Source organism: Pristis pectinata, chromosome 11, assembly GCF_009764475.1.
Source record: "Pristis pectinata isolate sPriPec2 chromosome 11, sPriPec2.1.pri, whole genome shotgun sequence".
NCBI classification, from domain to species: domain Eukaryota; kingdom Metazoa; phylum Chordata; class Chondrichthyes; order Rhinopristiformes; family Pristidae; genus Pristis; species Pristis pectinata.
The window spans coordinates 27,358,521-27,477,289 of record NC_067415.1 but is presented as its reverse complement, the minus strand read 5'-3'; the positions used below and the strand labels follow the sequence as shown (position 1 = coordinate 27,477,289).

At 39.4% G+C, this 118,769-nt stretch overlaps 2 protein-coding genes across 3 annotated transcripts; one reads left to right on the top strand and one right to left on the bottom strand.

Annotated features, from left to right (window-relative positions):
• Positions 1 to 22,743: 22,743 nt before the first annotated feature.
• lnx2a (ligand of numb-protein X 2a) lies at positions 22,744 to 109,371 on the bottom strand. 2 transcript variants are annotated; one of them, XM_052025512.1, is made up of 13 exons: positions 109,246 to 109,371; positions 108,378 to 108,735; positions 80,038 to 80,553; positions 76,856 to 76,975; positions 58,225 to 58,475; positions 50,142 to 50,273; positions 42,722 to 42,921; positions 41,214 to 41,582; positions 40,955 to 41,104; positions 39,020 to 39,197; positions 37,212 to 37,443; positions 33,136 to 33,294; positions 22,744 to 25,388 (listed from the first exon to the last, which is right to left on the bottom strand). In XM_052025512.1, the coding sequence occupies exons 3-13, from the start codon at positions 80,436 to 80,438 to the stop codon at positions 25,253 to 25,255; spliced, it is 2,328 nt and encodes a 775-aa protein (XP_051881472.1). In that variant the 5' UTR covers positions 80,439 to 80,553; positions 108,378 to 108,735; positions 109,246 to 109,371; the 3' UTR covers positions 22,744 to 25,252. The 2 variants fall into 2 exon arrangements, with proteins under 2 accessions (XP_051881472.1, XP_051881473.1); XM_052025513.1 differs by lacking the exons at positions 80,038 to 80,553; positions 108,378 to 108,735; positions 109,246 to 109,371 and adding an exon at positions 77,203 to 77,378.
• si:ch211-140b10.6 (protein POLR1D-like) lies at positions 108,777 to 117,748 on the top strand. The gene is made up of 3 exons (XM_052025520.1): positions 108,777 to 109,100; positions 112,546 to 112,620; positions 117,131 to 117,748. The coding sequence occupies exons 1-3, from the start codon at positions 109,075 to 109,077 to the stop codon at positions 117,414 to 117,416; spliced, it is 387 nt and encodes a 128-aa protein (XP_051881480.1). The 5' UTR covers positions 108,777 to 109,074; the 3' UTR covers positions 117,417 to 117,748.
• Positions 117,749 to 118,769: the final 1,021 nt, after the last annotated feature.

Here is a 118,769-nt window from a genome sequence, read left to right as displayed (position 1 = left end):
GGCCTCATCAATATTTATTATGTACATACTTTAACATAAAAAACAAATGGAAAATGGATCATTGTTTCCAACCATTGCACCAGAAAATTTGTATAAAGCAGATTTCTGTGAGGTACAATTCTGATGATAGGTTTCTGTCAATGAGGATCAGTCAGAAGTGAGGCAGGACTGAAATGGTATGGTTCAGAAACTGGATTGTTGGCAGTAAAAATTCTGAAGTGGAGTTGCTGACAGTTAGGTACGGTTTTGAAGCGGTGAATTTCAGAAACTGGGGTTTGGTACAGTTAGGAAGGAGGAGTTCTGCCAATGTGGTACACTTCAGAGTGCTAGCAGTGACATACAGTTCAGAAATGGAATTACTGGCAAGGAGACACAGTCTGAAGTGCAAAGCAAAAAACCACAGATGCTGGGAATCTGAACCAAAAACAAAAGAGAAACAAAGGACTGCAGATGCTAGAATCTAGATGAAAAACACTATGATGCTGGAGGAACTCAGCAGGCCAGGCAGTATCTGTGGAGAAAAGCAGGCAGTCAACATTTCGGGTCAGGACCCTTCCTCAGGATGGTTCTGAGGAAGGGTCTTGATCCAAAACATTGACTGCCTGCTTTTCTCCACGGATGCTGCCTGGCCTGCTGAGTTCCTCCAGCATCATAGTGTTTTTCAAGAAAAAAAAACAGAATGCTGGAAGCACTCAGTAGGTCAGGCAGCATCAGTGGCGATGGTAACAAGAGTTGATGTTTCCATCAGAACAATTCAGAACAGTTCTGATAAAGTATCCTTTACCTGAAATGTCAGCTCTGATTCTCTCTCAGCTAATGCTGCTTGACCTGCTGATTGATTCCAGCATTCTCTGTTACAGTTCTGAAAATGGTACATTTCAGAGAATTGGTGATGATGAAACATAGTTCAGACATGGAATTGCTAGGAATGAGACATATTTTGGAAGGAGATTATTGTCAAAAGGGACAGTTGAAAAGGGGACCTGCTCGTAATGAGGACAGTTCAAAAGTTGATACAAATCAGAATTGGTACAGTTCAGAAGGGAGACTGCTCATAATAAGCCCCAGATCAGAGGAAGGATATCTGGCACTCTGGTATAGTTCAGAAGTTGCATTGAGGCATGTTCACAATAGGATTGATGGGACTTTGGTACAGTTCAGAAGGCACGATTCTAGGTAACTATCTGTGAGGAACAGCTTAGCAGTGGGATTGCTGGCAGTAAGGTACTTTTCATAAGTGGAATGCTAGAATTGCGCTACAATTCAGATGTGGCAGCATTCACAAAATGGGATTACCGGCAATGTGGTACAGTTTAGCCGTAGTTACACAGTGCAAAAACATGCCCTTTGGCTCACCACGCCCCTGTTAGCCATCAAGCCATCATCAATACTAATTCTGTTTGCCAGCACTTGGTCTGTAGCCTTCTAAGCCCTGGTGATTCAAATGTTTGACCAGATATTACTTCAATGTCGTGAGAGTACCTGCCTCCACCACGCACTTGGTCAGTGTGTTCTAGATTGCAATCACCCTCTGAGCGGGGAACAAAATCCCTAATCCCCTCAAATCCTTTTACTTGTGACTGTGTGAGTTTCGTCCGGGTGCTCTGGTTTCCTCCCACATTCCAAAGATGTACAGATTAGGAAGTTGTGGGCATGCTATGTTGGCACCGGAAGCGTGGCGACACTTGTGGGCTGCCCCCAGCACGCTATGCAGAAAATGCATTTCACTGTGTGTTTCGATGTACATGTGACTAATAAAGATCTTATCTTTTAGACATCTCCATTATGGGAAAAAGTTTCCTATTATCCATCCTCTCTATTGCCCCTCATGATTTTGTACACCTCTATTGGGTTCCCTCCTCATCCTCTTCTTGAAAAGGGATAGGGAAGGAGGTAAAAAAGTGGGGGGGGGGAATGGCATTTCTAATCAGGAAGTGTATCACAGCTGCAGAAAGGGAGAATGTTGTGGAGGGATTATTTACTGAGTTGGTGTGGGTGGAAGTTAGGAACAGGAAGGAAGCGATCACTCTATTGGGAGTATTCAAAAGGCACCCCCAAAAGCCACCAGGACACTGAGGCGTAGATAAGTAGGCAGATTTTGGGACGGTGCAAAAATAACAAGGTTGTCATCATGGGAGACTTCAACTTCTCTAATATTGATTGGCACCTCCTTAGCACAAAAGGTTTAGATGAGGTAGAATTTGTTGGGTGTGTCCAGGAAGGATTCCTGACACAGTATGTGAACAGGCCGACTAAAGAGGCCATACTGCATCTAGCACTAGGCAACAAACCTGGTCAGGTGACAGACCTCTCGGTGGGTGAACATTTCAGAGATAGTGACCACAACTCCCTGACCGCTATGGACAGGGATAGGAGTAGACGATATGATAAAGTTTTTAATTGGGGGAGGGCTAATTATGATGGTATTAGGCAGGATCTAGGGAGCATAAATTGGGAGCAAATGTTCTTAGGGAAATGAACAGAAGAAATGTAGAGGCTGTTTAGGGAACACTTGCATGAGGTTCTGGATAGGTTTGTACACTGAGACAGGGAAAGGATGGTAGAGTAAAGGAACCGTGATTGACAAGAGAAGTAAAATATTTAGTCAAGAGGAAGAAGGACTTAAGCTTTAGGAAGCAAAAATCAGGTAGGGCTCTTGACAATCATAAGATATTGAAGGAGCTTAAGAGGGGACTTGGGAGAGCTAGAAGGGGACATGAGAAGGCCTTGGTGAGTAGAATTAAGGAAAACCCCAAGGCGTTCTACACGTATGTGAGGAACAGAAGGATGACTAGGGTGAGGGTAGGACCGCTCAGGGATAAAGGGGAAAACATGCCTGGAGGTGGGGGGGGGTGGTCCTTAATGAATACTTTGCTTCAGTTTTCACTAGGGAGAGGGACTTTGACGAATGTGAGGTCAGCACAGAACAGGCTAATGTGCTGGAGCATGTTGAGGTTAAGAAAGAGGTAGTGTTGTAGCTTCTGAAAAATATTAGGATAGATAAGTCCACAGGACCGGATGGGATATACCCCAGGTTTCTACGGAAAGCAAGGGAAGAGATTGCTGGGGTGTTGACGATGATATTTGCAACCTCTCTGGCCACAGGAATGGTACTAGAGGATTGGAGGATGGCTAATGTTTTTCCCTTGTTCAAGAAAGATAATGGGGATGATCCTGTGAATTATAGACCAGTGAGTCTTGCGTCAGTGGTGGGCAAGCTATTGGAGAGGATTCTTAGGGACAGGATTTACGAGCATTTGGCGAAGCATTGTCTTATTAGGGATACTCAGCGGGGTTTTGTGAGGGGCAGGTCGTGCTTCATGACCTTAATTGAGTTTTTTGAGGAGGTGGCAAAACAAGTAGATGAAGGTAGAGCAGTGGATGTGGTGTATATGGACTTTAGTAAAACGTTTGACAAGGTTCCCCATGGTAGACTCATCCAGAAAGTCATGAGGCATGGGATCCATGGAGACTTGGCTGCGTGGATTCGGAATTGGCTTGCCCACAAAAAGCAAAGAGTAGTAGTAGATGAAGAATATTCTGCCTGGAGGTCAGTGACTGGTGGTGTTCCGCAGGGATCTGTTCTGGGACCCCTACTCTTCGTGATTTTTATAAATGACTTCGATGAGGAAGTAGAGGACTGGGTTAGTAAGTTTGCACATGACAGGAAGGTTAGAGGGGTTGTGGATAGTATAGAAGGTTGTCATGGGTTACGAAAGTATATAGACAGGATGCAGAGTTGGGTGGAGAAGTGGCAGATGGAGTTTGAAACGAAAAAGTGTGAAGTGATACACTTTGGAAGAACGAACATGAAGGCAGAGTACAAGGTTAATGGCAGGATTCTGAGCAGTGTGCAGGAACAGAGGGACCTTGGGGTCCAAGTCCATTGATCCCTCAAAGTTGCCATGCAAGTTGATAGGGTGGTTAAGAAAGCATATGGTGTGCTGGCCTTCATTAGTCCGGGGATTGAGTTCAAGAGCCATGAGGTAATATTGCAGCTCTATTAAACTCTGGTTAGACCACACTTGGAGTATTGTCTTCAGTTCTGGTCACCTCATTATAGGAAGGATATGGAAACTTTAGAGAGGGTGCAGAAGGGATTTACCAGGATGCTGCCTGGATTAGAGAACATATTTTATGAGGATAGGTTGAGCGAGCTAGGGCTTTTCTCTATGGAGCGAAGGAGGATGAGAGGTGACTTGATAGAAGTGTATAAGGTTATGAGGGGCATAGATAGAGTGAACAGCCAGCATCTTTTCCCCAGAGTACTGAGGTCAAGAGGGTTGAGAGCTTCAAGTTCCTGTGAGTGAATATCACCAACAGCCTGTCCTGGTCAAATCACGTAGAAGCCACAGCCAAGAAAGCTCACCAGCGCCTCTACTTCCTCAGGAGGCTAAAGAAATTCGGTTTGTCTCCTTGACTCTCACCAAGTTTTACAGATGCACCATAGAAAGCATCCTATCTGGATGTATCACAGCTTGGGACGGCAACTGCTCTGCCCAGGACCGCAAAAAACTGCAGAGAGTTGTGGACACAGCCCAGCGTATTACGGACACCAGCCTCCCCTCCTTGGACTCTGTCTTTACCTCTTGCTGTCTTGGTGAAGCAGCCAGCATAATTAAAGACCCCATTGTAGTAGGAGAGCACATGACTATCATGTGACAGTAACAACACTGACCCTTCTGGTCGGAGGACAGCATTGCTCCTTGGATCAGAAGTGACACCACCGTCAATCAAGGTATGGCTCCACCCCACCCATCAGGTGTGGGCATAGGGATTGGACTTGGAGAGCACTTTTGTTCCTGAACCTGGCTGACCATTGGCCTTGGCAGGCACCTTTGTCCTTGACCTCCAAGCCATTGGCCTGTCTAAATTACCTGGCCGGGGCCTTCCAGCCCTATAAAGAGTGTTGTACTTCCCTGGCCCTCTCTCTTTCAACTGCCCCAGGAATAGTGAGACAACGCTGCAGAGACCACTGGTAAGAGTATGCACCACCACGTGGTTTGGGAGCATCTTAGTCAGATTCCAGGGAGTGTTAGGGCCAATGCTTGTTTGGGTCAAGGTATTCAGGCATTGAAGTGTTTATCCCTTTATAAGCTGTACCTTGTTTATTGTGTGTGTGAGTGTGTGTGTGTATCTCATCCTCGTTGCGATCCCCCCTCACGTTTGCAGTCTCCTGCGTGTGTGTGAGTGTGCATCTGTTCCTATTCATTCTATCCCCGCGTTTGCCTTTGTGATTAAACTACTTTTAGAATCCAAAGCCTGTGTCCAGAGTCCTCCATATTTAAGATTCCAAAAGAACCTTTTCACACAACACCCACCCACCCGGGACATTCTCTCTTCTCTCCTCTTCCATCGGGTAGAAGATACAGGAGCCTGAGGGCACGTACCACCAGACTTAAGGACAATTTCTATCCCACTGTGATAAGACTATTGAACAGTTCCCTTATACAATGTGATGGACTATGACCTCACGATCTACCTTGTTGTGACCTTGCACCTTATTGCACTGCACTTTCTCTGTAGCTGTGACACTTTACTCTGTACTGTTATTGTTTTTACCTGTACTACATCAATGCACTCTGTACTAACTCAATGTAACTGCACTGTGTAATGAATTGACCTGTATGATTGGTTTGTAAGACAAGCTTTTCACTACCTTGGTACAAGTGACAATAATATACCAATACCAGGGTAGCAACAGCCATTACCAGAGGACATCTGTTTAAGGTCAGAGGAGGAATATTCAGGGGAGATGTCAGAGGAAGGTTCTTTACACAGAGGGTGGTAGGTGCCTGGAATGCACTGCTGGGGGTGTAGTGGCTGATATAATAGGGACATTTAAAAGGCTCTTAGATAGGCACATGAATGTAAGAAAAATGGAGGGTTATGGGCTGTGCAGGAGGGAAGGGTTAGATTGATCATGTAGGAGTGTTCATTTAGTTCGGCATCGTGGGCCGAAGGGCCCGTACTGTGCTGTACTGTTCTATGTTCTGCAAGGAAAACAAACCCAGCCTATCAAGTCTCTCCTCATAACTGAAATGGGGGATTATTGACAATGACAAGGCTCCAGCAAAACCAATTGAAACTTATTAATTAAATGGTATCATTGGCAATGTCATGTAAAATCAACCAAATGTTATGTTGTGTCTCCAAGTTTTATAGATGCACCATAGAAAGTATCCTGTCTGGATGCATCATAGCTGAGTATGGCAACTGCTCTGCCCAAGACCACAAGAAATTGCAGAGTTGTGAATGCAGCCCAGTTTATCACACAAACCAGCCTTTCCTCCATTGACTCTGTCGACACTTGCCACTGCCTCAGGAAAGCAGCTAACGTAATCCTCTCATCCTGGTCATTCCCTCTTCTCCCCTCTCCCATCAGGTAGGAGATACAAAAGCCTGAGAGCACAAACCACAGACTCAAGGACAGCTTCTATCCCCCTGTTATCAGACTTTTGAATGGACCTCTCATATGCTAAAAGATAAACTCTTGATATCCCATTCTACCTTGTCATGGCCTTTGCACTTGTCTACCTGCACTTTCTCTGTAACTGCAACACTATATTCTGCATTCTGTTTACTTTTTACTACCTCAATATAATTATATGTTGGCATAATCTGTCTGTAAGGCACACAAAACAAAAGCTTTTCACTGTATCTCGGTACATGTGACAATAATAAACCAATACCCATCAATCTGTTAAAGCATCCAAAGCAGTAGTGGTCAGGTAAAATCTGCTCCCTTGAGAATTGGGTGGAAGACCAAGAAGTCTCGGGATAATGGGGGTGGGGCAGTTGTGTTGGGGTTGGAAGGCTATTGTTGGGCCTTGGTCAGGGTTAAGGGAGGGAGCTATGGGGTGGTGGGAATATGGGGACAGCAACTGGGAGGACAATATCACAGCTGCATTTAGAGGGGACATAATGGTGGGCTCATCCACTGAGTCTATAGGGGTAGAACTCAAAAATAAGAAAGGTGCAATCACTCTGGATTATACTATAGAATTCCCCCCCCCCCCCCCCCCCCCCCCCCAATAACCACCGGGACATTGAGGAACAGATATGCAGGCAGATTAGTGAAAGGTGCAAAAACAACACTGTTGTTGTAGTGGGTGACTTCAACTCCTGCAATATAGACTGAGCCTTCACGCAAGAGGGTTAGATGGAGTATATTCAGGAGCGTTTCCTAAAACAGTATGTGGATAGTCCAACTAGAGGACCTTGTATCGGGAAATGAGCCTGGCCAGGTGACTGACCTTTCAGCGGGGGAACATTTAGGAAACTGTGGTCACAGCTCCTATTTTAAGGCAGCTATGAATAAGGCTAAGTATGGAGTAAAGTATTAAATTGTGGGTGGGCAAACTATGAGAGTATTGGGCAGGAACTTGGGAGAGTTAATTGGGAACAGCTGTTTTTGGGCAAGTCCATATATGAATGTGGAGATTGTTTAAAGACCAACTGCACAGAGTACAGGATAGGTATGTTCCAGTGAAAAGGAAGCACAAGGATGGCAAGGTAAGGGAATCTTGGATGATGAGAGAGGTTGTGAATTTAGTCAAGAAGTAAAAGGAAGCATATGTAAGGTTTATGAATCTAAAATCGTAAAGGGCCCTTGAGGAATATTAAAAAACCCATAAAAGAACTCGAGGGAATCAGGAGAGCCGGGGGGGGGGGGGGGGGGGGGGGACAAAAACTCCTTGGCAAGTAGGATTAAAGATTATCCCAAGGCATTCTCTACATACATCAAGAGCATCAGTATTCACCATGGAGGATAGTGAGATCAGTGTGGAGCGTGCTGATGTGCTCAGGCATTTTGAGATAAAGAAAGAGGTGATGTTGGGTCTCTTGAGGAATGTTAAGATGAATAAGTCCCCAAGGTTTGATGGGATATACCCCAGGTTATTGAGAGAGGCAAGAGATGAGATTGGTGGGGCCTTGACCAAGATCTTAGTGTCCTCTCTAGCCACAGGCGAGAGTAGCTAATGTTCCTTTGTTCAAGAAGGGAAATGGGGATGATCCAGGAAATTATAGGCCAGTGAGTCTCACATCAGTGGTAGGGAAGCAACTGGAGAGGATTCTTAGGGACAGGATTTATGAACACTTGGAAAGCATAGCCTAATTAGGGACAGTCAGCATGGCTTTGTGTCTTACTAACTTGATTGAGTTTTTCAAGGAGGTGACCAAGCTGATCGATGGAGATAGAGCTGTGAATGTTGTCTACATGGATTTTAGTAAGGTGTCCCTCATGGTAGGCTCATCCAGAAGATTAAAATGCATGGGATCAGTGACTTGGCTGTTTGGATTCTGAATTGCCTTGCCCATAGAAGACAGAAGGTAGTGGTCAATGGGACTTGTTACGAACCAGCAACAAAAGAAACTCACTGAGTCGTGATTCAGTGTTTAAAAACTACTTTATTAATAACTACTTACGATAATAAGAAAAATAAAAGTAAAAATGTTAGAATGTTATAAGTACGAATGTTAAACCTTGAACATTAACCCCAAAAACTAAACTCATTGTGTGTGTGTGGCAAAGTCCCAAATTCCAAGTCCAGGAATGGTTCTTAAAGTTCAGTTCAGCAAGCCGTAGGATGAAACATGAGCAAAGGCTTCTTCAACAGCCACCGTTGTCTGAAGATAAGACGTAGATGTCGAGAGCATAGAGAGAGTAATTACGAAATCCAAATGTTCCATGATGGAACCCAAATGACACCTCAGTGTTTACTCGGTAGTGACTTCCTCACCCCGAAAAACATCTGTATTGTGGTCATCCACACACATACCTGTTTCCCTCTACAGGTCAGCAACAAAGTGAACTCCACCGGATTACTCCCAATTTCCATACGTGGATTGTAGTAACAGACACAGTTATTGTTTCTCATCCATCGATAGAGAAGCTAGCAGGCTGGTGTCTCTATCCCTTTTCTCTCTCTCTCCCCGACTGACTTCTTCAACAACGTCATTATGTCCTTTATCTTCTGTTGACGTAAGCATGCCACACACACACACACACACACACACACACACACACACACACACACACACACACACACACAACTATGCTCTATCTTAAAGGAACATTCACCTAGTCCGTAACAGACTTGTTCTGGATGCAGTTCTTTGACTAGTGGTGTTCCGCAGGGATCCACACTGGGACCTCTGCTGGTTGTGATATATTTAAATGACTTAGATGAAAACATGGATGGGTGGGTTAGTAAGTCTGCTGATGACACAACGATTGGTGACATTGTGGATGGTGTAGAAGGTTGCCAAAGGATACAGTGTAAAGATCAGTTGCAGATCCGGATGGAGAAATGGAGTTTAATCTGGGCAAGTGTGAAGTGTTGCACTTTGGGAGATCAAATGTAAAGGGAAAATGCCCTGTAATGGCAGGGCCCATTGATGTACAGAGGGATCTTGGGGTCCAAGTCTATAGCTCTCTGAAAATGGCTGCATAAGTCACAAGTAGTAAAGAAGGCGTATGGCACGCTTGCCTTTATTAGTCGAAGCTTTGAGAGTTAGGAAGTTATGTTGCAGCTTTATAAAACTCTGGTTAGGCTGCATTCAGTTGTGGTCATCCTATAATAGCAAGGATATGGAGACTTTGAAAAAGATGTAGAAGAAAATTACCAGGATACTCCCTGGATTAGAGGGCAGGTGCTATAAAGAGAGGTTAGATAAACTAGAGTTGTTTTCTCTGGAGCGCTGGAGGCTGAGGGCTGACCTGATAGAAGTTTATAAAATTATGAGAGGCACAGATAGAGTAGAGAGCTAATAACTTTTTCCCAGGGTTGAAATATCTAATACTGGAAGGCATACATTTAAAGTGAGAGGGGGCAAGTTCAAAGGAGATATGCGGTGTAAGTTTTTTTACACAGAGAGTGGTGGATGCCTGGAATGTGCTGCCAGGGGTGGTAGTGGAGGCAAATACAATAGAGGTATTTAAGAGGCTCTTAGATAGGCACATGGATGTGCAGAGGATGGAGGGATATGGACAATGTGCAGACAGAAGTGATAATTTAATTAATCTGGTTAGTTTGGCACAACATTGTGGGCCAGAGGGTCTTTTCCTCTACTGTACTGTTCTAATATCTATACTTTGAGGACAATATGTTTGGCTGTGATCGGGGGTCTAGGGTAAAGTTTAGAGTGAGGTGATTAGAGGATAGGTTTGGAGATTGGTGGGTGGAAGTTGGTATGAGGTATAATGCCATGTTGGGGTGAGCATGGGCAAAGGATCCAAGTTAATTATGGGAGTTACCTTGGTGGGCTCCAGGCTAACTGCACCACAGAAAGACCAGGTTGTCCTGGGAGTCTCCCTTGGCCTAATTTCTGCCCAGGGATTGACATCACCCTATGTGTAACTGACACAGGAATTGCATTAGGGATGCAGGGGTGAACCTTGACTGGATGTGACTGTTTGACTTTTCAATTTGACACAATTTAATCTCATTTCCCCTCCTGAAAAGAAATTAATTTTCGGTTGCGAAGTGCTGAAAAATAAACAGCACTCTGACCTGAATTCCTAGGGTATTCTTCCTTGGATATGGTGCCCAGAACTCTTTTGGGCATAGTTCTTCTTCTCCCCCTTTACATACAAGGTCAACTTTATTTTAACAATTTTTTTTATTACTTTCTCAACCTGTATATGACACTTTAATCAACATAGATGCATAACCAGTCCTTGCACCCATAATCTCCTTCACGCTTCATATTGGATGATCTCCCACTTGCTAGTTTTGCTAATCTGGTAAATCTAATTGTATCTTTATAATGTATTAATGTATAGCTTTCATCTCCACTGCTCGCTCTGCCATCGATCTTTGAGTCTTTGGCAAAGTTAGACGCATTGGCATCATCTAAATTGTTTACACATAATCTAAGTTGAGTGATTGGACCTGCGGCTATTTGATGAAGTGAAAAAGATTCTTTAAAGATGGGACAATTAAAGTAGCCAAAGAAAGCTTTACAGCTTATTATCCTGAACACATTACAATCATGTACCTGGATACACTTGAGCGTGTGAAGAACTGTGAACATGAAGGAAATGAATGGAAGCATTGATTAACAAGCTGCTTGTTAATCAATGATTCTTAAGAATCATGATATGACTGAACCGTAATAGCACAGAAAGAACTATTCAACCCTTCAGGTCTATTCTGGGTCTTTGTTGGACAATCTAAACATTTCTATATCCCAATTTTTCCCCATAGCCCTTCAAATTCTAGGGAAAAGTACCCACTCAGTTCCCTATTGAAAGCCTGTTTGATGCTGTTTACACCACCTCGCAGATGGTGAGTTCCAGGTCTTATCTGTAGACTGCATAAAATTGTTTTCCCTCTCATCCCTCCTGTATCTTTTACCCATCACTTTGTATCTATGTTCCCCATCATTGAACATCTGCTAATGAGATCAGTTTCTCCTACTTACCCGATCTTTACCTGTCATGATCTTGTACAACTCTATTGAATCTTCATTCAACCTTTGCTCCAAAGAGAACAACCCTAGCTTCTCCAGTCTCAATTTGCAGACGAAATCTTAGGGATACTTATCCTTGGAACCATTCTAGTAAATCGCTCCAGGACCCTTAACATCCTTGTATACTTAATAAGGGTTTAAACAAGATCTTATTCTCACAAAGAAGGGAAATTGTGTTAGCTGACCAAAAAGCTAAGTGGTTCCTTAAAAGGAGTTTGAGTTGAAGCTGGTGAATTTATGGAAACCAATTTAAAAGACCTTGATGGGTTAAACCAAAAATGTCAACTGATTGGGTAGGGAAAAAAGCTAATAGTTAAAGCAGAAAAGACCAGCATGAGGAAAATGAGCATGTGATGGTGGTAGTGCAGAGGCAATCAGTGACTGGCAAGGCCAAGAGGACATGCACATTGATGTAGGTTTTAAAGCTGAGATGTTGGTGCTCACATGCCAACGTAACAAAGAATAGATGATGTGAACACAACAATAATGAGATAGGATACAGGCAGAATTTTGAATAAGCAGCAATTCAAGGAAGGTAGAAGATTGGATGCCAACTAGATGAGATTTGAAGTAATCAAAGCCAGAACTAAAAATGGGTATGAATATGGGTTTTGGTGGCAAATTGGTTGAGAAACCATTGGAGGTAAGCAATATTAAGTAGGGTGAGAAAGTGGAGGCCCTTGGATGGATCCCTGGGGAACTCCAGCAACAGTGATTCATAGGTAGAAGGAGAAGTCATTGCTCGAGGTCTTTATAATCTAGTGAGAGCAAATGGCTGAAAGTAGTCTGAAATCGTATTAAAAGCTGATAAAGGCTGGGAGAGGTAGTACTTCCTGGTTACCAATACATATTGTGGCAGACCTGAACATTTGATTGGAGGCATTCAAAATGGATAAGTTCATAATTAACTAGAGGAAGCTAGGTGAAAATGTAACAGGATGTCAACCTCAGACATTGTGAAAGGATTAAAGGTGAATTGTCCTATCACTGCTTGCAAACGTGGTGATATTTGTAACTGTTCTCCTTGGCAGAGGTTTTTACTTGTATATCTACAACATGCATGTGCAACAGCTATGACATGTCACATACTGAAAAAGGTCTGTTACATGGGAAACATTTATACAGATCTAACTTGCTCTGAGAACATACAGAATGAAGCAGGGAATGGGTTTCAACAGTCATACGCAGTGCATTAATACCTTGGCACAATAACCTGTTCATGTGTTGCACATAAAAAGATTAAATATTTTTATTGCATTGCCTTATAACCATTTTTCAGGATGATTTTTTTATGTTAATGTAAATACCTATCAGGATTAATGAAATGCAGACATTATGTTTGAGTGAATTATAATTTACCAGTTCTCATTATTTCTAAAAAAAAAGAATTTTAATTTCAGAATTTTTTCAATTTTCCTTAAATATGTACTTAATAAAACATTTGATTTTTCACTGTATGATTCTGTTTGATATTACACAACGCTATTCAATATTCTTAGGTTGTGTTACACTTATGGGTTACAATTTGTGTTACACTTATGTGTGTTAAATTACTAAAAAGAGTTGTGATAAGTTACTGATTGCAGAGGGAATTCATTAAAATAATTAGAATAAAATTCTCTAGAATAAAATTCTCACCACTTTTCTCCTACATGTGTGTGAAAATCTAAACCCAGAAATAATTTAAATGGAAGAGGTCAAATGTAAGGTGAAAACTCTTTTGGTATAAGACCCAAATGACCTTTGTGAACCTAGGCTCTAACTGTTGGCATACTATTTGATTATGGGAGAGGCCATTACAACCAATCCTAATTGTGTCTGTAGCCAAAGTACTGATATCCAGAAGAGGTCGCTTGATAGCAGTGAGGGACAGGAAACCATACTGATTTTTCTCATTATAATTTAGGGATGCTTTGTGCAATTGTTACAATGCTACATTGCTGGGCCCAACTAATTCAGCACAGAGCAGGGATTAAGCCTGAGGCTTATCAGTATGGTTTAGTTACTCACTGAGTAGAGTTGTTGTGCATTGGGTGGAACTATGAAGTTAATTTTAATTTTTAAAAATTGTATAATTATGTTATATTTGAATTGAAATCAGAGACTAATAAGCTGTGGTTTCAATACAGCTCTTCCATAAAACTGGCTATAGCAAACCATTCATATGACTGAAAGACAGACTGGTGCCTTCAAAGAAGCTGTGCAATGGCTGAACTTGGGGTGGTGGGGAATGTTGGAAAGAGAGCAGGAGGTTGACAAAAGATGGAAGTTGCAGTTAACACGCTGAATGTTTATACAACCAATTAGAAAAGACAGCTTTCATAAAATCTGCGGGTTTCTTTCAAACAGGTGGAGCTGCAGGCATGGTTCAGCGGATTTTAAAAGTTTAACTATGGGACAGAAAGAAAGCCTATTCATGTTAGAAAAGAAGGCTTCCTGATGCTTAGCTAGTTGGTTTTATAATTATGCAGTTGATGCACTGGCTTGATTGTGAGACTTGCATTAAACGGTGATACAACAGTAATGGATGAATATATTTCAAGAAAAAAATTATTTCTCTTCCATTTAACTTATTTCTGTTTAGATTTTCACACACGTGGGATATAACCATTTACCTGAAAATGCCACCAGTTATCCATAGTAGTGTTTGTTAATGATAGTAAATATTAGCTTGGAAATCCATGTTCTTACAGAACCTTTAAAATCTGTGCACTGATCAATTTTTTACTTGTAAATATTTAAATTGGTAAGTTTTACACGTGGAACCATTGGACAGTGAAAACTAGTGTTAATTTGTATATAATTTCCTTAAAATTTTAAATTATTTTAAAATTAAACACAATGCTAAGTTGATAAAAAAAATATTGTTCTAGATTTTTAAATCTATATTTTTTAAAATTTTCCATTCTTTTGCCTAAATATTTTCTTTAGCTCCTGTATTATTTTGTTAATTGTATTTGTATTATGAAACGGGTGGGATGTTTTTTCCTTTGTCTTTTTGTTTCAATGATACATAATGATAGATAATTACTTAATAGAATATGTATACATTTTCTTCTACAACATTCATAATCATTTTAAAATGTCATTTTGAATATAATTTTGTGCCATGAGATAATTATTATAATATGCAGAAACATATTGGTGAGACAATAAAGCTTCCATTCAACTAAAACATTATACGGAGAATATTGACACTGAGTGCTGCTTGCAGACTGTTCTGTGTGCTAATAAGGCTGCTCAACAACAATATTGATAGCAGTGATTAATAGCCCGTATTTTACTTCAATAAAAATATATCCATTATCTTAAATGCAGATACCATGGTTTACACTAATGCGTGATACACTCAGAGGCACTTAATAGAGTAAATGCTGTGAAAGAGAGTTTAATTAGTTGATGCACAATGATGCTGATTGAGAGATGAGCTGATGCTGATGTTTACTTGCAAATAAATGAAGCTGTCAGTGATGCAAACACTACATCCCAAGCTAGATTCCACTCTGAATTTCAATGTATCACTCTTTTATATAATACTTGCACTGCATTGACTAGAAAAAGTAATGCTAAGTAGCTGCAAAGACAAGAAAAGATATCAGCTTCTTTCAGCTGAGGAACATGAGGCACATACCGGTGTTAACAATGTGTTTCCTGTCAATTAATTAAATAAAAGAAACTGGTGGCAGCTCCACCGAAGCTTTAGAGCCTGCCTTCACTAACAGAATGGATGGAATGACAGTAATTGTGGTAATACTATTTTGGATGACAGCTGACTAGTTTACCCAGTAAGGTTTAATTCTATATAAAAACTATTCTATAAATCATGCTGGCTGGTTTCTAATGAAATAAAGGCTGTATCTTTTGATACAAAGGTAAATTAATTATTTAGTCATCTTCAGCTGCAGTTAAGCAACAAGGCAATTTTAATTATTTTTCACAATTTCTTCTATCCTTTGTGATGTATCAGATGAGGACTATAGTGAAAGAAGATGGTCAAGGTGGGTGAAGTCAACTGTTTCATCCAAAATTGATCAATTTTATGTGTTCTCTCTGTTAGGCAGATTCATATAAATCTTGTCAGTGTAGCTGAGAACCTTGTATTTATTAGGCCTGGGTGTAATAATTACCACGGCATTTTTTTTTGTTTTTGCCTAGTTCAACTAAAGCTCTATTGATGGGCACAGTAAATTGAAGCTGATAGAAATCTGACACTGATATGAGTTGAATGTTTTAAGCTAATTATTAATCTGACGGTTGAAATCTGAATCAGAATGAATCATGGAGGAGATAAAAAGTTATCAACATTCAAACACATTATAGATATATTTTGTCTTAGGGCGAAAATCAAAGGATATATTCCATATTTCTAGCTACATCAGTAGAATTTGAATTCAAGTGGTTGTCTTAAAAAAGACTTTTGTGCAGGGTTTTAATATCAAGCAGTCACTTCAAATGTGACATCTCTTCATTTTACCCCATTAAATGCACAAAGTTTCACATCATTTCCCACTGTTGTTATTAGTTGAATATTTGCATAAACACTATACCTTTTAATATTAGAGCAAACATGAGAAAAACAGACTGAATATTAATAATCATGAATGAATTGGTACATATGGACTCATAATAAGAGCTTTGTTACAGGGCTGGGGAGCACAGATAAAATAGCAGAACAGAAATTGATCATTTTCAAGTTAACGCAGCTAGCCTGTTCATGCCCTTCAGAATGTGTATATGGATCTCTCTTCAGTGGCTATAAAGGAGGAAAACTGCACTGTAATTGCCCAATTAGGACTAATGCTGCATAATGTTGACTGTTAGTGTCCACATATTGTGTGTAGAACTAATTGTAGTGTAGGCAAATGAATGGACAGGAGACAAACAAGCTACTAGAAAATAATTATTTGGAGTGTTTCTTTTCAGTACCTGTACAGGCAATTTCATTATAGTCAACAGCCTCTAAAGCTGCTTGAAATGGTGGTATTTGTCATTTTCATAGAAACTTGATAATGACATTAATTTGTCTTAATGGTCTACTCTATTGTTATAAATAGTAAAATTAGCTTAAATTGTCTTGCTTCGGCTGGCTTTGGATGGCTCCAAAGGGCTTACAGCAGTAGATGAGTAGATAATTTGGTGTGCTTGTCAAATTTCCAATAATTTGTTATATGGAACATGAGTAATGCTAGTACCATTAATGTTCATTTTCCACAAAATTCATTACTGCCCTTTTCCCTTTTATCTTTTTTAATGCTTAGGCCATTTTTATATGTTTCAAGTACACCACAAAGCCTATTCATCCACTGCTAGTTATTAACATTCTGTACATAGTGAGCATATAGTGGGAGTACTGGCCAGGGTGCTACAATGAAGACTGCTGGTGGCTTTTGTGTTAAGAGACAGTGCAGCGGCTGGGAAATACTTGCAGTTTATTATTTAGGGTGTAGCTTAACTTTTCTTTGCCTTTCTTTTTAAAAAGCAACAATTACAGAAAAATAAAAAGCCATCATAGATTGGAGAGCTATAAAGAAGATTTAAAAATAAATTGAACTGTTTATTTAGCAACTGGCAGGGAAAGTTGGTTAACATTTGAGATGTATCCCCCTTCTCAAAATAAAAATAAACAACAAATTTAAATCTTGGTTGAGCTACTTAAGGAAATACTTAAAATCACATTTACAGATGGTTAGATTAAATTATTTTAATTTTTCAATGGAAGTAGCTAAAATTTTGTTTTACATATAAATAAGTAAAGTGGTGCAAGGAGTTGCAAAGGTAATTGATTCATATTGATAGTAAACAAGCAGAACTGTAATCATACCGTGCAAATATAATATTCATATAGCCATTATGCATGCAAAATCTTTTCATATTGTTTCTGACAGGGTACTTTTTGATTAATTATCTTTGGAACCTTAGCATGGTAGCTTATTTCTCGGCAATTTATTTGTGGTTGATGTTGTTATAATATACATAGAAAAGGTTGTACTCCAGTTATCAGCTTTTAGTTATTACTGCAGAGATACTTGAACAGGATGTTCCACTATTTGGTGGCTTAACGGTAGATATGAGACTGCTCTTGCTTAAGGGATCCCTCACCTTATTTGCAGTTTCAACCGAGGAAGGCTGGGGTGGGAGAGGGCACTCAAATAACACTTTGAGTAGAACAATGAACTATTAGTTGTTGTCCTACCACTGGAAAGGGGCTGGGGAGTGGGAATTAAGTAATGTTGCAGTGCTTGAAGTACAATAGTATATTTTGGAAATATTCAGCAGGTCAGGCAGCATCTATGGGAGAGAGGTTTTATAATGACCTGAAAAATTAACTCTGTTTCTCTCTCTGCTGATGTTACCTGACCTACTGAGTATTTGCTGAATTTTCTGCTTTATTTCCTATTTTCAGTAGCTGCAATTTTGGATTATTGCATCATTCACAAATGGAAGGACAGGAGAAGGAAAACTTAAACTGGACAGAATTAGGGATGTGGGGTCTGAAGGGTCACTGTTTGGTGGAGGAGCCTCCTGGCTTACCGATGGATGTATAGCTATTCATTGTACTGAAGTGAGGATTTTAATTCTGATCCTACAAATTGTTGTACAGGCATAAGTGTAATACAAGTGAAGGCAGTATGCTGGAAGGTTTATAGAGGCATCCCTTCATACCTTTCTCAGTTCTATCAACTGGGTGAAAATAAATCTTTCCCCATTCACAAGTAATTCTTAAACCATTACTTTATTGTGAAACATAATGCAACTCTTTATACAAACAGTGCCTGTCAAACAAAAGGTGTGCAAGTCCTAGAGGGGAGGTGCTAGGTGTGCACCTGTAAACATGAATTATTGTCTTGCTGCACCCACCCAGGTTAATGGAAATATAAGAACTTAAGAAAGATTAAGCTGCTGAGTCCTTTGCACCTGTTCTGTTTATATTAACAATATATAACCTCAGTATCTTTTACCTCAGTACTTTTCCACATTATATTCCATGTGCTATATCCTTGCCCATTCACTTGGCCTGTCTTCATTCCCTTGAATCCTCTTCACAGTTCATACTGCCACCCAGCTTAGTATCACAGAAAACTAGCATACATTACACTTGGTCCCCGTATTCAAATCATTGATATAGAATGTGGACCACTGGGACCCATGATCCCTGTAGCACCCCACAAGAAGTTGAACTATACTTGAAAAAGAACATGTTGGTAATACTCAGTAATAAAAAAGATAGAAACAGGACTGTACCCACTAAATTCTGAAGTTGGAGTGCTAATTTCATCTGCATTTGTAGTATTCATGAAAAACAACAGTGTGTAATTTTTGATAAAGGAAAGAGATTAGGTGAAAGAGAAATTCAGGAAAGTTAAATCCATATTTAGCTCCAATATACTGACAGGGACCTAGTCTCAGCTAGTTCCAACTATAAGCTCAAAGCTTGACAAGACTCCAATTGTCAAAGAAGGCATATCCTCTTTACTAGGGCAGTTATTGAAAGAATTCTTTTGAAAGTTCTGGTTTCAACTTTCGTTTGCCTTTATTGCATGCTGTAGAACTGAATTTTGAAGCCTTTATCTTGTACTACCTTATTTTAGGGCATCATTTTCAACACACCCATAATAAATGTATCTCATGCTATATATCAAAGTTAAGATTTCTACAAACTACTGTTTGAACTATTACTAATACATAAAATTATAAGTCTTTGCATAGTTTATAAATATTTTATTGGCACAAAAGCATGTAGCTGCAAGTTGAGTGGTTATGGCGCAGCATTAGAACACAATCATTCTAATTAATTATTTTGGGCATTTTGAATTGAATTTCATTGCTTTATAAACATTGTATTTGTTTACAACTGATATATGTTTTAAAAATGCATTTTTAAAGTTATGCTTAAAATGTACATAGGCAGCTCATTAAATAACAGCCAGCTGAAGTTACAATTATTTTCTCAAAAATTCAGTGCATCCATTCATCAAACTCTGTAAAACTTTAACTATGATGTTTTAAAAAAAATGCATTCTGAGATGAATCAATTATGCTGTAAAATTTAATTATCAGCTGGTTGTATTAGATATAATGTTTTTCAAATCAAATTACACAGATGTTAACCTGTACAACATTGAATGTCTATCAGTTATGTAATTGCAGTTTGCTTCCTGGTTACATTGGTGCTAAGTACCTTTACTAGGTATTTTCCCCAGACCTATTGGTCAATCAAAGTGTCACTGTACATGATTGTTTATTGAAAAGTTTCAATGAAGATTTTTACCTGTATAAATCAATGCTATTCCATAAGTCACCACTGTCTACTTATAGCTACTTGGGAATTGTTGACAGTGAATAAGAACAATTAACAGACGCACGTCATCATTGAGCCTGGGATATCAATGATCATTTACTTTAACTATTATCTGTATATGTTGATTGAATAATATGACATAAAGCTTGACCTGGTGTTTTTATTGGTTGTATATGCCACATTTTCTTGGTTACTACTTATTGGTTACTTACTAAAATGGTGTGTAACATGAGTCATAGAATCATAAGTACAGGAGTAGGCCCTTCAGCCCATATCATATTTGTGCTGGCCATAGAATACCCATCTATACTAATCCCATTTTATAGCACTTAGCCTTCTGTGCCTTGGCAATTCGAGTGCTCATCTAGATACTTCTTAAATGTTGTGAGAGTCTCTGGTTCAGGCAGCGTAATCCAGATTCCAACCACACAGGGCAGAAAATATCTTGCTCAGATCTCCTCTAAACCTCCTACCACTTGCCCTAAACCTAGGTCCTCTAATTTTAGACACCTTTGCAATGGGGAAAAGTCTCTTAGTAATAAACTTATCCATGCCCTCATAAATTTTATATGCCCCAATCAGGTCCCCCCCTCGGCCTCCTCTGCTCCAAGGAAAACAAATCCAGTCTATCTAGTCTCTCCCCATGAAACGTCTATCCCAGGCAACATCCTGGTGAATCTCCACTACATCCTCTCCAGCGCAGTCATGTCCTTCCTATAGCGTGCTGACCAGAACTGTACTCAGCTGTGACCTAAACAATATTTAATAAAGTTGTACCATAACCTCCCTATTATTATATTCTCTGTCGTGGCTAATGAAGGCAGGTATCCCATATGCCTTCTTAACCACCTTATCTATGCATTCTGCCACTTTCGAGGAATCTTGGATGTACCCATGGTTCTTCTATTCCTTAATGGTAGTGAGGCCCTGACATTTATTGTTTGCCCTAACCTTGTTAGTCCTCCCAAAATGCATCACCTCTGACTTATCAGAATTATATTCCATTTGCCATTGCTCTAGCCATTTCCCTAATTTCTCCAACTGCAATGTCCTTGGTGAATATACAGGAGAGATATTAATTTAACCCTCAGCTACGTCTTCTGGCTTTATACACTGATTGTCCCCATGGGCTCTCAAGGGTTCTTTTCTTTTCCTGGTTGTCCTCTTGTCCTTACTATACATAAAATGCTGTGGGATTTTGTTTAATTTTGTCTGCCAGTAGTACTCCTGTTGGGCCTCATTTTCAGTTCTTCTATGCCTGCTATGTGCTTTTTAAAAAATTTCTTTGTTTAACTCTTGATACCCCTTGTCACCTAGGCTTTCTTGGACTTGTTCTTCTTACCTTTTCACCCTTATGGAAACACTTCTATCCTGAATTCTCTATATTTCACTTTAGAATGAATTCCTACTTACTGGATGTTAACCAATCTACAAGTAGGTGCTACCAGCCTACTTGTGCCAGGACCTGTCTTATATGGAAATCGGCTTTCTTCTAATTCAGGACCTTAAATCCTGGTCCATTCTTATCCTTATCTCTGTAAATTTCATTGTAGTTAATGATATGTTCACTATCTCCAAAATGACATCCAAATATTTGTCAGGTTACATTTCCTAAGATTAGGTCTAGTTTTGCCCCTTTTCCAGTTGGACTATCTATGTACCCAGCTCAAACAGGTCTCCTGGATGCATTGTAAAACCTCCACCCCCTCTAAGCCTTTTATACTAAGGCATTCCCAGTTAATATTGAGGAAGTTGAAATCTCCTACTACTATAACCTTATTATTCTTGTCTACATATCTGTTCCTTTATCACCCAACCCCCCCCACTCAGAGTGATCACCCCCTCTGTTTCTAAGCTCTACTCATATGGCCTCATTGAGGGGCCTTCGATGGTATCTTCCCTCATTGCTGCTGTAATGGACACTTTAATTAATAATGCAATGTTACCTTTTGTTTTATACATACCTTAAGTCCAGCCTTAAGATCCTATGTTTTAGCAATGTTGAGTTACTAGTCCTGCCCTTCTTGTAAACATGTCTCTGTGATAGCAACAATGTCATATTCCCACGTGTTAATCAACACTTCAGTTCATCTGCCTTACGAGCCAGACTCCTCGCATCACAATAGATGCAATTTAGCCTGGCATTCCTCCTTTGCTTCATTACGCCTAATTGCGTTCAGCCTACTCCACTGACATAATTTTCCTTCTATATTTGACTGCCTCTTCCCCCTCCATACCCCACTCCCCCCTGCCCCAACTGTACATCTACTCCGTGCCCCATTCCCTTGCCAAATTAGTTTAAGCCCTCCACAACAGCACTGGCAAGCCTCCCTACAAGTTTATTGGACCTATATTGTGGTTCAAGTACAATCTGTTGATCTTTTACAGGCCTTGCATTCTCCAGAAACAGTCCCAGTGATCCAGACATCTAAAGTTTTCCTTCCTGCACCATCTTTTCTGCCAGGTGTTCATCTGACCTTTCCTCCTATTCCTGTACTCCCTAGCATGTGGCACCAGAAGTAACCCACATATTATGACCTTGGATATCTTGCACTTCAATCTGCTGCCTAGCTCCCTAAATTCATGTTGCAGGACTTCATCACTCTTTTTAACTATATCAATATGAACCATGAGCTCTTGGTGTTTAACTCTTCCTTTAGAATGCTCTGCAACCATTTTGCTACCTCCTTGACCCTGGCACCATCCTGGATTCAGGATAGCTGCAGAAACATCTGCCTATTCTTCTCACTATCAGGTCTCGTGCCACTATTGCCCTTGGACTCTTGCACCTCCCTCCTTGCACAGCTGAGCATCCACAATACCAATGATTAAAAATGCTTTCTGGAAACACCTGCAATATTACATGGACCAATTATTACTCTGGGTAACAAACATTCAACCAGCCATGGTTGAGCACCTCCAACATGACATGTCAGAAAAAATGTCGAACAACATTTATTCCGGGTGAAGGTTTATTGTACGAGTTAACATTCTCAGAAATCATTCTAATGTCAACGGACACTACTTGCATCTACAGAATAAGATCTTAGAAGCTGTACAAAGTGATTCATACATATAAATTTAATCACATAGTTTCAACATTTTGAGAAAGACCAACAGCGTGAAGTACATTTGCCAATGTTATTTGTAGGTTTTCTACTGGAATCAGTCAAAGCTGCAAAACCAATGTTACCATATACATGATGTACTTGTGTGTGATTTCTATTGGAAAATCCTGCTTTAGGTACCACTTTTAGATCACTGTAGTATGATTTCTATTTGGCAGGTCTAGGTTATACTACTATCTGTACTTTTTAATAAACTCAGCATCACTGTATATTTGTAAGCATGATGCCACCTGTTCTGGCTCCTCTGTATCTTGAGAGTAGGTGGGAGCCTCCATTCCCCGTTGGCATTGAATTATTTCAAAAATAAGGTTACAAAATATCTAGGTAGTTTACAATATCACACAAACACTGCTTAAACAGTTAGATTCTTAGACAAATTCAAATACAAAATTCAGGTGGCCTGCTCTTGCCCTAGAATTAATGAGTTAGACTGGGACATGTTCTTGGACTATTAAATAAGCTTCAACTGTTTTGGATTAATTGGAAGATACGATGCTTTATTTGTATTCTCACTCTCTAACCACTCCCACTTCATAGCTTTTGTTCACTTTTCCTCTCTCTTTTCCTATCCTATTAACTTATCCATCTGATGACCTTCACAACTTGTCCTCACGAAAACTGTAGTCTCAACCACTTAGAGATAGTTCCTTTTTCCTATCCATTTCTTCCCACCTTATCTGCAATTTAAAACAAACCTGTTTTCCCTCTTTCCTGGTTCATTTGCTCCAATGTGTAGTCACAGCTATGTCTGACAGTGATCATTTGTTTTCCTTTTCAAAAACAAAAGTTACTATAGCACCTAATCCGAGCACTGGTGATTGGAATTGGTATTCCTAATACCTGACTTTTACCTCTGTTTTAATAACTCTTAGATTGATTAAGTACTATTAAAGGGTTCTCTTGTCTTTCCATTTCCTGCTTTAATGATGAACCTAGAAAAATGAGTTTTCTTTTTTTTCAATGAGAGGTGACAAATCTTGTTCATACTTGCATTGTATCAGTGACTATTTGAAATAATATAAATCTTAACATATCTAGAGGTATTGTTTATCAGTGGCTCTCAATTAAATTTATGCCCTGATTTGAGAAATAGTGAGACAAGTATAATGCTTTCAATAGTTATTTTAAGTTTACTTGAGCTACAGAAGGAAATGCAATGACCATCAGTTCCAATGACCTATGTTCACTTATGCTAATCTTAGATAAGAAGGAAAAGCTGTGAATGGAGGAAATAGAAAATAAAAATGAAGTTCTGCAATTGTACAAGCCAGTCATCATATGAAAGTGGGGGAAAAAAAAAGCTTTCAGCTGTAAACTTTTTATAGAACTTCAGCAAAGGGGTTATGATGGAAGACCCCAAGCAAAATGTCAGCTTTTTTTAATGCCGACTGTCCATGTGCACTTCCAATGTTTTATATTTTATTTTCCAAAGGATAGGTTGCTATTTAAATTGTTTTTTTATGAAGTACGTGTAATCAGATGAAAGGGCATATTTAATAAATAGCCTATTTTCTATTACTGATCATGTCAGAGGCAGCTTTTGTTTCAGACTGTAATTTTTGTAAAATCTTTTTCCATATATCAGTAAACCATATTTAGTTTCTTTAATGCAAATGTTGTAATGAGATAAAAATTCCAGAAAACACAAACTCTTAAAATAGAAAATTCTAACTTCAAATAAGGATTAAAACAGGCACTCAATTTGTTAGAAAGTTCAGGGCTTTGAATCTCAAACGTGATTTATATTAAAGCTGAGTATTGCAAATTTGTACGTGTGAATATTTTGAATTTATCCATGTTCTTCTCCTATCTAATATGACAGTTTTGAAAGCTGATATCCCCCATGATGCAAGTATTGCTAACTACTACCCTTCAACAAAATACACCGTAGTAGCAATTAAGTATACACATAGTTATAAGCTTGCGCAATGATTCAGTGAAATGGATCAAAACACTAGTTGTAGTCTATTTCTAGCAGTTATTTCACATTGAAGCTACATTCATGGTAGCATGAGGTTCAAAAGTCACTAAGGCTTGAACTACTGTGGCTGTCTGAAATTTATCTGACTGGTAAGGCTTTAAAGATCTGTCACACATGATAATAAGATTATCTAATTTTTGATCTTGAATTGGTGTTCTTTAATATTCATGAATAAACAATACTTATTTAAAATCTTGATTAGATATACTGATCATATAGTTGTACCGAAAATGTTAGTTTTTAAAAAAAATTTACAGAAGAGAACATTTGAGATTTATATCCTTCTGGTCACTGATTGTAATACACTTTAATATTTGAAGCTAATGTTCTCATACAATGCATGATTCCTAATTGTTTGGTTTGATTTTAAATAAGGCTTCCAGGCCATGATATGACTGTTAATGTTACTTTGTTTCGTTGTTCTTTCAGCATTGGGACAAGTGCGGAATGGCTCATGCCTGCTGTTGAGAGTCCATTCACTGCTACAATCATATCACCACACCTGTGAAAAGAAGACATTATTTTTTTAGATTTTATAGGTTTTACCTTTTATGTCTGTAGTCATTTACGAAAAATAACAGTTTACAATATTGTTTAAATATTCTCAGTAGCATCCAGCTGCAGAAAAATCAGAAAATATAATTTAACTGTCATATGAACTAAAATGGAATGATATTTTTTGATGTATCACCTCACTATTTACTATCAGTAATTTTCAGAGCACAATCCTGCCAATACTTTCAGCTATTAATAATTACATTCAATTACCTGAGAGGACAGTGAATGATGGCTGAGATTTTGCATAATGGGAAAGATTTCCCCAAGTTCCTGTGAATACCTAACACTAAAGTAGCTAGCTTTTGAAGTGCTTTTCTTCCACCTCCCCCAGCAACAATAACAATATCTCTTTGTATAACACCATTAACCACAGGTGCACTTGCAAACAATGTTTGACACCTTAAGGGGTAATATTAAGGCTGATGGCCAAAAGCTTGGTCAAAGTGGTGAGTTGTTAGAAGTATCTAAAAGGAGGGAATGGAAGTGTAATTAGGAAGGGATGGCCACCAGAACTGAGAGCCTTGGCAGCTGATGACATAGTGGCCAAAGGTAGAGTGATTAAAACTAGAAACATTCAAGAGGCCAGAAGTAGAGGAGCACAGAGCTCCTAGAGGGTTGGATGGCTGGAGGAGATTACAGAAATAGAAAGGGGAGTGATGTCGTGGAAGGATTTGAAACAAGAATAATCTTAAAATTAAGACATTGCTTAACAGGGGGTTCAGGAGAAAGAAGAACAGTGCTGGTTAGGGCATGGACAGCAGAGGTTCAGATGATCAAGTACATGGAATTTACAACATTGGAGTGCACTGGAATAATTATCCAGAGGTAACCAATGCATGGATGAGGGTTTCAGCACCAGATGGGTTGGGTTAGGGTGATAAACAATATTAGTGGTGGTGTGATTAGTTTGGTCTGATTCAACTTTAGACTGTTACTAGGGAGAGTGATAGAACTGGCAGATAGTAAACACTGTTGTGTTACAATAATATATTGATCTTTGGATTTGAAAAACATATTGCTTAGGTAAACAGAGTTAGATGAAATTTCACAGGCACTTTGCCTGTATCCTCCAACCAAGTTCTTCCTATCCCTCTTCTTCATCTAATACTAATCCCTATACCCTTACATGTTTATCCAGAAACACATCCATGCTATTTGCTTCAACTACTCCTTGTGGGAATTTGTTCCATACTCTAGCCAATCTGATAAATTTCTCCTAATTTTTTGCAATGAACTTATTGGTTTCCCTTTCATAATCTTAAGCACTGCTATAGTCACCTCTTGATCTTCTTTCTAGAGAAAAAAGCCCAGACTCTTCAATGTGAATGTACAAATTAGGAGGAGGAATAGTCCATGCCTGTTCCACTATTGAATATGATTGTGGCTGCTGATAGCAAACACATTCTTCTTCTTTGGCAGTGCCTTCGGGTCAGGAATGACTTGCCTCTTCTACTGTTCTGTGGGTTAAAAGGCAACTGATGAATCCTATGTGGGATGTGCAAACCCTGCCACAGAAGGGACAGTTGAAGCTAGCCAGGGCAGGTGGATCTGTTGATTGAGTTCCTTCATGCTTCTTCCACTGTTCTGCTTGGGCTCCATGTGCTCCTGGAAAAGTCCCAAGTATTAGGTGCCTTATTTGATTCTGCTCCACCATTTTAAGCACTTGTAGGACAGGGATTCCTGTAAGTAAGGATATTGCATTCCACCCCCCCCCCCCCCCCAACCTTGCCCAAGGAGCTTTGAGGGTGTCCTTGAAGCTTTTTCTCTGTCCTGGCAGTGGATGATTTTTTTTTTTTACAGTGGTGAAGAAATCATGGTTACTGGCTAGTAGCTGGACCTAATGTGTTCTTTCCATCAGCCATCTGTTCTTTACATCACTAGCTTTCTGTTGGAGCTGGGTCTTCAGATCTGTTCTTTCCCTTGAGTTGTTATAGTGTTTCCAGTCCAAGAATGCCTCATGTACAAATAATTAGCTCTTGGAATTCCTGATTGTTCTCATCAAATAACTTCAATATTTTCTGGCAGAGAAACAGAGTCTCTTCACAGGTGTTAATTTTGGTGGAATATATGCAGAAACTGAATGATCAGGTGTCCGGTTTATAAAGTGATACTGGGGTGAATTGTGCTGGATTTGGTCTGTTACTTGTTCTCCCCATCTATGGCCCCACCCACCCATACAACTGAGCTGCACAAACATGGGAGACCACGAATGATGTGCAGTGAGGCTTCAGCAACATGTTGGCATTGGGTAGTGTGTCAATGCTTCCCTGCCCTAGAAAAGCCTGACAAAGATGGGGGCAGAGCTTCACCTTCCTTCAAAGCCTGTAAGGTTTTTAAACAATTTGCCTACAATTCTTTTACAATGTAAATAATGTAAAAGCATGAATAAAATTAAAACCAGTAAAACTATTAAAGCATTAAATAACTTAACTTTTTCCTTATCTCCAGGCCAGAATTACCACTCAGATAAATGGGGCTAGTGGCCATTTGCCAAATCTGACTCCTTGAGTCAATACACAAATCCTCTTGTAATTAAGCTCTCTTTTTATATAGACTCATGGGAAGGTGTTTCTGAACTTTCATTATTTCTCCCCCATGGAAGATTTGTGAAAGTGCAGCAGCAAATTAGCAGATGGTTTATGAAATATTGGGCTCTAGCATCTAAACCCTGTTCACCAACTTTTTACCTTATCATTATGGCTGCAGTGGTGTGCCCTTCAACAAATCTTCAGCAACCCTGCCAAGCTCCCGCTGAACTTAAGCAGTTCATCAAACTAATAAATCCTGTATTGTACTATGAAAATCCAGATGTACTATATTCACTGACTTCAAAAGGTAAGAGGCACTTTAGGTAAAAAGATTGTTTTATTAAGCGTAGTTTGCAAACAAATATTTTGTTCCATTAAAGTTGTTGTTGCTCCATTTGTGCAACTTGTACTGAGTGAAATCATTTAATTACCATATACTATGTTCATGCTTTTCTATTCCTTACTCCTACCTAACTAAAGTAAGTCTGGCAACTGCACTGTAGTATTTGTGCAGCTGTCACTGCAAAGAACAAGATGTAAATCTATGCATCGTGCATCCTATCATTATATGCTGCAAAAAGTATAACGTCTCATTCTTGTGTGATTCTTGTCCCTTCCTTGGATAGCTTCACAGGATCATTCAAAGGACAGAGCAGTGAGTCTAGCAGTATGAAGGCAATCTAAAGTGGCGTGTTAGGAAGGAACATGGAATTACTTCAGAGTCTGGCATCAGACAATAAATTATGCAGCCATAGGCAATCTATTGTGATTTCTCTGGCTCTTCACTCTACTCGTGGAGCATCTGGACAACAGGAACTTGTATGTTAGGCTGTTGTTCATTGACTACAGCTCAGCATTCAACACTATCTTCTCATCCAAACTCATCATCAAGCTTCAAGACCTGGGCCTCTGTACCTCCATCCACAACTGGATACTCAACTTCCTCAATCGGCAGAACTCAGTGAGGATTGGTAACAACATCTCCTCCTCGCTGATTATCAACACAGGTGTACCTCAAGGCAGTGCGTTTAGCTCCCTGCTCTACTTTCTATACACACTCAACTGGGTGGCTAGGCACGGCTCCAAAGCCAGCTTCAAATTCGCTGATGACGTTGCTATTGTTGGATGAATCACAGGTGACAATGAGTCAGCTTACCGAAGCAAGATGGGTCACCTGGTTGAGTGGTGCTGCAACAACAAGCTCTCGCTCAACATCAGCAAAACTAAAGAGCTGATGGTGGACTTAAGGAAGGGGAAGGAGGGTGAACATTGGGGGAAATCAGTGGTGGAGAGAGTCAGTAGCTTTAAATTCCTGGGTGTTAACATATCAGATAACCTGTCCTGGACCCAGCACATAGGTGAAATCATAAGGAAAGTGCAGTGTCTTTACTTTCTTTGGAGGTTGAGGCGGTTCAGTTTGTCACTGAACACTCCAAACTTCTACAGATGTACTGTTGAAAGTATCCTGGCTGGTTGCAACATGGTCTGGTACGGCAATCTGAATGCACAGGAATGTAAGAAACTGCAGAGAATAGTAGACTCGGCCCAATACATCACAGGCACATCCCTGTTGGCCATTGGTAGTATAGAAGGCAACATCTATCAAAATCCCCACCATTCAGACCATGCCACCTTCTCGCAGCTACCATTGGGCAGCAGTTACAGAAGCATGAAGTCCCACACCACCAGGTTCAAAAACAGCTACTTCCCTTCAATCATTTGGTTTTTGAAACAACCGGCAAAACCCTAATCATTACAGTTTAGCAACACTATGACCACTTTGATCGCTTTGCACTAAAATGGACTTTTTTGTTCTAATTGTGTTCTTTCTTGTAAATTATACACATTTTTTATGTCTTTCTTGTGGATGCTGCTTATGATGGTATGTGGCTGTGATGTTGCTGCAAGTAAGTTTTTCATTGCACCTGTGCATACATGTACTTGTGTATATGACAATAAATTTGACTTTGACTATAGTCAGGCCCTCTCACAACTCTATGATTTAATGTTAACAATAGCAGCAGACTCGTGCTGTTGTGGTGACACAGGTAGACAAGTTGGTGAAGAAGGCATGTGGCACATTTGCTTTTGTTGGGCATGGCATTGGATACAAGAGTTGGAACATCATGTTACAGCTGTACAACAGGTTGGTGAGACTGCACCTAGAATTCTGTATGCATTTCTGGCTGCCATACTAAAGGAAGGATGTGATTAAGCTAGAGGGGTGCAGAAAAGATTCATGAGGATGTTTCCAGGACTGGAGGGCTTGAGTTTCAAGGAGAGATTGGATAGCCTGGGACTGTTTTTCCTGGAGTGAAGGAGGCTGAGGGATGACCTTAGAGGTTTATAAAATCTTGAGGGGCACAGATAAGATAGATTGTCACATTCCTTTTCTCCAGAGTAGGGGAGTCTAAAATTAGAGGGCATAGGTTTACGGTGAGAGGGGAAAGATTTAGAGGGGACAAGAGAGCCAAGTGTTTCCACACGGAGGGTGGTGCATTTGTGGAACAAACTACCAGAGGAAGTGGTAGAGGCAGAAATGATTATAATATTTAAACAACATTTGGACAAGTACGTGGATAGGAAAGGTTTAGAGGGATAGTGACCAAATACAGGCAAATGGGCCTAGCTCAGGAAGATACCTTGGTTGGCATGGACAGGTTCCGCTGAAGGGCTGGTTTCTGTGCTGTACAACTCTATAATAACTTGCTATAGAGGTAGTGTTTTCTCAGCGAAATCCAATAGCAGTACAGAGTGGTGCCATTTATCTGATCTCAAAGTCAGATTCAGAGAGCTAAATTGCCTTTGGAAATATTAAGGTGATCTCGATTTTGCAATCACACTGCAAGACTCCAAGCCTTGGAAAGGAAAGCCATCCTCTTGCTTTGCTCTTTGAGAAATATCTGTCATACAACATTTGTTGTTGGAAAATTACTCACAGGAAGAAAGAGAGAGATACATCTGTTTGTAGCATATCTTTGCACACTTCTAGTGTCTTCAACAAAGGCTTTGTGGGTGCATTAGCAGCCTGTCAAAGCATGAACTTAGATCTGTAGTTATATAGACAGGAATGACAAAATGGGCTGCAGTGTTAGAGATTTGGCTGTAGTTTCAAGTGAGATCCGTATGAGGCTACTGTATACATTTGAAGTGAAACAATGACCATTTGTTGCTGATGCCTAAATAGTCTTTTGAATCAAGAGGATATTCATAAGTGCACTTCTGACCTCATTGAGAAGCTCAGCTGCTTCTTAATTGTTCTGTTCCTAACTATCAATTGGCATTCTTGAATGCAAGAGCACTTAAGGCTGCTGTTTGGTGAGTACCTGTAAGATTTGCAAAGGGGAAGAGCCTGCTTTGAAGGTATTCGGCCTCTGATGAGATTAATTCAGGATGCAGCAGGTGTAACAAAGGAAAGATGAATGCAGTTTATGGGTAGTAAGGGGTGATATTAATATTTGTACACAGCTTCACTGATATTACTTTATTAGAGAGCATGTCTTTTGGTCTGAGTAACCCCCATTGCATGGTCTGGGTGAAACTAAGAAATGAATCAGGAGCTTACGGCAGAAGCAGTCTTTATCTGGCTTAAGTGACTTGTTTTAAATCATTAATATTAATAGTTCAAGTATGACTGTAGTATAAAGGTATTGATTATTGAATCACAGATTTACAAGTTTTCATTAAGATCCTGTACTGACTTGAAAGACCCTGAAAATGGACGAGTGATTTGGGAATGAGCAGCCAGAAAGTGGGGAATAAAATGGGAATCTTCAGGGGGCCAAATGCACATTTTTGCATGTCCAGAAAGGTGTTCTCTTGGGGGAAGCCTGCACGAGATTCCTATTGATGGGGGTTTGGACTGAGTCTTGCTCTTTGCCCTCTTCTGCTTTCTCTTCTTCCATCTCTTCATGTGGTCCTGGTGTGGGTCTTCACCCCACTGCTCCTGTTGTTTTGCCTGTTGGTCCTGCCCTTGGTTGACATCAGTAGGTAAAGGGGGAGCTCAATCACGATGCCAAAGCCTGGCTCTGAACACTGTGGAGTGTTGCACACAGCAGAATCTAATCCTCAGCAGCCCTAATGTGGTCTCCAGTGAGCTTCTGGTTGTGGCATGGCTGCCTTTGTAACATTTCTCTACTGGTGTGTTTAGAGTAAGCTGCAATTTGAGCAGGAGATAATCGTTAACTTGCCTGTGGGGCAGCTCTCCCAGTTTAGACACCAGCCCCTAAATGTTTGTGAGCTGAACTTTGTAAGGTGGAATGGATTGGGAGTGACTATGCTCTGTCTGATTAGGATAGTGGCTGATGCAGTTCTATTGTCATTCTGCATGAACGAAACTGTTTTGATACAGATGCACGACTTACGAAGGAACAAGCACATCACTGTGGGTCTGGAGTCACATTTGGACTAAACTGTGTTAGGGCATCAGATTTCCTTCTGAAGGTCATACATTCCTATAACTGCATTTATTATAGGATTGGTTAATGTAAAGTACCAAAGTGTAATTACACTCTCCCACCACTGCAATTTAACCATCCTGACGGGGGCAAATACCGCATTGGCAGTTCCATGATTAGTAGAATAACGGAAATTAAAATAAAAGTAAGGACACAACATTTCTCTTTAAAATGGTGAATGCATTGCACCTCCATACCCTTTTCTAAGTAAATCGCATCCTGCTTTACGTAGACTACACTTAATGTCATGGAAAATCACTTTTTAATTTAGCAGCATTTGCAGACTTGTGCCCCGCAAACTCAATTACATTACATTAGTTGCTTACATTGTAGGAATCAACCCCATATAATGACTGCTAACAATATAATGTTCACATTCACCTATTTTGAGATAACTGTTACATGTCAATTAAATATGTAGGTAAGTAATGTCAAATTCTAAAAAAATGTAATTGGTTTAGACAGTCATCCTCATTCACTGTGTTCTTAACTCTTGAGCGTTTATATCTAAGTTGGAACCTAACTATGTCTACAGGTAATATCACTCAATTATTACAGCTATTGTAAGATTTGCTAATCATCCATTTGGAACTAAATTCTGCTTGAGCAATAAAGGAACTGGTAACTTATAAGTAGTCTCATTTCAAAAAGGCAACTTCTCCAAGGGGGGGTTTGTGAAGTGACAAGAAAAGAAATGGTTACTTACTTCAGTCTTCCATCATAATAAGCTGGTGTTCCAAACACAATTGTTTTGATAAAAAAGGGCTGATTACAGTGATTTTCTTCATAACCTCCAACAATACTAAAGCCCCAGTTTCCCGAATTACTCCTCCGTAGAACAATATCACGGCTGATATGAAGGGAGCTGAAAAGAAATTAAACATTGTGGTAAATGCTTACTGCATCTCTGCATTTCCACGTGACTATTTCATAGTCTTTGTTTACATTCGCTTCACTTTAGGAAACTAAAAAAGTAGTACAACTAGGAAAGACGAAAGGGGTTTTCATGTATGTTACAGTTCTGGAAATTGAAAATAGTTATTTAATAGGTTAAGTGAGTTGGCAAAGATCTGAAAAATGGAGCGTAATGTAAGAATGTGTGAAACTATTATCCAAATGGTGAGAGATTGCAAGGCTCTTGTATGCAGAGGGAAATGGGTGTCCTGCATAGAGTTAATCAGCAGGGAAACAGGCCCTATGGCCCAGCTTGTCCACACTCACCAAGTGTGTCTACTTGAGCTAGTCCCACTTCCCCCATGTTTGACCCATATCCCTCTAAACCTTTCCTATCTATGTACATATCCAAATATCCTTTAAACATTGTAATTGTACCTGCCTCTACCACTTCCTCTGTAATACCAACATAATTTGCAAAATGCTAGTACACAGGTAAAACATGCAATTATGAAAACTAATAGAATGTTATTTATTGCAAGGGGAATTTAATACAAAAGTAGGAAGGTTATGTCTCGGGTATATAGGACACTGCTGAGACCACATCTGGAGAACTGGGCACAGCAGTGATCTCCCTGTTTTAAGGAAAGATATAAATGCTTTGGAAGTGGTTTTGAGAAAGTTTACCTCTCTTATCTGGAATGGTGGGTTGTCTTATGAAGAAAGGTTGGACAGGCTGGGCTTGTATTAAGTTAGAGTTTAGAAGAGTTGAGAGGATACGAATGAAACAAGATCTTGAGGGCACCTGACAGGGTGGATGTGGAGAGGATATTTACTTTTATGGGAGAATTTAGAAATCTTTAAAAATGAGCCATTGCTCATTGAAGACAGAGATGAGATTTTTTTTTCCCCACCTGAGGGGGTTGTGAGTCTTTGGAACTCACTTCCACAAAGGACAGTGGAACCAGTGTTGGCCTTCATTAGTCGGGGTATTGAGTTTAAGAGCCGAGAGATGATGTTGCAGATATATAGAACTCTGGTCAGTCCACACTTGGAGTATTGTGTTCAGTTCTGGTTGCCTTATTATAGGAAGGATGTGTAAGCTTTAGAGAAGGTGCAGAGGAGATTTACCAGGATGTTACCTGGATTGGAGAGCATGTCTTATGAGGATAGGTTGAGTGAGTGAGGGCTTTTCTCTTTGGAGAGAAGGAGGATGAGAGGTGACTTGATAGAGGTGTACAAGATGATGAGAGGCATAGATCGAGTGGACAGTCAGAGACTTTTTCCCAGTGCGACAATGGCTAACACAAGGGGACATAATTTTAAGGTGATTGGAGGAAGGTATAAGGGGGATGTCAGGGGTAAATTAATTTTTTTTTTTTTTTTTTTTTTTTTTTTACACACACAAGAGTGGTGGGTGTGTGTAACGCACTGCCGGCAGATATATTAGGGACATTTAACAGACTCTTAGATAGACACATAAATGATAGAAAAATAGGGGGCTATGTGGGAGGGAAGGGTTAGATAGATCCTAGAGCAGGATAAAATGTTGGCACAACATTGTGGGCTGAAGGGCCTGTACTGTGCTGTAGTGTGCTATGTTCAGTCTTTGAATGTTTTTTAGGCTGAATATAAAGATTCCTGATAAGTGAGGGTGTGAAAAATTACCAGGTGTAGGGATAAGTATGGTCTGTTCCAGTAAGAGGGAAGGACAAGGATGGCAAGGTACAGGAACCTTAGGTGACGAGAGAGATTGTTAATTTAGTCAAGACAAAGGAGGAGGAAGCATATGTAAGGCTTAGGAAGCTGGAATTGAACAGGGCGCTTGAGGACTGTAAAGGAGTCATAAGGGAACTTTAGAAGGGACTTAGGAGAGCTAGAAGGGGTCATGAAAAGTCTTTGGCAAATAGGATTAAAGAGAATCCCAAGGCATTCTATACATACATCAAAAGCAAGAGAATAACTAGGGAGCGGGTGGGACCATGCAAGGAGAAAGAAGGGAACTTATTATTAGAGGTGGAGGGTGTGGGCGAGATCCTAAATGAGTGCTTTGCATCAGTATTTACTGAGGAGAAGGATAGTGAGATCAGAGTGGAGCATGCTAAGATGCCAGGGCATTTTGAGATTAGGAAAGAGGTAATGTTTGTCTCTTGAAAAACATTAAGGCGGATAAGTCCCCAGGACCTGATGGGATATGCCCAAGGTTATTGAGAGAGGCGAGGGATTGGATTGCTGGGGCCTTGACCAAGATCTTTGTATCTTTGCTAGCCACAGGTGTGGTGTCAGAGGTCTGGCGGGTAGCTAATGTTGTTCCTTTGTTCAAGAAGGGAAATGGGGATAATCCTGGAAATTATAGACTCATGTCAGTAGGAAACTAATGGAGAGGATTCTTAGGGATAGGATTTATGAATATTTGGAGAAACATGGTCTAATTAGGGACAGTCAGCATGGCTTTGTACAGAGCAGGTCCTGTCTGACTAATCTGAGTTTTTCAAGGAGGTGACAAAGGTGATTGATTGAAGGTAGAGCAGTGGATGTTGTATACATGAATTTTAGTAAGGCATTTGACAAGGTCCTGCATGGTAGGCTCATCCAGAAAATTAGAATGCATGGGATCCACAGTGACTTGGCTGATTGGATCCAAAATTGTTGAGGCATTGAGTTCAAGAGCCAGGAAGTTATAACACAGTTTTATAAAACTCTGGTTAGGCCATATTTAGAGTACTGCATTCAATTCTGGTCACCTCATTACAGGAAGAATGTGAAGGCTTTGGAGAAGGTGCAGAGGAGGTTTATCAGGATGCTGACTAGTTTGGAGGACATGTGCTACGAAGAGAGGTTGGACAAGCTGGGCCTGTTTTCTCTGGAGCGGCAGAGGCTGAGTGGAGATTAGGCAGTGTATAATTAGTGTAGTATATTGCAGTGCACAATTACATAATTATAAAATTATACACAATCATGAGGGGCATAGAGAGGGTGAAAGCACATAGTCTTTTTCCCAGGGAGCGGGTGCTAAAAACAAGAGGGCATCGGTTTAAGATCAGAGGGGAGAGATTTAAAAGGGACATCAGGGGCAGGTTCTTCATTCAAAGGGTGGTGCATATTTGGAATGAGCTGCCAGAAATAGTGATTGAGGCAGGCACATTAGCTACATTTAAAAGCCATCTAGACAAGTATGGGGACAGGAGAGGTTTAGAGCACTATGAGCCAGATGGGACTAGCTAGTTGGCATGGACGAGTTGGGCCGAAGGGCCTGTTTCCATGCTGCATGACTCTATAACTCTATGCGAGGCAATAAATAGAGAGGACATCCAGCATCTTTTTCCCAGGATTGAAATGTCTAGTACTAGAAGGCATGTATTGAAGGTAAGAGGTGGAAAGTACAAAGGAAATATGTGGGGCAAGTTTTTTTTTTAAAACACAGAGAGTGGTGGGGGCCTGGAATGCACGGCCGGGGTGGTGATAGAGACAGATAGTGTTTAAGAGACTCTGAGATAGGTACATGAATATGCAGAGAAGGGAGGGATATGATCAATGTGCGGGTAGGAGGGATTAGGTTAATTAGGAATCATTGGTCTAATTAGTTCGGCACAACATAGTGGCCTGAAGGGCCTGTCTTGTGCTGTACTGTTCTGTGATTCTATGAAGTGCAGAGTTGAAGAGGCAATTGGATTGGCCATGATTTTATTGAAAAGCTGAATAAACTCAAGGGATTAAGTCATCTGTTCTTGCTCCCAGTTCATATGTAAAAAAAACTAGAGAAATTTAATCTTTGTACTTTCTCATTGAAGTAAACAATTTGATGCAAATATATTACCGTTTGTTAATGCTGAAAGGTGCCTTTGTTTTATCTGCTTAGAAAAAAAATAAAGTATGTAAGACACTCACCTTGGCAATCCTAGCCACATGACCCATGATGGTGACCAACTGGCATCCAACTCATTCTCATTGTTTGAGCCCTGACGCTCTTCTGCAGCTTGACCCTGCTCTTCTGTTGTTTGTACTTCCAGTGCCTTCAGTATTACAACTGGGGAATTAGCGCTAGTTTTCAATGTGGCCACTGCTTCACTGTGACTCAGGCAGGTCAGATCTGAACCATTGATGCTCAGTAGTACATCCCCTGTTTAAATAATCACAGACTTCTTTTCAGCTTCCTGTTATTAAATGTATTTTATCCTCAGGGACAGGAACAGGGACTTGCACTTCCTAAACAGATTGAAAAACAGATATCCTCTCCAAGACCATTGATTAACATGTAACCTAAGCATGCACTTTGAAACTTCCCAAATACTGATGAATAAAAATTTAATATTTTTTTATTTTTCATTCTTAGATTTGCTGTACAAGTTTCTTAGAGAAATAATGGGCTCTTGTTTAAAAATGTCAACATTAAACATTTTTAGAACAGAAAATCAGATTTTCTACTTGTCTCAGCCCTCATTCCCAAGGTAAAGCAGTTCAGAAAAGTTAGCATAAATGAATGGAATTAGAATACAATGGGCATTTAGAAAGCTGACAAGGGGAATAATAAAGAATAAAGTTATTAAAATAATCTCTTCAATAGTTTAACCAAGCTAATCTAATGTACAGTGTCACCCAATTGCTCTAACTGGCACTTCAGCCCACCACCAGTCAGAGCCTGCCAACCTGAGAAGGATCCATTTATTCCAATGGCAACACAAGAGACTGCAGATGCTGGAATCTGGAGCAACAAACCATTTGCTGGAGGAACTTAGCGGGTCGATCAGCATCTGTGGGAGGAAAGGAACTGTCGATGTTTCAAGTCAAAACCCTGCATCAGGACTGCTGCTTGACCTGCTGAATTCCTCCAACAGATTGTTTGTTACTCTATTTATTCAAACCTTCCTTTTGTCTTATAATTAAGTCTCTACCCACATCAGTACATTACCTCTTATTCCATGTGCTCCAACTTGTTGACCAACCTCCCATGTGGGACTTTATTGAAAGCCTCCCAAAATCCAAATACACCACATCCATTGGCTCCCCCTTTTTATTCTACCGGTCATATCGTCAAAAAAAACTCGAGTGGATTAGTCAAATCTGATTCATTTTCACAAATCCATGTTGAACTTACTCATTCCTTCTCATTCTTTAAGGTGTTCTGTTACTACATCTTTTATTATAGATTCCAATATTTTCCCTACTACTGACATTATGGTAACAGTTCAGTAGTTCCCTATTTGCTCTCTCCCTTCAACCCACTATGACCTATAGAACACTAGAAGAAGACAACACAAGCATCTACTATCTGCAAGCAAAATCCTTTAAAACTCTGGGACGTAGACGATAATTGTTTGTAAGTTATGATTCGGTGAACTTGACTGGCCTGTGGGTCAGCTCTCCCAATTTAAACACAAGTCCGCTGATGTTTGTGAGGTCGATTTTGCAAAGTTTTCTGGGCTGGTAGTGACTTTGCTATGTCTCTGAATTTGGTGCCTTGTGGTCAGTCTAGTTTTACTCCTTTTCTGTTTGGAAGTAACTATAACAGTACAATTAAGTGAATTGCTATTCCACTTCAGAGACCATTCAAGAATCAACTTTATCAGGTGGGTCTGGAGTCAAAGATGGGCCAGACCTGAAACTACATGGTGAAAGCAAAATGCGTTTTAACATTTAGACACAGAAATTAAAAACAAAAGAATTCCTGTGAAGCTCTGGTCATTGTGCAGTCTTACCACGTTTGATCCTTCCTTCTCTGTAGAGGCAGCCATGTGGCTGGACACTGGTAACAAAGATTGGCAATTCACCATTTTTGCTACCTCGACCTCCAGCTACAGTCATTCCTAAAGATTCGTGAGGCTCCTTCTTTACAGTGATCTGCTTTTCTTGACAAGTAATACATTGGGACAGATCCTGAGGAAAGCAGCAAAAAAAACAAATATTCAAGATATTAAATTGTGAATTTACTGAAATAGTGCTGCCATGAACACATCTATAGGGGCTGGAAATTTTTACTATGGCTAATTTCATTATGTTTTGATCCATATAACTTAAAATATGATCACTCAAAGATCATTAGATATGTGGTTGTGACTGTGGCAGACTAGCCCTCCTTACCAATCTTAAACTTCTGCAGCCTTTGACACATTAACCACATATCATCCTACTCCAGTAACTCACCTCTGTCTTCCAGTTTAGCTGGGACTGTTCTTCCTGGTTCCATTCCTATATGGTTCCTGTTGAGGCTGGACTATTATCTAGAATGTCTAACTCTGGAAACCTTAAAGGGTTTATCCTTACACCTCATTCCTATTTTTCATCTACACAATGTCAGAACACATTGGGTTCTATAGATATGTTGACAACACGTAGTTTACCGTACTTGTTTTGACTACTACACTGATTTGTCATGCTGCTTATCCATCAATGAACAGAAGCATTATGAAGACTGAAGCTACTAAGAGAAACATGGTTCCCCAAGCATTGACTTCATCCTGTGTTCTGACTGCTAAAATTGAACCAAGTCATTCACAAACTCAGCATTTAATTTGGCTCTGCAGTTCACTCTAAGATGTCTTTCTCTGATCCAGAAATACCCTGACTTTAAAATTCTATGTTATTTACAGATCTTTATATGGCCTGACCCAATCTTCTCACTCCAGCCATATAACCCCCCGAGATCTCTGTGCTCATTCAAATTATTGATTTTAATTGCAGTGCCATGGGGAAGGTGTGCTTCTGCTACTTGGGCCCTAATGTTTAGGGATTCCCTCATCTCTGTCTCCCTCTCTGGTCCTTTAAGAAAATCCTTCATATTGAATCTTTGCCATGCTTTTCGTCATTTGCCCTAATATTTCCTACAGTGGCTCAGCATCAAATTTTGTTTGAAAGTGCTCCTCATAATGTTTTATAACTTTGAAAGAAAAGCTGTTGTTATTCGTTTTCCTTTCCATTGGGGAAAACAAAACAATTGGTTTGTTTGCCCCTCTCCCTGCAAAGTGTGGGAGCACTGCTACAGAATCACAGGTATAAATCCATTCTATATGGATCCTGGCAAGTTTAAGAGACTGAGGAAATTTAATAAAAGTTCTATTATTTCTACAAATGACATTGGGCCACACACATCGTATTCAAGAATAATATTCAAGGATGAAATGATATTCTGCAGCTTCTCACACATCCAGGTATGATCACCTCTTGATTATTCAGCAGCACTTGCCCTGGACCCAACCCTCTGATCACCCCTCCAAACCACTAATCTGGCTTGGGTATGGGCTGCCACTCTCCAGGCTGGAGACTCTCCAACAATGTTTGACGCCTTTTAATGCATTTTGCAGTAGTTTTTATTATCCATGTTTTGTTTTATATTATTCATGAATAATTGAAGATTAACTGTACTTACCTGAGATGCCAACAATGAAAAATATCATATTAAGACGTGCAAAATGATTACTAAAGGCCAAAGAAAAATTATATTGCTGATTATATTCTTAATCATGTAATTTAATGGAACTTTGAAATCCATTTGACTGTCTACCTGCTAATGTGAAATTAACTGAGTATATTTCAGAACGACTGATTCAGAGCTGATTACTAGACTCCGAGTGGGCTCAATCAATGTAAACTATGTATTTCAGTGAAATTCATGCTCATTTATTGTTCTCACTTACCTTGTGCATATTAGATTTGTTATGGGGCATGAGTTGTGTTAACTGGGTAGGATGCTGATGACTTGTATGTGAACCCAATTCTCGAATAACATTTGAGAACTGCTGCTTTGTTGTTCTAGAGATTACAAAATGAACTCTCTCACCACTGCCCTGAAAAGCATGAAAATAAAATGTTTACTTATAGATAAAATACGAAAAGCAAGTTATCTCAAAGGTTTGAAAATATAGCAACATATTGAAAGCACTGAAATAACTTTACCTGGATAATTTGAGCAGCAAGTTCAGGTGTTCCATGCTTCAGGTCATGGCCATTTATTGCAAGCACCCGATCATTGCTGCACAGTCTCCCATCCTGAGCAGCCAGTCCACCTTCCAGAAGGTCCAGGATGAAGATGCCTGTCTCATCTAGTCTACGAACCAATTTAATACCTAGTTGCTCGCTAGATTCTCTTTTAAGTAGAGTCACATGAAAGCCATCTTCTCGAATAGAGCTGCCATCAGGATGGTAGTGTGTTAATCCACCAAATCGTCTTTCCCGGAGAACTATGAGATGTAGGGCAGAGCAGGGCCGTGTAAACACAGCCCTGGCATAGTTGTGAGGTACATTGCTGATATCAACACCATTAACCTGGAACAAAATACACAGCAGTGCAGCATTGTTTTCAGGCATAAAACATATACAAACATCTGTGCAACAAAAAACAATTGGCTAGATATTCTAGTTCACACTAATGAGCGCAATAGATAGACTCAGCAGTGGGACTCCAACAACTGTTTAGATTGTTGGTTGTCCACTGAAAACTTCACCTATTGTGCCTCAGGTCTTGCAAGTGACCCAGTGTTGTACATCTTTGGGTCTATGCTATGAACTATCAATCCAACTATAGCACAAAGCTTAAAAATCTAAATCAATATTGATGGAGGATCTGGGTCACAATTAAGTGGCTGGAGGTTAGATAGTGGGGAGGAGGTTTGGATCTAGTTGGAGCCAGGTACAGTGATGGGAGGCTGAAAGGTAAGTACAGAACTTAAAGAAGGCCTAACTGTAGAGGTTTCCAAGTGCTGAACTCCACAGCCTCAAACCTGGTCAGGTAGGTTTCCTTTATGTCTTGCCGAAGCAAGCTTCACATTTGTTGTGAGGTCTGCTTCTGCATGAGTGACCATGCAGGTGCAACTGAATTTTCTGCAAATGGTGTTCAATCACACCATTGTATATGTTCAGGTACCTCCGTACATAACCATACCATGTGTACGGAGGAGTTGGAAACAATTTATTCAGGAACTGCACTTTAAGCGATTGCTTTTCTGATAAATATTGCACTATGATATGACTTCTAAACGGATATTTTTTGAAAAGTTGATTTAGATGTAGATAAATGTGTGAGAGCAAGGGAGAGATTTATCTCATGCTTGGCTGGTTTAGTAATTCAGATGTTTCTCAGCACCTGAAGGTATCTAATCTGAATTATTTCTTCAGATACCAATTTGCTGATAAAGTAAAACCCAGCTGAATGTGTCCATGGCAAGCCAGCAGTTCAAAAAGGCAGCTTACCAGTCAACAGAATGATAAAGACTTTATAAAAATCTTGCAATAGTGTTTGGGAAATAACTTTTTTTTACACTTGGATAGGAAAGGGTGAGAACAATGTGGATAGGAAAAGTATAGTTTACAAAACAAAGAATGCATGTACAGTCTACATTATGCTTAGCCCAGATTAATCTGAAATAATCTTAAAATAGACATATGAAAATGTTCTAGTTTATTACCTGTAATATTTGGTCACCAGAAAGAAGTCTTCCATCTTTTGCAACAATGCTGTCTCGATAAACTTCCTGAATTACAATATTAATTAGGGGAGTTTCATTCCCACCTACGATGCTCAGGCCTAGTTCCATACAGGGATCAGCCCTGTGAAGTTCAATACCAGTAATCTCTCCTTCTGCCAGACCAGGTTGCTTTGGTAGTGCTGCATTTAAAAATATACAAATAAGCATACTTAATAATTTGGAAAATTTTCTTAACGCTTTAAGTATTTTAAAAGTTATTTTTGCAAATATTTGTCTGTTTTACAGTTCAGTTGCATGTGAAAGGCTGAGGGTTGTAGGTTGTGCTTTTTCACACTTCGCTTCTCTTATACAGGATATCCAGGAGATGTATCAACTGTAAGCATAGTACCTGTCCAAGGGGAGGGAGGGAAGGTTAGAATGTAAATGATCAAAGGATGTATTAACCAAATCCTCGGAATAGGTCACATCTTACCTTTGATCAGTCAGTGATGCAGTCATGTAAATAGAAAAACCTTTGGGAAGAGAGGGAAAGCAGAAAAAAAATCATGATTCACAAGACAGTCATGATGTAGATGGAGTACATTTGAAACATTGGTGATAGTGTTTAAGAGGGTAATCAATAGATTAAGAAAGAAGGCCTCAAGCATGGTAATCTCCAAATTGCATCTTCTTCCATGCATTGTACAGTTAAGGAATAAAATGATTGATATGAGAGAGAGAGGAATTGAGGGTTGAAACAAGAAAAGCCATAAATGAAAGAAAAGCATTTATCTGGATCAAAATGGCACTACAACATTTGCAGAGTAGGAACACAAGGTAGTGGTGCTCAAATCTAAGTTAATATGGAAGAGGGAATGGTAAAATATGTTGATTGATCCCAGAGAGGGAGAGCATTGAAGCTACTAGAAGGTTAAGCTGAAATGTACATTGCAACAATATCAGAGAGAGAAAACGAAAAGTGAGGACATAGTGAAAGATATAAATGCTGTTTTAGAAGGGGCAAAGGACATCAAAAAATACTAGAAAATGGCATCAAGATTCAGTATGTAATGTATATGAATAAAATGGAAATTTAATAATATTAATAACTAAAACAATATGACGTAGTAACTCTGGAGATATGGCCCAAATTTGGACTAGTTTCAGAACTTAACATTTCTGGAGGAACAAGGCATCTCTTGCTCCTGCATTCCTGTTGCTTGTTTTCCCACGAGGTCTGGGCAGTTATTAAAATGCCCTCTTATAAAGTGATAGTTATGCAATGAGATGCACAAGGTTTGTGCCAGATCTTCCTCTCCCAATTTTTAGGCAAGCAATGTGCAGTAAATATTTTAAAAATAGCCCTGGTTCTAATTCGATGAGAAAAGGCGCATTGCTTGATTTAATCCTGGGTAAAATGTAGGAGAACACAATGACGCAGCTATTAGGATTGCTGCCTCACAGCTCAAGCAACTTGGGCTCAAGTCCTGACTTCTGGTGCACCTTATCAGTTTGCACCTTTTCTCTGTGACTGCATGGGTTTCCCATGGCACTCTTTTTTTCCCCACATCTAGGTTAAATGGCCACGGTAAATTGTCCCTAGTGTGCAAGTGAATCTGGTGGTGAGAGTTGCTGGGAACGTGGGGAGGATAAAATGGAATCAGTGTAAATGGGTGCTTAATGATTAGCATGGACTCTGTGGGCCAAAGCACCTACTTCCATGATGTACGACTCTATGACTCAAGTAACGAACGAGATAAAAACTTGGCAATAATTGAAATGAAATTGGAGAAAAGAGATAGTTACAAAAACACAGACTAACTGTGAGGACCAAAAATGACAAGAACATATAAGTGCCACTGCAACAATGTAAAGGTCAGTGAAAAAGGAAGGTATTGGGCCTTGTCAATTACTTAATTTGATTTTAATTAATAGGGTTGAATGATGCAGCAAACAGTTTGGCCATTAAAGTAAGTTTCAATAACATATTTGTGTAAATTAATTGGTTTTATATTGTGATTGAGAACAATTCCATTCTTGAGTTACAGAAGAAAATGGTGATTTCAGTCATTGCTTTACTGAGGGCTCTAAGTTTGTGCCAAGGGGAAAGGTGTTGTAGGTAATATAGTGGCTACGATTGGATGCTGGAGTCCTGTGTATTAACTGCTGCTTTAGTTAAAAATGGAACCCAACAGATGCCCAGCTAACAAATGGTGATGAAGGCAGGTGTGATCAATAATGTAAAAGGCTGTAAGAACATTGAGAAGGTCAAAAGACCTTTCTGGAAGTCACAAATTATGTCAGTATTGCCTTCAGTAAGAGCTGTTTTCTATTGTGGCAAAGGTGGAAATGGAAACCTGATTCAAGTGGATTCCTGGTAAAGATAGACCCTGATTTCAGAGCCAACAGTCCATTCAAGGCCTTTGGAAAAGGGGAAGTTGGAGATGGGGCAGTAGCTTGCAAGGGTGGACAGAACCAAGAGCTATTTTTTGGGGAAAAGGAGTGATAATGGCGGATTTGAATATGAGGAGTAAAGTTAAAATTGTCTGTCAGAGTTTCTTTACACCAGGATTTATGGTCAGTGATGATCCACCCATGCTCACTGCTGATGTACAATAAAACTTCACATTTACTTTGAATGGTTCCCCTGGCAGAACCTTCCATGAGGGGTTAAAACAAGGCCCATCCATTCTGAAAAAACTGACAGACATCTAAGTTGAGTACTCAACCTAACTGGTTGCCAAAACATTCAAGAAATATTTAAATTACTCAAGCTATTAAAACATTGAATTAAATGCTAAAATAAACAAACTAAAACACTTAATAATATCTAAACACAATTCAAATCTAAGCCAACACTTTCCTTAGTCCCTCTCAGACCTCTTGTCCAATGAAATCAATGAAGAACTCTGTGTCAGGTTGTATAATTTTTCATGCTGTATTATTTCTCTCTACAATCACTACCATTAAGTACATTATCCTCACCATTAAGTATATTCAAGGCTGATGCAGAATAGATTTTTGGATAATAGGTTAATCAAAGGTTATTGGGATTAGGCCAGGAAGTGAAATGGAAGCTATAGGTAAGATTAGTAATGATCTTTCTGAAAGGTGGAGTAGACTCAAGAGGCAATTTGGCCTCCTCCTGTTGCTGTTTTATATTTTCTTATGTTCTTATGTAATTGGTGGGAATCCATGCTATACTCCATGAGGAGTCACAGCAGTTTAAAAAATGACCATAAGCAGCTGACAGCATGTTGGGAACTTTGGTATATATGCACACGTGTGGAAATTTTGAATTTGCTGGCATTTGCACAGTGAAATGCCAGCAGTTACTGCAAAATCCAAGTCATTACTTGAACAAGCTTCCTGGAAATTTGCCAGTGGTGCTCTCAGAGTCTGTGGACCATATCCAACTGGCTATTTTAAATAATTAGAAAGTCTGCAGCAAAACGTTTTTTAAAAAAAAGTTATATTTCTTTTGTAGATTTCTAGTAATAACCTCAAAGACATTAGTGACTGAGTAGATTAATGTGCCATATTGGGAGATCAAATCAATTTACTTCATGGCAGCACTAAATGCCAAGTGTAAAGATATAAACTGAAGGCTGATTTTACTCAAAAATAAATGTAAAGACATTCAACAGAAACTGCAGGCTAAATATACAGCTACGTGCAGCAAAATAAAAAAGATCTTCAACATAGGTCAACATATAAAGCAAAATTTAGGAGCAAACAAAATAATTCAAAATAATTATAAATATTAAGAGAGGGTGGTTAATATTCTGAATTCATGGTTACATAGAAATATCAAAAAAAGAAAAATCAGGGATGCAAGAACAAAACTAGCAAAGGACATGGACAGATTCAAAATAAAAGCCTATTTTATAAGAGAATAATGATTGAGAAGAATGATATGAGGATGTAACTAAGACAACTTATATGCTTTTTGGAGGTTTCTTGGCCGGTTGTTTCCCAAGTGCATGCAATGCATTATTACAACAAACAAAGCAAGTAGAATGGTGATTTGTACAGAGAAGTCAGTCACTTTTAAATCTGGAGGTTATGCTGAAATTGGAGACCACTATATAATCTCACTTGGTATACTGCTTACAGTTTTGGTTCCTGTGACAATGGTGCAGAGGAGGTGAGGAGGTTTACCCATGTCTTAGAGGCAAATCAGGAATTAGTTATGAGGGCTCTTTACAATAGTGAAAATGAATAGAGCAATGTTAGAGATTATTCTTTTACTTCAACAGTGATCAATGGATTACCTGGTTGGATGAATGAAACTGGGGCAGTGGACGGTAGTGTTCCACAGGGCAGACTCACCATTTAACAAACAACTAGAATGTCATAATTAACAAAAGATATAGGAGTTCCACACTGAAAGCACACAATAAAGATGCAGTGGAGGATCTTTTCTTCAAATTCCATGAAATTTGTCCCTTAATTAGGTAATTGACACACAAGGAACTATTCATTTTAACTGCACTATAGGCATTTTTGCTGTAACTTTTTACTGTGATAAGTAGAGAAAACTTTTCATTAAATTATTAATGGGATGTGGACATCACTGACCAGCTCAGCATTTAATGCCCATCCCTAACTGCCCTTCAAATGATTGCCTTGTAAGGCTGTTTCATAAGGCATTTAAGAAACAACCAGAAACCAACAAAGTAGTACAGGTGTGGGAAAAACTCAGCAAGTAAGGCAGCATTTGTGGAGAGATAAACTAAAAGGTAAATCACATTGCTATGGGTTTGGAGTCACACAAATTGAAGCCCAGGTAAGGATAACAGATTTCCTTCCTAAAGGACAGTAGTTCAGCTAGCAGAGCTGCTGCCTTACAGTTCCAGTGATCCAGTTCACTCATAAATTCTGGTGCTGTCTGCTTGGAGTTTGCATATTCTCCCTGTGGCTAAGTGGGTTTCCTATGGGTGCCCCTGTTTCCTTCCACCTCCCAAAAACATGCAGGTTGGTAGGTTAATTGGCCACTGTAAATTGTCCCTAGTGTGTACGACTGGTAGAATTTAGAGGGGGAATATGGGGAGAATAAAATGAGTGTTTGATAGTCAGCAAAATGTGGTGGGCTGAAGTGCCTGTTTCTTTGCTGCAGCTGTCCAAGACTCTATGACATGTGTGAGCCATTTGGGTTTTACCACACTCAGGCAACTTCAAGGTCAACATAACTTTTTATCCCAGAATCTACTTAAGTAATTGAATTTAAGTTCCCTAGCTGCCGTAGGTGGGGTTTGAATTCATTTCTGTGGACTGGATTAGTATTTTACCTGTGCTACCATTCCCCTAACTGCTAAACAGAACACCTCATTTCTAATTTTCTGTGCTTACTTCCTCACACCCTTTCATAAAATTTCCATTTTGAGATGACAACCTTTATTTTACGTAAATGGCTGCTCTGTGTCAGCAGGTACTAACTGGTTCTTGAAATGTGTGCGAGGGAATGGAAGAAGAAAATCACAGCCAAGCTTTAACATCCCTAGGCCAATTCCATGCCAGTCATTGCTTTGGTTGAGATTTGCTAACTTGGCAAAACATAAGAAGGAGTTAACATGGAATCTTCCTGATTTATGTGTATTACACCATCACGTAGACCCTATTTACTCAGGGCACATTAAAAGGCTTGTAAAGTTGGGCCAAAATATATTACCAAATATTTTAAATAAAGGATAATTGTTACCAATATTCTGTTTGAATAACACATGCACTCCACAATAAAACCCCCAAACAACACATTTTCAAATTAACAAATAAACTCTATTTTATATTAAATTTAATATTATGTGGGATGAATTATTGGAAAATCATTGGAAGTACTTGTGATATCTGTAATTCCTGTTGTTGTAAATGTGATAGATTTGATGTTAAAAATGTCACATTTTGTGACTCACATTAACTGTTATTTAGTTTTCCACAAATTCCTCCAAAAACTCAGAATTTTCTGTGTCATTTTCATCAATAGCTGACATTTCTGATATCCAAAATGTGCTTAAACATAGCACATTTTGGATACTAGATATATCCTGGTGCCCCACAAGGCTGCATCCTCAGCCCTCTACTCCCTATACACTCATAACAGAGTGGCCAGATTCTGCTCTAACTCCATCTACAAGTTTGTAGACAATACCACTGTGGCGGAGCGTATCTCAAATAATGATGAGTCGGAGTACAGGAAGGAGATAGAGAGCTTAGTGACATGGTGTCATGACAACAACCTTTCCCTCAATGTCAGCAAAACAAAAGAGCTGGTCATTGACTTCAAGAAGGGGGGCGGTGCACATACACCTGACTACATCAATGGTGCTGAGGTCAAGAGGGTTGAGAGCTTCAAGTTCCTAGGAGCAAACATCACCAGTAGCCTGTCCTGGTCCAAACATGTACACACCATGGCCAAGAAAGCTCACCAGTGCCTCTACTTCCTCAGGAGGCTAAAGAAATTTGGCACGTCCCCTTTGACACTCACCAACCTTTAGGATCCTTTCTATGGTGCATTGATATGTGGATGCATCACAACTTGATATGGCAACTGCTCTGCTTGCGACCACAAGAAACTGCAGAGAGTTGTGGACACAGCATGAAGAGCCTGTTCCTATACTGTACTGTTCTATGTCTGTTTATACCTTTTTAACAAAATCAGGTAGTTTGAATTTGCATATTTTAATAAGTTTATTTTTTTTAAAGCAAACAAAATCTCTGATGGAAATACAGAGCATAAGGATAATTAGGGGAAAGCAGGAGAGTGAGCAATATTATAGCCAGGAATGGCATCGTGCCTGGGGTAGAACTTCATTCTGCATCAATTGCAATAAGTGTACAAATATGTTAAATATTGATTTCAATGGTATCAAATGATGGAAGCCAGCCACTACTGTATTTGGTTTAGTTTAGCTTAAACAATTAAAAGTAAATTTGTACCCTTGGTGTTTTGGCCAACCTTTCATGGGAATAAGAGCTACTAGATTGAGATACAAGGCTAAGGAATTCATTTTTCTGGTAGCAGGTGGGAGTGAATATTAGAGTTTGGATGGATAGTTCAAAGAGGAAGGATGAGATGTTGATGGGAATGTGGGGACAATATGAACATGAATTGCTAGTAAACATGATGGGATCAAGATGACTGAGACTGGACAGGTGCAAACCATGTCCAATACAGCTAGAAGTTATTTGTGGCTTCTTTCCTGTCTGGCTATCTTTCCCATCACCAAACAACATGAAAGGAAACAGTAGAGATAGTGGAAGTAATAGAACAAAGTTGTGAAAATCAGGAAGATGGTAACTATACTCTGACACACATTAACAGTCAAGAGGATAACATTAAAGAAATAAAAATGGGGAAGAATATTTTGAGAAAATGATTCTAGGTGTTTAAAATGTAAACAAGAATAAAGGGGAAGACCACCTTCCTCTGTTGGACTTTGGGGTTCAGTTCGGAGATCCCAGCTTGCAGTGCTGTTTGTTCGGCGAAAATGGATTTTGGAATTTGTCAGCTGCCTTTTAGGACGGATTGGCTGAGTATCCATAGAACGAATATCTGAAGATCCAGAAATAAATCCTTTTAAAAATTGTTTTGAAACTCCATAAGAAAAATGTTGATACAATTTAAACCCATCCTTCGACAGATCAGTCAAAAATAATTCCTTACAAAAAAATTTAGACTGTTGCATGCAGGTCACCTTCCTTGATTTTTAAGGCAGTACAGTTATATTAGCCAAATATGAATATAAGTCAGTCATTAAATCCCTCAATTTGTTTTGCCATTTAATTATATTAATTAAATTTAGTCTGTCTTCTTGTCTTAATTTCCTGCTCCCTTTTACAACATACTGTGCCTCCTCACTTAGCATCATTTGCAAGCTTGTATCATTTATGGGATGTAGGTTTCACTGGCATTTATTCACTGTCCCTAATTGTCCTTGAATGGTGTTGAGCCACATTCTTGAAATTTATCTGGTGAAGGTAATCCAATAGTCCTATAGAGCAAGGAGTTCTTGTATTTAGATCAAGCCACAATGTAGTATGGTCCTCTATTTCCAAGTCAGGACAAGGTGATATGCAGGTGCTGGTATTCCGATTTGCCTGCAATCCTTGTCTTTCATGGTTGCAAAGATTTGTAGGGTTGGGAGATGATGTTGAAAAAACTTTGGTGAATTGCTGCAATTCATTTTGTAGATGACAGCCAAGGTGCACCACTGGAAGAAGTGAATACACAGAACAGCTAAATGGATGCCACTCATGAGGGATGCATTGTCTTCCAGTGCTGTTGGAACTGCACATGCCCAGCCAAGTGGGAGATATTCCATAACAATCTAATTTGTACTTTGTTGTTGGTGAAAAGGCTTTTGATGGTGAATCACTCATCGCAGGATATCCAGTCTCTAACCTGCACTTCTGATCACAATATTTGTATGGCTGGTTCACTTAAGGTTCTGGTCAACACTGACATCTGGGGTATTGATAGAGGGGTAATGCTGTGGAATGCCAAGGGGAGGTGATAGGAACTTTTCTTGTTGGGGATGGACATTGTCTGGCAATTCATTGATGTGAAAGCAAGTTAGAATTGTGCAATCATCAACAACTATTGCACTACTAATCTTCACTCAGAGGGAAGGTTAGAATGAAAGAGCTGTAGACATTTAGTCTTGGAATTCCTGGAGTGATACCTTGGGCCTGAGCCAACTAACTTCCAACAACTACAATTTTCTTTCATGCTATAATTCCAGTCACTGGAGAGCAATCTCTTGGATCCCAGTGACTTCAGTTTTAAGGCTGTTGTGTGCCACTCTTAGTCAAACACTGCCTTGATTTCAAAGGGAGCCACATTTGCCTCAACTGTGAAGTTCAGTTCTTTAGTCCATGTTTGGACCAATGAGGTAATGAGGTCTGACAGCTGTGTGATCCTGGAGCATGGAGCGTTACTGTGCAGGTTATTGGTGAGCAAGTGTTGCAAAGTTCATCAGTTTGCGGATCACTGCAGTAAGTTGATGAGGCAGAAATCTGCTGAATTCCTTTTTTTTTTGGATGGGACATACCTAGGCAATTTTCCACATTACTGAGTAGATGCCAGTGTTATACTTCTGCTCGAACAGCTTAGTTGAAAGCCTGGTGATTCAGGTGCAGTAATGTTCTGCACTACATATTGTCTGGTTGCATGACCATGACTGTATCAGTGCTTAGCCATATGTTGATATTATATCAGATTAGATAAAGATTAACTTTGACGCTGGAACCGCAGGTGGAAGTTAAAATGGAGCAGCCACTCTGTGCTACTGGCTGAAGGTTTTACAAATGATTTAGATGTCCTTGACACTCACATGCTGCTCTCTGCCATCATTGAGAATGGTGATGTTCTAGGAGCCCCTCTTTCGTTAGCTGTATAATTGTTCACCATCATTCAGGACAGGATATAGCAGGACTGCAGTGTGTTGATCTACATTGTTGGTAGCACCATTTGATGTTTAGCATACATGTTGTCCTATGTTTAGCTTTTTTTGGATTGGTATTTCATTTTAGAACTACCCCTTGCTGCTCCTGGATAACCTAATACATTGAGTGAAGGTTGATACACTTGCCTGATGGCTTTAGTTGAGTGTGGGAAATGCCAGATCATGAGATTACATTTTCTGATAGAGCACAATTTCTGCTGTAGCTGATGGCCCACAGTGTCTCACAGATATCCACTTCCTATCCGACTTTATCACAGTCAAAGTATATCAGAGCACAATGGAAGGTGTTCAATATGTGAAGATGGAACCCCCTCCCTCAAGTGGCTGTGCTCTAGTCACTTCTACCAATACTATAATCCATCTGCAATGGGCATATTGTTGAGAATGAGATCGAATTAGTTTACCTCTTACCATCTGCCACATATAGGTATAATCTCTATTCCATCATCCAAGTTTTTAGTACATATAATAAAAATCTGAAGCTCCCGCTTAGATCCTACAAGAACCATCACTTATATTTTATCAATCAGAAAATGGCCTTTTTTCTTAATTGTAATCTTCCAACCAATTACCAACCCATGTCACATAGTTACTTCAAATTCATGTGCCTTCATTTTGTACTTATGGGTACTTTCTCCTTCCCTGTCCTCTTAGATAATGGAGGGACATTTGCAGTTTTCCAAACTAAAGGCACCATTTCTGAATCTAGAGATGAAAGTACCTGTAAGCCATTAAACATTTTAGCTACCCTGGGATGAAAGCCATCAGATTCTGAAACTTTGTTTATACTGTTCCACTAATTTCTCCATCATCATTACTTTACATATTAAATCTGCCATGTTTCTCTCCTTGTCTTGTTACTAAGTCCCCACATACCTTTGAGGTTGTGTCCCATTCTTCCTCTGTACTCATTTAAGAACTGTCATATTTCCTATTTCATTACAGCTCACCTTCATTAATCTATAATGCACCCTCATTTCTTTTTACAGCTCTGCTCCTAATACATTATACAAGAATGTTTGCTGTTAGTTATTTTATGCAAGATTCTTTTCATATTGCCTTTTTGGATCTATTATTAACTTCTTGGTTTCCTTTGATACTTTAGTTCTGGTACTCTGCTGGATCGACATCGAAGCAGATACTGTTGATGCTAATTCCTTGGTCAAGCGGACAGGAGGAATGCTGAACATCTTTGGCCACATCACCCAACCAACTTCAACTGAGCAGTGTAAATTGGCAAGTTAAACTCTCCTCTTGCTCAGGAAGCTGAGTATAAATGTCTGTTCAAAAAGAATGCAATGGGGATGAAAATAAAAGAAAAATGCAGATGCTGGAAATCTGAAAATGCTAGAAACAATCAGCAGATCAAACAGCAACTGTAGAAAGAGAAACTGGATTAACATTTCAGGTCAGAGACCCTTGGTTAGAACTTTCTGATGAAAGGTCTTGGACCTGTAACATTGACTATGATTTTCTTTCCACAGATGCTGCCTGACTTGTTGAATGCATTGAGTATTTTCTGTTTTTATTTCAGAATGCATTGTGTGCTTATTTGACAGTTTGCTACATTGAAGCTAGATGGACCTTCAATATAAAAAAATCCATTGACATTTCTTTTTAAAATAGGTGCCTTTCCAATCCAATTTACCTAACCAACAAAGACTAGCTTTTCAAGCAGTGGGTTCCAAACCAATATCACACATTGCACAAACTATTTTTCCTTAATTATTCACTTGTCTTTCTATTGCAATAAAAAAAAACAATGCTGGAAGAACTCAGCGGATCAAGGAGCATCTGTGGAAGCAAAAGATTCAAGTCGATGTTTCTGGTCAAGGCTGAGTTCTTCAGGCATTGTTTTTTGATCCTGATTCCAGCATCTGCAGTTTTATTTTTGTCTTCTAAATATTACAAAATATTTAAGCCTCTCAGTACCTTTGGCACCACTTCCAAATCTCCCTTCAACCTTCTTGAGAAAACAATCCAGCTGAGTCAATCTTCTCTAGTCCTGACAAAATCCTTGTACGTCTCCTCTACCCCATCTCTTGTGGTATCACGTTCTTCTAGCAAGATTCTCTCATTGTCATTGGGTCTAAATCCTGAAACTCCCTACCAGATCTTTACACATCTGTGGACTAACCAGTGTTTTATATAGTTTCAGCTGAATATTAGGGTATTGTACACTTCGGCAATACGTGAAAGAATTCCATATTATCTTATCCACATGCTCTGCCACCACCAAAAATCTGTGGTCATGGACTCCAAGATCCCTTAGTCTCTCTACATTTCTCAGTGTCTTGTATATATGTATCCCCTTATCCTTTCCAAATCCTCATAAACAACAGTGCATTTTGCAGATGCTAAATATTACAGCTTTGATGTGCCAGTGATGCAAGGAATGAACATTCAAGGTGATGGACGGAGAGCTGATCATACAGACTGCATTGTCCTGTATGGTGTTCAACTTTACTGTGGTTGGAGCTATACTAATCTTGGCAGGTGCAGAGCGCTCAATCACATTCCTGCCTTTTCCCTCTAAAATGGTAGAAAGACATTGGAGAATAAGGCGGCGAATCCACCTCCTCCCCCTTCACCCCCCACTCCCCTTCCCCCCAATACCCAGTCACTGACAAGTTCTTGTAGCTTATTCAGTTAAGCTTCTCATCAATAGTCACTCCCAGGAAGTGATGGTGGGGAGACTATGATGTAATGCCTTTGAATGCTAAGGGCTTTGTTTGAGATAGTCATTGCTTGGCCCTTAGATGACACAAATTTACTTGCCATATCAACATGCCCGAGTGTTGGCCAGGTCTTGCTGCATGGAGGCAGATGCGGTTTCATTTTCTTGGGAGATGCAAACTAAATGAAGCACTATGCATTCATAAGCTCAACTGGGATTGATCACTTATCATGGAAGGAAGGTCATTGATGAAGTAACTGAAGACTGCCACGAGGAAGTACTTCAATGATGTTCTTAGGCTGAGGTAATCTATCTCCAAACAACCACAACCACCTTCCATTGTACAAGGTAATACTCCAGCTAGTGAGGAGTTTTCCCAGTCATTTCCCTTTGCCTTCAGTTTTACCAGCACTTTTTGAGCAAATGATGCTCTGATGTTATACTAGATTAATGTCAAACTCTCTGATACCGGTGTACAAGAACAAGATATCTAGCACCCATTCCAATCTCTTAAAAATGAATGACTGTTAACTTTGTGTCTACCATTGAGCTAATTTTGGATTGAACTTTCACTGGACCCAATGGATTTTCAATCTTCTACTTCAAAGTATGCCAGCCTGCTGTTCTTGGATTTGTTTGTGCTCTTATAACTGATGAGTTATATTGCCTCTCATAATTTTTTTTCCAATAATTTCCCAATGTTAGACTGACTGCTCTGAAGTTACTTAATGGTGTCACATCAGCAGGCTTCTGGTCTGCAGAGAAGATTGGAAAAAGATAGACCCGCTACGTTATCCTCCCATGTTAATTTTAATAACCTGGAATAAATATTATCCAGTTTTAAAGATGCAAAACCTCAAAATATTTCCTCTCTCCATTTTTATGACACTTAATATTTCACACTTCTTCCTGAATTACAATGTCTTTATCGTATTACTGTTTTGTGAGGGTAAACACAATGTATTCAATTAAAACAGTTCCATGTCTTCCACCTTCTCTCTCTCTCACACACACACCCCCCCACACTTTTTTTTTCTCTAATTGTCCTTAATCCTCTTGATTCCCTTTTACACATTTACATATTTCCTTGGCTATTCCTCGATCCTATTTGTCCACTCTCTTCTTCATTTTCTTTATAATTTCATCCCTACATTTTCTGTGCTCCTTTAGGCTATTTGCAGCACCAAGCTGTCAGTTATCTGACAGGAAATTCCTTTGTTTGCTCTACTCTTTATTTCAAGGAGCTTAGGTTTCAGAGTCCCACACCTGATATAACTAAAAACATATTTGCTCTGAGCCCTTATCTCCCTAAATGCCTCCAACTACTCTGGGATAGATAGCAGTTTCTAGACTATTGCTAAATAATATTAGAATGTAGTAATCCTGGTCATTTCTCACTGAGAACTTTTACCTAATATCATATGCTAAGTCTGGCTGCATTAGCAGAATAATGATGACACAGTGATTTACCAGAGTAGTAACCCAGACGCTTGGACTAACAATCCAGGGGCCTACATTTAAAATTCACCATGGCAGCTGTGGAATTTAAATTCAGATTAGGAAAATAACAATTAGTCATTAATGATTACCATGAAAACTACTACATTATTGTAAAAACCCATCTGTTTTATGGGGGAAAATATGCTATTCTTACCTGGTCTGGCCTACAGGTGACTCCAGACCCACCCCATATGGTTGACCCTTAAAATGTCCTCTGAAATAGTCTAGCAAACCATCTAGTTGTGGGTGGCTCACCACTAGCCTTTAGGGATGGGCAATAATCAGCCATACCCAGATCCTGAAACAGTGAATGATTTTTTAAAAAATGATTGCTACCATAAAATTACTCTCTTACCGATGCCCATTATACCCTTCATCCAGACAATAATTCCAGAATTGGTCCATTTTTTATTCAGCCTACTGCATCAAAAAAAATGAAGAATCCTGCACTCAAATCTATACATTTAATAGATATTTTGTCACAATTAATGTTGGGGTGGTTGAAATTCTCTACTATTTCTGTCCTATTAATTTTGCAGTTCCAGAAATGTGTCTGTTTATTTTTGGATAGGCTCTAATCTCCTGCTTTCCAGGAGATTAGGCTTCTTTGGCTTCTTTCTTTCTTAAATAACTTCCAGGTTCCCATTGTTCTGCCTTTTGGTTTGTACTAGTCTAACCTAAACCAAAACCAGTTCCAATGACCCAAGAATCTAAAACCTACACCCCTACAGATATCCTCTGCCATATACTCATATATACTATCTTGTTACTTTTGTATTCACTAGCCATGCAAATGCTGGTAACCATGAGGTGGTAATCTAGAGGTTACAACCTTTGAGGTACTTTTTAATCTCCATCCTAATACCATATAAGCTGGCTAAAAGGCCTCATTCCTCTTTCTGCCAGCGTCACTGTTGTCTATCACCATATCAAACACTGTCATATTGTGCATCATAAGGTAACTACCAATAAATTTTTCACGACCTCATGTTAGTACATCCCTCGTAAATAACAGTTCAGGCATGGAAACAAGTTCTTTGTATAAACACAATTTATACAATTCTACATATGATTTAATTATACAACAGGAACTCACTGTGAGGCTGTTTTCTCTTTGAAACCCATGATTTCAAATGTTAGTTTTTCTGCACCTCCTGATATCCAATATCATATTAGTTTTCCTTAAACATAACAATAATGGAGGTCTTTATTACTAGTATTGTAGTGACTTTGATGAAGTATACTTGTTATTTAAAAATTACAGCTATTAGTAAACATCTGTGCCAGGAATTTCTTTGGGAGTTCTCCAGATCAACCCAGAACTCTAACACAAATTAATCAAGCTTCCACAGTAGACAATTAAGAAATTCCTTACTATGTTATCAAAACTGTTTTACATTGCATATATAAATTCTAAAAAACAGTGTACTCAATAACACCAATGAAATTTTTAAGAGCTGTCTAACTCAGAAACTATGTTTGGATGTTGATACAATTAGAAGAAATATCCCCTTTCACTAAGCTACTATTCAAAATGAGTACTTCCTTAAAATTAAAACTGAGAAAAATGTCCTTCATGATTTTAAAAGTATAGTGAAATGGACTTAGAAAGTGATCAAAACTCCCTGGAGAATATTTACCTTTATTGTTCTCTGCTTAGGTATTGGAAAGTGATTCCTGATAATGATATGTGAAAAATTCCTTCTTACAAGAATATAGAAAATACTCCAATTATAAATCTATTAGCTCATTGATTTTACTAAATAATTAAAAGACTTCTAAAAGAGTGGTAAAATATGTCTGTAGATTTACCAGCATTTCCAGGCTTACTTTAAATTTAATTGTCAACCTCAACTACTCACTGTTTTCCTTAGTGCTTCCTTCAAACGCAAGGTTATTTTGGCCGGATTCATCTGCACAAATTGATGCTGGTGAAGCAAAGCTGCTGCATCCCACAGTTGCCACTTCAATCTGTAATTGGTCTGCATCTGAAGGTGGATGATCCTCTTGCCCTACCACCGTGGATTTGCTGTCACTTTCACTCTCTGTTCCACTAGACCCACAAGACTTGCGATTCTCCAAAGCAGCCCTGTGGTCAGACGCTCCAGAGCACCTAAAAGGAAAGCAGAGATAAAGAAAATTAGAAAGTTTTGAAAGATACAAAGAAGAAATGCTGCAGAATTCTTAAAATTTCACTGATTTAGGAAACATAAGCCATAAACCTCACAGCAATCAATAGATAATTTGCAGCTTTTTAAAATTTTTAAGATTATAGAACATAGAACAATACAGCACAGTACAGGCCCTTCAGTCCACGATGTTGTACTGACATTTTATCCTGCTCTAAGATCTATCTAACCCTTCAGTGCCATTTGATTAAGAGTCCATATGTTGGGTTGCATAAAATAATGTGTTGGATTTCAAGGCAGAAAACATGGTTTTAATGGAACCTCGAGCATTCAGCTACTTTAATTTTGTAATTTTTGTGTTTTTTTAAAAAAATATACTTTGATCCCCTTTGCTACTTGACTTTGTTATCTATTTATTTCACTTACTACTCTTCTAACTTCCACTTGCTGTTTTGTCTCCTCTCTGAATTCCCCTTGAGGTTTCCATCCTTTATCAAGCTACCTCTTTGACCAATTTTTTGGTCAACTGCCCTAATATTTCCTCATGTGGCTTGACATCAGATATGTGATTGATAATCCTTCTATGAAGGTGTTTTTCTCTTCATTAAAGGTATGGCATAAAAGTAAAGTTAATGTAGATCCTTTGGAGTCTGTAACAGGTGAATCATAAAAAGGAGACTAAGAAAACAGCTAATAAATATTTTATCATTGATAATTAGAGAGAGATCATTAAAATAATTAATACGAGTAAACAGAATAAATTAATTGGAATAAAACTTGATAAATCCCCTTGACTGAATGGCCTTTTGAATGAAGATTCAAAAAATGATGGCTGGAGTGACAGGAAATACTATGGTAGTAATCTTCTACAAACTTGTGAAAGTGTACCAGTCGATTGCCAGATGACAAAATATAACACCACCATTCAAGAAGAGAGAGAAGGAAAAATAAGGAACTACAGACCAGTATGCAAGAAATCCATTAACAAGGAAGTGGTTACAGAGCATTTAGAAAATCATTACATGACTTGGTAGAATCCACGGGGTTTCGCGGAAGGGGAATCATACTTAACAAACCTAAGAGCGTTTTTTGAGGAAGAAATTAGCACGGTGGATGAGGAGAACCAATGGATATAGTACAGGTTGAAACTTTCTAGTCTGGCATTCTGTGGTGCAACAACTCTTATGGTTCAGCATGTTTTGAATCTGTAGTGCAAACCTATACTAATTAACTAATTATACCCAAGATCTAACTAAGATCTAAAATTAACTATGATCTAAAATTAACTAAGATCTAAAATTGTAACTACTTAACCTACCAGTGCAACTTTTGCAATCTCAGCCGACAGCATTTAGGGTTACATACAGTTCTCGGAACCCTTAGCTGACCCTAGGCGAGTCTATACCGGTGACCACCCGCATTATTTGGGGGGGATTGGGGGAGTCAGTTCCTAGAAAACAGTCGGTATCAAGATCTTCCATAACACAAAGCTGCATCATCTGCGCATGCATCAAGAAACGCAAGTTGAAAAAAAAGTGTTTATTTATTTACTCTTTTCTTACATAAATTCTGTGAGAGTGAATTTTATTCTGTACTTCCAATTTTTGGGTAGTGATTTGTGAATTCTGTAAGGGCAAATTTTTATTACCCAAATGATTCTAACGCAGGGGTCACCTGTAGTTTAAAAGAACAGTTCTCCTGCTCGGAGGAAGATGATTGAGGCAATTTCTATGGTCCAGATTTTCTGTGGTCTGGCATCAGTCAGGTCCCATGGTGCTGGACTAGAGTTTCAGGTATTTAATGTGTTGTTGAAGGACTGTTACACAAATAAATGCAATTTATTGGTATGGATAGAGTATTGGTTAAGTGCCAGAAAATAGCAAGTAGGAATAAACAGCTCAGTTTCAGACTGGCAGGCTGCAACTATTGGGGTGGCTGCAGGATTATGTATTTAAAATCTACATTATTGACCTAAGTGGCAAATTTTCCAATAATACAAAGTCAAGTGGAAAAGTAAGCTGTAAGGAGGATCTTCAAAACAACCCTGAAATGACTATCTTGTTCTATTCTGGGCAAAATTAACCTTCAATCATATAACACTAAAAACAGCATAATGCAACTGAATTTCTTGGATGGTATGAAATTAATTCTGATGAATAGAAAGAAGTGAAAAAGTTGATTGCTAGTGTTCAGAAGGATATGGGTGCCCTCGTATGCAAAACGCAATGTTATCATGCAGGTACATCTGGCAATTCAGAAAGCAGATAGTTATGCTGGTCTTCAGTGCCAGGGATTGGCATGCAAGGATCATGCTGCGATTGTAAAAGACTTATTAGCTGAGGCACCATGGTCAAAGTGGGATGTCCCATGAGTACAGATTGAGTAGGAGGGGCCTACATTTCCTGGAGTTTAGAAAAATGTAAGGAGGGTTTTAGAAGGTGGATGTTGAGGAGCTAACTGTTGAGAAACTGTTTTTTCTGTCAAAAGAGTCTAGAACTTGAATGAAGGGGCTCAAGAGTGGAGGCAAGACAGTTTGGCTAAGATAAAGAGATTTTTTTCCTCCCTCTCAGAGGATTGTGAATCTTCAGAATTCTCTATCAGAGAGGACTGAGGATGTTCAGTTGATGCTTACCATCAAAGATAAGACTGATAGATTTTTGGAATCTGTAAACAAAGGAACCAGCAGCAAGAGAAAATTGATTATGAGAGAAAACTAGCAAGTACTATCAAAACAGACAACAAGTGCCTTAGCTATATACAAAAAGGAACAGAGTAGCAAGGGTAAACATGGGACCCCTAGAGAGTGAGACTGGGAAATTAATAATGGAAACAAGGAAAAGGCAGATAAGTTAAATCACTACCTTGCATCAATCATTACGGTGGAGGACACTCCAAATACCTCATAGATTTCTGATGGGCTAGTTTCAAACAATAATGGAATAACTTGTAGTAATCACTATCATGAAGGACAAGGTATTAGAAAAACAGGGCTAAAGGCAGACAAGTTGCCAGGTCCCAGCATTGAGTTCTGTAGGCTGCAATATGTCCAGACGAGAGAGGAGGTGTCGTTCCTTGAGCTTGTATTGGGTCTCGTTGCAACAGCATAGGAGACCACAGACAGAAAAGTTCAAGTGGGAGTGGGTTGGGGAATTAAAGAGGCATCCCACTCCGACTCTGGTTCTGTCAGTAGCCTGTTCACTGGTGCAAAGAAGTCCAATGCAAGCTTGAGAAACAACACCTCATCTTTTGTCTGGGCCCGTTAGGTAACTCCCTCTTCCTGTTTGCATCAGGACAGGCACTTTTGCCTGTCATTCTTCTCTTTGACTTGTTTATTCTAGCCTGTTGGGGCACATCTATCCTTCCTAGGATTATTCAGTTGCTCTTCTGCAAAGCAAGTATTTGTAATTTTGACAAGTGTAGAATATGTTGAAGTCATTCTCATATGCACATTCTATTCTTTTGAAGTGAGGGAAACCATTCACTCAAACAAGCAGCAAAATCATATAACCATACACTTCAACTAAACAAGAACCAGAATGAAAATATTTACAAATACAGTCAGTTTTTTAAGCCAGCAGGATCATGGTTCGCAGCAGGCCATCAAAAATGAGGAGGAAGTGTTAGCTGTTGGCAACTGGCTGCTTTGGCAACTGGCTGCTTAAGCAACTAGACCTAAAGAAAGTTCATGAAGGTGACTTTGCGAGGGTCTTGTAGGAAGAAATTGGAAGTTTAAGGTCCTTAACCTTCCTCACAAGGCCTGGAGGAGCACTCCAAAATTTTAATTGTGCAATAATGTAGCTAAAAATAAATTAATAAAAGAGTATATCAAAACACCACAGGAGCACTATAAATGCCACAGTGCATGAAACAACTTGAATTGCACATAATTATCTCCTAAGTATCATGCAATTTGTGCAGCATAGAGTATAGCTATTTTGTGAAATACTGTGACTGCCACTTGCCTCCTGCCAACATCACATCTGTACACAAACTGTCCAATTCTATTTAGTGCAGGATTAAAAAGTTTCATCAGGATGTCTGACTTAGTTGACATGCACACAATTTGACACCATGATTGTGCAACCATTTCATACATTCATTGGATCCACTTACTATCATCTTCCTCTTCCTGCGCAACATTAACAATCTCCACGCAAGTCAACAATCTGGACTCCTGGATATCCTTATCAACACAGACAATGAATTCAAAACTTTGTTGGCAATTTTACTGGAGAACTTATTTGTCTAAAAAAGTTTGCAATAGTCATTGGTGCCTTTGAGAGATCCTTGATTATATTGGATGCAAGTGCTTTTCTGCTGCTGAGATGGCTTTATAGTGACAGAATCAGCAAGTAATGGAGCCTGTTTTTAGATGGAACCACTTTACGCAAGCCTCACTATCAACATCAACTATCAAGGCAACTTTGTTGTCTTGCAATGCCAGGCTTCAGTAAAAATACCAATCATCATATACACCTTTTATTATTTCTTTATATTAAGAAACAGTAATACCAAGTAAAATAAAAGATTTCTTTTTAAGGGGTTCACAATCATTTGCAGATTTGTTTTTCTCATCAGTTAAGCCCAAAAGAGAAAATAATACAGGAATGAAGGATTTGAACCAGTAAGCTGGGAAGCAAGTAGTAAAATAGACAAAATAATTTTTGTCATACTTCTTCTATCAATGCATATTTAATCAACAAATGTTTACCTCAATTTAGTAGCCAAGGAAGTGTAATGCACACAAAACAATCAAAAATACTCGAACACCGCTTTCATCTTAACAATTTATCAATTAACATACAAAAAACGTTAAGCATATTTGCTTATACCATGAAAATTTGAATCCAGTTTCCACATATCACATATGATTGCAAATACAATCTACTCTGGGTAAAATCAATTTTTGTGCATTTAGCACACAAAATGTGGGCAGTAATCAATCCATTTTCTAGGCTTGAATGCTCTACCAACCTGCCACTTGTTGAACAACACAATTTAGAGGAAATGCCAGTAAATTCAAAGGCAACATTGGCAAACAGAAACAATGAAGGGAAAGAAAAATCTATATATAACAAATTTCACATCCTCAGGATATCCCAAAGTGTTTCACTGCCCTAAGACACTAAAATGGCGTCACTATTTAATGTAGAGAAAAAGACAAAATTACTATCATTAGTACTATGTTAGTACTAATGCACTAATATTGTAATCCAATCTCATATATACTTCTATGATTGTAATCTTTAACATGGATTTAGCATATTAGTTTATTGAGCATGGGCTACTCTAAACAAAGGAATAGTTAAATCCAAGATCAAAAGTTATGAAAGGGAAAGTGTGTGGTTTTCAAAATTAATTAAAAATTTATATAATAACAGTTCACAAAATCATCACTGGTACCCCTATGAGAGACTTCTGCTCCCATAGCAACATTTACTGGACAATAACTGAAAGCATAATAGGCAAGCAAGCCTGTAATTAGCTTTATTTTGTTTTCACTGGAAATAACAAAATGCATCTCCTAAAATAACAGAAATGATCTTACCTTGAATTATATGTAGGTCTGGACTTGGCTTAAAGTATCATGGCATTATGATATTGAACAAAGATAAATGTTCACATAATTTGCTCTCACATTATGTTAAACTGAAAGTTACTTTACTAGAAGGAAAAATCTGCAGAAAACAATGGTATTTTCTCCTGTGAACAACCAAGCACAACTCTGCAGTACAGTAGATGAACTATAGCACAGGCTGATTTCCACAGGGTCAGCATGTGACATTGATCCAAATCAATGAGCTAGGTTACTGTGGATGTTTTATGGGTATCTGTTATCATTTTTATTGTATTATACTGCAGCAGAAATCAATAGATATCAACAAGTCTATAAATATGTTAACATTGATTATTCAGTCACAAGAGATTCTACAGATGCTGGAATCTGGAGCAACACACAAAATGCTGGAGGAACTCAGCAGGTAGGGCAGCGTCTATGGAGGGAAATAAACAGTCAACATTTCAGGTTGAGACCCTTCATCAGGACTGGAGGGTCTCATCTGAATCTGATCTGATTTCACTGAATTCGATTTCACTAAAACAGAATCCAAATTCACAGGGGAATCCAAGGGTACCATTATTGCATCTGGTGTGGCCTCCTCTACATCAGTGAGGCCCGACGCAGATTGGGTGACCACTTCATTGAGCACCTTTGCTCCGTCCGCTGCAAAAGCCAGGATCTCCTGATGGCCAACCACCTCAATTCCACATCCCACTCCCATACTGATGTGTCTATCCACAGCCTCCTCTACTGCCACGTTGAGGCCAGACGCAGGTTGGAGGAGCAACACCTCATTTTCCGCCTTGGTAGTCTCCAACCTGATGGCCTCAACATCAATTTCTCTAACTTCCAGTAACCCCTCCCCTCTTCCCCTTTTTTTTCTTTGACCCCCCCCCATTTGTTTTCCTTCATTCCTATGCCTCCCCCACACTCATGACCTGCCCATCCATTCCCCACTTTCTTCCCTTTATTCCATGGTCTACTGTCCTCTCCTACCAGATTCCTTCTTCCTTAACCCTTTGCCTCTTCTACCTATCACCTCTCAGCTTCTTGCATCACTCCCTTTCATCCCCACTGCCCCACCCACCTACCTACCTTCCCCCTCTCACCTGGACTCACCTATCATCTTGTGGTCCCCCCCCTCCCCTGACTTTCTTATTCTGGCTTCTGCCCTCTTCCTTTCCAGTTTTGACAAAGGTCTCAAGTCAAAACATCAACTGTTTATTTCCCTCCATAGATGCTGCCTGACCTGCTGTGTTCCTCCAGCATTTAGCATGTGTTACACTGATTATTCAGATATCATTTGTGCACCATTAATGATAATAAAATGTAGTTCTCAAACCAAATATCAAATAGTCCACAATGTGCAATTTTTTTAAATTACTCATTCAAGTGATGGGGACATTGCCATTAAGATTAGCATGTACCTAATAGTCTTTGAGAACATAATGGAACTGCAGTCTATGTGCTGAAGGTAATCCCTTTGTATCATTATGTACTTATTTTGAATTTGCATCAAATGCTTTCATCGTTGCAGGGTCAAAATCCAAGTTAAGATGGGGTGTAATTTGGAGAAGGACATGGAGATAGTGGTGTCCACTGTTCTTTTTCTTTTTAGTAGTAAGGAACATAGTTTGATTGAAGAATCAAATTGCCTAGTGCATCTTGTTCATAGTACACAATACCAATGCACTGTGACTGCAGTAAGGGAAATGAATGCGTAGGGTGTACAAGATGCAAATCAAGTGAACTACTCTTTCCTTGATGATGCTGACTTTTTCATATCTTGATGAAGCTGCCCTCATCTGGCTAAGAGCTGCTTTAAAATGGGACTAGGAGACATCCTGGAGCAACTCTTGCCTTGGGCTGATACAGTTGGCCTCCAACAACCATAGTCATTTTTCTTTGTATGTCTCCCACCAATGGAGGATTTCCCTGATGATTCCCATTAACTTCAGTTTTACCAGGGCTCCTTGATACCAGTCAACTGCTGCCTTGATATAAAAAAAATGCATTAATTTCACTTCAATCTCTGGTATTCAGCTCTTTTCTCCGTATTTGGAACAAGGGTTTATTGAGGCTTGGAGCCAAACGTCCTGGTGAAATACACAGTGAGCATGAGTAAACAGGTGAGCAACACTTGAAAGCACGGTTGATGACACCTTTCATCACTTTGCTTTTGATAGTAGGCCGATGTGGCAATAATTGGTCTCATTGGATCTGTCCATCTTTATGTGGAGAGACGTACCTGTGCACTTTTCCACTTTAGCTATTCCCTCCCGATTCTAAATGTACTGCCATATTTAACTGCTAAGAATGGTGATGGAGGAGTTGAGCCACTACCACATACGATTCTGTAAGTAAGACAAGCTGTTGCTCAACTTCTCTCTAGGTCCAACTTTCTAATTTCTGCTTGACTGAGAAGCATTCTCCGAACTTGTTATTTCCAGTGCCCTGTTCAATGTGATTATATTCTTGCAGCACTTTGATATAATGCATGGCTTAAGGATCAAGTGCATTGCTATAGGTCTGAGTAAGGTCAGAATGTCCTTCTCCCAAAGAACCATGTGGCATTTTATGGTTAGTTTCACAATTGGCATTACTGATAATTTTAATTGTGAATTTATTTAATTAGCTGAAGTTAAATTCCTTAGTTGCCATGATGAGATATGAATGCGTGTTTCCAGATCATTACACCAGGCAACAATACTGCCATTTGCTACTAATCAACTAATTCAGTGAACTAATCCAGTAACATAAACAATTTGCAGCCGGACTCTTACTTTCCAAATGAGTGGAATACAGCTATTATTTTTACCTCATGTGCACGAAGGATTTACTTCTAATAAATCACTGAACATTGGCAACATCCTGTGGTTGTCCGAACATCTTATGTAGCTATGAGGCCACATCCTATACAGTTAACAAAGGATCTTTGACCTGAAATGTTAACTCTATCTTCCCACAGATGCTGCCTGATCTGTTGTGTGTTTCCAGGATTTCCTGTTTTTAATATCCTATCTAGCCCACTGAGTATGTATACTGAAGTTCAAAATGGCCTTCAATTTGAAAAAACATTGTTCAATTCAATCGAGTCGGAGTCATACAACATGGCCCTTCAGCCCACTGAGTCCATGCTGAACGTCAACCACCCATTTACACTAATCCCACACTCATTCCATTTTATTCTCCCCACATTCCCATCAACTTCCCTCAGATTCCACCACTCATCTGCACACTACAAGCAACTAACAGTGGGATGTGGGAGGAAACTGGAGGACCCAGAGGAAACCCATGTGGTCATAGAAGAATGTGCAAATTACACACAAGTAGTACTAGAGGTCAGGATTGAATTCAAAATACTGGTGCCATGAGGCAGAACCTCTACCAGCTATGCCACTCTGCACCACTATGATGAAAAATTGAAAATTATATGTGACAAATTAACACCACTGCAATTTTCTATCTTTTCCCACCCTCCCTTCATTCTCCTTATATTTTTAACAGTTTTTGCATGAAGCCTTTTTGGAGAAATGCAACAAACCTCATTTGAATCTATTTTCAAAACTGTAAAACGATTCTGTTTTTTTTGGTTTCCTGAATTTGATTTATTACTTATAGATCATAGAGCTTCTATACATTTACAATTGGAGCCAATGACCTAAATCAAGTTGATTGATAGCTGGCAGTTCTGAAGGAAATTGGGCAGAATCCATCAGGCAGAAGGTACAAAAGCTTGAAAATAAGAACAGCTTCTATCCCACTGTTATAAGACTCTTGTACATTAATGATGAACTCTTGATCTCACAATCTACCTCGTCATGGCCCTGGTACCTTATTATCTACCTGCACAGCACTTTCTCTGTAACTGAAACACTAAATCCTGCATTCTATTATTGGTTTTCCCTTCTACTATCTCAACATACTTGTGTTTTGAAATGATCTATATGGATGGCTTGCAAAACTAAAATTTTTTTCACTGTATCTTGGTACATGTGACAATAATACACCAATTCTAATTCTCACCTCAGCAAATCCAAGGTCAGAAGCCACATATCTGTCTGTTCTGCCACTAGATTCACGATTGAGTCCAGCAGCAGAACAGTGATGAGACGATCTAGGTGCAATTTGCACATGGTCCTCAACTTCACACTGGGGAAGGCTAACAGGAATGGCGATCCCAATCTTTTGAAAGCAGTCACCAACTCTGCAGACAAAACTAAAGCAGTCAATTTTTTTTATTTATGTTAGTTTGATATTTTAATTATTTGGTGTTTTTATGTGGTTTTTTTATATTTTAAAAAGTTTATTCTTTTCCCCCCAAATCATTTAACTACTCCAATAGGTTTTAGATGACTCTGTCAGAGACATGTGCATCTGGAAAAGGTATAAATCAGTTAGAGACCTTGATCAAGAGTGCAGTGAGTGCTGGCCAGAAAGATCTGGCTGATATTTTCATTTGCAGGCACTGAAGCACATTTAAATCCATTCTTCTACAACAGCAAGTGAACCCCAAGCAGTCTAACCACTCTTGATTGTTGCGGCATGGAATATATTCACAAGCATCTCGACAATTCATGACACTTTTATATTTCAGCACAATAGGTATCCAGTATCATGAAAATCACTATACTAACCACGAAGTTATTTGGATAGCATCTCTTCCCTCCACCTAAACTACCAAGAAAAATATCCTCAATGGGTTCCTCTTCACGTCATATTGCATCCTCAATAGATTCCCCTCCACATCATACTGCATCCAGATTTGAACATATATCATTAAGCTACATTGGTCACCTTTTTAAGAGCACGACCACCCCATCTCAAACACTGCAGCACTTTAAGAGATGATCCACCACCAGGAATAGGATAATCCACCACCAGGAATAGGATAAAGGACTTGACTGGTACTCTCAATTCCAAGAACAAAATATGTCTTGCAAAGTAGATCTTGCAATACCCAGGAAAACATGGCTTAGGTCTTAAGTATAGGCGACCCCTGCATTACAGCTGTTCAGGTAACAGAAATTTGCCCTTGCAGAATTCACAAATCACTGCCCAAAAATTTGAGGAACAGAAAATACGGTCTCACGGAATTTATGTGAACAAGTTAGTAAGTAAATAACTTGCATTTCTTGGAACATAACTCTCCATAATGCAGAGGTCACCTGTATATGGAGATGTCATTTTAACAGTATCTTTATATGGATTCCTTTTCTTTCCCCATTGAAAAAGGTGCTTAAATATTGATAGGCTTCCAAATAAAATTGCAGTTAGTTTTCCATAATATTTCAACCAAAAATAGCTTATTGGAATATTTTCTCAATAAACTGATGATATTTTGATGCTATTGTTCACTTGAAAGGTGCCGTCACTAATTTTACAAGACAAAATCAAAAATATGAATGCACATATTTATTTACTCACTCAACCTAAACAAAAATAAGAAATCTTTCAAGTGTGTAAAACAAGACTATTTTATGCCATGGTGTATTTATTCAAATAGAAAAATATGGCGAGTTAATCACAATAGCCTACAAATGAAAAACAAGTTAACACGTTCTGTTGGGTTAGAAATCATCAGCAAAACGTGAATGATAAGTAATTTGGTAGATTTGAATTCTATATTTGAAGTAGCTATGAATTTAGAAGGCCAATTATTTTGAATAAAAAGTGTAAAATTGTCATTTTAATTAATATTCAAGGCAATGTGTGTTATTTCATGCACTGCACATTTTTAAATGACTGGCTATGAAAGTTATTTTTGCTAAACAACATAATTGTAAATTTCAAACCTATAGATGTCAATGTGTCCTGTTCGTGGAAGCTCTTCATCAAGAGGAAATAAATAAATTTTGTTGTGGTAATAATTTATTTCATAACTGGTTTCCAGCAGGCATAACATACCTAAGATAGTATCTTTGGGGCTAATAAAGACCAGCAAGTATCATCGTTTCTTGGATAAAGAATGTATTTATGACTCAAGCTTGCTTGTCCTGTTTACATTAAATATTTAGCACATTGTACATAGAAGCACTGTGAACATGCTATCATTCACCAATGTTTCATCAAGGATTGCTACTCATCCTTAAAAGATTGTTTTGCTTGAATTTCAAAAGTGCAGAAGCAGATAAAGTACAACTTGTAAGGCTTTACGGTCTATAACCTTAACTATCCAAATGTCTTGATCAGTTTAAATATCTTGGTATTTTATCTGGTGAATCTTATTATTCATTTTGAAAAGGGACCTCACTTTAAAAAGGGACCTCACTTTAAAAAGGGAAACTAAACATTCTCAAAGGGACTTCCATTGATGTGTCTGTTTAAACTACATGCTTAGAATTTAGAGTGTTGACCATGTACTCCAGACACACTACTGGGCGTTCCTCCAATTTAATTTAAATTCAGATAAGGAAAAGTTCTGCTGATGTCCCAAGGAACATTTATTCCTCAACCAACATCAACAGAAATAGATTATCTAATAATTTTTGCATTGCTGCTCGTAGGACATTGCTGTGTGGAAATTGACTGTGCAACTGCCTACATTACACTAAGTTGTCATTACAGGCAACCCCTACTTTACTGTAGTTCAGATAATGGAAATTTGCCTTTACGGAATTCACAAATCACTACTCAAAAGTTTGAGATTCAGAATAAAATTCACTAACATGGAATTTCTGTGAGAAAAAAGTAACAAAATAAAAACAAATTCTTTTTTCCAACTTGCATTACTGACACATACACAATGTGACTTTGCATTACAGAAAAAAAAAATCGCAATACAAGGAACACAATCCCCACATAACATGGGGGTTTGCCTGTATTCATGAGGGACAGGGGCATAGAGTTCCTGCAAATAGTGAAAAAAAAAGTTGCAGATACTATCAAGGTTGTGAGCAATGACAGCAAGGCTGCAAAGACATACAGCAGTCAACTCCTCCATGGATATAACAATTTCTACAAGCTGAAACGTACAAGCACTCCAGACACCAGCTCCGGCTGCATACCCAGCCCACAATCCTGAACCCCTCCACTGTTCAAGGCCCAAGCTCTGGCTCATACTGACTTTTGATTTTTCACTACTTGCCAGCAAAAGGCATCAAACACAATTCAGCTTGCGGCAAACGGGATTCACTGGATACCACACAAGATTGGTATGGGGGAAATGCACTATATTTATCAACACTGGCAGTGTCAACAAAGCCAACCTCACAACCATACGAGTCTGCAGTTAGAAGTCAGCAGATAATGAGCAATTATTGTACTCTCTAAAAGTAGTTCAATGGCTGCTAAGTGTTTTGGAAAGTCCTGAAGATGTGTAATGCAAGTTACTTTTTTAACTAAGTTTTGTGCACAATATCCAAATTCCTTTAAAATTTAGCACTCCTGGGGGCTCAACAAACCTCATGCAAAATGTGTGACACTGGTACCCAAAACACAGCATCATTTCCAGATCCTTAATGTGCATCATTAGTGCTTAAATTTGTCCTCCATTCAATTTAGTTCTTCAGTGAGAATTTGGCCATGGCTGAAGGCAGGGAGGCTCAATGAAGATCAAGGCCAAGGATTGGGGATGACAGGAAATGGTGGGATCTTCCATTGAGAGCAGGGCCAGGATGAAGGGTTGGGAGAAGGTTGCTCTAACAGAATTAAGGCCAGCAAGGGAGAAGGATCTTACAGAAGGATTGGAATCTCCATTTAGACAACTTAGAAGTTCAGGGGTCAGAGGGGTCTTTGAGGGTCAGGACATCAGGACAACTTCCCAACTGTAGTGCCTTTAGTTCATTCTACTATTGTTAAACTCCATTACTAGAACACTTTTACTTTGTCTTAGGGAATGAATTATTGCAAATGCCCTTTCCACTTACACCAGCTTCTATTAGTCTTCTGGCAAAGTTACAATGGATAGGCAGGGCAATCCTTGTGGAAATCTAACTACTCAGAAAAGAGTGAACCTAGATCAAAACCAGCGATGAAGCTATTGGCATAATACCAAAATTCATGCTTGTGATGCTGAAGCAGTTGGCAGTACAGAAATATTGTTGAATTTAGAAGAGCTAAGACCCCAGGAATTTTTTATCTACTGCATTGCATGGCAAACAAATGTATTAACATTCCCCCCAGAATAATACTGGAAGCTTCCATGTGTACGTTCCCATCTGATTCAGAAGTGGATGAGTGAAAAACAGGAATCCAATGTTTTTGTGAGCATATTCATAGCCGGGATAATTATCTGGTAAACAGGTAGTTGCATCAACGCCTCATGCTGATATTAGAACTGGCAATGCCACATTTCAAAAGGGCATGCAACAATAAAACACTGTATACATTTGATCCTTCCCTTGGTTATTTACTCTTCAGAACACCAGTCAGATCCCTTCCATTTTAGTGGATCTCTCTGGTAGGGTGATTAAGTAATTGTTCCAATGCCAACAGTATCCTTATTCACACATGCTAATTGGATCTCAACAATAAAATTTATCTTCAGACTGAGTGCAGTAGTTACAGGAATCATCTTCACCATAATTACTCAAGGTCAGCCCCCAACTGGTAGTTAAAGTTATCTTCCTTGAAATCAGACAGTTAAAAAATAACAGGAAACAGAGATACAATGGAGATAGGCTAAACTAAGGTTCCGTTGGCTGCTAAACAAATGACACGTGACTTGATAAAAGAATAAGAATTCTTTATAAGTATAACAAATTGAGAACCTCCTTTGGGATAGTCAGTCTGTAGAACAATAAACCATGATGAATATTTTCCATGATCACAGTCATATACCTGTCTGAACTCTGGTCTGTTCTTACAACTTTACTTTGCAATTACAGAGAATATCAGCTGTTCACCAAAAATTCACACAATAATTAGAGTGCCAGGTGTATCCATTTAATCATAGACATTGCTTATATTTTTGCAAGAGTGCATGAATATGTGATTATTTACTTCCAAATTACAACAACAAAATAGTTAAAAATCAAGGAAGAGGATGTTCATGATTGTTAAAACAAAATTTAATATTTTATGATGTGAAAATAAAACATCCAAGAAATGGGATTTCCTTATCATTTACTGAGATTCACCTGATCCATTTAATTCCAAATGAATGTCAAATTTGCTTCACGGGAAGAATCATAACATGAAATGGAAAATATTCAGGAAGACTTTTGGATGAGTCTTTCTTAAGCAGAATGATGCAATGCATAACTCCTACTTATGGTTGAAAGAAGGATTATGATTAAAAAGCTTGTGAGGAGAGCAAAGTTGGCAGGTCAGGCAGAAGCACTGGATGCATCTTGGTTCATGGTTCAGACTCCCAGCTCCCCCATCCATTGCCTCAAACTAGCTCCCTCCTTCGTTGCTTTGTGCCTCATTGATCTCCCTTCTCCGCAAACAAGAACTGACCAACTCCGTGGACATTTAGAGACCTTTACCTCCATTGATCATGACTGGGCCCTGTGATTGCAGGGACCTGAATGTGCAGGCAGAAATTACTTCATCCATTGTAGCTTTCAAATTACAGTGCTAAAAATATCAACAGTTATGATTTTATTGATATGTACAGAGATCCAGCAATGTAGCATTTGATCTTGTTTAATGTCGAAGTATCTCCAGTTTACTTTGATGAATAGGAGGTAATCCTAGGTTACCTCAACAAGAATCTTCTCTCTCCTTAGGACAGAAAAATATAAAGTATAACTATAAGCTTTGAATGGATCAGACAGTGCCCGTACAATTGGCTGTGGGAAAAAAAAAATTGTTGGAGAAAAGCAGTAATAGAGTTATTCAGCTTGAGGCTTGAAACTGATGAACAACCGTAGCCCAAATGAACAGGGGGCAAGCTGTGAAGGAATTCTCTGAACTACACTGATCAGTCTGAAGAGCACCCAGGGTATTGATAATGGTGAAGGAGTCCTAGTGGAGGTTTATAGGCAAAAGTGATTACAATTTAAATTGGTCAAAAACTCATCTCATCTGGGGGTAGTAAGTAACAGGGCAGAATATGTGATCCCTTACATGGTATCCTGGTTAGAGCCACAACCTCCATACAAGATCAGAATTAGGCCATTCAGCCCATCAAGTCTACTCCACTATTTGATCATGGCTGATTGACTTTTGCCTTTCAACCCCATTCTCCTGCCTTCTCCCCGTAACCTTTGACATCCTTACTAATCAAGAACCTATCAACCTCTGCTTTAAATATACCCAATGACTTGGCCTCCACAGCCATCCACGGCAATGAATTCCACAGATTCACCACCCTCTGGGTAAAGAAATTCCTCCACATCTCTGTTCTAAAGGGTTGTTCTTCTCTTCTGAGGCTATGCCCTCTGGTCCTAGACTCGCCCACTACTGGAAACATCCTTTGAAGATTTCTCAGTGGTTATTGCCATGTTTAGAAAAGTGAGAAGCAACAATTTAAACACACAAGATTCTGAAGGGTTGTAACAGGGTGGATATGGAGAGAATCCAGAGCTGAAGATCATGCTTAACATGGGGATAATACAAAATTCTCTCTCTCAGGTAGAACTCTCTTCCCCAAAGCCAATGGTAGCAAAGTCTTTGAATGTTTTCAAGGCAGAATTAGAGTAATTTTTCATAAGCAAGAGGATGAAAAGTTACTGGAATAGGCAGGAATGTGAAGTTGAGGCTGCAGTCAGATCAGCCATGATCTTATTGAATAGTAGAGCAGACTCAAGGGGGCTGAGCAGCTTATTCCTGTTCTCAATGCTCTGTTCATAAGTTTTATAGCAGCACTGACTCACACCAGTAACTCCATCCTGAGGGAGTCAACAGTAGCCAACAATGCCTGAAGGGATGGTTCTCAGAGGTCAAGGGCTATACTCTACATCAATGGCTTCTCACATCTTTTCACACTCTAACCACAGCAACTAAGTGCAGATACAAGAGCCACCAATACATCAGAGTTGTAGTGAAAAGCACCATTGTTCTCCCAAGTACAAGATTCTGTTGCTTTCAACAGTCCAGGAATGCCCTGAAATGTATTCCAATCATAGGCAGCAGCTGGTGGAAGAGGGGGAGAAGAATGGAGACCCTGAGCCTGTGGACCACGAAGGAGAGCCTGAACACATTCAGGAGCAAGACAGCACAGATATGTAGAGGAGGAATGAAAGACAACTGATGGGAAGCTCTTGCAGATGTACAAATAAAACCTTTTTTTTTCTGGTTACAGACCAGCTGCTTGTTGTCAAGTAGAGGTTTTTCCAGTTGATGAGCATTCCTGGGAAATATGATGGTGTCTAGAGAGCCAAGTGTGTCCAGATGATGATACCCTGTACCAATGAGAAGCCAGCAAGAGTTGCAAATCTGGGCACCTGCTCATTCTGACTGACCTCATCAGTGGCAAGATTTATATAATTTGGTCGCACTGAAAAATGTAGGTCAGCTAACTTATGTAATTGTGCTCAGCCAACTGCAAGGTCCTGCAAGTGTCCCAGCAGAGCGTGGGAGTGATCTCAAAGCAAAGACATTGAGGGTGGGGTTGCTTTGTTGGATGCTGATAAAGCGTGGCCATCAGGTTCACCAGGCAATAGGATGTGTTCCTGTGTGCTATACGTAATTTGCATTCCGAATACACTATTCTCAGCCCCCTCAGTGACTGGTGTTCAGACATTTAAGGAAACTCAGCCACTTTCTGTACAAGCATGTCCTCTTGTGACCATGACTTCTCAGCTGATCTCCTCCCTCATGCAGAGTTTAAGATATGCAAGCAGTAGCCACATGTAGGAACAGAGGGATCTCAAGGGCTCATGTGATCCTTAAAGGTGGCAGGACACAGAGAGTAGTTAGCAAAGCATAGTGTATCCTGGACTTGATAAATAAAATTGTTGAATACAGTGAAATTATGCTGAATATTTATAAGATTCTGGTTAGGCCACCAGTTGAGTAATGCATCAAGTTCTGGCTGCCACATAATAGGAAGGATGTGAAAAGTTCTTTAGGGGATGCTGAGGAGACTTAGCAGAAAGATAAAAGGGGAGATGGATTTTAAAAACTGGGTTTGTTCTCTCCTTGGAGCGGAGAAGGTTGAGGGGAGATTTAATTTGGATTTACAAGACCAGGCAGTGAGGAAGTTGAAAGTCAACATGACCTTAACCTCCAGGGAAAAAGCAGTCCAGATCTTCCCACAGTATTTCACATCTTCCTGACTCCACACAGTCTCCTGCAAGAACGTGGAAATGGACACCTCCATGCCTCTTGTCATTTTCTGCACCCTGGCAGATAGACTTGACAATCTGCCAACCATGATGTCCATCCGCAATAGCCTTGTCGTGAAAGTATCCAAATTGTGATCTGTATCCAAGTCCTCTGGGACATTATGGATGCATGAACACTGCAGCTTCCTGCACCTCCCCAATCCAGAGAACACCTGTATGCCTTATGCCAGACTGCAGGCATCTGGTGTATTTCCCCATCTCCCCTTGCAAGCATCCCTCTAATCCATTTCACTCATCCCTTATGGTGCCATTCTCTGTGGTAGTGCTGTGGAGTGTCAGACTCAATGAAGTGTTATGGTTATCACACTCATTATCCCTCTTCTTTCTCTTTCCCTCCATTCTTCCCACCTGATCCTCCTGCTCAATTTCCTCATGCTCTGAAAAAAGTGAATCAGCAGATTTCTCTTTATACCCTGGAAAGACAAAACAGAAGATAGCTGCACTTATAAGTTGCACCAAAACAACTTCATGGTATTGCAGCAGCATACATGATGATGAAGATGTCTACTGCAGATCATTTTAAAGAATATGAATAGTAATCATAATGAAATATCGTCAATAAGCATACCGGTGAGATTTCCTCGTCTCTACTTGTGAGGTGGTTCGTGCCTCTGTGACCCCTCTGCCCAAAGGAAGAGGATCATCTCCTCCAACTTGGTAAGGCATTCCTGCGAGCGTAGGCTCCCTCCTACAGTGTAAATGGAGGAGATGAAGTAGACCGAGTCAACATTTTCATTATTGTACATTTGTACACTTGACCTCTATGTGAGCATGAGAGAGGGTAGAATGTCCATGTTGGGATGAAGGTAGGGTGACAGTGTAGAAGAGTGAAGAGGTGAGCATATGCACCTTCATGTGTGTTTGAACAAGTGTGTCTGAATGAGAAAGCACTATTTTTCATGGCGTTCAGCTTACCTTGACTTATCTTGGGAGGACATGAATTTTTTTTTTGCAGCATTCATCCATTGTCCATGGATTTTCAACTCTGGAGGAGATCATTCACACTACGTTCATCTTGTGTTGCTCCCAGCAATTCTCCTTGACTCCCATGGCAGAGATCTCACTCCTGACATGCATCTCACTTATTTGGAATTCTCCCTTTCAGAAAATTGTTGAAAATCTCTCCTTCTCCACTGCCACTTCTCTCTCCTCTACGACTACCATTGGGGGAAGGTGGCTTTAGGGACAGATAAGCTTCCTTGACTGCTGTGCAGTATAGTCTTGGCAGTTGAGCTGAATTGAGTGTGATCCTGTTGGGAACCACGCAGTTTACGTTTTACAGTTTCTTTCTGGTACAAAACTCAAGAAATCGTGCTTCAAAAACCTTTTTGGTCAATTCTGCATTTTCTTTTTATATCAGAGAAACTAAACCCAATGATGATTTAGTATGCTAAAAATAGATGAAATTTAATTCTAGGCTAATAATCCCCTAATAGTAAATCCAAATAAAATTAACTTTAAGAGGCTCCTTTGGCTCAACACAGCTGTAAAGATCAAGAAGGTCCCAAATTCATTCAGCTGTGCTGAATTAAGTAGGTTATTGGAATGAGTATAATAAATGGCTTTATAAGAACAAAAGAAAGAGGAGCAGAAGGGGGCCACATGAGCCTTCTCTACCATTCAATACGAACATCTGATCTTTGGCCTCAACAGCACTTTCCTGCCTGATTTCCATAACCCTCAATTCCCCTAACATCCCAGTATATTCAAAGCTGAAACGTTTAATTATTCAGTATATACAGCCCTTTGAGGTAAAGAATTCCAAAGATATAGAACCCTGTTAATGAGAAGAAATTCTTCCTCATTCTGTCCTAAATAAACAGCTGATCCTTTATCCCATCCCTTCTGGTTCTAGACTTTCCAAAGTAAATACCCTCACATCATCTATCCTGTCAAGGCCTCTCAGAATTTTGCATTTTTCATTTAGACCACCTCTCATTCTTCTAAATTTCAGATAATATAGCCAAATCTACTCAATTTTCCATCATTTGACTAGCACTTCTTCATAGGAATCATCACAGCAGATCTTCAAGTCAAGAATGCCCTTCCTTAAATAAAGGGACCAAGTCTGTACACAGTATTCCAGATGCAGTCTCACCAAAGTTTGCAAGCTTCAAACTGGTACTTAAAAAATGTACTGCAACCTGATAGGTACCATGAACAACAGAATTTTACAACATTTAAAGCTAATGGTTTAAAAGTGTTTAGTATATGGCACATACTGTATGAAGAATAATATAGAATAAATATTGCATTTCTAGTTATTGCAGCATAAAAACCACGAGGGCCAACATAAACCCTTTCCAACTATTCATGATATTGACTGTTCTGGAATAAGTTCTCTCTACTTCTATTCCTACAAATCACCAAATTCACTGTTTAATTTTTTTTTTACAAGCAATAATGTGACATCATTAACATGATTAACCTGAAAAATACTGAGTATAAATAACCCTGCAGCAAAACATACTCTTAAACATAATGAATGATACCAATCCAATTTCTCAGCAACCTATAATCTCATTAATTAACTCAGTCAAGTTCATAATTGATCAAAGCGTAGAAGTGTACCACATTGCTCGATTATATCCATAACTTGAGATGGGCAGTGTAAAATATTTTCCACTTAATAACCTTTTGAATTCTTACCAGTTAGCCAGGTGAAGAGATTTCCCACGAAAGTAGAACATGTTTGTTGGTCTTATCAAAAGTTTATGATGTACAAAACTAATCCAGTATTTTCCATGTCATACTCTTATTAATATTTCCAGACAGATTTTCTAAATTATATTACTTAAATTAATGCTAAAATTATTTCCAATATATTGATTGCTCTGCAAAAGCAGCAAACCATGGAAATTCCATCACTAAGCACAATGCTTCTGTGCACCACCCAAAAGAATTTAATCAGAAAAGTCACTGCTTAAAATAATTGAGTTCTTACTGCATATTTCTCACAGTTCAGCAAATTGCTTCCAGGTCCTCTACACACATGGAGCATTTATACACAAAAGCACCTGGAATTGCACAGGGTCATCCAATGGTTGTGTTATAAATATCCCACAGCAACAAGGGCCAATCATGTGGAAGCAGGTCTTCATAACAAGTCTGTGACCTGCTTCACTAAGATTTAAAGGGGGTCTACTTGACTAGGGTCAGGGCCATGGTTTGAACTTTTAACCACCTACAAGTGCGTGCCTATTAAATTATATACTTAGCCCTCATTACAATTCCCCATCACTGTATCCCAGGTCCACTGCAACCACGGCCCTTCACCCAACACTAAAATGTAACCTCAACCTTTATGTATCACTGAATTGTTATCCTGATCCTGCCTTGCCCAGCAACCAATCCTCATCACACAATCCCCACTACTCCATGCTCCTGAGCCACTCTCCACCACCAACCATAATGGCAAAGTGGGGCAAAGCCCATTGTAGAGATTTTCTGCACAAGACTTGTGGTAGAATTTGCAAGCTCTGCTGCTTATCAAGGACAATAAATATCTTGGAAATAAATTTAACATTAATTTTAATCAATGCATAATTTAGAAAATCTGTCCTTGTTGAAGTTTTGTTCGTCAAGTGCAATTGAGTTGTGTGACTGTGGACCCACATATAAAACATATATTGGCCACTCTGTGCATCACTGATTTAACATGTTTAATTTAACATGTGTAAAATCTGCAGGCTTTACCAATATGGAAAATATGAAATTAATTTGTTTTCTATTTTTCACACATTATCTTACCTGTGTTTAAGATGTGCTTCCAAGTCACAGCGCTGCATCACTTCTTGACAATTACTTTCAAAGGGACATGACACCAGCAGTTTATCTAGAAGTTTGTGAACAAGAATGCTGGATTTTTTGCACAATTTAAAGTGAAGCCGTTTGCGGTCTAATGGGCAAAAGTCCTTCTGTCTCAAAAAATTTTGGAGGCACTTGTAGCAAAATGTATGTCCACAGGGTGTATCCAATGGCTGCAACAATGGCTGGAGACAAATATGGCAGACGAGGTCATCGTCCACTTCATGTTGGTAATTGTACAGGTGGTTCTCTTGTGTCCAGTGCTGCTGACCACATGCAAAGCATAATGGGTTTAAAGGGGACTCCTGTTCCTCTACATCAATGTCACCATTGGTAGTACTCATGGTAACTCAATTTGGCACAGCTGCTATCAATCAGCTAATCATCTAGTCATCAGTTCATGGTCAGATATTCAAATTAAATCTACCCTGGTCCCAGCAATCCCAGAGCCTCATTGTTCTGTGGGGAAAAGAATCAAACAGTTAATTTCCATCAAGGTATAGCTGCCTTATTCAATTATTTTGTCATTATTCATTTACTGAGGAAGATATAATTTGAAGGGATCAAAAATGAATGCTTTCAATAAAGAATGAAGATATTTAAAGGTGCTCTCTCAATTGATGCATTGCATTTACTGACATCTGGGTACCTTACCATTCTCTACAAAGGTTCTAATGATAGAACTGTATTGAGAAAGAAGCAAAATTCAACTTGATTCATGAAAGCGCATACCAATGTCTAGCTGTCAGTGAGTGTGGGGAAGTGAGAATTAGTGCCCAAATAGTCATAAAGTTACATCATAAGTATAGATTGAAAAGGTGCCACTACACATCTGGTGGTACTTTACCCTGCATGCTGCAGATTTCTTATGGTCTTGCTCTAGGATGCTATTTCCACAACATCCTGCAACATGCACCTGGCTATTACTCAAGATGGCCTCCTATACCTCCATGGCACAAAGTGACACAAAATATTTCTCTCCTGTTGATCACTTCTACAAGCATTTTGAAGTCTTTCTGTAATGCAGCTAAATTAATTTTTTTTAGTAGGATATGGCACTTTACAAATAAGGAAGCATTCGAAAAAATAGTGCCTCCACTGTTGCACTCGGATTACAAATAAAAATCATGTTTTTTGTCATTTTCAAAACCGGTGCTAGGACTCAGCACTCTGCAGCTTTAACATTGATTTGGGAGCAAATGAATCTCTAGCTCACAGGGTTCTCAGTTACAGTGGATTAGTCTCATGTTCTGCTGATGAAAACCTTCCAATATTCACCAGTCTCCATCAACTGTCTCATGATTGATCATTTTCAGCATTAAGGCTGTGAAATGCCTCTTTCTCTCTAAATTCTCACATTTTTCCATTTGAGCATTTTAATGGTTACTGTAGGTGTAATTCTCTTATATTTTTCTACTTAGAAAAAAAGCTTTGATAGCTCTAATATTGATAAAGGATGGAGTAATGATCTAAAAGCTTTATTTGAACTAAAGATATTTGTTGACATTCACTGCCTTACTCTTAATCATCTGCACTCTTGACTTACAATTCCTTCTGCTGTAACTACTATTTAAGTATTATCAAGAGTGCAATGTGTATCTTAAAATTGCATTGTTGTTTGACATACATCCAACTCATGTACTACCCACAGTAATGCATTAGTCTTCAAGTGACAAATCGTGACTTATGCCTCCCACACTGAGTGAGTCATATTGCTTTTCTATGTCAATATATCATATAAGTGATTTGTGTACGAGCTAGTCCAAAGCCAGCAGAAAATAATTGGATGCAAACCAATTGCTGGTTATTTCTGCAGATCAGGCAGTACGAGTTTAAGAGATGATGGGTCACCTTCAGCCTGAGTTGCTGTGCAACAATATGTTGCCAAGTTCATAGTTGAGCAGGAACTAGGATGATCCAATTAGAACATAAATCTACTCTAATGAGAATGGTTTCACTAATCAATACTTCTACTAGAATATGGTTTTCAAAATAATTTTCAGCATACAATTAAACTGTCAGCAACTAATTTACAGAATGTGATACTGGTATTTGTTTGGTAGTCATTTATGGATTAAAAATCATGTTTGATTAGAGGTTTTAAAACAAATCAGAGGAAAATAGCATTCAAAAATCAAAAGGCCAAAAAAATCCAGTCTCTACACGATGCATTATCATCTCAACTCACTTGAGTGTACATCAGAATCATTTAACATTAGTCCAGGATCAGAAATAATATGCCCCACCTGTTTGTCATAGATTACAAGGAACCAATTAAAAATCATGTTTCCTTACAAAGCTAGTGGTCTAGGAGGGGGCATCCTGGGATAATTGCAAACCCTGAAAGTTCAAATTTTTCTTGGGTCAACATAAATCCAGTTGTTTAGATGACCAATCTGGACAAATAGCCCTAACCTAAGATAGGGCAATTTGTAAAAAAGAATGTGAAAGCATTTTCAGTAAAGGACTAAAGGAATCATTCTTTTCTTTCTGCAGAGTAGCATTCTTCTGTCATGATTTCCAGTCTTAAATGTTCTTCACTGGTGCAGACAGAATGTATCCTATATTGCTGAGGAAGTTAAGGGCTAGGATCTTCCAAACGTCTACAGATTCAGCAATAGTGCCAAAGGAATGGAAAACTATAAATAGGAAAATAGAAGTTAGGAGCAGGAGTAGGTCATCCAGTACTTCCAGCCTGCTCCACCATTCAATATCATCATGGATGATCATTCAAATTCAGTACCCTGTTCTGGCTTTTTTCCCCACATCCCTTGATCTCTTTAGCCACTCATACCACATTTAACTCTTTCTTGAATATATTTAATGATTTGGCCTCAACTGTCTTCTGCAATAGTGACTTCCACAGGTTCACCACTCCTTGGGTGAAGACATTTCTCCTCATCTCAGTTCTAAATGCCTACTCCATATCCTTAAGCTGTGACCCCTGGTTCTGGACTTCCCCAACATCACAAACACCTTTCCCACATCTAGTTGGTCCAGTCCTGTCAGGATTTTGTAAAGTTCGATGAAATCCCTTCTAATTCTTCTAAACCTGGGTTAATATAAGCCCTATCATCCCAATATCCCTTCATATGTCAGTCAAATTTACAGTTCAAAACAGGGGCAAATGTAAATCCAGTAATTTTGGACAAACAGTTTAATCCCAGTGGTAAGGAAAGTTCTAGAAACACACTAATCAAGGACATAATTAGCAATCACTTGGACAAATGTGCTAACCAACTTCAGAAAATTATTTTTGACAAAGTAATAGAGAGGGTTAATGACAGAAATCTAGTTGATGTGGTTGTATAAATGGACTTCTAAAAGGCATTTGATAAAGTGCCACGTAATATGCTTGTCATCAAGACAGAATAATAGGGTCACGCCTGTTGCAGACAAATGGAAAATCAGCAAAGTAACAGGAAACACGGTAGTAGTGGAAGGTTGTTTTTCGGGCTGGAGAGAAGAGTATAGCGGAGTTCCTCAGGTATTATTAGTTCTAGGACCACTGTTTACGCTATTATATACAAAGGTCCTCCCTAGGTTTTGGTAAAGTTCCATTCCTGTGAACTACTCATAACCTGGACAGTTTACAAGTTGGAAATGCAGCCATGAACCGAGTTCCCACAGAGCAAAAGATGCTTGCCTCCTCACAGCAGCCAGTATATCCATCCTGCCAGTCACCCAACTGCTTGTTCGCATGCAAGGGCTGTATGTAAGTCTGGTGTTTGTAAGGTGGAAAGCACTTCTATTAATGATTTGGACCTGGGTAGCTGGTTGGCAGGAGAATCAGAGAGGAGTTGTTGATGGGTACGTGAGAGAGAATGGATTACAATGAAACAAGTAGGGGAATGGAACTGATGGGTCGCTCTGAAAGTGGACATAGATTCAAAGGGCCACATGGTTTCCTATGTCATAAGAAAATATGAGAAGGAAGCTGATTGGCAAAAGCACCAAAAGTGACTTAGGTTTATTTTACACAGCCTGCATTTAGAATCTGATATGCAATGGCAGGGATAGGATCAATGGTACATTCAGCTGTAACATTCTAAAGAGATAAAGGAAAGAATTTGCAGAACTATGGGGTGAGGCTGGGGGAGCGGAACTAGTTGGATTTCTCTCGCATAGAAGAGGCATGAATTCTATGGGCCAAATGGCCTCCTTTCATCCTATAGCAATTTTGTGAAGTGGCACAAGTACCTGTCATGTGACAAAAATAAAGTGACCTCCTCTTAACCATACTAACAATAGCAGGATTAACATAAAAGGTGTTCGACACCTGGCACTTATGCAGGAATGCATGGATCTTTGGCTTTATAATTTAATATCATTTGATAATATTTTGAGGAAGATCCATAAATTTCTAGGCAATTGGATCGTCTATCACAAACTATTATTGAATTAGAGGCTATTTATGATTAGAAAACTAATGTGGTCAAGCAGTTAAATTGGTTTTCATGCATTTAGCTAATTAGAAGCAGAACATAACAGAGGTAAAACCAGTAATAAATATGAATTTCATAATTCTTCCTTAAGTAAACATGTAGAATTAATTTTAATTTTGTTTTACTATTGTTTATGCTAATCTTGACTATAAATTGCTACAATCTTGTAAAATTTTAGTTTCATTCATTGCATATAATGGTAGCTAAATTTCATCTACAACTTCATCTTTAAAAGGGGAGAATAAGTTCCAATAAAATGATTATAATCATAATCTGATGCTTTTCCACGAGGCACAACCACACAAAGACAAATAAGTAATCTTCTAAACTCTGCATAGCGTCCCTCAAATTCTGCAATTAAAATATTGTCGAGTTACAGCAATAAATGATATTATTCCTATTAAGGCTCTGATATAGGACTGTACAAGATAACTATTTTCTCAAAAAGGTCCTTCTCCAATCTAATAGTCCAATCTCCAGCTGCACAGAAAATCTGTGTTTTGATCAGTTGTAATAATTGAAGATTGCTTTTAAACCTGGTGCAAATTGATGCACAAGAACAAAAGAAATAGAAGTAGGAATAGCCCATCTGCCCCTTCCAGCCTGCTATGACATTTGTCAAGATCATGAATGACCTTTGATTTCCACATCATTTTCCAGCAATATCTCCATATTCCTTGATTTCCTTAATGCCCAAAAACCTATTGATCTCTGTTTTGGATGAACCCAACAAATGAGCTTCTATATCTGGCCAGGATAAGAAATTCCAAGAACAGTTCAGAGAATCTGATTCATCGCAGTAGAGGCCTAATACTGCAGATTTCTGCGATATCACAGGCACAACCCCTTTCCCCTCCCCACCACCATCAAGGATATCTTCAAGGGGAGGTGCCTCAACAAGGCAGCATCCATCAATTAAGGAACCTCACTGCCCGGGACATGCCCTCTTCACGTTACTACCATTGGGGAGGAGGTATAGGAGCCTGAAGATCCATACTCAACGCTTCAGGAACAGCTTCTTCCCCTCCGTCATCAGATTTCTGAACAGTCCATGAACCCATAAACACCATCTCATTATCCCTCTTTTACACCATTTATTTATTTTTGTAACTTATAGTAATTTTTATGTCTTGATGTCTTCCACACGACTGCTGTCGCAAAATAACAAATTTCACGACATATCTCAGTGATAATAAATCTGATTCTGATCGTAGGGCTTCAGACATTAAGCATTCCCTTCCTACTATGCAACTGGAAAACTACTTGGAAAACTACTTAGCAAACATATTTAAGTTTTCATGTGGTGCAGATGGATCACGATATACAAACATAGTCACATTAGAATTATTTTTGACTTTGAGACCTGTTAAATGATTCATTTCCTGAAACGTTAATTTTTAGGCTCAATTTTCAGCACTGGCAGTGTCTGGCTATCTTTATAGAAGCTAATATAATCTGATGCATGTCAAGTCTTTCCCAATTCCAGATATTCCTTTTATTGGCATTATTTTCATACCGCTCAATTCAGCTTATAAGAATAGAAATATAAAATATACTGCAATTAGGCATGCTAACTAAATGATGATTTTATAGAATAGGGGTCCATGGTGCACTGTTATAGGGGTCTTTGCTGGATCTCAACAAATTATCACTAATTAAGTTGCCCTGTTCTTAGCTACACTTTCTTTCCTCCAAAATAATTTCACATAGCTTTACAAAGCAATTCCTCATTTACCAGTTTCTTTTCCAGTTATCCAGGCTGGTTGTATTTTGATTTCATAAGCATTGGATTTTCACAGCCAAGAACCTCATCATTGATTTTAATTCTTTGGTTGCATGCGTAATTACATTGTGTTTCCCGTTTTCTGGATGTTCCCCTATTTTTATTACCCACTTGTAATTCTATTCCTGTAGCAGATATAACAGTTCAGTACAGTAATTAATAACATAAACCCCATTTAACTACCTAGTTCCAAATCTTTATTCCCTCTTAACATTGCAATGAATAGGCTTACAGTATAGCATAAAATTAAATATTTATAAACATTAAAATGTCAAGCCTGATGATGGATAATGCAATATTTTAATGTACTGCATCAGAGTTAAAGGATACAGGTTCTCTCCAATAATTGTCAAATGCTAAGCATCTGGTTTTTATTATTGCTCTACTGGGAGGTATCTAACAATGAGAAAAAATAAAATGGTGCAACACTTTTACCTTAATTGCTTTAAAACAACTGCAAAGGACAGGCTATAATGTAGTATTGGCAGACACAGATCTGTGGTATGATATTAAAATCACACCAAGAGAGCAGAGGAGAAAAATGAGCTGAACTTTAACTTCCCAACATTGTAGGAGTGATGGGGAAATGGGCTGGTGGGAGAAGAGATACCAATAGAGGACAGATCCAGAATTCTCTGTACCCCATTTCTCAGAGCTACTTTAAAGCAGCAATGTTATGAACACATTCGGGCAAATATTCTACCAAGATATGCAACAATTCAGTCAGCAGATCTACTCCAAGAGCGAAGTCCTAATGTCTGCTACTTAGCAGAGTGATGGGCACGGACTCCTCATGGAATTCAATCCGGCAGATTTAAATTCCAACAATTTTGCAGCAAACAGGTTAGGAAATCCAGTCACTGAATCCATACCAGATTAACCTGGCACAAGTACAGTGAATCCAATGAAAGTTAGGAGAAGTGGTTGTTAGGGGAAAGGTAAATAAAGGACTTTATTTGACGTAATTGAATTTGCTTATCTGTTTTAATTGTTTTAAACAAGTGTGTGGGGTTGTTCTTTATTTTAAAATAAATTTAAAGTTCACTTTCAATTTCTTTTAACCTTAGGGATTATGAGTGCCATAGATATTTATGTTCAGCTTGAATGGTAGGTTTAATATTTGGCCATCTGGGGCAAGAATTGGATGAGGTGGAATTCACCATTATCAATACCGTTCTTAGCTCATAGCCAGCTACTTGTGTCAGGAAGAGTACTGCAATGCCCTTCACTTTGTAGTGTGCTGGATGCCAGGCTGCCTGTGAAAAACTGAGCTCTGGACCACGATGGAAGGGCAGAATGGTCTAGGACCCAGACAACTGGGCATTTCCATGTCAAAGAAGAATTGCCCTTTTTTCTGGGTTTTCTGAGCAATGAAACTGACTGGCCATAATGAAGATCACACAATTCAAGTCCAGCTCCATTATGTAAAAGTACATTGCAGGCATGAAATTTTATGAATTCTGGAAATGATTGCAATAACACAAGAAAGGAAGCAATCAACAGTTAGGCATGCCAAAACTTCAATGGATCTTTACTGGAGGTATTGCTAGGGACTGTAAGCTCCTGCAGGCATATCATTTTAGTTGTTGATAGGAGGAAGAAGCTCGCTGCAAATACCAAGAAAGGGAAACTGAAGATTGTCAGAGAGGTGAGGAGCCAAGGAAACAGCCATGGAGACAACTGCCACAATCAAATACGTGCCTAGCAGAAGCGAAGAGCTAGGAAATTCAGTTACACAGTGACTGAATTTTACCTCATTCACTTACATACATATATCAATTATTCATGTGATTTGAAGTCAATAGTGGATGAAAAATTATGTGCAGATGATGATCTTAAACACTCTTGCCTTGACAATTCTGACTCAAGCCTTTAATTTCCTACAAGGCCTTCCCCATCCTATAGGAGATGTAGTAGAAATAAGAACCCATACAATCAGAGTGGGTGCCCTCATGATTCAGGTGTACCATGTACCAGCTCAATTACTGAAGCTCTGCAGGACATGATTAGAAAGGAGTTTTCACCCAATGGCACACACATCATAACTGAAGAGTTGATATTGGAGACAAGGCAGCAGTGGAAAATCCACAACAGAAGGCTCAGGACTGTCCAACCTTCTGTTCAGCTGGATACAGATGTAGCATTTTAAGAACAGTCTGGCCACAGCAATCCCAGGAATGCATGAAGACTCCCAGCAGATGCCATATTGAATGGGATACATGATACACCATCCTTGAGTGTTCAGTGACCCACCAACTCCCAGCAAAATGCTTAGAAGCTCCTTGCTTGCAGCAAATTGCACGAGGCCTTTGAGAGAATAGATGAAGACAGGGAAAGTGCAAATGGGATAAAAATTTTGTAACATCATCCTGCATGTCCCAATGGCCTATTCATGCTCTGGAGATAGAGTGTTTCATCATCAGTTATGAGGAGAGACTGGATAGGCAGGGTTTCTTTTCTGTGGTGCAGAGAAGGCTGATGTGGAACCTGATGAAAGTATACAAACTTATGAGTAGAAGTAGGATAAATGGTAGGAAACATTTCTCCATAGAAGAGAAGAAACATGAGATAAAATAGGCTGAGGTCAGCATGGTTTCCTTCAGGGGAGATCTTGCCTGACAAATCTGTTGGAATTCTTTGAGGAGGTAACAGGCAGGATAGACAAAGGAGAGTCAGTGGATGTTGTTTACTTGGATTTTCATAAGGCCTTTGACAAGGTGCCACACGAGGCTGCTAAATGAGATAGAAGCCCATGGTATTACAGGAAAAGTATAGGATAAAGCATGGATAGAAGATTGGCTGAAATGAAGGAAGACAAAGAGTGGAATAAAAGAGGCCTTTTCTGATTGGTTGCCGGAAACTAGTGGTGTTCCCCAGGGGTCGGTGTTGGGTCCACTATTTTTCACGTTATATGTGAATGAGCTGGATAACAGAATTGATGGCTTTGTGGCCAAGTTGGCAGATGATACAAAGATGGGAAGAGGGACAAGTAGTATTGAGGAAGCAGGGAGTATGCAGTAAGACTTGGATAGGTTGGGAGAATGGGCAAAGAAGTGGCAGATGGAATACAGCATAGGGAAGTGTATGGTCATGCACTTTGGTAGAAGGAATAAAGGCATAGACTATTTTCTAAATGGGGAGAAAATTCAGAAATTGGAGGTGCAAAGGGACTCGGGGGTGGGATGTAATGCTGAGACCTTATAAGGCATTGGTCAGAGCACATTTTGAGTATTATGAGCAGTTTCGGGCCCCATACCTAAGCAAGGACGTGCTGACGTTGGAGAGGGTCCAGAGGAGGTTTACGAGAATGATCATGGGGATGAAAGGGTTAACATATGAGGAGTGTTTGATGGCTCTGGGCCTGTAGTCACTGAAGTTTAGAAAGATGAGGGGGGGATCTTATTGAAACCTACCGAATGTTGAAAGGCCTGGATAGAGTGGATGCGGAGAGGATGTTTCCAGTTGAAAAACACTATGATGCTGGAGAAACTCAGCAGGCCAGGCAGCATTCGTGGAGAAAAGCACGCAGTCCTGAAGAAGGGTCCTGACCCGAAACGTTGACTGCCTGCTTTCTCCACGGATGCTGCCTGGCCTGCTGAGTTCCTCCAGCATCATAGTGTTTTTTTATCTAGATTCCAGCATCTGCAGTCCTTTATTTCTCTAGGGTGTTTCCAGTAGCGGGAGAGTATAGGACCAGAGGGCACAGCCTCAGAATAAAAAGAGGTGAGGAGGAATTTCTTTAGCCAGAGAGTGGTGAATCTATGGAATTCACTACCACAGACAGCTGTGGAGGCCAGTCATTGGGTATATTCAAAGCGGACGTTGATAAGTTCTTGATTAGTAAGGGCATCAAAGGTTACAGGGAGAAGGCAGGAGAATGGGGTTGAGAGGGAAAAAATATATCAGCCACGATCGAATAGTGGAGCAGACTCGATGGGCCAAATGGCCTAATTCTGCTCCTATGTCTTAGTCTTAGTGTCTAAAGCTACAGGGCATAGATCTAAAGTGAAGGGCAAGAAGTTTAGAGGGGATCAGAGGAACAACTTTTCCACCTAAGGGGTGGCTAGAATCTGGAAAGCACTGCCAGAGTGAGTAGTAAAGACAGGTACTCTCAAAATATTTAAGAAGTAACTTGAAAAAAGGACTTGAATCACCAACGCATAGAAGGCTACAAACTAAGTGCTAGTAAATGGGATTAGTATCGATATAGACACTTGATGGTTGGCATGGACATGGTGGGCCAAAAGGATCTGTTTCTGCACTGTATGACTCTATGAATCTATGATCCTAGGTGGAGCAATCTAAGGTTGGACACTCACATGCTCCAAATGAAGAGGATGTTGGGTAAGCACATCTCAATCTTCAGAGCAGGGATCTATGTAGCTTGCCTCTGCAACTGTTGGAATTGCACAAGTTATACCACACAGGACTTCTAAGAAGAAAGGGCTAATCTGCTATTGTGCAAGAGTATGCATGTGGTGTTTTATTCAATGTCAGAATATCAACTGTACTGCTGCTGCAAAACTACAAATTTCATATTATTTAAGTCAGTGATAATAAATCTGATTCTGAACTTTAAGTTCCTTGAACTCAGTTATTTCTTGCTGCCTCTTTCTAGTCTAGATTATCCTTTGTAACTGGCAGGAAGCCTTATAATGTGTAGAATAATGAGACATGGATTGGCACTGAGTGAGGGGTCGGAAAAGGTATGCATAGCTGTCTTAATTGGTTTGGTTGTGGGATTGGTGGGAGGCTGTCATCAGCCATAATTTAAGGAGGTATCCCTTGTCCAAGCAGCCAACAAGTTTGTATGGAAGAATGAAGGCATCAGGAAGAGTGGACTGAGGCAGCATGAAGACATCAAGCTGGGAATCTCTTGCAGACATACAAAGAAAATCTTTTTTCTGGTTACACACCAGCTGTTTGTCAGTAAGCAAAAGCTTTCCAGTTGATGAGCATTCTTGGGTAATACGATGGTGCTTAGATAGCCTAGAGAGCCAAGTGCATCCAGATGATGATACCCTGTACCAATGAGAAGCCAGCAAGAGTAGCAAATCTAGGCACCTGCTCATTCTGACTGACCTCATCAGTGGCAAGATTTATATAATTTGGTTGCACTGAAAATGTAGGTCAGGTAAGTTATGCAATTGTGCTCAGCCAACTGCAAGATCCTGCAAGTGCCCCAGCAGAGCGTGGGAGTGATCTCAAAGCAAAGACATTGGATGCTGAGAAAGCGTGGCCATCAGGTTCACCAGGCAATAGATTGTGTTCCTGTGTATTTGCACTCCTAACACACTATTCTCAACCTCCTCAGTGACTGGTGTTCAGACATTTAAGCAAACTCAGCTACTCTCTGTACATTTAGTATAGCAGGCAGATCCTCTTGTGAGCATGACTTCTCAGATGATCTCCTCCCTCCTGCACAGTTTAACATATGTGAGCAGTAGTGACATGCATGGGCAGAGGGATCTCAGGGGCTCATGTGATCCTTAAAGGTGGTAGGACACTGAGAGAGTAGCTAGCAAAGCATATTATATCCTGGGGTTCATAAATGAAATTGTTGAATACAAAAACAGTGAAATTATGCTGGGATTGCCATTAGGCCACAACTTGAGTAACGCATCAAGTTTTGGCTGCCACAATTTAGGAGGCTTGTGAAAAGTTCTTAGGGGATGCTGAGGAAATTTAGCAAAAAGATAAAAGGGAAGATGGATTTTAAAACTGGGTTAGAGAAACTGGGTTTGTTTTCTCCTTGGAGCAAAGAAGATTGAGGGGAGATGTAATTCAGATTTACAAGACCACGCAGTGAGGAAGTTAAAAGTCAACATGACCTTAACCTTCAGGGAGAAAGCAGTCCAGCCAAAGATCTTCCCACAACATTTCACATTTCTGTGTTAACAGCCTTCAAAAATATGACCGGAGAGATCCAGGTAATATATTAAAACGGCTCTCTTCTAGCAGGCTCTAGCAGGAATATCCCTGCCACCTGCTCCAAAACAGCTGACCTACCCTGAGTGTGGATTGCTCACAGCAGTACCCAGTTTAATTTTGTGATGGTCACAATGTTATCCGTAAATGATTGCCAGCTGATCCGTAAATGATTACCTTTAGGTAAAACAGCAGTTAGTGCCAAAAAAAACTGGCACTAATTGATCCACTTCCTTGGCTTAAGTTTTTAATCTACCAGACAGCCAACAATTTTGCATTTAATTAAGAGAAAGATGGTTTAGAGTATAAGAAATATTAGTACAGAAGGTAAACTTGAGCAAAAGATGCAACTTTGAAAGTATGGGGACTGCCATTTCAGTCTCTTATAATTTTCATTTATACAATTTTGCTCCTCACAGCGCAACCAGTTTACACACAGCCATTGCTTCTATCAATTATGGCATTTGACTTTTGCATGCTATATACAATGTCCATAATATTCTGTTTGATATATCAATTACGTCAACAAAATAGTCACCTTTCTTACAAGCTCACTTTTAATAGCTATGACATTTTGGCAGACAGCCAAAAAGGAAATTAGTGTTACAAAAATCATGCTCCTTTAATAACCAAGGAAGAGTAGTGAAGGGATTACATAATATTTCAGAGGCTGGTTTCAGTGGTTCTTAATCATTGCTGCGCTCACTGAATACTCTACAGACTAGAAATCTGAATCATTTATTACTGTAATGAATTTAAATCACAGATTAGAATTGTTTCCAACATTATTATTTTTATTAAGCAAATTCATGGTGGATTTATACAGTATAAAATTACAAGAGATTCTGCAATTAAACTCCAGGATCCAAAAAAAATTAGAATACCAAATAATTTTGAATTTTGCAGTATAATAATGCTTTAATGGATTGTCTGGATCTTTGTTTTCAGGTTACAGTTTTCAAAGTTTGCCGTCTTTGAATTTTAATCTAACAAAATTTCTGCACGTTAACTATAATGTAAATTTCTGAATTCTTTGCTGTATCAACAGTGCAAATAAAATGGAAGAACATTTAATCTGTAGTGCAGTATCGAATCAGCCTTGTACAAAAATTACGATGGAAATTGGCAATTGATTTGAAATTAGCCTAATTGTCAAAAGTGGAAATCAGCGATACATAAACATTGCAAGAGAAACAAAGGACTGCAGATGCTGGAATCTAAATGAAAAACACTTTGATGCTGGAGGAGCTCAGCAGGGTAGGCAGCATCTGTGGAGAAAAGCAGGCAGTCAACGTTTCAGGTGAGGACCCTTCTTCAGGACTGAAGATAGGAAAAGGAGAAGCCCAATATATAGGAGGGAAAAGCAGAGCTGTGATAGGTGGACAAAAGAGGGGAAGGCAGGATGGGCACATGCAGGTAGATGCAGGTGAAAGATAGTGATAGGCAGGTGCAGGGGAGGGAGGGGAGCAGATCCACCAGGGGATGGGTCAAAGGTAAGGAGATCATCATAGATCCCATCTTGCAGATTCACACCAGTGTGATCTAGTGGTAAAGAGTAGTGACAGATTCGCTGGCAGGAATCCGTCAGCAGATCCACAACTTTTAAATTTCTAGTATATCCATTTTTATTATAATCCCATGTACATCTCAATCTTTGTTCCACTTCCTGTAAGATGTTTAAAATGTTATAATAATTAGAGCATTTTTACCTCTTGGTATGTTGCCTGTCAGAATTCTTTACTCTGGCTGCCTTTTCAGGCAGCTTAATGACCTGCTTGCGGCTGGTTGCTACAGATTCCTTCCAGAACCACCCAACAGTAATTTATATTGGAAAAAGGAGGAATTCACACCTGCTGTTTGAACACATTTCTTCAAGGTCAGTGACAAGCACCTTCCATTCACCACTGACAGGAAAATCATTGCTAATAACTTTAAAACCACTGAAAAAGATTCAATCTAGGATTATTCATTATATGATAGAAGTAAAGGGACAGCATTCTAAACACTGCATCAGTTCTTTCAAAAGGTGTCTCATTGTAGGTAAGACAGATCAGCTGCACATCAATGAGAAACTGAAAAAAGCACAGATTGATTTCTGATGCCAGACTACAGGCTGCATATAGCCTGTCATGTTTCAACATATCTGGCTCATTGAAGGATGACTAGCTTTTAATAAAAAGAATAAGATTCTATATAATAATAATATATCACATTATCTTAATCTATATAGTAAGAATCTATATAAGATTCTATATAACATTATCTATAATACAGTTCTACAGAAAGAATAAGCAGTTCACATAGCTTCGCTGTTTATTCAAAACACAATTTTTGGTTCTTATGCACAAATAATTTGTATTCCTGGTGTTTCATTCAAGATATTACGGGGTAGTGACATCCAAGTCCATCAAGCATTATAGAGAATGAAGCAACATGGACTGTGTTATACTCATTTATTTTCCATGGCATTATGGCACAGTTCCCAGGTGAATAATTTTTTTTGTGCCTTGCCAAACAGCGCTAGAACACTAAAACACTAAGCAGAAATTTTGATTACCTGTAGTTTTATCTACAATGATAAGGAAAACTACAATTCCTGTTATGTCAAACTTGCCCTTTGTAGATTGGATTTCACAATAATCTGTCAATTGGAGTATGGAAGAATGTGAAAGTAGCAAATTTGGCAGAGAAGTATAAAAGGACAAATGGGACTAGCTTGGGATGGGGCATCTTAGTTGGCATGGACCAGTTAAGCCGAAGGGCCTGTTTCTGTGCTGTATGACTACGAATCTATGACCACGTTATCTAAATGGTGAGAAATTGCAGAGCTTTGAGACACGGAGGGATCTGGGTGTCCTCATGCATGATTCACAAAAAGATAACATGAAGGTACAGCAAGGGCAGTAAAACTTCATTATTCCAGCACTCGGGACTTTGGTGATGCCAGACTGGCAGATGTTCTAGACTAATTGGATGTTATTCCAATTAATACATTACATTTTTAATTCACATTCTTTTTAGATGTTATGTAGCAATATAACAAAATTTCCAATTTTCAGGGACCATAAGAACCGGAGCCTTGGTGAGGTTAAAGAGAATGAAGGAAACAAGGCCCTGGGGTGTAGAAGGGAGCATGGGAACCAGGGTCCCAATGTGTTAAAGGAAACATGAGAATCAGTACCCAGTGTGTGAAGTGCCAGATCTTCAGGATTTTTGAACAATCAGATGATACATTATCAGAGATTTGCTGCAATTAGGAAAGCTAACAGAACAGTATTGTTTATTGCCAGGGGAATTGTACAATTAAATATAAAAATGGGGAGATTATGTTTAGAACACTGGTGAGACCAGATCTAACATACTTTGTACAGTATTGTTGGATGTAATTGCATTGAAAGCATTTCGGAGAAGGTTTTCTTGATCTCTATTGTCATTTTAGGGGATAGGTAGGCAATTAGTATCCAATGCAAGCCACAAACTCACAAAGATATTATGAGTGCACTTTCTCCCTCCTTGTTTCCTGTAAGGAGTACATTCTAGTTTCTGTTTCTGTCACATCTAGTCTGACAATGTCATCTTCCATACTAATACTTCTGAGGCCCTAAGGGTTTAGGGATAGCATCAGAGATAGAAGCCCAATAGGTTTATGAACAATGCTGAAGCTAAAGACCGTTTGGATTTAGAAGCAGTGCTAGAAATAGATTTGATGGGTTTAGCAGAATTAATGTTTCTGATGAAGGACCTTCAACATGAAATGTTATCTCTGCTTCTCTTTCCACAAATGCTGCTTAATCTCCTGTTTCTCGCAGAAAAGTGGGGGAAGGCTAAAAATGAGGGAGAGACCTGGGGAACCAAGAGGGACAGGAAGAGTCTAAAAGTGAAGAAGAAAATTGAAAGAGGGCCACCCCAGGCTGGCCCTCATCAGTGAGCTTTCTCTCTCCTGCCAGCTGATGACCCAGGACAGACATGATCAGCTATCCCAGACCCTGGCCTGGCCTGTTGATGAGGGACAGTGCATGTGGTTTCTCTCAGGGCTGGAAAGCAAGTGATGCCATGGAGAGATTTAGGGATGGGGAGGAGGATCAAGGGTGAGAGAGGTCAAGAAAGGAGGAATTAGTAGGCCAAGAGTATCTGTGCCACCCTGAAAGAAACATAGTGAGTAGGGGATGGCATACTCAATGAAGAAGTTGGTGGATGCACAGTTTTCTTTAAGGGAATACCAGAAGATTAATGCTGTCTTTATGGGATGAGCATTGCAATCAAGAACATCTCATGATGCTTCAGGCCTCACTCAAAAGTGGAACTGGCATCTGCAGTTATCAGCTTGTAGATGGGCTTCATGAGAAAGAGGCAAAATCTGTGGTTAACAAAGAGGTCAAGGAAAGTGTTAAATTGAAAAGTAGGGCATACAAAGTGGCAAGGGCTGGTAACAGGCGAGAGGACTGAGAATTTTTTTAGGATCGAGCAGCACTAAAAAGCCTGTAATAACAGAAAATTGACTTTGAGAGAAACCTTGCATGTAATAACAAAATAATTTGATATACAAATACAAAGAAAGTGGCCAAAAGTGGGATTTCTAGAGAATGAGGCTGGTGAATCAATGAGAGGAAACAAAGAAAGGACAGATATGTTAAATCAATCTTTTGCATCACTCTTCACTGTTGAGGACATTGCAAATACCCCAAGATAACATATGGGCTAATTTCAAATAACGGGGAGGATCTTGTAAAAATTCCAGTCACAAGGGAGGAATTCACAGGGGTTAAGGTGGACAAATTGCTGGGAACCAATGGCCTGCACCCAAGGGTTTTAACAAAATGGTTGCAGAGACAGTGGACTCATTAGTTGAAATTTTTCAAATCTCACTAAGTTCCAGGAGGGTTGTTCAAAAAAGGGAGGAAGACAGAAGGTGGGCAACTATAGGCTGGTTGGTTTAACATCTTTTGTTAGCAAGATGATATCTACAGAGTCAATAGTTAAAGAGGAAATAAATTTATCATTTAGGAAAGCTAAATATAATCAAACCTCGTCAACACAGTTTTAGGAAAGGTAAATCATGTTTGACAAATTTGCTCAAATTCTTTGAGAATGTGATAGCGAGAGTTGATAGAGGGGAACCTGCAGATATTTTGTATTTACATTTCCAAAAGGCACTTGACAAGGTGCTATATAAAAGACTGGTGCATAAATTAGGAGCCCAAGGTATTGAAGGAAGTGTTTTAGCATGAATTTTAAACTAGCTGTCACACAGAAAACAAAGGATTGGAATAAATGGGTCCTTTATTGGCTGGAGGATGGAACTAGTGAAGGGTTTGGTTCTAGACGTTCAATTGCTTACTATTTACATTAACAACCTGGAGGAGGGAACAAAATGTAAGGTTTCAAAGTTTGCCAATGACACAAAAATGGGTGGAAAGGCAGGTTGTGAATGATGACATTGTGATTCTACAATGGAATATAGATTGAGTGGTTGGATGAAAATCTGGCATATGGAGATTAAGGTGGGGAAGTGTGAGGTCATGCACTTGAGTAAGAGAAACCTAAAGGCAGATTATTATCTAAATGGAGAGAAAGAGCAAACTAGTGAAATAGAGAGAGATCCAGGTGTTCTAATGAATGAATCACAAAAAATTAGCAGGCAGGTCCAACAAGTAGTTTAGAAGGCAAATGGCATGCTGGCCTTTTTGTGAAGGGGTTGGAGTTTAAGAATAGGGAGGTTTTGTTACAGCTCTATGGAGGATTAGTGAGGCCACATCTGAAATACCATGCACAGTTTTGATCCTGTTGCCTATAAAAGGATAAAGTAGCACTCGAGGCAGTCCAAAGAAGATTGGCTAATTCTTGGGATAAAAGGATTGGCCTATCAAGAGAAGCTAAACAGTTTAGATCCAAATTCCTTGGAGTTTAGAAGAATGAGGGGTGACCTTATTCAAACGTATAAAATCCGAAGGGGGCTTGACTGGATAGACATTGAAATGTTTCTACTACTGGGAGAATCATGAGCAAGGGGACATATCTGCAAAATAAGGGTTGGTCATTTAAAACTGAGGTGCATAGAAATTTCTTCTCTCAGAGCAGTGAATCTCTGGAATTCTCTGCTTCTGAGGGTGGTGGAGGCCAGATCATTAGATATATTTATATGTACATAATCTGTATATAGAGAGAAATGAGAGGAGTGCTGGAAAAGAAAGATAAACATGGACCAAGGTAAAACCAGAAAATGCTGGAAACAATGAGAAGGTCCAGCAGCATCTGTGGAAAAAGAAGAATTAATTTTTCAGGTCAAAGAACCTTTGCCAGAACTGGGAAAGATACTTAAAAAAGATAGTTTTAATTTGCAGGGAAGGTGGCAGGAGGGATTAATAGGATAAAGGGAATATCTGCATTAGGGTGAGACCAGGACTGCCATGAAGGTGAGTTAAGATTGGCTGTTGTAGGTGGCAAGGTGAACTGGCTAAGGTCTGGTGGTGGAACTCCTGACAGAGACCTGTAGCAAAGGGAGGTGAAGGTAGTTTGTTGCATAGATAAAAGAATTAACTTGGAATCTAATTGATTTACCTGCAAAAAGATTCTGAAATTGACAGATTATATAAGTTATAGATGGATACAGCATGGAAACAGACCCATTGTCCCACAGAGTCTGAGCCAACCATCAATTTCTTTTTTGCATACAGTGATCTAAAAAAGGTGAAATGTGTTCGAGCAGCACTCCATAGAGACCCATACTAGTGTGGTTCAAAGCATGAAAGCAGGGTTTCCCTGCACCAAGGGCTATGCTTGTAGAAAAGCATTTTAAGTGAATGAAAGTAAACTTTCTGCTTACTATGAGCTTTGATGGAGTTCTAATGTTGACTAGTAGGTGGGGTGCTACTCCAAAATAGATCACAAGAACAGCAAGCTGTATTTATATAACACTTTTAACATGGCAAAACAATCTAAGACTCTCCACAGAAGCATTATCAAACAAAATTTGCCACTGAACAACAGAGTCATTAGAGCTATCAAGTGTTTTACAGAGAATTTTAAAAGAGGAAAGGGAGAAGTGGAGAGGTTTTGAGCAACTCGGGCAACTGAAAACATGGCTACCAACAGTGGAACAACAAATTCTTGATATTCAAGGAACCAGAATTAGTGAAGCGCAAATATGTCAGATAGGTCATTGAGGGCCATGGAATGATTTGAAAACATGGTTAAGGATTCTAAAAATACAGGTGGTGATTAACGATGGATATATGGAATTTGGTACAAGTCATAATCTGGAAAATAGAATCAGTTAGGATGACAATTGTACAACTTCATGTTATGACCGTATGAGGCAGATTATAAGCAAAAATTGAACAAAACCTTGATCACCATTAGGTCTTAGATCATGGACCAGACTGTTCTATAAAAATATCAAAAATAACAGCACTGAATGACATCTAAGATTGATAACACACAAATTGGACAACGTGCAAAATGACAGATACCTTTTAAATTTTGTATCAACATAAATGACTAACAGAAACAGAAAATGCTAGAAACGCTCAGTAGATCAAGCAGCATCTGTGGGGAGAAAACTAGAGTTGATATTTTGGGGTAAGGTCCCTTCATCAAAATTGGAAAAATGAGAAAGTGTTTTAAGTTGCAGAGAGGGGGAGGGGTGGAGAGAACAGAAGCAATGCCTGTGCAGAAAAAATTGCCAAGTTAACGATTACTTAAAAAAAGACAGTTGGAAACAGAAAATAAAGAAACAGAAATGAGGCAACATCTGTGGAGGAAGAGAAAAAAAGCAGCTACCTCAAATTCCCAAGAGCTTTAACATACCCAGATGGAAGCTGCTGTTCCTTAAGTTCAAGGTGATTAACGAGGATTCTGTGCTGGTCTGAGTTGATGGATGCATGGAATTTTGTACAAGTCATAATTTGTGTTGAGCATCATTTGAACAATGGAGGAAGGTAAAACTGGGGAGTGGGGATTTAAAGTGATAGGTGACTGGAAACTCGGGGTAGGTCCTGCAGATTGAAGGGAAGTGTTTTGCAAAGCGGTCACCCATTCTGTGTATAGTTTCTCCCATGCATAGAAGACCACATTTAAGCAATGACTTGGAAGAAGAGCAGGTGAATTGCTACTTCACCTGGAAGGACCATTTGGGCCTCTGGATAGCAGGAAAGGAAAAGGTAAAAGAACCAGTGTTGTGCATCTTGTGGTTGCATGGTAAAGTGCTGTGAGAAAGGGTTGGCAGAAATAGAGGAGTAGATCAAGGAGGTATGGAGGGAGCAGTCCCAATGGAATACTGAAAAAGGAGTGGTGGGCAAGAGGAGATGTGTCTATTGGTGGAATCCTATTAGAGGTGGAGGAAATTATGGAGGATGATCCTTTGAATGCAGAGAGTGGAGAAGTGGAAGGTAAGGGCAAAAGGAACCCTATCCATGTTCTGGCTGGAAGAAGATGAGGTGAGAGCAGAAGTACAGTAAACGGAGGCAACGTCGTTGAGAGCTCTATCAATTACGCTAGACGCAAAACCATGGTTAGGGGAAAAGGAAGACACGTTAAAAGCACTGGTGTGGAAAATCCCATCAAAGCAGATGTAATACAGACATGGAAATTGGGAAAATGAGCTGGAGTCCTTAAAGAAAGCAGGATGGGAGGAGGATTAGTCAAATGAGCTGTGAGAGTCAGTGGGCTTACAATGGATATTGGTAGCTAACCTGAGATGGAGATAAACCTGCCAAGCAAGGGAAAGGAAGAGTCCGATATGGACCATGTAAAAGTGACAGCAGAATAGAAATTGGCCAAAGGTAATGAAATATCAGTTATGTATGATTGCAAGCAGCAGCATCAGTACATTGATCAGTGTAACAGAAAAAGAACAGAGGGAGGATGCCTGAACAGCACTGAAACAAGGATTGTTCCACATACCCAACAAAGGGATATCTGTAGCTTGGGCCCATACGAGTTTCCATTCCTACATCCTTGACTTGAGAAAGTCAGTGAAGCCGAAGAAACTGTTTAATGTTAGAATGAGAACAGCTAGGTGAAGGAGACTGGTGCTGCAAGGGGATAGGTTAGCCCTCTGTTCAAAGAAGTAGTTAAGGGCCCTCAGACTATCCTGCATGAGATAGATGTGAAATGGAATTGGCCTCAATAGTGGTGAACTAGTTGGAACCAGGAAGCTATCCATGTGGCAGAATGCATCAGACCTATCACAGATTTAAGTGGGAAGGGATGGATAAGAGGAGAAAGAAGAGAGCCTGAACAGGACTGAAACAAGGATTGTTCCACATATCCATCAAAGGGACATCTTTAGCTCGGGTCCATGCAAGTTCCCATTCCTACAAGTAAGTTCTATGGAACAACAGTAGAATAAAACAATTGGTCTACCAGGACAGTCCTGCTTTGGAGGTATAAACAAGCTGTGCAGGTTTGGGGGACTTTGAGCTGGAGGCTGTGAGGAAAGGTATCCTGATAAAATAAGGTCAGTGACTGTCTGGCAGACAATGGCTTGATGTTCAGTGGTGGGATCATTGGAATTATTAAGTGGTTGAAAGTTAATGTTTGGTTTTTGTGAGGTAGAGGTCAGTTCAGCAAACCACAACAGCACTGCCCTTGATGACCATGTCACTTTTGGCCCTTAGAGAGCAGAGCAATACAAGTTGAATGGGAGTAGGTCACAGTAAGCAAATGTGCTGGAAAAACTGAGGTGGTTCATGTTGCATCAGTAGCTAGCAATGAACAGACCTAGAGCAGATATGAGGCCAGGAAGAGGGGTTCAGTTGAATTGAGAGATCTGGAGATGGAAGAAAGGTCTATATGGCCCAGGGTGGGAATACTTGATCAAAAAATGGGCATTAAGTCAGTAGAAGAAGAGTTCAACATTATTCAGGTTCACAATTCACTAAGATGGGAAGACAACTGAGGTCTCGCGCTGATGTCCGATTATCTAGAAATAAATGGAGGGAAGATCAGACAGATCCTGAGGATTATTTCTCGAATTCAAGAACTGTTGAAGTTTGTGATTTTTATATTGCTTCAATGATGCTCAAGATACAGCACTTCATCTTATGCCCAGGTATAGTGAAATCCTCCAGAATTAATATTGAATTTAACAACTTCAGGCAACCACTCTTTTTTTGCTCTCTCTCTCTCTCACCATCTCCCCACATATTTGGCTGTACCTCTGTTTCATTGGTTTAATTTTATTTTGCCTCCAATTGTTGTTTTTTAAATTGTTACCTTGACAACTCTAGTCTGCATCCCATCACAGGCATTCTCTGTTTTCTACACCTTTCCTCCCCACCAACATAAAGTGCTTCTCACTTTAAATTACCCACCATAAATTCCTGGATGTTTTTCACTACTTTGTGATAACATCATCGTATGCTTAATCTTAATGTGATTTTCATAAAGTCCTTGTATTTACAAAATAATTTTATTAAATTTGCCTTAGGAAGTTAAATCTAGTTATTTATGAAATAGTTACCCTTTTAACATTGTAATGACTACTCATGACTATGTGGCCAGATTCTGCTCTAACTCCATCTACAAGTTTGCAGATGATACCACCGTAGTAGGCTGTATCTCAAATAACAATAAGTCAGAGTACAGGAAGGAGATAGAGACCTTAGTGACATGGTGTCATGACAACAACCTTTCCCTCAATATCAGCAAATCAAAAGAGCTGGTCATTGACTTCAGCAAAGGGGGCGGTGTACATACACCTGTCTACATCAATGGTGCTGAGGTCAAGAGGGTTGAGAGCTTCAAGTTCTTTGGAGTAAACATCACCAATAGCCTGTTCTGGTGCAACCACGCAGACACCATGGCCAAGAAAGCTCACCAGCGCCTCTACTTCCTCAGGAGGCTAAAGAAATTTGGCACATCCCCCTTGACACTCACCAACTTTTAACGATGCACCATAGAAAGCATCCTATCTGGATGCTTCACGGCTTGGTATGGCAACTACTCTGCCCGGGACCACAAGAAACTGCAAAGAGTCGTGGACACAGCCCAGCACATCACAGAAACTAGCCTCCCCTCCATGGACTCTGTCTATACCTCTCGCTGCCTTGGTGAAGCAGTCAGCATAATCAAAGACCCTACCCACCCGGGTCATTCTCTCTTCTCTCCTCTCCCATCAGGCAGGGGATATAGGATCCTAAGGGCACATACCACCAGGCCCAAGGACAGCTTCTATCCCACTGTGATAAGACTATTGAACGGTTCCCTTATACAATGAGATGGACTCTTGAGCTCACAATCTACCTTGTTATGACCTTGCACCTTACTGTCTTCCTGCAATGCACTTCCCTGTAGCTGTGACACTTTACTCTGTATTCTATTATTGTTTTTACCCTGTACTACCTCAATGCACTCTGTAATGAATTGATCTGTACAAACAGTGTGCAAGACAAGTCTTTCACTGTACTTCAGTACAACAGACAGTGATAAACCAATGTCAATGATTGGCAATCAACCTTCCTCACTTAGAAAGCAATCAATCATTAAATGGAGTGTCATTCCTTCAGGTTGTGAGTAGTTTTAAATGTCTTCTCACTTTTAATTCTATAATCTTTTCTCTCCCTAAATTTCCTTTTCTGCACTCAATTCACCTTCCTGCTTTAATTCATCTCCCAGTTATTTCTCAACCACTCTCCTACATTGATGCCGAATGCTCAAATGCTCTGCTGTGCCATTTTGAGCTTGCACATCCAACAATATTCAGAAAGGCAAACTTTAATTGGATTACATAGAATATGTAGTACTGAAGAAGGAGATTCAGTCCAACATTTACGTGCGAGCATTTATGCTCCACTCAAGCTTCCTCCTCGTCTTTCTTTATCTAACTCCATCAGAACAATCCTCTATTCCTCATGCTTATCTAGCCTCCCACAATGCGTCAATCCCACTCATGTTGTACTCACTATCTGTGATAGCAGCTCCATAGTTCTACCCTTCTTTGGATAAGAGAAGCTTCTTCTGAACACCCTCTTATTTTGTGGTGTCAAATATTGAGGGCTTATAGTTTTATCTTCCACAGAAGTAGAAATACTCTTGCCAGGTCATCTAATAATCTCCATTACCCCTCAGCCTTCTCTTTGCAAGAATAAGCATGACAACAAGAGTCACAGAGCTGTATAGCACAGAACTGGGCCCTTTGGCCCACCACATCCATGCCAGCTTTTTTGCCTGTCTATGATTATCCCATTTGCCCAAATTAGGACCATACCTTTCTATGCCTTGCCTATTTAAGCATGTCTAAATTCCTCTTAACCATGGTAATTGTATCTGGTTCCATCGTCTTCTCTAGCAGCACATTCCACTCTCTGCTTTTTTAAAAAAAAACTTACCCCTCAGATCCTATTTAAAACTTCTCTTTCTCAGGAGAGGAGTCTTGATGACGCGGAAGGGAGTGCTGGTAAGGGTAATGTTCTCGAGGTTGTAGATATCAAGAGAGAGGATATGTTGAAGTTGTTAAATAATATCAAGACAGATAAATCTCTGGGGCCTGACGGGATTTTCCCCAGGCTGCTTCGAGAGGCGAGGGAGGTGATTGTTGAACCGCTGGTAAGGATCTTTGAGTCCTCATTGTCCATGGGGATGGTGCCGGAGGATTGGAGGGTGGCGAATGTTGTCCCCTTGTTCAAATAAGGTAGTAGGGATAGTCCAGGGAATACAGACCGGTGAGCCTTACGTCTGTGGTGGGTAAGCTGTTAGAAAGGATTCTAAGGGACAGGATCTATGAACACCTAGAGAATCATGGACTGATTAGGGACAGCCAGCATGGCTTTGTGAAGGGAAGATCTTGCCTCACAAGCCTGATAGAATTCTTTGAGGAGGTGATGAGGAAGATTGATGAGGGTAGTGTGGTGGATGTGGTCTATATGGATTTTAGTAAGACATTTGATAAGGTTCCTCATGGTAGGCTTCTTCAGAAGGTCAGAGGCCAAGGGATCCAGGGAAGCTTGGCTGTGTGGATTAGGAATTGGCTTGCCTGTAGAAAGCAGAGGGTTGTGATGGAAGGAGTGCCCTCGGATTGGAGGGCAGTGACTCGTGGTGTCCCGCAGGGATCGGTTCTGGGACCTCTACTTTTTGTGATATTTATAGATTACTTGGATGAGGGGGTGGAAGGCTGGGTTAGTAAGTTTGCGGATGACACTAAGATCGGCGGTGTTGTGGATAGTGTGGAGGGCTGTCGGAACCTACAGAGGGATATTGATAGGACGCAGAGCTGGGCTGACAAGTGGCAGATGGAGTTCAATCCGGAGAAGTGTGAGGTGGTACACTTTGGAAGGACAAACTCCAGGGCAGAGTACAAGGCAAATGGCAAGGTACTTGGCAGTGTAGAGGAGCAGAGGGATCTGGGGGTTCATATTCACAGTTCACTGAAAGTTGCCTCACAGGTGGATAGAGCAGTTAAGAATGCCTATGGGATGTTAGCTTTCATAAATCGTGGGATTGAGTTTAAGAGCCGCGAAGCGATGATGCAGCTTTACAAAACTCTAGTTAGACCACACTTAGAGTACTGTGTTCAGTTCTGGTCGCCGCATTATAGGAAAGATGTGGAGGCGTTGGAGAGGGTGCAGAGGAGATTTACCAGGATGCTGCCTGGATTAGAGCGTATGGAATATGAGGAAAGGCTTAAGGTGCTAGGGCTTTATTCACTGGAAAGGAGGATGAGAGGAGACATGATAGAGGTATATAAAATATTGAGAGGAATAGATAGAATAGACAGCCAGCGCCTCCTTCCCAGGGCACCAATGCTCAAGACGAGAGGGCATGGCTTTAAGGTTATGGGTGGGAGGTTCAGGGGAGATGTCAGGGGGAGGTTTTTCACCCAGAGAGTGGTTGGTGCATAGAATGCACTGCCTGGGGTGGTGGTGGAGGCAGATACATTGGACAGGTTCAAGAGTTTGTTGGATAGGCACATGGAGGAATGTGAGATAGAGGGATATGCGGGAGGAAAGGGTTAGTTAGTGTGAGGGTGGTTTGATGGATGGCACAACATGGTGGGCCGAAGGGCCTGTTTTGTGCTATATGGTTCTATGGTTCTATGGTTATGGTTACCTTAAACCTACGGCCTTTTATTTTTGACACCTCTACCAAGGAAAAGAGAATTTGATTATTTACTATGCTTCCCATAATCTTATGTACTTTCTATCAGGTCACATTTCAGCCTCCTTCATTCCAGGGAAAACAAATCCAGCTTATCCAATTTCTCCCCTTAACTGAAGTCCTCCAGTTCAGGTAATATTCCAGTGAATCTCCAATGCACTCTCTCCAGCACAATCACAGCCTAACCTGTGAAGGCATGCATGCTCTATGCCTTCTTCACCACTCTAACAACTTGCATTGCCACAAAAACTTAAAAATTAAATGGTTAAACCAATGGAAAAAAATAGATGTTACTTTTATTCAAAAAACTAAAATAATTCTCATTGTATTTAAAATTTAAAAGATAATTCCTTCAAATAAGAAGACAAACTAACAAAATACAAACACATTTCGACTATGTCAGAGTGCTTTCATAATTTATTATTGCTCCTAATCACAAAATAAGATTCTTTTATACTGATGTGAGTCAGCCCAGTAATTTATTTTAAAACTTTTAATTCCAAAATGTCAAACAGATATCCACTGCTAGAAGGTGTGCAAATCATAAATAAAATAAAAAGTCAAAGTTTACATTTCACTAATGCAAGAACATTTTGTGAGTTAACCGTGTCTTTTTACAAAATATGCAAAGTCAAAGAAACTTGTGGCTGGGCTGATCATACTGATAATCAAAATAACAGGAGCAAATGGGCAAATTAATAGTTCTGAGAGAAATTCACAAGATTACATTAATCATTCTAAAAGAATTAATTAATAAAAAGTGGGGACATGATACAACTGCTACTCAAAGGCAAAATATTACATATTTATTATTGCTCCCAGATATAAATGCATTTCTAATATTGTACAATAAATATAATTGATCTGTGTGTTCAGTATACAAAGCAATGTTGTGACTGGAAGAAATAATTGCCTGGAAATTAGATTTCATTCTTTTTATGTTGCACCAATAGCCAATTATATCCCCAGCAAAAACTCCTATCTGCCTCATCTTTGCTGCAAAGGGGATGAACTCTCCCCATGGCTGCTACATAAAAGGTTGCCTTAAAGGCGAGGGGAAAGATACAGACGGGGACAGGAAAGATGCAGAGCCGGACACAGTGATCTCCCATGTGCGTGAACATTTGTGCATGGACCTTGATCGAATCTCACACCAAAACTGCCCTACACAACTACAAAGTGCAAGATGATTGAAGGCCCAGAGACCACAGCATGCAGCAAGCCTTGTTCCATAATAGAAAAACTGTGAAGAGTGATAGAATAACTAGTGATAAGTTTCCATTATCCTGAACACTGAAAACTGAGGCTAGCAGAGGTGTGCAGGACATTAATGTCAGCATGGAGATCCTTTAATTGACATTTCTTTACCAATTTCAATACAGTGGGCTCCTACTTTTTTGTTAGTGCTCAGCTAAGGTCGTAGGTTGCACCCATGGAAGGTAACAAGGTATTACTCCTGCTGTCATAAGGTACGCGAGTGACAGTAGGAAAATGTCAACCATGCTAAGGTGAATTACACATCATACAGACCAGGCCAATTTCCTGATGGGAGCGATTTCACCCAAAAACGATCGCTTGTACAGTCTATCTTTTATGCTTGGTTTGCGCATGAAAACGGGGCTAACGGATCTATTCTCTAGGCTAATAAACATGCCCAAATACACGCCGATATATGCAGACGCACGAAGTCAAACATTAAAGCAGTCGCTGCACCCATTCCAGAAGACTTGAGCAAAGCGGTTTTCTTCACATGCCATTAAATCAACCTCGACTCTACACTCTAACAGGCACACACTGCATGGCGCTTTAAATCTGTACCCACTTCATTAGTCTGCGGGAAAGAAACATTTCACCGAGCGGGATAATTTCACAATAAAACAACCAAAAAGTGGGCTGGGAGGAGGGGGATGCGCATGAAATACGGGGCTCTTTGCTTTCTCTTTCGCACGCTTCCTCTCTCCTGGGTTCTGCTGTCAAGATGCAACTAACAGCAAAATAAATATCAGGGAATCTTTTAAAAATGTATGCTTTACCTTTTGTTAATGCAAATTGCATCAGCGGACGATGTGACTTCAGATTCTTGCACAAAATCGTGCAAGGAACTAAATATTTCAAGAAGACTGGACAGTTATTGTCGAGAACTTCGATTCGATCCTTAAGATTTGCACAAAATTACGAGTCAGGCTAACTTGCTTGGTAGAGGCGCTCCCGCCACAAATTGACAGGAGGGATGTCCAATTGAAACTCGAGGCATCTCACCGTCCCACCCACTGGATGGCGATGAAAGGAGAAACATCAAATCACAGAGCAGGAAGGCCAACGTTCTGCCCGCCTCCTCAAACAAGTTAGGGTGAACTTGGCGTGAAGAATCTTTCTGTCTTCATACGTCGCCTGTATGAATGGGAGAAGGAGATTAAGGGGCAGGGAGAGAGAAAATATTTCCTGAACAAGCTGTAGCTCACTTCCCACGTTCCCACTCCAAATGTTTAACGTTAAAGTCAGCAGTGTTTCAATGCTTGCAGCAGTAGAGCGTTTTATTTTAGGCTAGCTGTGATCAGGCGGGTGAGATGTGCCATTTTGGTGTGTTGTGGCCGGGGGCGGGGAAACGCTGGTCTTCAGCGGTCCTCGCCCTTGCCGAGTGCTGAAGGCGCCGCGCACCGAGGGGCCGGTTCAAAACCCAACCGACTCGTTCCAGGGCCTAAACCCGCGTTCGAGTCGCGCGGGGTTGTCATGGAGAAAGATGGCGAGCTCGAGAGGTAAACACGAGTGACCGCGGAGCGCCTTCAGCCCTTCAAATGGGAACCATGTTAATGTGGGCAGCGGCGTGACCGTCGGCGCAAGGCCTCTCCCTCCCCGGTTTACCTCGGCAACCGTTACTTCCTAAAATAATTAAAAGATTACCTGCTCTGTATTCCCCCCCAGTTACAGGCTGCCTCACGCTTGACTTGTTCCCATTTGTGTTCGTGTATGTTTATATACACACGCTAGTCCAGACTGGGTGGCATGGTATGACGCACTGTGTTTCTTTTTGTGGTGATTTCCTCACCTCACAAAATCTCAAACAGGTCACCGCCTCAGCGGTGGACTTTAGCCTGTTAGTGGCCACTGAAGCCAACATAACCCTCAACCTTAAGGCTGGAAATACTCAGCAGACAGGTAGTATCTGTGGGGAGAGGAAGGATTAACGATTGAACTCGATGATCTGTCAGCAGAATGATCTTCCCAGCATTTGAAATTTTTTGTTCAAGATAAATGTCAGTGAAATTAGGAAAAATTAAATGCTTCAGAAATTTATGCCACGATGCCATCTTACACCATGATGACCTGCCTCACCAGTAGAACATGCTATGTGTATATGATGTTTTGATTGCAACCCATATTATCTTGATGATAAATAATGCCACTCTTTGCAGCTTAAATACGTGAAAATTAGGGCCATCTCACTCAGCACACCTTGTTTAAATTCCTCCAATATAATATCTGTCTCTGTCTCAATACTGAAATAGCACTAGCCAAAGTATCTGTATCCTCTCTCTCTCTCTCTCTCTCTCCTCTCTCTTTCCTCTCTCTCCCCTACCTTCCTTCCCCCCGCCCCCCCCCCAACCCAATACATCGCAGTGTGATTGCAACAAATATACTTCTTAATCTGTCTGCATCCTTTATATATATGGTGGACCAACCAACCATCCTCCTTTAGTGTTATCTATCTGGGTCTGATTGTGCTCATCTGGTTCTGTTACCATAGAATACCATAGAGCCATACAGCACAAAACAGGCCCTTCGGCCCACCATGTTGTGCCGTCCGTCAAACCACCCTCACACTATCTAACCCTTTCCTCCCGCATATCCCTCTATCTCACATTCCTCCATATGCCTATCCAACAAACTCTTGAACCTGTCCAATGTATCTGCCTCCACCATCACCCCAGACAGTGCATTCCATGCACCAACCACTCTCTGGGTGAAAAACCTCCCCCTGACATCTCCCCTGAACCTCCCACCCATAACCTTAAAGCCATGCCCTCTCGTCTTGAGCATTGGTGCCCTGGGAAGGAGGCGCTGACTGTCTACTCTATCTATTCCTCTCAATATTTTATATACCTCTATGACGTCTCCTCTCATCCCCCTCCTTTCCAGTGAATAAAGCCCTTAGCACCTTAAGCCTCTCCTCATATTCCATACGCTCTAATCCAGGCAGCATCCTGGTAAATCTCCTCTGCACCCTCTCCAACGTCTCCACATCCTTCCTATAATGCGGCGACCAGAACTGAACACAATACTCTAAGTGTGGTCTAACTAGAGTTTTGTAAAGCTGTATCATCACTTCGCAGCTCTTAAACTCAATCCCACGATTTATGAAAGCTAACATCCCTTTCTTACCTGTCCAGTCATAGCTGGAAAAATTGCCAGCAATGGCTCCTTTCCTTGCCTGCACTGTTAATTCTGGTGTCTTCCAAGATTTCTCTAGAGTGCTCCTCCAACTTCTTGCCTATATGCTGGCCCTTGGCAACATTGTGTGAAATCCCTTCCAATTTGGTATCTAATACTGACAAAAGTAAGTCAATGGAGCTGTACAATGTGAGCATTAATGTTCCACAGGCTTCCAATTACAGCCTGTAGGAAACCTTTTGCTGCAGGTTCCAGGGATACCTTCTGCTTGACAGCTGTTACCCGTGGTAGTTACTCATTACAAGTCAACTGAATGCTTCATTAAATACAGTTTTTTTATGTTGGCAAAATATCTGCTCACAGTGGCAGTTGCTTTAATTATTTCCATAGAGCAAACACAGTGCAAATTTGGTAAAGCTGGCTGTGATGACTAAAGCAAAGTATATGGTCCACTGAATCATCTCAGATTTGATCTACAAATATTCTCTTCTCATTGGTACTATAAGTTTTCAGATCCTGTCTTATCTATGAGAAAGATAACATGTTATTGTAGTTTTGAAAATTATTTTCTGTAATGCAAAATCACAGTGTAGGTGGAATTTGGTTTCGTCTAAGTTAAGGTGATTTTTGTACCTTTTGATTCATTGATCAATTGCTATTTGCTATAATTAATAACTATCAACCACTGTAATTATTGTTGCATAATTTAGAGACTTGTTATTATAAGAAATGTTCCAAATATATGAAACATATTATCAGAATGTATCTTCAGAAGAGTTAAATTTTGATAAACCACCTGATGTTCCACCATTGGACTTTCTAAACATTTAATGCAATATCCATTGCAACTTATATTTCTCTTGTACCCTACTCCCACTGATATTTTAGCTTTAACCAGTTTTTGGGAATTTTCCACATTTGAAATGTGTTCTATCTGTCACCAATGCTGCAAAGGGTGGGTCTGGACTTAGTACATTCTTTTTACTTGGACCATTCTGCACCATGTCCATTGTAGAACATGTTATCCAAAGAATATCTTTGATCACAAATCAATCATTCACTGGTCTGCATGAAGTGTTATCGGAGTCTTTCAGAGAAAGCAGACAGGTGGGTCCGGTGGAGGTTTGTCCTGAACAGCTTCAAAACGTAGGACTCTGAGCTGTATGGGCAGTTCTTAGGGATTAAGACAGATATCAACTGGTGCTAAGAAATGGTCAGTGCAGTGAAAGATGTCCTCTGGTTTGCCCAAAACTCACTGGCATTCCAGAGCAAGTTGTTCGCAAGCAAGTGCTACAAATTGTCATGCTCGAAAGTGTAGGTCTATATGCTAAGGGAACTGCTCAAGTCAAAGTTGTGTGCAGCCACTGCAAGAACTGTATGCAGAAAGGCCCTTTTCAAATGTACATGGTTTAGCTAAAATATATAGTAAAACCTTATGATCTATTTGATTTAAGGTTGGAAGACAATGGTGCTAATGTTAAGTAACAGGAATAACATGACTTGTTCTGAAAATGTCGACTTGGAATTTAAAAAAAAGAAATATGTAAAATACAAAACTGTCTTTATTATCTGCTGCCCAACCATACATGATCATGGAGACTGTTAGTTTTCAAACTGATAGCTAAGGAATTCTCTGTGCGGAGTATAATATTGCATCTTCTCTTAAAAATATGTGAAATAACAAAGGTACTGGGAAAAGTCTGCATCAAGCACACTGGGTTTGGAAGACTGCTGGTAGGGACGTAATAAGTAACTAATTGTATGCTGAACTTCCATTTTCTATCAATAAAGCAATTTTTTGGTTTAAAATAGGAAAGCTGTGGAAGAACTTCTTGTAGAAGCAAAACGTGGAAAAGCCAGGGCTGAAACAATGGGACCCATGGGCTGGTAAGGAAATATTTAAAACTAAAGAAATTTGCCAATTGCAAAGTTAATCAAATAGTAACTAAAATGATATTGTGTTTTCAAGGTACTGTATAACATGCCACTGAAATGTGCAAGAGACATTGGCACCAATTTAGCATGTCACTGCATGTCAATTCTAATATCATTGATATAACTTTTAAGATTTGCATAGATTCCAAATGATAATATTACTTGATTTTCTAGTGAAACATCAGTTGCATCATTATTCCCATTTCTAGATGCAAGATGGTCTAAAGATGACACCATTGATAAAGGATGATAAATGTGTTGTTACAATAATAAAGGGTATATCACAAAAGGTAGGGCAAACAATCAACATTTCTGGAGAGTCTTGTACGATCATCTTAAACTCATCATCAATCTGTGATATAGAAGGACCTTGATTAAGCCCAAGATGAAAGAAAAGGAATGCTAGAAGCAATTATAAATCTGCAGGAGGGATAGTGCAGTCTTGTATGGAGACCTTTACTGGATTGTAGTAAAGTCAAGGTGGTGCTGAAAGGGATAAAGCATGACATACAATAATTGAAATACTTTTAATGAACTACTCAACAGTATGGTTGGTCATAAATTTACATCTCATATTGATGCCACTGCCACTGAAGGGATGCTGCTTGTCTCTGCAAATGTGAAGTGTCTCTTTGCCTACTATCCTGACATGCTGGTAATCATTCTATTGCTTCTGTCCTCTGAACATGTTGGTAAATTTATCCACTAGTGAGCACCTTGGATATGGTCAGCCACCAGGATGATATTTGGACCTGTTTTCATGTTCCCCTGAAGGATTATGCAATAGAGATTCCAAAATTATTTCATTCATCCCTATTCATTCCCTTGAAGTGAAGACAGGCTGATATCCAACAGTTTTATCTGGTCACACAATTCATTTTTATCTGAGGAGGTCCAATGTTGAGTATTCTAATTTAAAAGACTACATCAAGGATCTACCTGCTTACAGTTTTGGGCTGAAAGGTACTTCTACATTTGACAAGAAGTAGCTGTCTTTTCTGCTCTAATATATCTCTTAAATGTTCTAGGTTTGTGTACTAGTTTATAAAACAGCAAAACTACAGAAAAACTGGTATTTATTAATATATATGAAAAACCTAGTACTCAAAAAATAATGTTTAGGCAACTGACCAAAAAAATGCATGTAGATCTTTCATGTGATTAGATTGGAAAAATAAAATCAACATGATCCTCTAGATATTCCTTCATTCTATTTTTGGGTAAGGTACAATTACAAGTCCATTATTACAGTTAAATTGTAAGTTTTTACACAAAAGAACCAAGAACGTTGGCATAATAAAAATAATTCAATCAAATCTATCAAAATTCCTCATGTCTTCTTCCTGTACAAATTGATTGTTAACAATGCATATTGCTTTAATAAGGAGAGCTATTCTGTATTTAGAATGCTTTCAGAAATGTAATTAATTTATACTTTGTGATTTCTTTTCTCGGCATGTTAATATTTAGATTGTAACCTCATCACCAAATGTTATTGAATCATATTCAAGCTTATTGAACCATAATTTATCATTTATAGTTTCCAAATGTCAAAATTTGCATTTCACAAGGATTATACTTGATTAGTTTTATTTTGTACCATAGTCAAGTGGTAGTCTTCAAATGGCTGCTGTATTAGTGACCATAGGTATGCCACTACAAATCAAACAGACAGTGATTAATATGACATGTTAAGAAGGTTGTACTTCTTTTGTCATTTTATTGAAAAGAAGTGAGCAGCAATATTTAAATATTTTAATATGGATTTAGAAATTAAAAGTCTTTCTAAGCAAACTGAAGTATTCATAAAAATGGGGAATTATTTCCTTTTCATTTTGTGTGCTTGCAAATTCTGTTAAAAATTACTGTCTTGAAATAGAAAAGATTTTAAGCATACCTTTCATGAGCTACCCTTTACAAATCTTTACCACCATCTATATCCTAAGTTGTGCAAAATGTCATAATACCATCACTCCTGGCCTCTCTTATGTTCACGTGGCACTCTAATCCCTTGAACATTGAACTCAGAATTCTTGGACACACTTGCATATTCCTTCACTGTATGCCACCCTAGTTTTGTAATTTCTTCCAGTTCCATGACCTATACTCTCTTTCAAAAAATTTGGAAACACATGTGTGCCTCACTTCACTCTGTTTTTAAAATCTATTCCTTTCTTAAACCCTCAGTATCTTTTGTCATTATTCTTCTTGAAACTTGCATCTAAATAAACATGTTCAAACAGTTTTCCCCCAACCTACTTTTCTCACTTCCTGTTTGTTGGGCTGGAAAGCTGGGCCACTGACCAGCAATTACAGTGTGGCACACAGTACACAGAATATATGTACACACACTCGTAAAGACTGCTTTGACAGCATTCATTCCACAGTAGTTGTAATTTTTCGTAAGGAAATTTGGCCCAAAGTTAGGTAGAAAAGTAAGTTGTTAAGACAGCACACAGAAGTGACAAAGGGCTACAAATAAGTTAAGTGAGTACCAAATGGAGTATAATATAGGAAAATGTGAAATTATCCATTTTGGCAGTAAAAGCAAATGCTGAAGGTTTACAAAGTTTTGAGAAGCAGAGGGTATCTAAGGGCATGATTCATAAAAATCCATTATATGGGTGCAGCAAGTAATTAAGAAAGTTAACAAATATTATTGTTCATTGCTTAGCATTTTGAATACTAAAGAATGGCGATTAATTCTCAGTTATGTGGGGCACTGGCGAGAACACATCTGTCATATTGTGTACAATATTGGTATTTTTTATTTATGAAAGAATGGTAAATGCATTAGAAGCAAATTAGAGAAAATGTATTAGACTGATACCTGGAATGAATGATATCTTATGGGAAAAAGTTGGACATGCTTGTCTTGTATCCCCTGGAGTTGAGAAAAATGAGAGGTGAGTTGATTGAAACGTGAGAACCTGAGGAGCCTTAACAGGGTTGATGTAGAGAGGATATTTCCCCTGTGGGAGAACTTGGAACTTGGGATCACTGTTTAAAAATATGAGGTCACCTATTTAAAACAGAGTTGAAGTGCAATTTTCTCATTCAGAGGGTTGAAAGTCCATGGAACCCTCTTCCTCAAGCGCCAGTGGAAACAATCATTGAATATTTTAAGGCAGAGGTGGATAAATTCTTGCTGGGCAAGGGACAAAAGGTTACCAGGGACAGACAAGAATATGGAGTTGAGGTTACAATCAGATCAGCTGTTGAATGGCGAAGCAGGACTGAGGAACGGAGTGGTCTACTCCTGTTGTGCATGTATGTTCACTCTTTGATACCGAGCAAGTGAACTGTGCAAATATATTTTTAAGGCATTAATAAAAACCTGACAGGTTTTGGGTGTTGCCTGTGTTGAATTTGTAAAACAGTTTTTTGGCATTGTGTATTTAAAGCTGGCATCATCAGTATTTGATGATTTGAAATTGAAGTTTGGTTTGTCCCCTTTGACTCTCACCAACTTTTACCGATGAACCATAGAAAGCATCCTATCTGGATGTATCATGGCTTGGTACAGCAACTGCTCTGCCCAGGACTGCAAGAAGCTGAAGAGAGTTGTGGACACAGCCCAGCACATCACGGACACCAGCCTCCCCTCCTTGGACTCTGTCTTTACCTCACGTTGTTTTGGTGTAGCAGCCAGCATAATCAAAGACCCCACCCACCCGGGACATTCTCTCTTCTCTCCTCTTCCATCGGGTAGTAGATACAGGTGCCTGAGGGCACATGCCACCAGACTTAAGAACAGCTTCTACCCCACTGTGATAAGACTATTGAACGGTTCCCTTATACAATGAGATGGACTATGACCTCACGATCTACCTTGTTGTGACCTTGCACCTTATTGCACTGCACTTTCTCTGTAGCTGTGACACTTTACTCTGTACTGTTACTGTGTTTACCTGTACTGCATCAATGCACTTTGTACTAACTCAATGTAACTGCACTGTGTAATGAATTGACCTGTATGATCAGTTTGTAAGACAAGCTTTTCACTGTACCTCAGTACAAGTGACAATAATAAACCAATACCAATACTGGCAAGGGTGTCACATGACCTCCCATGCAGTCCAATGAGACCAGCATGGCATGGGTTTAGCCAGAAAGAGAAACTGTGAAACTCCACAGGAGTTCAGTAAGGCCACCAAGGGTTCTCCACGCAGCTTGCAACCATAACTTTGTTTATGTTTATAAATCTGTTTAAAATCTTCCATGATATAAAAGGTGCTATACAAGTGCAAATTCATACAGCAGACTCCTGCTCACAGTTAATTATTTGTAAGAACTGAAATGCTCCCCACTGAATTTATACAATATTTCACTTTAATTTTCTGAAGTGGAAACCTGAATGGGGCACCATTAAATTGTCTAATTAATTCTTAAGTGATTTTAATTTTTCTCTCATATTCTGAATAATGAAATATATACCATACATTATTTTTTGTTTTAACAGGATGAAGTGTCCTCTTCCAGGAACTAACAAACGATTTCTCATCAACACTCTTAAGAATACCATGCCATCTCGAAAGCCAATACATGATCACAGACAGAGAGAGAAGGTTAAAGATCCCAATCTAAATGAGAATGAACGAAGAAAAAAGGATAAGCCTCACAAAAACAGTTTCCAGCCCTATAAACATGGATCAAAAACTAGAATGAAATCTAACAGGTCTCCATCTCCGAGAGAAAATGATTCAAAAAGAAATACCAAAAAATACAAGAGTACAAAAGATTATTGAAAATCGTATACATCAAATGAGTGACTAAGACTATTAGAACAGAAAAGTGCTCTCAAATTATTAGAAAATAAGCACTTGTTTAAAAGAAAAATCAGACTTTGTCCTAGAATAGGAACAACTGGGAAATGTCTTTATAGGGAGCTTTTAGCATAACATTCATATAACACTTTGTGCAGATATTCCATGGTCTACATAATTGTGTCAATGATAAACAATGTCACACAAAGAACTGTTAATATAGTAATTGACAAAACTAGTGTTCAGTTGCTTTTACATTAGTAATAGTTGGTGATAGAAGGAGATAATGCAATAAAATATGGAAGTATAAAGAATTTATTGCATTCTACAGATATGGTGCAGTGCTTATTGAATATACAGATAAGTATTTTTATAGCTATGGCATTTGTGCATATGTTTTGGCATTTTGTGTTCTCTTTTAAGTGACTTTACATGGAGAAAAACATTTTGTTTTAGTCCACACCAGATAGTTTTACTAATTATATATGCAATTTCCATACTACTCATTTTACTAGAAAGGAACATGGTGATCTGATCAGTGTTGAAGAAAAACTCTCAAGCCATTGAATGGCTTTCAATGGTTGGTTATGGTTTATATTGTGTTGCAAAACTGGATGAGCATAACTTTTGCTAGGTTGGTAAATTTGATGTATAGATCCTGATTATACTAAACTTTGTTACATATTTACAGATAAATCATAATTTATTCATGTGGAACAAGGTATCTTTTCAAACTGAAAATCTGTTCTCAAAGATGTGATGTCTTCAGACAGCATGTCTCAAATATACAGTCTATATTAAGTGTCAGCAGTTCAGGTATACAACACTTCAGAACAAATGTTCCCCGCCCCTGCCCCAATTTACCACTAGCCATATGTATTGTGGAAACATTAATCAGCGTAATCTTTATCAGAATGTTAATGAGTGGTTACACCAGCACTTCCTTGAGTGGTGATATTACCCAAAGTAATATTGCGAAGAATATAATAATTTAATTAATACTTTAATAAAGCAGACTTTTATTACTGTATGTGATTTAGACAATGTCATGGACATAGTTTAAAAAATACTTGCTGATCTCGTGTGGCTTTACTAATAGCCGAAGGGTATGCTGATTTATAACAATTTACAGTGTTACAGAGGAAGTGTCTCAGGAAATGTCTGCACTATGATCTCCCACAGAGTTGCATAAAAAATCAGGAAATGTAGTAGGATTGATTTTTAACTATAGGTTGATGGAGTCTGATTCATCTCGTTAGCAAAAGAGTCAAGATGCTTTGAGGCCTCAACCTCATTAACTTGCTTTTGACACCCAAGCAATTACAGGTGAATAGG

Bases quoted from the DNA above. Each gene is read 5' to 3' on its own strand.
- lnx2a (XM_052025512.1), bottom strand. From the start codon at position 80,438: ATGAGTACTACCAATGGTGACATTGATGTAGAGGAACAGGAGTCCCCT. The intron at 42,922-50,141 runs GTGGTCTTCCCC...TTTTAAATGCAG, and splicing joins CCAAAGTCCAACAGAGGAAG to CACTACCAAAGCAACCTGGT. The intron at 41,105-41,213 runs GTAAAGTTATTT...CATGCTTTTCAG, and splicing joins TTGCTGCTCAAATTATCCAG to GGCAGTGGTGAGAGAGTTCA.
- si:ch211-140b10.6 (XM_052025520.1), top strand. From the start codon at position 109,075: ATGGAGAAAGATGGCGAGCTCGAGAG. The intron at 109,101-112,545 runs GTAAACACGAGT...GGTTTAAAATAG, and splicing joins AAAGATGGCGAGCTCGAGAG to GAAAGCTGTGGAAGAACTTC. The intron at 112,621-117,130 runs GTAAGGAAATAT...TTGTTTTAACAG, and splicing joins ACAATGGGACCCATGGGCTG to GATGAAGTGTCCTCTTCCAG.